The sequence below is a fragment of the Dromiciops gliroides genome, chromosome 6 (assembly GCF_019393635.1).
Source record: "Dromiciops gliroides isolate mDroGli1 chromosome 6, mDroGli1.pri, whole genome shotgun sequence".
In the NCBI taxonomy this organism is placed as follows: Eukaryota; Metazoa; Chordata; class Mammalia; order Microbiotheria; family Microbiotheriidae; genus Dromiciops; species Dromiciops gliroides.
Window position 1 is genome coordinate 258907801 of NC_057866.1, and position 144179 is coordinate 259051979.

Below are 144179 nucleotides of genomic sequence, written 5' to 3' on the forward strand. Positions count from 1 at the left end.
CTCAGTTTCTGCCTTCAGAGAGTTCTCAGTACAAACAAGCTATAGACAGGATGAATTAGTAATAATCATAGAGGGAAGGCACTAGAATTAAGAGGGATTATGAAAGACTTCTTGTGGAAAATGAGATTTTAAATTTTAAAATTGTTTTAGTATGTAATTGGGGAAAATAAAATATCATATTAAAAAAAAAGAAAACTTTAGCTGGGACTTGAAGGAAGCCTGAAAGTGGAGATGAGAAGGGAGAGTGTTCTAGAGACAGCAAAACTCTTTTTGAGAAAATGTTATTGAATGTACGTGTGTGTGCAGCTTTTCCCTCTCTGATGAGCTGTCGTTACTTTGACCATCTCTATCCATTAGATTCCCAGTGGCTATTTGAAAAGTGGTTTATGAGGGGCTAGTTTATGAAAATTAGAATCCCAGCCTTTCCTCAGCGGTAGTGTCTCACAGCTTTCAGGAAGTCATCTTCCAGACCCCACTGGCTATTTCCACCCACAGCAACACCAAGACAACAGAAGAAAGGCACATGTGGTTCTTGGCAGCTCTGAGAGAGTTTTGAGTGGGACCTCAAAGTCACTTCTTGGGAAGCATCCGTTGCCGGGATCACTGCCAACCACTCAGTGGGGGAAATGGGCCTCTGCTCCTCTTCCTTGGGTCATCCTTTTTTGCTGACACACACTGAGTGGGGGCAAATACCAGCATGCCAAGTGCAGCCAGCAAGGTTCCTAGGGAGCAAAAGTGGAACTGATTAGGACCAGAGCTGAGTACAGAGGCCTCTTGACCTTTCAAGTCGGCCATCTCACATTTGAATTCAGGAACTCTTGAGAACTTTTTCTTTGATCATCAAGGTTCATGATCTACTTCAAAATGCAAACTTTATAATAATAATAGCTAACATTTATACAAGATTTTAAAGTTTGCAAAGGGCTTTACAATTATTAGCTCATTTTATTCTCATAACAACCCTGGGAAGTAGATGCCATTATTTTCCCATTTTACAGATGAGGAAATTGAGGCAGGCAGAAGTTATGTGATTTTTCCAGGGTCACACAGCTAGTGAGTGTTCAAATCTAAAGTTCTGTCCACTATACCACCCACCTGCCTTATTTGTTCATACCATAAGAAGGTGATTTAACCTTTAGGTTTTCAAAAAACATTTGGTATATTTTTAGAAGAAACAATTTCTACAATGTGTTCAAACACCAATATAATCATTTGGTCTTTCCTTGTTACTGGCCTTAGCCTGTGGGTTGTTTTTTTTTTATTTAACTTTTTAAAAAAGTAATAAATAGTCTGGAATTTTAAAGGACTTCTAGATTATGTCTCCTCGGTGCTTTAGGACGATATTCAATTTGAAATCTCTAATTGATTTGTGCCAATTTTCTTTCTCTGAACTAAACACGTTTTAAAGACCTTTTCCACTCAGATCATATTCACATTAAGATGGCACCCACGGGGGCGTCTAGGTGGCGAAGTGGATAAAGCACCGGCCCTGGATTCAGGAGTACCTGAGTTCAAATCCGGCCTCAGACACTTGACACTTACTAGCTGTGTGACCCTGGGCAAGTCACTTAACCCCCATTGCCCCGCAAAAAAAAAAAAAAAAAAAAAACAAGAAGATGGCACCCACTGTACACCAAGAATCCATATATTTCATTACTTTGTTGGAGCTGTGATCTCACGGATGTGGGTGCTCCCCCTAGGGGTACAAGAGGGAAACCCATGCATGCCTCTTACCTTGTAGCATTCTCTATTTACTCTGCCACACTCCTTAACTGGAGTTTGCTCTAACGTTGGGGGTGGGAATGAGGAGGGGGAGAAGGGAGGGGCAGGGAGAAGCCTTCTCTATTTCCAGTGGATACCAACAAAGTCCTTGGACTATCAACTATCAACAAGACTTACCATCATCCAGACAATAGATGTTATTCAACCACTTGTTTTTTTCTCCTGGGCTTAGCGAAGTTGAACCATCTTAAAGTGATTCAGTAACTCCTTTGGAGGTTTGTAATCAGCACCACGTCAAGGGTATGAACCTCTACCTCTACAGGGAATCTCTCTTCCTTTAGACTCTTCCCTGCGTTCAGAGCTGACACATTTGGCAAGAGTCTATCTCCCTCTTTTATTCTTCTATTAATATTAACATTCAGAAAGCCAATCAAACAGCATCATCTCTCTTACAGCTTTCAAGGAATTTTTGGTATGGGCATGGGAGACAGCTTATTGGAGGAGAGCCCTTGAAAAGTGCCATTTTGTTCTGTCCAATGTGTCCTCTTAGGGCAGTGGATGCAGACCACTGTGGAAGGTGGTGAGTAGTATTACCTCTTAAAACAGTGAGAATCCATGCATAACCTATATCAGATTGCTTGCTGTCTTGGGGATGGGGAGTGCAGAGGAGGCAGGGAGGGTGAAAAATTTGGAACTAAAGATCTTGCAAAAAAAATGAATGTTGAAAACTATCTTCAATGTAATTGGAAAAAAATAAAATACTATTCCCCCCCCCCAAAAAAAAGCCCAAACCAGTGAGAATCCGTAGAGGAACAAAATACTTTCCTAAAACCTGAAAGATCTCTTAAGTTCAATTAGTTTCATTCTCAAATGCCTTCTGGATGACTCAGCTTAGATGGGTTTCTCATTAGGCTTTCTCACAGATGAGATTTTGTATTTACAAATGTAAAGAGCTCCCACTTTGTAAAGTACTCCTGCTAATTGGAGGTGAAAGAGAAGCTGTCTTCGGTTTATTTGCTCATTTATGAGACATCTCATACTTCCATTTTTTACAATGAAATGAAATTAAGCGGACACATCGAGAGCCACTTCCTTTTCAGAAGAATCTATGGTAGACCCATAAACAATTGCAGCCAGTTAAGAATACATGCCACTAATTGGTAACCATCATTCGAGAGGCAGAGTGGCCTGAAGCCTAAAGAATCTGCCTTGGAGTCACCAAAACCCTGGTATTCCCTCCTGCCTCTAACACACAATGACTGTGCCATCTTGGGAAGGTCCTTAACCACTTAGGGTCCTAAGTAAGTCTCTGAGACTCCAGATTAAAGAATAATTTGCATGGGTAGAGGGGATTACCTACATCAATGAAACAAATATAGGTCAAGGTCTTTACAACCTTAGACACATTAACATCACAGGGAAATAAGGTGACCAGTCTAATTCAACTCATTTTGTAGCTGGAGGACTTCAGTTATTAGAACTTACATCTCCTGACTTTGTATCTCTGCTACCTAGCACAGTGCTGGACATATAATAGGTGCTTAATAAATGTGTATTGAATGACTGATTGCTGTGGTCAGATTCCCCCGCATGACTTTCCCTCTTGTCCTTGAAAGGAAAAACTCATTTAAAAAAAGTCAAACAGATTAACTAGCCATTGCTTGCTGGGGCTTTTATTTGAAAGTATGGTTGATTTGAAAAATTAAGCCAGTTATTAAGATTTGATGTTTATCAAAAGTGACCTTCAGCTTTGGCCTGTCATATTCCTCCCCTCCCCCAACCCAGGTGTTTTTGGGTTTTTTTACTACTCTTCCTTTAAAGAAGACATTCAGAATAGTACACATTTAGTTTTTACAATTGACTCATTTAATGTGATTCTAAGAATGCTTGTTTCTACTGTTCTTTTTTTCTTTTTCCTTTTTTGGTGAGGCAATTGGGGTTAAGTGACTTGCCCAGGGATACACAGCTAGTAAGTGATAAATGTCTGAGGCCGGATTTGAACTCAGGTTCTCCTGAATCCAGGGCTGGGGCTCTATCCACTGCGCCACCTAACAGCCCCTTCTACTGTTAATAAAAACAAAATGTTTCACTAATAAAGTTATCATTTCTACAAAACTGAATCTAGAAATATTTCAGGCAACCATATGAGTGGGATTTTGGCTATTTGTCCCAATGGCAGCCTGGAATTAATTCCAGAACGCCCAGAAGAATCAGAGAAAAGTTGGAACGAAAGGGTGAGGAACATATTTGTTCTTCCTTGTGCTTCCCGGTGCCCAAGAGCTTGCGGGGGTTTTTCCGTCTGAAAACATTTGGGAAAAACCTATTCATGAGATCTGAAAACTGCAATCAGCTAGGTTGGGTTTTAAATCCTCCCAACTTCCTCATGTATCATCACTTTACGCATTCATTCAGAAAACAATTTAAAATTATCTCCTGTGTGCAGAGAACTCCCAGATGTACGAAGTTTAGACAAAAAACAATCCCTGTACTCTTAGAGCTTATAGACTAAATATCACAGGGGAGGGGAAGATAATAAGCATTTATAGCACCTGCTATGGGACAGGCATCATACTAAGTACTTTATGACTATTATCTCATTTGATCCTCAACCCTGTGAGGTATAGTCATTAATGTTATTTTCCCATTTTACAGTTGAGAAAATGGAGGCAAACCAAGATTAAATGACTAATCCCGGGTCACCCAGCTAGTAAGTTTCAGAGGCTAGATTTGATCTCATATCTTCCTGATTCCATGCCCAGTGTCCTATCCACTGTGCTATTTAGCTACCTCCCATAGTTTTGGGGAATGATATGGATGAAAAGCCAATAAAGAAAATTGAGGAGTAGTCAGAAAGGTAGAAAGAGAACCAGGAGAGAAAAGTCAGGAAAACCTAGAAAGGAAAGGGTACTGTCATGAGGTTTGGTTTGGGGGTCCTTGGGAATTCCTCTTTAAAGAATTACAACCTCTACGATGCAAATCCAATTAGAATAAAATAATATTTTATTTAGGCGCTAGAGAAAGGAAACCAAGAGAGGTCAAACTTCTCTAAAAGGGAGGTAGTTCCAGAGATGTGGTTCTCTGAGATACCTATGTTATGAGCTCAGAGCACCCCAGAAGTTCTCTGGGGTACATCAAGGAACCTTCTCCTTGAGAAGTTAAACCAAAGGACATAAGTGGAACAAGATCGGACTGAGCTAGCTCCAGGACCCCTACCCTTCATTCTAGTCTCCCTTACTGCTCCAGGAGATAAATTTGGGTGTGGCTGCTTCCTTTGTGTCCTGAGGAGAGAGATGGCTTGAGAGATCCATAGACACCCCTCACCCAACTCCTCCAGCCCCCCCCCCATGGTCCTCCCTCACTAAGGGAACTTTCCACAGTCAGATGATCACCCCCATCAGTCCTCTATAAAAGTATCTACCTGTCTCCTGCTTGAGGAGATTGGTATCTCAGAGCCACACTCTGTGCCCTGCCTTTATCCCCATGAGAAGTCCAAGGACTTCTTTCATGGTTTCCCTTCCCCTAAATAAATTACTATCTTATTCTAATTGCTTTTGTGTGCAAGAAGGTGTAATTCTTTAAAGAGGAATTCCTACGAGACCCCAAACCCATACCCCTACCCAAACCCCCTACCCTATTTTCCCCACATCACCTATCTCCCTGAAAGGGAGAAAGACCATAGCTTTTAAAGAGGATGGATGATGGAGGGACAGATGGGGTGATCATCTGACTGCGGAAAGCTCTATTACTGGGGGTGATCACCCAAGGGTGGAACGTCCTCCACTGGTGGTAGGCTAAGAAAAGTTGGGTGAGGCGGCTGCCATCTCTGTCACCCTGGTGCCACTCAGGCAGCAGCCTGCTTCAAGGTGTGTCTGTCTTCTCAAGGAGACCTGTGTCAGCTGGCCAGTTTAACCTTTAATAGTCCCAACCCCATAACACCATCAAATGGTGCTTTCCCCAAAAAACCCATCACAAATATCAGAATCTCAAATGAATTCATTCATTCAAGCAAAACCTGAAAGGGAAAGTGGATAATTGCAATAGCTGCTGGTGGTTCTGCCCGCCTCAAGTCTCCCCATTGCAACCCATCCTCCAGCCACTAAAGTGATTTTCCCAAAATTCGGGTTTGATTTCGTTACTCCCCTGCTCAGTAAACTCCAGTGGCTCCCTATTGCCTGGGGGGGGGGCCAAATACAAAATGCTCCGTTTGGCTTTCAAAGCCATTTAGAACCTAGCGCACTGCACTCCCACCTTTCCAATTCTCTCAAACCTTACTTCCTAACCGGTACTTTCCTATCCAGTGACACTGGGCTCCTGGCTATTCCATGAACAAGACGCTGCATTTCTGAGCTCTGGCCATTTTCTCTGACCTCCCCCAAGCCTGGAACGTTCTCCCTCCTCCATTCCCGCTACTGAATTCCCTAGCTTCCTTCAAAACCCAACTAAAACCTGATACAGGAAGCTTTCCCCGACTCCGCCCCCCCCCCACCCCCCTTCCCCTCATAATTATTTCCTTTTTATCCTGTCTATAGCTCGCTTTGTGTAGATTTGTTTGTATGTTGCCTCCCCACCCCCACTAGATAGTAGACTCCTTGAGTCAGTTACTGTCTTTTGCCGCTTCGCACAGTGCCTGGCACATAGTAGGCGCTTAATGTTGATTGATTGATTGATTGATTGATTGATTGATGGGAGGAGGTGTCCAAGCCCTTTTCCCCCCTCGTTCCGCAGGCGTGATTCAGTCTTCTCACTTAGTCTCGGAAACTAGAACACAGTTAGTTGGTCTCAACCCCACCCTAACTCGTGAAATGGGGGACCTCCTCGCTCCCTTCAGAGGTCGCCTGATGATCAGTTAATTGCCGGTTTACAGAAGGATGGAGAGACACTTTGCAGAAGTGGGGGGGAGGCGTGGTTGAGAGGCCCCGGGACCGCGCAGAGCAGCCGCAGTTCAGAGCAGCCGCAGTTCAGAGCAGCCGCAGTTCAGAGCAGCCGCAGTTCAGAGCAGCCGCAGTTCAGAGCAGCCGCAGTTCAGAGCAGCCGCAGTTCAGAGCAGCCGCAGTTCAGAGCAGCCGCAGTTCAGAGCAGCCGCAGTTCAGGGCTGCCGGCGCGGCCTGAAGCGTTCGCCGTATTCCCCTCTGAGCCCTGCGGCGGAGAGCCTGCGCACGCGCACTTCCTCCCTCCCGCCGCGCCTCACGTAACAATTCCCCAGTGACGCCACAGAAACGCGACGCGACGCGGGCTTCCTCCGAGGCCCCGCCCCCCCCCGCCGCCACCTGCCGCTCCCGGGAACCCTCGCCTCTCGGGTTCCCGTTGCCCGCCCGGACCCTTCCGCCGGTTGCACCGAGCGCCCCGTGGGAATTGCCGCGGTCCCGGGGGCGTCATGGCCTTCAATTTCGGGACTCCCGCGGGCGGCACGGCCACGGCAGCTACCCCCGCGGCCCCCACGGGTGAGTGTGGAGGGCGGGGGCGGGGCGGGCTGGGGAGATCCGAACGGGGACCCCTCCCTCCCGCCGCCCACGACCAGGCCCGGCCCCGCGTGGGTGTCCCCGAGCTGAGGAGGACCGGGAGGTGACCCCCGAGGGCCGGCGGGGCGGTGACGCGGCCGGGGACCCGGCGGGGCGATGAGCGAAGGATCCAGCGTCCCCCGGCCCCGACGTCCCGGGGGAGGGGGAGGGGGGACCCTCCCCCCGGGCCCGGGGCCCCCCGCGTCCTTGCCCCGAGCCCCGCCTTCCGCGCCCCGCTGGTCGGCGGCTGCGCGCCGGGCGAGCATTTCCGTAGCGCCGGCTGTGTGCGGGCCCGCCCCGCCGGGGCTCCCCCCGGGGCTCCCCCGATCTGAGCCTCGTAATTCTCACTGTGCTTTCTTTTCTCTCTCTCTCTCTCTCTCCCTCTTTCCCCCTCCCTCCCGCCCGTCAGGATTTGGTGGGCTGGAGGCCGCCACCTCCACCAACAGTGGGTTTAATTTTGGGGGTTTCGGATTAGCGGCTAATCCGGCAGTGAACTTTAATATTGGGAGTTTCGGGGTTACCACCACCGCCGCGGCCCCCTTCAGTTTTGGTAACCCTCTGGCCAGCGCAGGTAGAGAGACCCCCGTCACCTCGTGGATGTTCAAGCAGGACTCCAAAAATGGGCACCCCTCCCCCCTCTGCCCTGAGCCGTAGCCGCAGGAACCAGGGGGCGATTTTCAATCCAGACTCCCCAAATGGGGGTCCTCCTGGGGAGTGTGATCACCAATTCTCACCCGCTTTTGGAAAAGGGGGTTATCCTGGTGGCTCTTCCTGGAAAACAAAATCCAAATTATAGCCCTGGGTAGTTGGAGCAACATCCAATTTATGCAGACAGCCTATTTTTCCTTGGATTCTTGGACTCCTGCAGTCATCATTCATCATTCCTACATCTGTCCTTTGGAATTTCATCAGATTGTTGTCATCAGTGTGACAGTTATAGCTGTTTTCTCAGAAGAAACAAATCTTATACAAACAGCTTTAAATCTCTCGTTTGGCTTTTTCTAACTGTAAAGTAATAGTTTCTTCCCCCGAGCCAGCTACTATAGTGTCCTTTATTCTTTAAAGAGTTTTCTGCCCCTTGTCACTCATTGTTTGAGCTCAATAGTGAGGAATTTGGTTCAGTCACCCAAAACACCATGTTCTAAAATAGACTGGTGAGTTGGGTAAGCATTCTGTTTGTGTTCTGACAGGTGCTGATGCCGATTGTAATGTGAAATTGTGGTTTTAAGACTTTTTTTTAGATCGGCAAAAGGATATGCACAGGTATTTGTACTTTGTATACCTACTTTTATAGGTTTTTTCTTAGAAAACTTTTTGACTCAGTTGCTTGTATATGAATTTATTATTCCCTGCTTTTACATGACTTAATCGGTCACTTGATGCCCACTGCAAATTTTTTTCCTATTAAAAACTTACTTTCAGAAATTTTTTTTGCTGCTCAAAACTGATTTTTGGATAATTCTTTAAATTTTTTTGTGAATCCAGTGTCTAGAATCTACATGTTCAAGCTATTATATGCTTAACTTTGAACAAAAACTTTAATAAGTGAAAAAGTATATTGAGTTTTCCTAGAGTAGAATAATCATGCATTGTATTCTTCAGGTACTACTTTTTTTTTTTAATTACAGAGTACTTACATTCTTTTGAATTCAATTCGACAAATATTTATTAAGCATCTGCTATGTACAAGGCACTATGATAGGCACTAGGCATTCAAAGATGAAGAAAACAGTCTGCTCTCAGGGGGCTTACACTCTAATACTACTTTAATACTACTTTACATGTTATTAATTACTTTGCATAAAATTAACAGTGGAGAATTATGGAGTTTTGTGTTTGATTTGTGCTTCTGAATAGAGCTACAACTTAGCAAAAATAAATGACAGTGTTTATTATGGATCGTTTTACAAAAGAATTCAACATTCATTTTTTAAAAAACACTGGCATTTCCATTTTTATTGATTGTAATCCATGTATTAAATCACTTACATCAATGTCATATTTGTAGAATACTTCACTATTCTTTTTGACCATTGATAAGTTTCTATTGTGATTTTATAAACTGTAAATTAACTACTCAGCTTCTTTTATATTACGGTAAGTATGTGACATGCACCCTCAATTGATGATAAATTGTGCTCTATTGATCACTTTATTTGGTACCTTTGGAAGTATTATTTTACTCTGAACTTCAAAATATGTTCTTGAGTTTTGCATAGCAAGATAATATATTGACTGAAATGGAGGCCAAATCAGAGTGTATCTTAAAGTGTGGAACAAAAGCAAGTGAGGACTAGGTTACATCTATTAGTATTTTATAAGATGTATATTAAATTTTAAATATCTAAAATACTGGCAGGATTTTTTTAACCTTTTTGTTGTCTTGGACCTTACCTTGAAGTGAAGCCTATGACCTCTTCTCAGAATGTTTATATATGTGTGTATGTGAGTGTATATATACATCTATGTGTGTGTGTGTGTGTGTGTGTGTGATATACATGAGATTCTTTTTAAAAACATTACATTGAAATATAGTTAGAACATTTTTATAAAATAAGTTTATAAACCCCCAGGATAAGAGTAGAGCCACTATTGACCAGAAACAGTATACTAACAGTGATGTTTCCGTGTTCTCTATTGTTATTTGCTAGGTACGTTTGGAGGGTTTGGAACCACCACCACGACGGCAGGTTCTGCATTCAGCTTTTCTGCTCCCACTAACACAGGCACAAGTGGTAAGAGCCCAAACCAGATAGAGTCAAGTATAGAACTAAACAGCATTGGCACGGGCTAGTTGGACAGTTACATTTTCTGCTAATACTTTTGTAAACCCAATTTTTCCTTCCAAGGACTCTTTGGTGCTACTCAGAACAAAGGTTTTGGATTTGGTACCACTAGCTTTGGCTCAACTACAGGATCCAGTACTGGTTTGGGAACTGGGCTAGGATTTGGGACATTCAACACACAGCAGACTCAAAGTAGTGAGTATGAGAAGTTTGTTTCACTCCGCAAAAATGCATGTCTGTTACTGTGAACTGTTTGGTCATTTCACATTTTTCATCATTGTATGACCTTCTCTGTCATATGAACTTTGTATATTCATGTTATCCATCCTTAACTGGGCCTTCATTATAGTCATTTAATCCTTTTGTTTCTTCTTAATGGATTCCATATTTCAGAATCTTTCCTTACCCCACTCTCAGCTGAGGACCTTGCCTCCTGCTTTGCTGAGAATTAAGGCCATGTGCTAAAGGGTTTCTCTCTTTTCTTCTCTTCCCCTCAGAACCCCTCTATAGTATCTTCCACTCTCTGCTTTCCCCTGTTTTTTGTTTTGTGAGGCAGTTGGGGTTAAGTGACTTGCCCAGAGTCACACAGCTAGTGAGTGTCAAGTGTCTGAGGTCGGATTTGAATTCAGGTCCTCCTGACTCCAGGGCCGGTGCTCTATCCACAGCGCCACCTAGCTGCCCCTCCCCTGTTTTTTGACAAAGAAGTGGCCCTTCTCCCTGCCAAGACTTGATTCCTTGCTGCTCTGGCATCTCCTGCAGATTGCATCTTCATTCATCGCCTCATCTCTCACATCTTCACCCTCTTCTCACCTGGTTCCTAGACATGCCCAAGTCTCCTCTGTCCTTGATACTGTGCCTTGCCATCCCCTTCCACTGTGCTCCCTCGCTGTCTACACTTGCAGCTTCCTCGTCTCTCCTCAGCCCTCTGCTGTGGAGTTTCTAGCCTCATCTCCTCACGGTTACCAGTGACGTTCTGACCGTCTTTTTTCCATCCTAGTCCTGCTGCTTCTCGCAGCACTGGGTAGCGTTGACCGCACTCCTCCTAGGGTGCTGCTGCCTTTCCAGGTTTTGGTGATGTGACTCTCATTATTTTAAACACTGCCTGATCCATTTTGAGAGTCATGCCCCTGGCCCCCCACACTCCCCCAAACCCTCAAATTCGTCGCAGTTTTTCTTGTTTGCAGATCTGACCTCATGGCTCCCCGACTCAGCCAGCCCTGGTGGCCTCCTCCTGCCTCTAGGATAGACTAGAAACTCCTGTTTACTTTGAAAATCCTGCACAACCTGACCCACACCTGTCCTTCTGGCCTCTAGGTCACTCTCCTCCCACACTCTTCATCCAGCAAGCGGGCCTTCTCGCGGGCTCACACATGCCCTTTGCAGGGGCCGTCCCCTTTTCTTTTAATGTTTCATAGAAAGAATCCCCCCCCCCCCTTATGATGCGTTTCTCCAGGAAGCCTTTGCCGAGCCCCTCAACTTCTAGCGCCCTCCTGCCTTAACAATGTTGTATTTGTTTGTATTCTTCTTACATTTTTATTCCCTGTATATTTCTATGGGTACTTCTTTTCTCTCCCACTAAAATGTAAGCTTCTTGAGAATGAGGATGATTTCATTCTTTGTATTTGTACCCTCAGTGCTTAGCACAGCTCTTGGCATATGGGCAGGTACTGAATGTGCTTGTCAGTTGCTTGAAAAGTAATATTTTACTAGGGATAAAAGGCCTGTTACAGTTTCTGAATTTTCCCAGTCAGTAGCACTAGGGCCACAGCGAGGCAGTTTGAGAATGTTCATCCTGAGGACTCCTTTAGATATTTTGAGATTTCCTGCTGGTTTTTGCACCCCCCCCCCCCCCCCGCCCAATGAAACTGGATTTCCAGGCTGTAGAGAGGAAAGGAATAGCAGTGTATTTTATTTCTTGAAATGATTTCTTCTCAGTTATCATATATCATAATGTATAATTTGACCTGATATATTGGTCACTTGGAATTTTTTGTACTGAAATTCATTCAGGTTTTGGTCTATATTTATCACAAAGGTCTTCCTTTGTTCTGAAGACAGATAGTAGAAATTGAACCCCAAACACAAGTTAAATCTTAACTGTCTGTGTAGATGTGGAAAATACTGCCTTAAGATAGCACTCTGCTCCATTATAACGTGACTTTGTGTTAAACATTTTCATCCACTTTGCGTCAGATCATATCCCTTGAAATAGTGATAAAGCCTGATAGAACAAAGTCTGGTTGTCCTGTAAAGGCAGGATGGTTTTTACAGAAGTTTCAATTCATAACCAAAAGAGGTACTTGATTTTTTTTTTTTTGGTGAGGCAATTGTGGGGTTAAGTGACTTGTCCAGGGTCACACAGCTAGTAAGTGTTAAGTGTCTGAGGCCGGATTTGAACTCAGGTCCTCCTGACTCCAGGGCCGGTGCTCTATCCACTGCGCCACCTAGCTGCCCTAAGAGATGTATTGAAAAGGTACTTAACACAGCAAATCAAAAGGGTCTAAATATTATTGGGTGTGATCGTTAAAGGCCCCCTTCAAATTTAACATATATTTGACAAATCTTTCCAATTCTTATGGGAGAGTCAACTAAAAGAGATGGTAGTCTTTGTCTTGCTCTAGATATGCTAATAGCTACGACCTTTGTTAACTTCTGGCTCTATGAAGGCTTAAGTAAGAAAATATTATAGAATCTTACATATTGTAAGATGAATCTGAGGACAGCCAAACAGAATCCCCTACAGTATCAGAGTGGAACACTGCTGATTAGCAACAAAGCTTTCTGGACTGGGTTTAATCATCTGTTGTCTGAGAGTTCCAGGATCCATTTCCTAACTTCTCTGCATTGGAACCAAAGGGAAATAAGTCCCAGAGCCCTTTGATCCTCAGAACAAGAGCCATGGCAGGCATCTGTCCGGCTCCCTATAGGCTACAAAGTGCTTTACATACATGTTATGTCGGAGCCTGTTTTACAGGCCACAGAAGCGAGGCTTAGCAAAGTCAGGGCACGTGGTTATACAGCTAATGAGTACTGGAGGCAGGATGGGAATCCAGAGCCCCGCACTCTGTCCACTTGGAATGACTGAAAGTATTTCTTCTGCTGGACGTGTTAGTGGTGATAATGTGGTCATCGGAACCTTTTGCTCTCCGTCTCCCTTGATACAGGCTTGTTCTGATTTCTAAGAGCGACCTGTCCATCTCTCCCTCAGCTTTAGGCGGCCTCTTCAGCCAGCCCAGCCAGCCCACCCAGCCCCCCGTCCAGTCCAACCAACTGATCAATACAGCAAGTGCTCTTTCTGCCCCAACGCTACTGGGAGACGAGAGAGATGCTATTTTGGCAAAATGGAATCAGCTCCAGGCCTTCTGGGGAACAGGCAAAGGATACTTCAACAATAACATTCCACCTGTGGAGTTCACCCAGGAAAATCCCTTCTGCAGATTTAAGGTACAGGGTTGCTCTTTTTCAGTGTTAATGATGACATTGTGTAAATTACAACCGATGTTCCACATTAGTGGGTGAAACGGAAATCGAATGCCATTTGTTTGGGGATCTGCATGTTATATAATAGAAGTAGCAGGTGGAATGTTCTGATTTAGTTAGAACCTGGTGCTGAGAGAGATTTGTATTCAGAAATAATATTTTGTTAAAAATGCCTCGTTTGTATATATCTCCATTACCCTAAGAGAAGATTTACTGGTTTAAAGTAGACACTGTCATTATTCTAATGAATTGATTTTGCCAAACGTTTGAGATTTTGCTGTCATTTCATAGAACTCCATATCTGCTCGGTGCTCCAGACATGGGACTGTAACTGCCGAGAGTACCCGTCCATCCCTTCTTCAGACAGCCAGGGCTGTCTTGGCAAAGAGGGCAAAATGGCCTGTTAACCCTCGTGGCATCTGGCTTGTGAGCTTTGTAGGATGATGCTCTGCTGATAGGCCAGCAACAGGTGCCATACTCACACTTGGGGCTCCTGGTGACCATGGCCCAGGGAATTGCGTGGGCTTTCCCGTGCAGTTCAGCCAAGAATTAGGAAGCTCCTGTTGTTTGCAGGCACATAGGGTGATGTAGAACCACACAGACCTTAAAAAGCTTGTAGTCTGAAAGTATCTAGATGGTGCAATGGATTAGAGTGCTGGGCTTGGAGTCAGGAAGAGCTGAGTTCAAATCTGCCTTCAGACACTAATTAGCCGTGTGACCCAGGGCAAGTCCTTAACCTCTGCTCGTTTCCTCTGCTATAAAATGGGATTAATAACCGTATTCCATGGTGGCTGTGACATCTGAAGGCACTTAGTACAATTCCTGGAACATAGTAAGTGCTTAACAAATGCTGATCCTTCCTACCAAGGACAGGAGGGAATGCATATAGTTGAGCATAATATAAGGTAGCTTGTTGTGGAGACAAAGGAAAGATTGAGAAAAAGTGTTCTAGGAAAATTTGAGGCAGTTTTAAGGGAGAGAGAAGGGAATAAGCATTTATATTCAGTCCATAATTTGGAAAACTGAGCTAAAAGTCTATATTTTTACAACAAAATCAGTGACATGTTAATTGTTTGAAATTCTGTTATTCCCATTTTATATACAGAGAAATCAGAGTGCTGCGCTTGTGACTGGCTTGAGATCTGTGGCTTATCTTTGTATATCACAATCGTCTGTGTTCTTTTTCCACAGGCAGTGGGTTATAGCTGCATGCCCAATAATAAGGATGAAGATGGATTGGTGGTTTTAATTTTCAATAGGAAGGAAGCAGACATCCGAAGTCAGCAACAGCAGCTGATAGAATCATTCCATAAAATTCTGGGAGGAAACCAGACCCTTACTGTCAATGTAGAAGGTGTGAAAACGTTGCCAGATGACCAGTACGTACACGTTAAGGGTTTGTACGTGATGTCTTGTGGTGATAGCGTAGCATCCTTACTGTGTTTCATGTGTGTTATTGCCTTGCCTCACACACTGTGCCCCTCCTGAAACACTTGAAAATCACAGAATGTTTTGTCTTTGTTTCAATATTTATTCACTGTTTATGGAATGTTTACATTTATTGTTCTCTTGGATTTGAATTTTTTTGTATGCTTAATACTGATGATCTGTGTTGCAGTTAAGTTACCCACTTAGAGGAAAAAACATTTAGCGCGTCGTTGTGTAAATTAAGTGTTAAAAAGTTTCATAAAAGTTTTAGCTTCTGGAATTGTGAATTGCTTCTGTATGCAATCGTCATAATAAGTAATAGCTGATATTAATGCTTTAACATTTACTGAAGTCTCACTTGAGCCTCACCACCACTCTGTGAGGTAAGAACTAGAGTTATTATCATCTCCATTTTATAGATAAGGAAACTGCAGTGACTTATTCAGGGTCAGTCAGCTACTAAGTATTCCCAGGTCTGCCTGATCCTAATTATAGGCACTCCTGAAGTCTAGTTTCTTAATGGGAAATTAATTTTAAGATTTGTTTGTTTGTTTTTGGTGAGGCAATTGGGGTTAAGTGACTTGCCCAGGGTCACACAGCTAGTAAGTGTCAAGTGTGTGAGGCCAGATTTGAACTCAGGTACTCCTGACTCCAGGGCTGGTGCTCTATCCACTGTGCCACCTAGCTGCCCCAATTTTAAGATTTTTTAATGAAGAACTGTTCCCAAGAAGATAGCATAAGCTTAAATGGTCATGTAAAAATTTTATTAAATGACTTCATTTCCAATCAGCAAATAGATGTGGTGTGGCTACTGGTTGCCAAGAGCTGTCCTAGGTGCTAGGGGAGAAATGATGTTTAGACACAGCACACCTCAGTCTTCATGGATCTTGGAGGGACATGAGAGGTATACCCGGTTAACTTGACTGCTCAATAAGTCCATTAGAAAGTACCAGACCAGCTGCTCTGTGAGGTTGGCTATTTTTTTAATTTGTGGTCTGCCTTTAATATTTTTTTTAATAATAAACATTTTTATTTATAGTTTGGGGTTCTAATTGTTATCCCTCTTTCTCTTCCTTCCCTCCTCCCTCCCTGAGGTGGCAAACAATCAGATAAGGGTTATCCATGTATGGTTATGTAAAACATTACCATATTAGTCATTTTGTAAAAGAAAACTTGAGTAAATAAAAAAATGAAAGTAAAAGATAGCAGCATGCTATCCATCAATATCAGTTCTTTCTTTGGAAGTGGATAGTATGTTTCATCTAGTCCTTTGGGACTGTCTTATATCATTGTGTTGTTAAGAATAGTTAAATCCTTCACAGTTCTTCATCAAACAATACTGCTGTCACTGTACAATGTTCTCTTGGTTCTGCTCATTTCACTCTCCATCAGTTCATACATGTCTTTCCAGGCCTTTCTGAAACCATCCTGCTTGTCATTTCTTATGGCACAATAATATTCCATTACCATCATATACCACAGCTTGTTTAGCCATTCCCCAGTGGATGGGCATTCCCTTGATTTCCAATTCTTAGCCACCACAAAAAGAGCTGCTAGAAATATTTTTATACAAAATGGTATTTTTCTCTTTTGGGGGATGTTGAGAGCCATTTTTACTAGGGGTGAAAGGATAGGTAGGAAAACAGGGAGTAGAGAAAGCCTGTGTGCCTGGAGTGTGTCAGGAGTAAGATGAGATCATGCTGAGAGGCAGCAGGATGGCACTTTGTGGGGGGCTTCGGGTGCCAGGCAGAGAAGCTTAAATTGTATTTGATTGGCAGTAAGGAGCAAAATGTGACCAGGCCATCTCTGGCCATAAGGAAGATGAGTCTGGTGAGAGTTTGGAGAGGGGATGATGGAGTATTAGGGTTAACCCAAGCAGCTGAGAATGACCATTGGAGCTGGATTTTAGTGTGAGCTGTGCATTGATCCAGCATGGCCTTTCCTTTGTTCCTTCTCCCACCTCTGTGCTTTTGCATGGGATCCCCCATGCCTGGCACGTGCCCCCTCATCACCTCTGCCTTGTAGCTTTTCCTCTCATCTGACATTAAGCTTATTTATTGCCTTCCCTGATGCCTTTCTTGATTCTCTCTGGTTGCTTAGTGCCTTTCCACTAGTTAACTTTTATTTCTTTATATTTATTCTATACTTACATGTACTTGTCACCTCCATTAGACTATAATCTCCTTTAGTAGAAATTATTTCATTCTTTATATTTGTATCTCCCACTTCTGGGACATAGTAGGTGTTTCATTAATAATCTTTGATTGATTATGACACTGGTAAAAGCTGGAGGGTTTTAATAAAGGACTTTTCATCATAAAATTTCAAAAATAAATAATTTTGATAGCATGCTGAAAAGTTAAAGTTTTCTTATTTAAGGTTTAAAAAAAGCTTACTATTCAGTATCACAGTTGTTATTTCTGATACTAACTACATACATATCCGTTTCTAAAACATTTATATTTATTGCTAGAAGATACAAGCTTGATGTCTCCTTATCTGAAATTTTCTTTCAGGACAGAAGTTGTCATATATGTTGTTGAACGTTCTCCAAATGGCACGTCGAGGCGAGTTCCAGCCACAACACTTTATACCCATTTTGAACAAGCAAATATAAAAACCTCATTGCAACAACTTGGAGTGACCCTTTCTATGACTAGAACAGAGCTGTCTCCCACACAGATCAAGCAGCTTTTACAGAATCCTCCTGCTGGTACGTACTCAAATTACAGATTCAACAAGAATATCTACACACACATTTTCTTGCAGAAATGCTAAAGATCACCTGTGACATTTTTGCCTCAGCATGAGGTGTTTTGGAGAATGTTAAATAATTGAGACTATTTTGGCCAGCACAGTTTTTAATGTTTCTGAGTTTGATCCGGAAATTTAAGGAGTTAGTATTTATTTTGATGTCTCAACTACAGAAAATTGACATAATATTCGCTAGTTAATAACCATTAACTAAGTGGTTTGTATTGATTTATAATAAAGTTAAAAGCAATAGAAATGGACATTTTCTACCATATATATCCATTATAGCTAACTGAAACATTCTTTTAATCACAGAAGTAGAAGTAACTACTATGTATTAACAATCACTAAGTCTTCATGTGGCTACAAAGATAAATAAGACTACTTGACCGTAAGGGTTTTCGGGAAGCATGGGGGGGACAAGAGGTGGTCTGGAGGAAATAAGATACGTTAGGTAAAAGTATACAAGAAAGTGTTAAGAAAAGTTAAAAGAGTTAGAAGAGCTCTTGTTGGGAATATCATGGAATACTCTACAGAGGAGGTAGCTTTCCAGTTTCGCTGGAAGAGTTTGAGAAAGGGGTATGGCCCATTTGACAGGTGTGAAATATTGTGAGGCTGTCGTGGAGGTATATGACTAGTGCCATTTTGGCTCAGCCAATGGGAAGTCATGTGATAGAAGTCTAAAAAGGCAGGTTGGACCCAAGCAAAGAGTTGAATGTCATTCAGTAGGCACCTGGAAGCCACTGGAGTTCTTTTGAGCATTAAGATGCTATGTCCATAGCTGTGGGATAGAAAAATTAATGTGACCGTGGTGTGTGTATAAGGAAAGAGACTTGCAAAGCATTCAGACTGTGTGTAAGTAACAAGGATTGGTGGCTGTGGGGGATGGAAAGAAGGGGATAGATATAAAGGACAATAGAATTAATGTATAATTAATAAGTGATCATATAAATGATTCCAAGGTTTCAAGCCCAGATAATTGGGGAAATAAAGGTACCATTAGCAGAAATAGGGAATACACTTTGGGAAGGAGAGAAAAGATGATTAGTTTAGCTTTAGATATATGAACTTGAACGCATCATTGAAGTCAAAGGGAGTATTGATAATCAGTGATGTCAGATGTAGGAAAAGGGCTAAAGGGAATAAAAATAGAAAAAACATGGATGTGGTGATCATTAGTTACTTTTTGAAGTAACCACTTAATTAAAATGATGGGAATTACAAAGGGTTGAGGTGGTGAGAAAGTGAAGGAAGCTGTTGTAAACTGCGTTCCCTGGAGGAGCGCTGGGGTGATGACCAGAGCAGGTGACATGGCCAAGTGAAATTTATTTTAAAGCGGGGGATACAGAAACATCTCAGTAGGAAGGAGAGAGATTGATGAAATGAGGGGGGTGGGGATGGAGAACAGGAACGATGAAGAACTTGGCTTTGCCTTGACAAGGAGCCAGGATCCCTTTCCTCAGCCATCCTTTCCCTCTCGTGCCTAGGCTACACTACCATTCCCTTTCATTTTCTTTTTGTTGCCATCAGCCAACTGAAGCAAGTGTAGGGAGAGGCCGCCAGCCCAGAGGAGGACATTTACCCTGTCTGGTTGGGGGCACTTGGATGAGTGGAAGTAGGGCAGTGTGGGACTCTGGAGCATTCAGGAGATGTGTGACTGCCTCAGTCCAGCAGTTACCCTCCCAGGGCCGATCGCAGCCCATCTGCGCTGCTTCACCTTGTGTGAGTCTAGTCCCTGTCCGCCCACACCTCGGCCACAGGGAGATCTGCCTGATGTGCTGGAGGTGGCCTTGCTTCTCCTGGAGCACTTTGGATGGCACCTGTCACTCATCCCTCTGTCCCCATGACTAGTACATCTTCTCATTCTGTGACATGTTTGTGGCGACTCTTACTCCTGTCCTTTGGGGTTCTTTGGACGTGGGGTGCAGCTTGCTCATACCCACCACGCGCCTTTCTGTTGCCCTCTGGCCTGAGTCATTTTTAGTTCTGTGCAGGCACTCATACTGTGTGACTTCTTGTCACACAGCAATACCCGTCAGCTCTTCATACTAAAAAGAGAGGCTTGGGCTTTCCCAGGAAGCTCAAGGCCAAACGAAGGAGCTTTATTTAGTTTCCTGATGGCCGCCTGTCTTCCCTTCTTCCTCTCTAGGCACCATCATCCATACTCCTCATCCCAGAGACACATGATAATGGACACACTTTAGGTGCATGTTGAAACCAGGACGGTAGATGTTCTTCATCCGCTTGGTTTTTCCTGCGTGGGTGGTTAGGTCAGATTCCTTTGAGTGATTCAAGGTCATTCTGAGAGAGCTCTGCAGTGGTCCAGCGCTTGATGAGTCAGCACAATATCAGAAAAAAGGAGCATGTGGAGGGCCTTGGTGATCCACAGGGAATCCTTTTCAAAAAGCTTGACCTCTGGGCTAGTTCTCTTCCATCCCAGTGGGCAGAGAACTCTGGCAGGCATACATCTCCATGTTTTATCTGCTTGCTGTTGTTTGTGTCTGACTCCTTGTGACCTCAGTTGGTATTTTCTTGGCAGTTACTGGGGTGGTTTGCCATTTCCTTCTCCAGCTTATTTTACAGATAAGGAAACTGAGGCAAACAGGGTTAAGTGACTTGTCCAGAGCCACACAGCTAATAAGTGCCTGAGGCTAGATTCGAACTCGGGTCTTCCAGACTCCAGTCCCAGCTCTATCCACTGTACCACCTAGCCGCTTCCTAGTGTTTATCCCTTATCTGATGAACAGGAATTATTTCTCTCAATCTTGAGTTCTTTCTTCAAATATGTGGTTGCTGTCATGTAGGAGAAAGATTAGTTATTCTACTTAGCCCCAGAGGTTAGAAATGGAACCAATGTGTAGAAACTACAGATGATGAATTTCACTTAAAATAAGAGCTTAATTAGAGCTATCCACAAAAATGATTAGGCTTATTCCAGAGGAGTGACATTACCAGACTCTGATGGTATTTAATTTAGAGATGAAGGATTTACTTGGCAGGGATTCTGTGGACAGATTTTGTGTTTCAGGAAAAAGGCTGGACTAGAACAGGGCCTCTTAAACTTTTTCCACTCGTGACCCCTATTCTCCTGAGAAATTTGTGTGCAGCCCTGGGTATCTAAAACAGGTAGACGTAATTTTTAGTGTCGTCAACTTTGCTGAAACCCCGTATGGGGTTGGAACCCACAGTTTAAGAAGCTTTGGTCAAGAGGACCTCTAACATCCCTCTCAACCCCAGGGAAGCCGGTTCTATGGAGAATTCAACAGATAAAGTCGTCATCTAGGAGATGATATCCAGGTGTTCGCCAACCATTCTCAATTGTCCTTGGCTATCTGAGAGCCAATGGCCTTCTTTAGGGCAGACTTTGAAAATGTTTATTGAAAAAAAACAGGGAAAGAAAGGATTAGTAATGTCCTGAGTTTGTTAATAGGGTATGTGCCATTAGGATTTTCTGCACTAAAGGATAAACATGTTACTGGTTTATGTAAAATTGCCAATGTGCCAACAGACTGCAATGCCAGTTCCTCTACTGCAGTGTTCTGTGAAAAAACAAAAACAACAAAAAATAACAAAAAACAAGGCTCCCCCCCCCCAAAAAAAAAAAGAAATATATCTAGCTAGAGAGAATTCAACAAACGGAGCCATGCCAAGGCATGTGTGTGCCCGTGGCAAGGGTACACTCCATTAGCCACTCACTGCACTCTAAGGCCAGAATTAAAAGTGTGTGTTTTTTAAAAAAAGATAAATGCATCAAACCCTTTCTTGTGCTCCCTCAGATATCTCATGTGCCAGCACCTTCCTACCGAGCTAGTCTGTTCTTTGAACTAAACCCCCATGAGTGGGAAATGTTGTCTCTTAAGTAGTCATAGATTGTCTCATCATTTGCCTGCCTGCCTCTTGTGTCTTACCTAAGTTTATCGTATAAAACTGGTTTTTAATCTTACCCCCAACCTTCAAAATTCTGCCCCATAAGTAGTCAGACTCTTCTGCCATTTTTTGTTCTTTTTTTAATCATAAAAGTATTTTATTATTTTCCAGTTACATGTAAAGATAGTTTTCAACATTTGTTTTCATAGGATTTTTAGTTCCAAATTTTTCTCCCTCCCTCCCTTCCCTCCCTCTTCCCCAAGACAGAAAGCAGTCTGATATTGTTTACATATATACAATCACATTAAACATATTTCTGCATTAGTCATATTGTGAAAGAAGAATCAGAACACAAGAGAAAAACCTCAAAAAAGGGGAAAAAAAACAACCAAAAAGTAGAAACAGTCTGGTTCAATCTGCATTCAGAATTCACAGTTCTTTTTTCTGGATGTGGAAAACATCCATCATGATTTCTTTGGAATTGTCTTGGGCCATTGCACTGCTGAGAAGAGCCAAGTCTGTCACAGCTGATCATCACACAGTGTTGCTGTTACTGTGTACAGTGTCCTCCTGGTTCGCCTCACTTCGCTTGGCATCAGTGCACTTCAGTCTTTCCAGATTTTTCTGAAATCTGCTTGCTCATCACAACAGTGTTCCATTACGTTCATATATCACAGTTGTTCAGCCATTCCTCGATTGATGGGCATTCCCTTGATTTCCAATTCTTTGCCATCTTCTGCCATTTTGTATTGTGCTTCATGTTGTGAATTATGAATAGGACTTCATAATGATTCTTTATGACACAGAAAGATAAAAATACCCATTACATTTGATTTTTTTTTAATTTTCCCATTATGCTAAACTTTTTTTAAATGCATCACTGTATCCCTTGTATAATTATGACCCCTTAACAAGTATGAAGTTTATCTGTTTATATATTTGGACAATTTGGATGGGTTTAATCTTTAATATACTTGTCAGCAGTAATATATTCAGAAAGATTTATTTTAAAGACCTTTTTTTCTATGGTAGGTGTTGATCCAATTATTTGGGAACAGGCCAAAGTGGATAACCCTGACTCTGAAAAGTAAGTCCATCTTGATGTAGTAACAAGTATTTGACAGTATTAATAGAGCTTGCTACTATGAAGCAGGATAGAGTCCAAAATGCGTGTTTAATGCGTGGAATTTATTCTCAGCGGGATCGGTAAAATTTATTCTCATGAATGTTTGATTTTTGGAGCTCAGGAGGCAATCTGGTGTAGTGGGAAGAGTATCAGACTTGGAGTTAGCAAATCCAGGCTCTAGTCCCAGAGCTGCCACTGACTAATGGTGTGACCTTGGGTAAGTTACTTAATCTTTTGAGACATAGTTTAAAATGGAGTTTGGACCAAGGTCCGTGATCTCTCTTTTGTTCTAATAAAATCCGCATGGAGTAATGGTCGGAGTCAGCCTTGGAGTCTGGGAGGCCAGGGTTCCAGTCCCATCTCTGACACGTAACAGTGTGTGCCTACTCGGGCATGGCCTCTGGGGCCCCAGGGAACTTCGCTGAGGCCGAAAGTTGTCAATCTTGGTTGGTAAAGGGATTGTCTTTACCAGAGGTTCCCCATAACAGTGCCATCACAGCACCCTTCTCCCAAGTGAAACCAGCAAGCTTATTAGTCACTTAGATTCTGATGGTGAACATCATGTTATCTGGGAGAGGCTCTTACACTGTCAGTCATTTGTAAGTGTCTATGTGGACATTAAATACCTTGTTTCTATAGGCTGATTCCTGTGCCGATGGTGGGCTTCAAAGAACTTCTCCGAAGACTGAAGGTCCAAGATCAGATGACAAAGCAGCATCAGACCAGATTAGATGTAAGCATGTGGGTTTCCCCTGAGACAGGGGGTGGTACCATGAAGATAATACACTGTGTTGTCATTAGTAATTGTAGCTATTCACTCTTCTGTTGTTTCTTTTGTAGCACAGAGGCATTGTGAGAACACAAAACTATCAAGTTATTTTTTGAATTTAGGACTGAGATTTCTTTGACTAGTGTGGAAATGCTTTAAACTATGAAATAGCTGTATATGCCATCCTAGAAATGCCAGTTGTTGTAACAGTGGAAGCAGCAAGATAATGCATGCTTTTATAAGTACTTTTGTGAAACTTCAGCATATTACAGTTGTTACTTTGTACTTTCTGTAGTGTTGTAACGAGCGTTACTTAGGGTAGGACTGATGAAGAACATGGAAAATTTAAAGTAATTTTTAATGTTTAAATCTGCTGCAGAACATCTTAGTTACCTTATATGATAGAAGCACAGAGACCTGGAGATGAAACAGGCCATGGAGGCTCCCATCCAGCAAAGGAGTCTTCTCCCTAGAAACTGGCAGATGTCACCTAGTTTCTGCTCAGAATATAATGGGGAGGTCGTCTCTTTGCATTGTTGGACAGATGTGTACCTCTTGGTAGCGTCTATGCATTTTGGCCTTGTTCTGCTCATTGAAAAAATAAGAGAATTAGCCCTTCTCCTATTTGATTACAACTATGGCTTTTTTATTGATGTTTTATAAGTTCACATCACATTCCTTTCCAAATACAGGCCTTCTTCCTCCTTTGCCTTTTCTTGTAACAAGGACCAAAGAAGTACAAGCAGTGGATTACATCTGGAGAATTCCATCCAGAAGTCCCTGCTTTGTGATTGAGATGTCCATGGGCCACACTTGGCCCTCATAATGATGGAGTGTTGTCATCGTGTCTGTTGTTTTCTTGGTTTGGCTTACTCCAATTACAGAGGCTTAGGCACATCTTCCCAAGTTTCTCTGAAGTCTTCTCATAGTAACATACTACAATCTATTTAGTCCCAATCAATGGGCACCTACTTTGTTTCCAGTTTTTTGCTACCACAAAAAGGACTTGTATAAATGTTTTGATACATGTGGGACTTTTTTCACTCACTTTTTCCTCTTTTCTACCAACAGTGTATTAGTGTGCTTGTTGAAGACAGTTGTTCCTCTTTGTGGGGTAGGGGGGTGGGTGCCCTAGATCTGCATCTTTGCCCCTCTGGGAGGCCGCAAGGTCATCTTTCCCTCTCTGAACCTTTCAGGGTTGTTTGTTCGTTGTTAATGTGGAGTTCAGTGGACCTACCACAGGCCACTAATGGGGAGGGTGACTCTGCTTCTGGTCTTATCTATAGGATAACTTACATAGTCAGGTTCTGAGTTCCTGATTTGGTGTGATTCTGGGTTTCCTAATAAAGATTAAAAAAAGAGAAAGACTGAAAAAAAAATTCAGCAAAACCAACCAACAGATGCATCAATTCTGAGAGTACCTTCATGCAATATCCCAAACTCAATAATAGCCCCCAAGCAGCCACAATAAAGGGAGGGCAGTGCACACCCTCATTCTTGGTCATCGTAATGAGACAGTAGCTTGCTTCCTCCTAGTTGTCCGCTGGCTGGAAGGTGGGGTGCTTCTGTAAAAATGAACTGCAGCCTTCTTCCCTGGTTTAGGGCACCCCTGTCTCCCTAGAACCCCATCTTTCTGGGAGTGATCAGGGGCCAGGTGAACCTTAGCTGTCTCACTCGCTAGACTTGTTGCATGTTAGTATCTAACAGATTGTGGCGTCCGGCACTACTGTGTTTTGAGAATTTAAAAGTGCATCGAGGTACCATTGCAATAACTGTACTTCAATGTTTTTCCTTCATAGATTATATCTGAAGATATCAGTGAGTTACAGAAGAATCAGACAACCACTCTGGCCAAAATAGCACAATACAAGAGGAAACTCATGGAGCTTTCCCATAGGACCTTGCAGGTAGCGATAGGGAGCTGTTCTCAGGCTATTCTGGTATTCTTTTCCTGGAGGATCCACTTTTTTTTTAATGGAAAAGGCCTATTCCAGACAGACATATCTGAGAGCTCTGTCTGGTTTTTCCTCTTCCTCTTTTTTTTTTTCTCTTTTGTCTATGACAAAGGACATTCTTAGTCCTTCTGGTCACTTAGCCCAGTACCTGGCACTTAGTAATGTCAGCCGTCATCATTATTGTCACTGTTGTGGCTCATGAGATCACAGGAGTCAGAAGTATCAGAGACCTGAGAGGTCCTCTTATCTAACCCCTGCTGAAGGTCAGCCATCACTCAGGCAATTAGTAGGTCTGTGATCTGAATTCAGCTTTAAGTGTTAAATCATTTCTTATTCTTGGTGCTGTAAAGCAATAAAGAGTAACACGGACGTTTGGAAAAACTAAATTGAGATCGCCCCATAAAACTTGAAGGTAGTTTTAGGACAAATTAAAATTAGCTGTTTTAACTGAATGTTTGTAGACTCTTATCATATGGGATGTACGTATTTATCAGCCTAAGCGATAAGAGATAAAATGCATTCACATACACAGCCATGGTAGCAGTGGCTGAAGAAGGTGGTTAGGGTATTGGACTTGGAATCATGAAGAGCAGGGTTCAGATTCCGCCACTGGGCTGGTGAGTCACTTGAATGTCTCTTAGCCTCAGTTTCCTCACAGGATTGTGGGAAGATCAGAGAAGCTCATGGACTCTGCAGTGCTGTGGTTGATGAGCATGAGCCACTACTGCTGTTAATACAGTCAAAGGACACTGGCTTTGGAGTCACTGGGAGGGACTTTGGGGAAATCCCTTAATCTTTCTGGGCTTTGAGGTTCCTCATCAGCAGAGTGAGAAGGTTGATCGAGGCAGCCTCTTCAGACCCTTCTAGCTTCAAATCTAGGACTCCACGAATTAGGCCAAGTCACAGGTCACTCTCAGATGAGTTCTGAAGAAGTTGGGAACCTTTGAGCTTGATCTGGTGGGTCACTGCATCAAACATTCAGTGCCCCAGGCTAAGAATTCACACCAGGGGGGACAGCTGGGTGGCACAGTACATAAAGCCCTGGCCCTGGAGTCAGGAGGACCTGAGTTCAAGTCCAACCTCAGACACTTGACACATACTAGCTGTGTGACCCTGGGCAAGTCATGTAACCCCAACTGCCTCACCTAAAAAAAAAAAAAGTAAGTAGCTAAAGAATTAACACTAGGCTGGATAAACCATTGAACTAAACCAGACGGACATTTATGGACCTGAGTCGAATAAGATATTAAGTTACTCAAGTTCGACAACTTTTCCAAATAGCATTTATTGTTCAGGGTAATTCAAATTTTGATTAAGTGAAATTGGATTTGGCGCAGTCTAACAGTAAAGCTGCTTTTTCCATTAAAGCTTTATTTTCCAAGTTTTATTGATCCCTTTGATTTTTATGTCAGTTGTTTTGAAATATAGCCCCCCCCCCCCATCCCAGTAAATGGGAAAGAAAAGAACAAAGTGAAAGCTGCTTCAGTTTAGCACAGAAGTAAAATTCCCTGGGACACAACTGAAAAGGAAAAAGCTCTTGCTTTTGCAGGTCCTGATTAAGCAGGAGATTCAGAGGAAGAGCGGTTATGCCATCCAGGCTGATGAAGAGCAGCTCCGTGTACAGCTTGATACGATTCAGTGTGAACTAAACGCACCGACACAGTTCAAGGTGAGCGATAAACGGGCACAGGGCCAGGAGCCCAGCGAGTTGATCCTCTCGTCCTTGCCAAACACACAGGCTTTTTCTTGGGAACTTAAGTGATGGCAATAAATATTGGCCTGAGGAGAGACCTATTTCTCCCAGAGTTAGAATGTTTACACCTTCCAGCAGTGCTCTTTTTCAGGAGCTTTGCCAGACCAGCTATATCTTGCACCGTCCTGTCTTAGGGTCGCCTGAATGAGTTAATGTCCCAGATCAGGATGCAGAATCACTTTGGAGCTGTGAAATCGGAAGAGCGGTATTATGTGGATGCAGATCTTCTACGGGAAATCAAGCAGGTAAATGATGCACTTAATGTGGGTGAGAAAGGACTCAATTGCCGTGAAGGTTGTGGGCCTTTTAATGTGAATTCTGTAGCTATTCCCATGAGAGCAGTACCGATTGTCTCACTGAAAGCTTCCCTTTTTACTTCCACTATTGTTTCTAAAGTTTATTCTAAAAATCTTTAGGGAAAGGTAAAAAAAAAAAACTTACAGGGTGGCTAGGTGGTGCAATAGAAAGAGTGCCGGGCCTGGAATCAGGAAAATCTGAGTTCAGATCCCACCTCAGACAATCACTAGCTGTGTGACCCTGGGCAAGTCACTTAACTTTGCCTCGGTTTACTCATCTGTAAAATGAGCTGGAGAAGGAAATGGCAAAGCCCTCCAGTGTCTCTGCCAAGAACACCCCAAACTGGGTCACAAAGAGTTGGACACGACTGAAAAACGACTCAACAATAACGACCAAAAACCTTATCTAATAAATGTTCTTTGTGAGGAACTTGGATTTTAGGTCAGAGGTGTCCAGTTGGTGGGCCGTGGGCCTGAGCCAGATTAAATTATAATCGGGAGCTGTTTTAACAGAACATGCTCAGTGCAACATGGATGGTGTTAATTTGTGGTTTTCTAAGTCAGTATGCAGCCTGTGTGTCCATTTCTCTTTGAGTCTGACACTGATGTGGGTGTTTGAAGAGAGTTATAAAAGAGTCATCGGATATTTTGTTAGGTGACCAAGAAGCACTCGTTTTGCTTTGTGGCTCTCAAACCTAACACTCTGTTCTGTGGGAGCTGCCACACCACACAACTGTAGTAGAATACGGTGGAGCCAGAATTCTGTGAATAGCCACACCAGTCAGTTATGGACAGTGGGTCATGCTCTAACTTTCAGAGGCCACTGTCCTATGTCACTTTTTTGGATGCTTCATACCTGTAGTTACATTATGGCAGAACCTTGTGGAAAAACCCAGAAATGAGCCGTCTTTGATCAGTGAGTGTTTATTAATAGTTGGTGTCTCTGCCCCCGAAGCCTGTGAAGTGCTGCATGCAGAGGAAAGTGTTGTGGACAGGCTGTGTCTGTTTATCACTTAGTGGCATAGATGAGGTGCCAGAAGACCTGAGTTTGGGGCTGACCCCTGACACATGCTGCTGGCTGTGTAGCGCTGGGCTAGGCAGAGCCTCTCGGGGCCTCGAGTATAGACCAGCTGCCTGATCTGTGTTGGTATGGGAAGCTCACTGCACTGATGGAATCACATGTCTAGACACATTATCATCAGCATAAATAGAAGGACTGGTCCAGTGCCTTTTCTGACATTTTTTCTCTCTCTCTAACCATGCCAGCATTTGAAACAACAGCAAGAAGGCCTCAGCCACTTGATAAGCATCATAAAAGATGATCTGGAGGACATCAAATTGATAGAACATGGGTTGAATGAGAACGTCCACATCAGAGGAGGGGTCTTCAGTTGACAGTGCACAGCCCTCTGTCTGTCGGGTGTGGGAATGCTGCTGCTGGATCTGTCACTGTCTCAGATCTCCCCTAAGACTGAAACTGATTGTATTAAAAAAAAAGCCAAGCTTGGCTTCTGAGAAAGTTATTGAGAAATTATTGTTTTTAAATTTTGAAAAAGCATAGCTATCTCACAACTTTTCAAACTTGACCTTTGAAAGGTTTGTACCTAAAAGCTGTGTTTACTTTAAAATGAGGAAAGGTTCCTAATTAGCAATAGGATGTGTACTATTGTACATTTTTACAGCAGCATTGTTGAAAAATCAGTGTTTAAAGATTATTCTCCATTGAGCCTTTAACTATGCTTTTCCACAGCCAACAAAAATATGAAAACAGGTGAATTTTGCAATACAAAATAAATGAGTGAAAGATAACCAGGCTGTTGCAAATCTGTATGTTGTCAAGTAAATGTATGTCCGTTTTTCTATTTGTGTATGCCATCATCTTTGGGAAAAGTGAAGAAAAATTCTAGGAGTCCTTGGTGATCGATGTTTTGTTTTGGGGACTACAAGGGTTTGAAAGCTATTTTTATATGGTTTTACTTATTTGCAAAATGAGCCCAAGCCCTTAGGAAATAACAAGAAGTGCTTGTCTATTTTACAACATTGTCCTCTATTTTTTTTCCTTTTTATTTCTGTAAAAAAGATAGAAAACTTCTTATAAATAAATTCTTGCTTTGTGATAATTTTTATATAATACTGTCTGATATTTGTATATTTGGATACTAATATATGAGTGCATTCATATTCTACAAAAAACAATACAAGGTTGCTATTAACTGCACGTTTGATCTGGTATTATTTTTATTAGTGTACATAGCCCTAATATTTTTTAAAAGCCCAAGTTTTCTAAGATCATAAAAGGAAGCAGTATTTTACATGCTTTTTTCCCCTTAAATGTTGAAGCTGGCAATACCAAACCAAATGTGGAGGCTATCAAAATCTTATACCATAATAAATTCAAAATGGATACATGACCTGCACATTAGAAGTCAGACCATAAAAAAAAAAATTAGAAGCAGGTCACATGCCCTTCACAGGTCTAGGCAGGAGATGAGGATTCTTTACCAAGGGATAGAGGCAATTTCAAAAGATAAAATAACACTGATTACATGAAACCGAAGAGCTTTTGCACCAAATTAATGCATCTGGAATAAGAGGAGCAGTCCAGTGGGGGGAAAATTCTTCATATCAAATATCTCTGATAATGGGCCTATAAAAAAATAAGGCCATGGGGACCGGGGGAGTGAGCGAGCCTAATTCTCATCGGAATTGGCTCCAAGAAGGAATACCATACACACTCAATTGGGCAGAGTAATCTATCTAACCCTGCAGGGAAGTGTAGGAGGGAAAGGGGTTAAGGGGGGCTGGGGGAGGGGACAGTCAGGAGCAAAACACTGGAGGGACAGGGTGGAAGAATTTAGAAAAGAGTAAATACCACGGGGACGGAATAGGATGGAGGGAAGCAGCAATCGTAACTGAAAGAATTTTGAAACAGACGAGCAAGATGATGACATCTTTGAGCTGATTGCTGGATGGATGGGTTGCTGATGACTGGATGAAGGTGAGGATTGATTGAATGATACTTTGCCAGCTATTGTGAAGAAAATTCTTTTGTCAGGTATATGGCACTATATAAATGTTATCTGTTACTGTTGTCGCAGTAATCAACCTCATGGGTTTATTGTAAGAAAATCTCTCTTTAAAGTACTATGTAAATGTAGTTTACTATAAAAAAAAAAATCATGAGCAGGATGCTATCAGAAAAACCTGGAAAGACTTACATGACCTGATGCAAAGTGAAATGTACTGTATACAAAACAATAGCAACATTGTAAGATGATCTGCTGTGAAAGACTTAGTTACTTTCAGCAATATAACAATCCAAGACAACTCTGAAGGACTTAAGAAAAATTCAGTTCATCTACAGAGAAAGAAGTCATGGTATCTGAATACAGATTGAAGCATCATTTTTTCTGTTGGTTCCTTTATCTGAAGTTTTGTTTTTGTCTGTTTTCTTTCACAACCTAGCTAATGTGGAAATGTTTTGCATGACTGCTCATGTATAATTTATATTGAAGTGCTTGAGTTCTTAAGGAGGGGGTGGGGAGGGATGGAGGGAGAAAGAGAATTTGGAACACAGTTTTAAAAAAATTTTTTACATGTAATTTGGGAAAATAAAATCCTAAATAGATTATAAACAAAAAAGACCAGAAGCCATCTCTCACTAGATAAATGTTCAAAGGATATGAACAAATATTTCTCAGAAGAATTGCAAATTATTAACCATATGGAAGAATGCTACAATCATCATTAAGGGAAATGTAAATCAAATAACATGTTTGAGGTTTCCTCATGCCCAGCAAATTTTCAGAGATGACAAAGATGAAAACAGTGAATGTGGAAAAAGATGTCCTAATGCATTGTTGACTGGAGCCCACGATTCTGGGGAGCAGTCTGAAAGTGTGCAAGTAAAGTGGCTATAGAAGGCCAATCTCATCTGACCCAAGATTCCTCTTCAAGGTGACTATACCCAAAGGAGATTACAAACTTTTCTATGCAACAAAACATTTGCCCCAGCTTTACCATTACTGGGACTTTCTGTGGTAGTAAAGGAGTAGAAACAAAGAAGACAGCAGCTGACTGGGGAATGGTTCAACAATTCTACTCTGCAGCAGGCCTTCTTAAACTTTTTCCAATCGTGACCCCTTTTCGCCCAAGAAATTTTTACGTGACCTGGGTATACAGGTATATAAAATGGGTGTTTACTGTTGCCAAATTTTCCTCGACCCCCACATTCAGTTACACGACCCACCATCTAAGAAGCTAGGCTCTAAGAAACGTGACTACAGAGGAGTAGATGGATGAGTCAGCCAAGTGTTAAGTGCCTATGCGCTGTGGATACAAGTACAAATGTTCATTTAGTTCAAGGTAGACTGGGAGGGGCAGCCCTAGCAGCAGCACGGAGGAGTTGGGGCGGCCAGTGCCACAGCAAGGAGAGAGGTGGAGTGTTTTGTGGGAGGGACAGAGCCGGGCAGTTTGGCTGGATCTCACAGTACAGGCTGGGGAGTAACGTCCAGTGCGGCTGGAGAGTTTGGGGTCAGGCTGTGTAGTGCAGGGCTTTAAAAAACGACAGAGGAATTTATTTACGCATTATCCTGGCACACCAGGAAGCCAGTGGAGTCAGGACAGAGCCAGGTCAGAGCTATGCTGAAGGAAGAGTCCTTGGGCAGCGGGAGGTGGGCCGGCCTGGTGAGGGCTCCGAAGCAAGGCCAACAACATGCACAGTGACCACAATGAAAATGGAAGGATCGACCACCCAGCAGCCCAAAAGGGATCCGGCAGAAATGATGAAGGACAAGCCTGGTGAGAATGGACGCCACTGTCGCGCTCACGGCTGCCGCCGCCAGCACCGCCGCCAGCGCCGGCTCCGCAGCCACCCACCAGAGCGTCCAGCCCGTGGAACCATTGTCCGGTGCTCTCCCGGCCTTTGCCGTCTCGTTCCCACACACGTTCGGGCCCAGGACAGCTTCCAAGCTCGCCACCTTGGCCACTTCTCACTTGAACAGGAGTATTGAGCAGATGAACATGAACCTGCCTCAAGGTAACAAAGTCTGCCTGCGCAGACCTGGCTGGATGGCATGGGGAGGCCTGTGAGCCCCGAGCAGCCCCCTCAGTGGAATTCTGGCAGCCCCGGTGCTCTCCAGGCTGAAGTCTCCGCATGCTCTGTTTCACTTTTTTGTTTGTTTGTTTGTGAAGCAATTGGGGTTAAGTAACTTGCCCAGGGCCACACAGCTAGTAAGTGTTAAGTGTCTGAGGCCGGATTTGAACTCAGGTCCTCCTGAATCCAGGGCCAGTGCTTTATCCACTGTGCCACCTAGCTGCCCCCCCCCCTGCTGCTCTGTTCTGAGACCCCTCCCGAAAGGACCCCAGCAAATTGGCTTCCTGGGAGGTTTTCAAGTATGCGCACAAGCCTGCAGAGACCACTCTGAGGCACACCTATCAGTGCATAATGGCTCTCTATGGTCTCCTACCAGAAACCCTGGCTTGGCACAGAGCTAGCACATGCTCTCATGGCAGTAGATGGACATCCTCTTTGCTGACCTTCCAATGGCTTCCCTGGGCGCCCCAAGGTCCATGTTCCTGTGGGGTGGGAGTCATCAAAGCCTATGGAAGAGGGAGTGAAAGCAGACTGCTGTGTCTGCCTATATGCTGGGGTCAAGACTGGCAGGACAAATGCTGAAGGAAATTTTTGCCAGCTCACCCTGCGAAAGGACTGAAATGGGAGATCACTGGATTCCAAGCCGATCCCTGGGATGTGGAATGGAGCTGCCACGAGAGGAAAAAGGTCTCAAGTACACTGAAGAAGCCATCAAGAGACTAAGTGACACCAGTGTGGCATCCAAGCCAGTGACTCCACTTGGGTCTGGACAATGCCCGTCCCCCTCATCTCCATGAGACATCCACCATCAACAAGTTCTCTGCCGGCGTGACCAATCGCAGCGCTAGCATCTGCACTGTCAGGACGGTGGCCAGGAGCAGAGGGGCCGCTCCAAAAGTCGCTGCCACCCTGCTGCAGTGACAGGCACTCCTCTGTACCTGTCTGTCCCGTGAGAACAGAGGAACCCTTCCAGTATAAAAACTAGGTGGACTAGACCTGGAGATCCCTTCTGTGTCCCCCACCCCATAACCCTTTGCTCATGCTCTCATCCTCACCTCTCCCCTCTTCCAAGTTTCCTTACCAGATGTAATTCAGGGCACAAGATATCCTGGGGTTTTTGTGCCCACGGGAAAAAGAACATGCCTGGTCCCAAAGAAGAAATGAAAAGACATCTCCTGTGCCTTTGTAGAGGTGGGAGGGCAAGAGATGTGGAGCATTACATATGTAAGATTTTTTCCATCTATTGATTGGTTTTACAGATTTTTTTTCTTTCTCCTTTTTTCCCCCAACATCCTTTGTTATAAAGGTTGGCTCTTTGGAAGGGAGAGTGGGAGGCATACAGGGGGTAAATATAGGAGATGTAAGAAAAAAAAAGATAGCAGTGAAGTTTTTAAAAGTTACAAACACTTTTTAAAAATCCTGCATATTCAAAGATTAGGGATGATTAAAGGTAAGCAGCCCTTTAACACTGAAGTTTGTGATACCAAACCAGATGTGCTGGATGTTGCCCCCAGTTAGACATCGTTAACCTTGAAACTGCATCCTTTTTTTGTTTGTTTTTGGGTTTTTTGGGCAGACCAATGAGGGTTAAGTGACTTGCCCAGGATCACACAGCTAGTAAGTGTCAAGTGTCTGAGGTCACATTTGAACTCAGGTTCTCCTGAATCCAAGGCCGGTGCTTTATCCACTGCATCACCTAATGGCCCCCGAAACGGTATCCTTTTGACTAGAAGAATGTAAAGGTTTCTGTACTGGGTACCAATGCCACTCAGAACAGAGCAGTACTTGGTGGCACGCTGTAACTCACACTTAATGGTCCTTTGCGGTTTACGAAGCCCGTCCCTTACAACAACCCTGTGATGTCCCCTCATTAGGGCTCAGGCTGTGAGCCCTCAGCCAGCGCTTTCTTCCATTCCTTTTCCATTTCATCAGGTGCCTGCCCACAGGCTATTAAGGGAGTAAGTGGAGAAGTCCCCCTTCCCACCACTGCTTTGAACTCGAGTTTGCAGTAGGATTTCTCTGAAAATGGGAGTTTTTCCACCTTATAGATTTGGAGGCAAATGCCAAGGCAAAGGAGTGACTAGCAAGTCAGGGTCCTTGCCATCCCAATGAGATTGGCTGACTCAGGGCTGGCTATGGCGGATGCCGCAGCACAGTGTGGACGGAGAGTATTCCATTCGCCATCACGGCTTCCTCACTTTCCCCTTGTGTATGGTTAGTTTTCCTAGCTTGGGGCACCGGCGCAGTGATTTATGGGGGCGGGCCAGAAACACGGATCCAACTCCCCTACACAAATGGTCGTGGGGACATGGAAGGTGCCACCACCCCGGAGCTCAGCTCCGGACCGCAAAGCATACTCTAGGCGCAGTGAAGAGGCATTTTGTCCGGGGCCTGTCACTGAGGGATCCTGCTGCTCTGAGATGGATCAGCAGGCAATCGTTGGTGGGGTGGCGACAGCGTCTCGTTTCTGAACGGGCTTACAAAACCCTTTTAGAAGGGCTACAAACTTGAAACAAATTCCTGTAGAGTTCTCGAGGACAAAAGAAAGTGAGCCATAGTGTTCATTTTGCATTCCCTTTTGAAAAAATGAAATGCACAAGAGTTTCCAGAAGACCCAAGCACCAGTGTAGACCGAAAATGCTTACATTTCTTCCACTTTCTCAAGAACCAAACTAAAAGTCATTTGGCACAAAGCAGAAACTAGACTCAGGATCCTCCCCCTTTGCTTCCCAGGGCAGACCATTCAGAAGAACAATTTGGACAAAATGCTGTTCTTGCCTGTAGAGTATCAAACCAACCAAATGGTTCTGCGCACTTAAAAGGCAAATGTAGGGCAGCTAGGTGGCGCAGTGGATAGAGCACCAGCCCTGAAGTCAGGAGTACCTGGGTTCAAATCTGGCCTCAGACACTTAACACTTACTAGCTGTGTGACCCTGGGCAAGTCACTTAACCCCAATTGCCTCACTTAAAAAACAAACAAACAAACAAACAAACAAAAAAGGCAAATGTATAAAATGCATCCTGGGCTAAGGCTGCTAAACCCACCTCAGTGCTTTGAAGAGGGGCTTATGCCAGCAGGGGAGCAGTCCAAGTCTGAGCTTCACTAAGCTATCGATCTCATGCCTCCAAGCTGAAGTTGCTTAGGGCTACATGCCTTATCTTTCCTTCCCAACTGGAAAAAAAAACCCTGCGAAGGCAGGCACATTTTATTTATTTATTTATTTTTGTGTGTGAGGCAATTAGGGTTAAGTGACTTGCCCAGGGTCACACAGCTAGTGAGTGTCAAGTGCCTGAGGCTGGATTTGAACTCAAGTCCTCCTGACTCTAGGGGCAGTGCTCTATCCACTGCACCACCTAGCTGCCCCTGAGGGTAGGCACATTTAATGAAGATAGAGAAGCTGGCAATGAAGGGGTCTTAGAGAAAATACAGTCTAGTTCCTTTATTTTACAATGACAAGAAGTGAAGTTCACATACACAGTGCTCCCCCAAATACCCAGGACAGTATCTTGTACATAGTAATACTGAATAGTGAATATTGGTCAAAGGCAAGAGTGGATTATAAAAAAAAAATAAGTTATTAAACTGAAGCTAGCTATCATTATTAGAGCTATTCAGTAGTAACATTAAAGTTTAATTTCAGTTCTACTCTTTTTCTTAGTCTTTTATTGCATTCATACAGAAACACCAAATTTATACAACTATAAGATTAATACATAAATCCACAAGTGGAAGATTAACAAGTATTCTGAGATATCCTTACTACTAGCATACTGGGCTTCTGTTTACAAAGAGGATTACATCTAGTTTTATCAGTAGAAAATATGAGGAATTTCATAACCCTTTCCATTTCCTTAAATAGTCAATAATCAGGATCTAGTCGCCTGTGCTCACAATGAATACATTTACTTAAAGAGCCAGTACACATCACGGCTGAGCAAAGAGCTTGACCATAAAAGCGCCAATCAAAAGAAGAACCCTCCCAAACAGGGGAAGCGGCATCTCCCCAAAGGAGGTGGAAGCGGAGACCACAGTGGGGTGGTTGCTGGGAAATGGAATAACAGCTGGGGCTGTCGAGGAAAACACATATACATGTATTTTTTGTAAGATGCGTTGAAATAACTTCAGTTTTTCCCAAGTAGGATCCCTATCACTTCTTCTTCTTCTTTTTTTTTTTTTTGCGGGGCAATTGGGGTTAAGTGACTTGCCCAGGGTCACACAGCTAGTAAGTGTTAAGTGTCTGAGGCTGGATTTGAACTCAGGTCCTCCTGACTCCAGGGCCGGTGCTCTATCCACTGCGCCATCTAGCTGCCCCTATCCCTATCACTTCTATCAAGGGAAACACACATTTCATTTTTCTTAAAAAAGAATCTTGCCACTCAGAAAACCCCTCCAGTAGGATCATACTTTTCAGATAAACTCAGCGGACCCCTTCTTAGGTATGATTTGTGAGAAGGTACAATGCAGTTTTCAGTGAGGGCCACTAGAAACCTGCATGTGAACAATGAAACTACCTGGGCACACTTCTTTTTAAAGACATAAACTCTTGTCATCTGTGTGATTTCCACATAAACTGAGGCAAAATACTTTCCTTTCTCCAATCAACTAGTTAATTACAGAAATGTCTTCTAGGCATTGCTTGCATGAAGGCACAATTGTCAGTGGCCACGAACCACATTTTTCTTCTTATTTTTCAGAATTTCTTTGTGCCAAGCAGAACAAAATAACAGTGCTTTTCAAACTGAGTTCTTAAGCGACCCAATCATTTCTACTCTACACATCAATGCTCTGGGTACCACCCTCCTTGTCATTTGTCCTAAGGAAGGGGAGCATGTGCTTTTTAGTATCACAGACATCAGGGTCTCTCTTCATTCAGAAAATTGAGCTACTTAAATGTTTTACACTTAAACACAATGGACTGGGTAAGAGACAGGTGAGAGTTACAGAATGCAAAAGGCTCATCTTTCTAATGGCTGTCTGATTTTAAAATGTCTTGAGTTTTGTTACAAAGCTTCCAGTAAAAATAAGTTACTCCAGCACGACTTGGCTAGCTCCTGCTGTGCGCACACAAAAAAGCCTGGAGCAGCTGTGGCAGCCCTGCTGTGAAGGGCCTGACGAGGGGGTTCACAGGTGTCAGAAAAGCCACTGGGGGGCAGGGTTTCCACTTTAACTTGGTGCTCTTTAAGAATGCAGGAAACCTCTCTCATGACAGACATGGAGGGGATCGAGTGACTTGGCTTCCTGTGCCCAGCCAGGGAAGATGGAAGCCAGGGCTCATGCCCAGGTGTCCTTTCCACTGGGCCTGAGAGACTGTAAAAGCCAACATGTGGCAATACTTCAACTCCGACTCTTATTTCCCTATTCTTAGAGTGTTTTTAAGTCTTCCTTTTTAAAAAATTTCCCCTAACAGCAGAAATATAGGGATTTACTCATTGAAGAAGTGATATTTCTTACCATGATTGTCGAAATAGTCTAGACTTCTCTGACCTAAGGAATAAACATATTTCCAGTTAATTACACTGTACTTGGCTATATGTGTTAGCTTAGCAATGGAAAACTATTTTATAAAATCTAATGATTAAAATTTGAAATTGGAAATCTTATATAAACAAATGTTGAAAACTATCTCTAGGTATAACTGGAAAATAATAAAATACTTTTATTAAAAAAAATCTAATGATTGAAAATCCCTTTACAGAGGGGCAGCTAGGTGGCACAATGGATAAAGCACCGGCCCTGGATTCAGGAGGACCTGAGTTCAAATCCAGCCTCAGACACTTGACACATACTAGCTGTGTGACACCGGGCAAGTCACTTAACCCTCATTGCCTCCCCCCCCATCCCTTTATATAAAATCTACTTGTGGAGACCAAATAATGATAATTTTTATGTAGCTATAAGTTAGTTGTGCAATTTTATATGTAAATATTACAATTATGCCTTCATGCAAGTAATGCCTAGAAGACATTTCTATAATTAATTAGTTGATTGGAGAAAGGAAAATATTTTGTCTAATTTTATACATCATATTGCACATTATATATATATAAAAAACATATTGTGTATTATATATGTATGCATTGTGCATGTATGTAGATATGGATATGGATGGATGGATGGATGGATGGATAATCCTTCCCCTGAATTCCAGACCTTCCCTAAAAGGTTTATAGGCAAAGATAAGAGTTATATAGGTTGGGTGAGCATGGAGAGACCTGATTTGACATTATGGATCTTAAGACTAGACTCAAGCAAGCTCTCAAGTGGACTCATACGGAGATTCATTACTATATAGAAAGAAAAGACAGAGCGACGAGACAATCCAGCCTCTAGTTCCATCTTAGGTCAGATCCATTCTTCTCTATTGGCAGAGCTTCAAAGGCTGGCACATTCAATACATTTATTTTAATTAACATCTATTAAATGCCTACTATTTGTACACTGCCGCTGTTGGATGCTAGAGGAGATTAAAAGTCTCAAGGAGGGTTACTGTCTAGCAATGGGTCTGTATATATGCAGATCATTTAAATACAAAAATAATACATGACATGCACACATAAAGCACGCAGCCAGTTACTATATGAGGTCCAGAGGCTGCATTATCTGGCCAGACCCCTGATGTTTGACAGGTGAGAGTGGATATCCTAGTCCCATCAGGAAATGGGATTGAAAGTCCCTCCCTGCTCTGTAGTCCTTAGCCACCCTATCCTGAGTTGTTGTTGTTTGTCCTTCATTCTAGAAGAGGACCACGACACTGAGGTGATGTCATGACTTCCAGTGAATTGGATTTAAGTGAGGCAGGGCTGTGCAAGGTCACCAGCCTCACTTTCTCCTCCAGAGCCATCTGGGTCCAGTGGCAACATATATATAAATAACTAAATAAATATAAATATATATATATATAAATAAATATATATATACACATATACACACACATATATATATACATACATATATATACACATATACATCTATCTATATATATATATATATACACATATACATCTATATATATCAGGATGACAGGAGATGGCCCTGGATGTTTTAAGGCAATGGGGGTTAGGTGACTTGTCCAGGGTCACATGGCTAATAAGTGTCTGAGGTGAGATTTGAACCCAGGTTCTTCCCACTTCGAGGCCAGTGCTCTATCCACTGTGCCACCTCGCTGTGCCATCCTGGGTCAGTACCACAAGGATGAAGCTTTTCCCTAGTACCCAGTGCCCACTGCCTGATCTAGAAGCCTAGATATACTGTCACCCTTGGGGGTATTCCTCTTAGGCTTCACTACATGAAACAGCGCTTCAGTCTGCTATCGATGCCCTAGGCAGTGGGGGGATGGGAGAGGGGTGGGGGTGGGGTGCAAAGCCTCAGCCACAAGGACCCTGCCCAGGAGCGGAAGTAAGATCTCGGACTTCAGGCTCTACATCTGGGCTACCTTATTCTGCTGTCTTGGGATGGGGCTAAGGCCCTGATAATGAATGGGCGTCCAGTCAGACTGCCGGGGCAGTCGTTGGCTATCTGCTGACCTTACCTAATATTACTGACGCCACCCTCCATCACTATAAGAACTTTGAATAGGAGCCTCAGCTGACCTGCATGGTGGCCAGCAAATCCCTCACCAATCCTCTAGGCCCCATAATACAGGTGAAGGCTGCCTGCGCCCCCGGGGTTTCCCAAGGAGCCTGTGATACTCCAGATCCAGCCTGTGACCTTTACCTCAACCTGGGAGACTGCAGAGAGCCTGAGTCTGACTCCCTCTGCCTCTGCGGGGCATCCAGCCTGCCTGTCTGCGCCTTCCTGCTTCTCAGTTTTCCAAGGGAGTCCCGGTCCAGATCCAGGCCGAGGCTTCTGTTTCTTCAATACCCCAGAGGCCATTCCCAGATTCTGTCAACCTTGCATTGCCAGATCCTGCCTCTGGCTCAGACTCTCTCAAGCCGTCCTCTCCCTGGCTTCTGGGCCTCAGAGGACTCAGCTCTTCAGTGGCTAGTCATATTCTCTCCCGTCTTTGAACCCCTGCCGCCACTGGCTGAAGCCCCTTCCATCCCCTCCCTCTAGCCCTTCTCCTCCAGTGTCCCTCACCTCTACCCTCCCAGCGTCCCACTCTACATCTACCCACCCAATCCATGTGCTTTCTGGAAGGTCTGCTCCACAGCGAACACACTGGCTCTCCTCGACTTCTTTCCCATCCCCCCTCCTCTGAGCCACGGCTGCGTCCCTGGCTACACTCTCCAGGACAGGCTGCACTCTGAGCCACACCCCCAGGCCACTGGTCACAGCGGGAGGGTTAGAGCACTTCCAAGCTCTCCCTTTACTCCTATTGCTCAGTAACTTCTCTGCCTCTGAGGTTTATCCACTTCCTATTTGTCACTCAATCAGAATTCTAGCAGCTGTTATCTACTGAAGCCCAGGACATTCTCCTTCCTTCTTCAATGACCTCCGTGTTTGGCTCACAGTCTTTGCTATGATGGTGCCATGCCGTGTCTCAACCTTGGATTACTCCCATAATCCATTGCCTTCATTCTTATTATTCATGTGCCTCTGAACAGAGTTGGAGAAAAGTCACAAAATCATACTGACTAGATCCACGACAAATGCATGTTACATAATCTCGGCCAGGCCCCGTCTGCGGCAGGGCTGCCCTCCTAGACAGACCCTAACAGACTGACCTTCTCAAATCTCCCCTCACTTCCCCATGACCATCCTCTGGGCTGAGAACCTTGCCTCATACTTAAAAAAGACCGAGGCCATTTGAGTGAGATACCCTCTGTTCCCCTTCCCATCTCACACCACTCAGACATCTTCCCTTTCTCTCTATCATACCAACTCACTTATGAATAATATTCAACATCTTCCTGTCTACTGGCTACTTCTCTGCTGTCTATAAGCATGTCCTTATCTCCTCCATCCTTAAAAAATGCTGATTGTCTATCCCTGTGAGATGTTGTCCTATATCACTCCTCCCTTTCATGGCTAAACTCCTTGAGAGAGCCATCTACAATCAATCTCTCTACTTCCTCTCTTCTCCCTCTTAAACTCTCTGCAATGGGCTTCCAACCTCATCATTTAATTGAAACTGCTCCCTCCAAAGTTCCCAATGATCTCTTATGAAGAGCTGACTTACCGCAATGGTGAAATTTTGAAGCCCTTCCCTTAGGTAGGAGTACACTGATAATTACATCAGGAATGTCTGAATATATCAACATTTATTGTATATTTTGCTCAACACCTGTTGGCAAGCAGATATAGGGTCTAGTTTTTACAGATTATCTACTGTGCCATCTCAGGTAGAGGAGGGTGGGGAAGCTGGAAATCAGTTTTCAAGGCATTCCAGATGAGCCACTGCAGTGCTGTTGAGGCACCATGATCTGGAGGCCTCGGTGAAGCACAAACACCCTTTTTTCTTGTTTCACACACATCACAGGCTCAGCGGGGTGAGAGACCATGGCCCAGATGACACCGCCGAGGGAACTTGCCATGAATGTTAACAACCAGCTGTTCTCCCTTTGAATAGCCACTTCTGGGCGTTGAAACAATATCCTTGTACAGGCTCTCAACAGTCTACTCAAAGCAAGCAAACTTCATCATGGTGTATGGCATTCGTCTCACCCAAAAAGGGGCGACAACTTTGGGCAGGCAGTGAGGCCTTCTTTAAGCATTTCAGGAGCTGTTTCCCTCACAGGGCTCCCCAAGCTTGGCTGCGTGTGAATTCTAATGTTAGTATGTGGGAGACAGGGCAATAACAGCACTGAATCAGCATTAGCAAAAGCAGCTCAATGAAGTGATACAGTCAGAGACAACTCATCATCTCTGAGGACACGGCTACTCTTTCACACTTTGTGAAAATCAACTTAGAGGGCTCCTGCAGAAAATACCTCATGAAAGTTGGGGTCCATTCTTTAGCCAGACCATGACTACCATCTTCTTTAAGTGTGATGGAGAATCCACATGAGATGCTCTTCTATTTCTAGCCACCCCCCCCTGCACCTAGCCTCACATCCCTAGCATCTCTCTAGCCACACACCTGGCCTATGGTGCTTTTTTGAATGACTGAATAGCACTTTCCCCATCTGACTTTCACCCCAGGGTGTGGGCCAGCTATCGGTGAAGGGGGGCAACTAGGGACACCAAGTCCTCTCCTCTTTTCGCCACCACCCCTGCACCCAAAGTAGTCCTGTCTCACTTCTGTACCCCTACTGATATAAAGGATTTCTTACCAGAATCCTTAGCAGGCTCTTGTTCTTCATCTGTTTCTGAATAAGAAGGAAAGTTTCAGGAAGTTATCGCAATGCAATTTAAAAAGACAATTTCAAAATAAACTCAAGAAACACGAGCATGGGTGATGTCATGACTGTCAGGTTTTCCAGTTTTTAAAGGACCAAATCCGACTTAACTGGGCAATTTCCAATCAAATTCAGGAGACCTCTTCCAGGCACAAGCCACTGAAGACGCATGCTGGGTTAGTACCGCAGGGACACAGGTTTGGAGCTAATCTTTTAGACCTTCTGTCCAGATGATGGGACTGAGGCACAAAAAGTGATTTGTGGGGCAGCTAGGTGGTTCAGTGGATAGAGCACCGGGCCTGGAGTCAGGAGTACCTGAGTTCAAATCCGGCCTCAGACACTTAACACTTACTAGCTGTGTGACCCTGGGCAAGTCACTTAACCCCAATTGCCTCACTAAAAAAAATAAAATAAAATAAAATAAAATTTTTTAAAAAGTGATTTGCTCCAGGGCAATAAGTGGAAGAGGTGAGACTGGGTTTCAAACTAAGCATTCTTCTTGTCCCTTCCTAACAGGCTCCTCCTCTCTTTTACTGACAGTGGTTCAGATCATGTTGTTTTCCTCAAGCGTCCGTCCTGGCCAAAACTGAGACTGAGTGGGAGCATTCCGTACTCATTTGGAATTTCGACCTAGTTGCTATTCTGGTTAAGTAGCTGGGTGGCGTTGATTCAGGGCCCAGCAGGTGGAGGGCTGTGGCTCTGGCATGTGCCCTGGGATAAACACCCATTCCAAAGGAGATCCCAAAGAGAGCCATCAGAATGTGTATTATTTGATTTAAGAATGCCTAAGTGGTGCTAATATAGAAGGTGATTACTTAAAGAACTGAATCTTCTCTGATACACTGCTTAGTGCTGTTAATAATTTATACAATTGCTTTCAATGCCTGGCTCATTTTATTCTCACAACCCCCTCTGCGATAGGGTGGAAGGGGAAATATTATCAACCTTGGACAAAGGGAAAACAAGGCCATGAGAAGCTCTAAGCAGCAAGGCAGTGAAGAAAGCCTGGTGCAGGACACACGGCCTGGTTTAGCTCACAGAAATCTACATGAAGAGCTTCGTGTCCACGGGAGCCACAACCTATGTCGGCTGTCCCTATTGGCCACAGAAGCTGAGGGTCTGGAAGGGACCCCAGCAGCCACGTAGGTGTTGCTGTTCACAAAAGGGATCCCCGCCTTAATGGTTGTCCATTCTCCACTTGAAGACCTCCAGGGAAGACCGTACGTCCTCAGCAGGCCACTCCTGGCTCTAACTGTTGGGAAGCTGTTCCCCAGATGGGGCACAAACCAGGTTCTTTGCATCTTCCCACCACTGCTGCTGGCTCTGCCCTGCAGGCTCCTCTTCTCCCAGCCCGTGGGCTCCAGGTCTTTGCCGGCCTGCCTCCTATGCATCCTCCACAGGGTACCAATGTCCGTCTGGGCCCATGGTGCCCAGAAGTGCGTGCCACGTTCTGGAGGAGCTCTGATGACGGCCGAGGGCAGCGGCACCATCGCCTGCCGACTTCTGGAAGCCATGCCCACCCCTGCAGCCTGAAACTGCCCGGGCTTGTCCGGCTGCTGAGTCATGCCGCTAATTCAGATGAAACACAGCGGCCACCAACACTCCCAGGTCTTTTCTGGAACAATCCTACCTAACTGTACCTGCCCTATCTTATACTTCAAAGAATCTCAGATCGAGGGCTCCAAGGGCCATCTGAGCACATCTAGTCCAGTCTTCTCATGGGAGAGATCAGGAAACTCAGGCTCAGGAAAGTTAAAAGACTTGCACAAGGTCACTTGAGTAGTGAGAATGCGAAGCAGGATTTGAATCCAATGTTCTAGAGCCAGTATGTTCTTTCTACCGCACCACGATGTCTTCCTAGGAAATTGATTTTTTGCACTCAAGCACAAGACTTAACATTTATCTATATACTGAACTTACTAGATTCAGTCCAATACCCTTAGCTTATCAGGATTCTTTTGGATCCTGGAGCCATCCAGCTTTGTGTCACCTAAAAATATGATGAGCACACGATCTACATCTTTATCCAAGTAACTGATTACATTGTTCAATAGCAAATAAGTCCAAGCACTGATTCCTAGGACATTCCAGCCATGCTGCCATCGAGCCACCATCCAGCCAGTTCTGAATCCACTTGCTTCTATTACTGTCTAACAGAAAGCTCTAGTCTAGTCCATGTCTCCATTTTCTCCACGAGAAATATATGAGATATTTTATCAAAGGCTGTGCCAAACTCTAGATAGCTAAATCCCTTTATCAGCTAATTTAATAATCCTGACAAAAATGAAATGAGGCGAGTCTGTACATACCGTTCTTTAGGAATTGTGTTAGCTCTTTGGAACTCCTGCTTCCCCAATCGAGATGTTCCCAACTATCTCCTTAATGACTGGTTCTAGAATTTTACCATGATGTGAAGTCCAGCTCACTGGCCTATAACCTGCAGATTCTGTTCTCCTCATCCTCTTCTGAAAATCAGGATGACCTCTGCCCTCTTGACTGCTGGTATCTTTTCTGCTGCCCCTGCTCTTCCAGATACCACAGACCTGGCCAGCTCTTTCGAGCCCTGAGCATGGATTACCTGGCACAGGGGACATGAAGTCACTGGGGCTGGCGAGGTGCTCTTGTATCATTTCACTTATCTTGGGTTCCAACTCCCTGCCACTTATCTTTGTGCTGTGATTCCTAGGGCCACAGTTGATCTCTGCTGCAGAGAGCCACAAAACAAGTGCTGAGCAGCTCTGCACTCTCTGTTGTCAGTCCTCCTCGTCTCATCCAGCCCAGCCACAGGCCCGACACCTTCTCTGATCCTTTTTTACCTCCACCTCTGTTGTTCCTCTGAGATTCTATGGTCCCTGTGGGCTCATTCTATACTATTTCTATAAGACCATGCCATGTTCTTCTACTCTCTCTATTCTCTGCTGCTCCCTGGCCTCACTTACGTCTTCTGAACGTTGCTTTTTAGAATCTAAGTTGGGTGGTGTGGTCTCTGATACCACATTCATCTCTTCAAACAAATCCCATTTTCCATCCTCATAAAAAGCGTTTTCCTCTGAATCTTCAGAGTTGCATTTTTGAGCATCTTCCCCTCCTTCCTGGACTTTCTCTGCAGCATTTGATTCCACAGGATCCTGCTTCTGAGCAGAACCTAAGGTCCACATCAGAAGATTTGGGGGTTTTCTCTCCTCTTTCACAAACTCGAGGATGGAGTGGTCATTTCCTCCCAGGATTCCCATCATTTCCACCCCAGAAACTAGTTCTTCCCCATTTGTGAGAATCAGATCCAGAGAAGAGTTTGACTCTGCTAGTTCCTCAAGTGATTACTAACTGCTTTTTTTAAAATGGTCTTTTCTTTCTGGTCTTTTCATGTATTTGGATGGAAGATTCAATTGAATTCCCATCAAACAGCTCAAAAATGAAGCTAAAAATATTTGACATAGTTGCACCCTGAAGCTGCAATAGCTCCTGCTTATGAGGGCCAAAGAGAAAAGATATCTTCTCTCCTTTCTTCTCCTCCCACTCTAAGACACAGCTGCAAGCAAGCAGGAGAGTAATGGTTCATACCAGAGTCTGGAAGCTCTCAGCTCCCTTTGGAGGGCCTGGGAGAATCACAAGAGAGTGAACAGGAAGACCACTTACTTTCTGGAACATGAGGTTTATGGCTTTTCAGTTCTGTGAAATGAAGATTGTTGACTGTGAGCTGTTTGCCTTAAGTGACATCCCAACCCCAATCTAAACCCTTAATGGGCCCCTGCTTGCTCTTAGGATTCATTCTATGTAGTCAGCCTGGCATTCAAGGCCTTCAATGAGTTTCCAGTCTCATCTCTGATGTAAGCCCACTTGAAGCCAAACTGGTTTCTTCATTTTTCTCATAACATGCCCCGTGAGCTCTTTGCCTTTGTCATGCTATTTGAATTCCTTAGAATTCTATCTCCCCTTCTTAAACTTTTGAGGATCACTCTTCTTATAGCACTTACTGTCTGTAAAGGGCAGCTAGGTGGCACAATGAATAGAGCACTGGCCCTGGAGTCAAGAGGACCTGACTTCAAATCTCACCTCAGACACTTACTCGCTGTGTGACCCTGGGCAAGTCACTTAATCCTAATTGCCTTAAATATCCAGGGTCATCTCCTGTTGTCCTGATCTATATCTTTCCACTGGACCCAGATGGCTTTGGAGGAAAGAGAGAGGTTGGTTAACTTGCACAGTCCTGCCTCACTTAATTCCAATTCAGTGCAAGTCATGCCATCACCCCAATGTCACGGTTCTCTTTGAGAACAAAGGACCAGCAGCAGCAGCAACAACAACACTGTCTGTACCACGCCTTTGGCATACCCCATGCCACAGGAGCAGTAATCTGACTGGGTTTGATGGTCAGCCTTGACTCCCAGCAGCCAAACTGGAGAGACAAAGGAAGGAGACCCTACATGGGCACGTTAGGACTCCACAGACTCCCTCCAAGGCACGGGTAGATCTGGGTTTCACAATGGTCTGTGATCCATGTCAGTGGGAAGGCCTTGAAAAGCTCCTCAAACAGAGCCTGTACCCACAGGAAGTGCCGTCACAGCCCTGGCCGGGCTGGATGGCAGAACACCACCCGTAACACCCAAGCACGTCCCAGGGCAGAAGGGCATTGGTCATCATAACTAGGCACCACATACTTGTCAAAACTAGTATGATTACTGTAGTCGGGGAAGCAAGAGTCCCACTGCCTCTGTACCCTCTTTCCTCTGGATGATGGTACAGTTTTGCCCTCTGCCATTCAAGGCTAGCTCAACCTCTGGCAGAGGGGTTGTACCAAGAGCGGCCTCTGCAGTACCCATGACCACCCCTAGATGGCAGCCTTGTCAAACTGTTGAGGGGCTCCCCAGAGCCCTCGGCCACTTTCCTACTTTCTGCCTCATATCCACAGTCATTCACACCAAGCAATCTCCTCCCTGCCTCGAGCCTTTCCCACTCCAGTCCATAGTCCATTCAGATGTTAAACTGATCTTCCTAAAGTATGAGCCCGTCATGACGTCATCCCCCTACTCAATCTGCTCCAGGGGCCCCCCGCGGCCTTCTGGGGCCTCCCCCATCCCGGCCTCCCCCACGCTCTGTGACCCCGTGACACGGGCCTCCTCACCGCCCCTCACACACGACACCCCAAGCGTTTCACGGGCACTAGCTCTCTCCTCATGTCACCTTCTGGCTCCAAGCCTGAACACAGCCCCACCCCCTACGAGAAGCCTCTCCTGACCCCCCCAATGCGAGCGCTCCCCTCTGCTCGCTGAGCTCTCCTCTAGCCTGGATCTAGCTTCTTCTCACAGTCATCTTCAGGTCGTCTCTCTCGTCGGACCGAGAGCTCTGGGTGACCAGGGACTGTCTTGGGCCTTCCTTGGTCACCCCAGTCCTTAGCACAGGACCTGGAACATAACAGGCACCGAAAACATGCTAGCTGACTGAATGACTGACCCAAAGCATTTCTTACCAGTGATCTCATCTTCTTTTCCTTTGGGTTTCAATCCTAAATAGAGACATTGTCATTGAAATAGGTTATACAATAAACAGAAGAGAGTTATTCAACATGAGGGGAGAGAGACAGGGGGGGGGGGAGGGAAGAGAGAAGAAGAAGGAGAAGGAGGAGGAGGAGGAGGAGGAGGAGGAGGAGGAGGAGGAGGAGGAGGAGGAGAAGGAGAAGGAGAAGGAGAAGGAGAAGGAGAAGGAGAAGGAGAAGGAGAAGGAGAAGGAGAAGGAGAAGGAGAAGGAGAAGAAGAAGGGGAAGGGGAAGGGGAAGGAGGAGAACAGCGAGGATGATGAGGAAGACGAGGACGACGAGGACAAGGAGGAGGAGAAAGAGGAGGAGAAAGAGGAGGAGGAGGAGGAAGAGGAGGAGGAAGAGGAGGAGGAGAAGGAAAAGGAGGAAGAGGAGGAGAAGAAGAAGGAAAAGGAGGAGAAGAAGAAAAAGGAGGAAGAGGAGGAGGAGAAGGAAAAGGAGGAAGAGGAGAAGAAGGAAAAGGAGGAGGAGAAGAAGGAAAAGGAGAAGAAGAAGGGAAAGGAAGAGGAGGAGGAGAAATATAGAAAGAGGAATAAAGATTAAAAAAGAAAAGATTTCTCACCAGGGAAGTTGGTGAATCTGGACCTAAGCTGTCCTGCAACAACATAAAAAAAGCCAACAGATTTTCATTGCATTTCACCTGATCTAGGAGTCAATGTCAAACTCAGCCAAGAACTCTCCATGAGTCCAGGACTTTTACATAGTTCAAACGACCCAACAAAATGGTAAACAAGCTTAAATGAAGAGGTTATCCAGACACAAAGCAGAGAAACAAGCTGGGTTTCTGGTATTCAAAAGCATATCTAAGAGGATGATGCCAGCAAAGCACCTACTTATAAATGAAAACTGGCCTTCAGTTAAAGGAAACCCTTAAAGATTGAGGTCCAAGTGGCATCTTTAGTCTAGAAAAGGCTTTCGCACACCTGTCAGATCCTCTTGGACTCCCCTTAACCCTGTACTTCCCTAATACTCCTATCTCTCAGCATCAATTTCTTGAGGTTCCCTGAAGAAACCAATGCCTTTGCATTGTCCTGTTTTAGATAAAAGTAAGTCTGGTGCCTCACATTTCTTATCCTATTCTGAGTCTGCCATACTTCTTCACTCCTTTATTGCCCCCACCCCAATTTTCTTTCTTAAAACCCATCAAACATATTAGCCCGAATTCTCCCCCTGCCTCCTACTATTCTTGGAGAAGGATGATGACAGGGACACCTCTTGTTCCTATTATTGATCCTGGTGAAGGAGGGATGGGTTTAATCGATCAAACTGATGGTGAGGCGTCCCAAAAGAATTACAAGCCTCAGTGACTCAGTTTCCCAAGTTTTATTAAAATCCTGTGAGGCCACAGGGAGAAGCACCCAAAAGAGATCGGTGTCTGTTTGGGAGATGGAAATGGTTATATTCGTAGTGAGAAAAGTAGATTACCTCCTCATTATCTTAATCTCCTCCTTGTGGGATGTTCATGGGAGGTCTTGTCCTAATTTGGACTTCCTGGGGTCCTAAGACGTCCCCAAGACGGTTACCTTTTTCCTTGGAAGTGTTTTTGGGGTTTACACGTCATAAGGTGAACCTAAGGACACATCTTGTCCCTTCTGTGCATGCTCATAAAGATATGCTTAAACTTGTCAGACCCAGAGGGTCTCTATGTTTATAATATCTCTTTATTTAAGATCTGTTTCTAGGTGTCCTGTCATCTAGGAATATTAATGGCTATTCATGGTTAATGTTCCCTAGCTGGAGGGCAAGGGTTGTACAAAAGAGAACTGGCCACTAAAGTGGTCAAAACTTTCCACCCAATAGTCTAAGCTTCTGTTGTTCGTATTGGTTGTTAGGGACTCAAACCCTCTTGGTTACTGTAAGAACCCTCTTGGTTACTGTAAGAACACAAACCTTAGTTTCTCTGTTAAGCCTTTTACCCTCCTCCATCACTGGCAGGGGAATGGGATGGAAGTACTAGGCTGCCTATAGTATAGGCTCAGGTTTAAGCATCCCTTCTAGTGATGTGTAAAGCAGCCACCGGCTGGGCACAGGAAGAGGAAAGATGGTCTGTGGAAGCACCCGTGCTTTCCGTAAGTGCCCAGCAGCAGCAGACTTAAAGAGAACCCTAATCAGCCAGCTCTGAGAGGTGGTGACAGAAGATACTGAGGAGATCCCACCGGGAAAATGCTTTAAACTATAGCTTACCAGTGTTGTCAACACAGTTTTCTGTTTTCAAGGCTGAAACAAGAGAGAAACATTGTTTATTCTTATAGTATGAAGACTCTGCAGTAGGAGAAAGAGTACTGAATTTGGAGTCAAGAGAGAGCTAGGTTCAAATCCTTGTTCAGACACTTGCTAGCTCTGTAATAGTGGGCTAGTTATTTAATCTTCCTGAGACTCAGTTTCTTCAATTGTAAATGAGGATAATAAAACCAATAGTACCTACCTCAAAGGGTTGTTTTTTTGTTGTGTGGTTTTTTGAGGGTGGGTGGGGCAATGAGGATTAAGTGACTTGCCCAGGGTCACACAGCTAGTAAGTATCAAGTGTCTGAGGCCGGATTTGAACTCAGGTCCTCCTGAATCCAGGGCCAGTGTTCTATCCACTGCGCCACCTAGTTGCCCCCTCTCAAAGGGTTATTGTGATGCTTAAACACATCAAAGCACTATATAAATGTCTATATAAATGACTATGTGATCCACCATACGAAATAAATTTGTGAGCACCTAATGTTGGGGCACCTGCTTAGTTGAGCAATATCAAGGCAGAGACAATAAGGAAGGAGCACTTTTATTTTTCGCAGACGAAAATTTTCCTCTATTGTCTGAATGAATGACACGCACAAATAAAAGGATCCCAATCAAGTTTCCCCCCTTGCCAGCACAGCATACATGTGTTCATGTAATTCATTCAGTCACCGTTATTAAGTGCCTATTATGTAAAAAGCATTATTATTTGGTAGAGGAAGGAGGGATACAAAGATAATTAAGAGGAGCCCCTGCTCTCATGGAGTTTCCGAGCTTTGCAAAGCTTGAACTGATCAAGCCCTTCTTAGAAGACATTCAAGTCTTTCTATACTAGGCGCTCCATCCCTTTGGAGAATCGGGTACTTGACTCCAAGCCCTGTCTGCCTTATTACCCTCTGGACTGAATTACTGGAGAGTGAAGTTGCAAGAGCTACATCCTTCTTATTTTACGGATGAGGTAACTTGCCCAGAGAAACACAGATAGTCAGAGACAAAACCCAGGTCTTCTGAGCTCAGTGCCATGGCAGTGGAAGGCATTATTGCCTGCCCATTCTCCCCTTAGAGACACAGAAGACGGGCTGCTGAACTTGGAATTGATGAACTCCAATTAGTTTGTAGAGAAACCTAAGACACTACAAAACTTTTGATTCAATCCTCCTCCTGTTTGAGCCTGAGTCATTGGGATATCCTAGAATTTCGGACAGCACTTCGGAAAGCCCAGTGCTTGACACACAGTAAGTGCTTTAATGACTAACTACTTGGTACTTGAGTGAACATCCATTCTTGTGACTGGAGATTCATAAGTCTAGGAGGCCAAGGAAACATCTGCTTCCCAGCTCTGCTATAGGGGATTTGTTCTTTGACTCTAAAGGAAATGCTGAAGACCTTTAATAATCCAGGTGGCTCACTGACATTTTTTCTACTCATTTAAATGACAGAGATTATAACTGCATCAGCCATTAATATATAGGCGCTGACACCTGCAAATTGATGCTAGAATTCATGTGTTCCCCAGAGGATCATGATGGCTGGGCCAGAGACTGGAGAGATGACAGGACTTAGAACTGGAAGATGTTTTAGGGATCATTTTGCAATAGGGAAAGTTGAGTTCCAAGGAACTGAAGTATTTTCCCATGGTCATACAGGTGGTAGAGCTCAGATTTTGTGCCTAGTCCTGAGACCTCAAGCCATGTGTTTTTTAGGGTTAGATCCCTACACTCATAGAGGTCGCTGAAAAAATCTAAGCATGCATATTCCTATTCTTGGGCTTTTTCAAAGCAGTTACCATAGCCCTACAAGGAACCAAGGCACTGACAAAACCACTGACAGAGGAGAGTGGCCACAAACTTCTAGTACTTGAAAGATCTAGGCTCCCTGCGTTCAGCAGGTACTTTCAGTTGGGGCCTACTCTGAACTGGTCAGATGCGAATGATCAAATAAAAACATGTATCCAGTCAGTAGGAATTCTCCTTGTGAATTCCACCTTTCTTATATTCCCAAGTCTAAGAAACCCACTTTCATGCTCCTGATATCAGTAAAAAAGAGTAGACTCACTTACCTCCAAGGTATGCACAGTCAAAATGGCTGCAGGTCTTGTTCATGCTTCTAAGGACAAAGTTGCTTGGACTGCCTTCCTGGGTCAGTTTAAAAACCTCATTCAGAGGTATTAAGATGCTTCTGTTTATTGAATCAGAAACCATTTCTGTAGAAATGCCAAAACATGTGTAGACAGTGAACAATGTTTCTGAGCCAGATATGGGTTCAGGTTTGACACTGAAAGCGGTAAAATGAGCAAACCTGATCTCATCGTGTCCATGAGGCCCAGATGAAGTAAAAAGGCTTTTGGTGTATACGGGGTGTCTGTAACTCTCCGAACACCCTCTGTTCAGAAGCTGCAAGGCTCTCGTCAGATAAAAGTGTAAGGCTTTGAACTGAAAGCTGTAGATGTAATCATCTCGAGATTTGCCAGCTCTTTCTACAGCAGAGCTGAACTCCTGGTAAAAGGGAGTTTGCCCTTGAGCCTGTGATGTGAAGGCCACGAGTGCTATGCCGTGGTTATCCTGGAAGTCAGGAGGGAGCAACAACCGTGCCTTCTTTAAATCCCACTGGGATGCTGCTTCTGTCCACACAGAATGGAAAAGTTTATGGTTGTTTCTTTCCTCAATGAGCAATCTGGGAACAAATTTGGTCTCCATTCTTCCAGCACACTTCAGATATTGGTCATCAAAAGTATCAGAAGACATGCTTAACATTTGACCCCTGACCTAAAAGAAGAGAGAAAAGAGGCCTTGTGGAAATGAGGAGCATTCTGCCTATGGGTTACTTTTTGGTGTGCTCTCTCTCGAAAGAGGGCAGTAAGACTCGGCTGTCCATACATTCCCCTTCACAGATTGCCTTTGTACTGTAATAAATGTCTCATTTTTAGCCACGATTTTGCCAATCAATCCTTTATTAAGCACTTATCATGTGCCAGGCACCGTACTGAGGAATGGGTGCACACAGGAAGGAAAAACTCCTCCTTGCCCTCAGTGACTTTACACTCTAATAGATGAGACAACATATAATGACTAGGTGTGTGTAAGATTTATACAAAGCAGATGGAAGGCAAACTGAGAAGGGAATGCACTTGCAGCTGTGCGGACCGGGAAAGCCCTGAATGGGATGGCATGTGAGCTGAGGCCGGAAAGAAGCCAGGGACACTGACAGGTGGGGATGAGGGAAAGCCAATGCAGAGCAACAGAGATGGGTGACAGAGGGTCGGGAACCACATATAGGTCAGCACGGCTGGACCAGGAGTACAGCGTTAAAGGCTGCAAAGGTAGAAAGGGGCCAGGTCATGAGGACTTTAAATACCAAAGAGAGGGCTATATTTGATCCTGGAGGTAATGGGGAGCCACGAGAGCTCCCCGAGCAGGGGTGACATGGTGACACGCTTTAGAAAAATCACCTTGGCAGCTGGTAAAGGATAGAAACAGTGGGGAAAGACCTGAGACAGGAGACCGGTTGGAAGGCTAATGCAACACCCAAGGGAAATGTAATATGGAGATTAATAATATGAGAGACACCGTTTCTGGGTAATTTAGCCATTTTATTGATAAGACCAACAGATTATTCACAAAAGAACGGTCACTGGCCATCTCTCGCTAACCAAAGACCAAAAATGACACTGGACTCACAGTTTATATACCCTTCTGACTGTAGGTGTTACATTACATACATTCAATCTCCCTGGTTCACTGAATTTGGAGGTAGGCTATGTTAAAATGAGGGGCTACATCAGACTACCCCCAGCCTTGAGCTATCAAGTTAAAGTCTGCATACCTTTTTTCAGTGGGTGGGCTGGGTGACCCCTCCCTGGACAGAAAGGACTTTCTATCTAGATAAAAAGATCTGTCTCTAGCCAAGCTTGAGTAGAACACCATGAGCTTCTCCACCCTAGATTAAATTCTTTGCAAGGTTGGATGGGCTGGACCAACATCAAAAGATTCAGTGTAATCTTATTTTCAAGAAGAACTGGACCTGGGAGTGGGAGGGGGGTGGGGGTGGGGGTGAGAGTGGAGAAAGGACTTTGAAAGAAGGGGAAAACACTGAGTCCTCCCAAGATATCAAGATATCAGTTCTTAATAATTATTTCTCAGTAATGAGGGCCTAAACCAGGGTGGTGCCTTTTGGGAATGGAGAGAAGAGAAAACAGAGAACTGTGGTAAAGCAGAAAATTTGACAATAGGTTGGAAATGCAGAGTGAGCAAGAGTGAGGCACCAAGGATGGCACTGAGATTCTGAGCCTAGTTGCCCAAGAGGGTAGTGGGAGTCTTAAACAGTAATAGGGAATTTCAGGGGGCAGAGTTTTAGGGGAAAGGTGAGCTGTTTTGCACATGTTCAGTTTCAGATATCTAAAAGTAATTTGGAGATTTGAAACTGGAACTCAGGAGAGAAATGAAGGACTGGATAACTGGAGCTAAGAATCATCTGCACAGGGATGATACCTGCTAAAATCACCTGAGTGAAAAGAGAAGAAAGTCCACAGTTTAGTGGGCATGACACGGCTGAAGAATCAGCAAAGAAGACTGAGGAGGAATGGTCACTGAGGGGAAAGGAGCATCAGGAAAACCTAGAGAAGATAAGGTTTTCAGGAGAAGATGATTCACACTGTCAAAGGCTGCAGAGAGGTCGAGGGGGATAAGGATTCAGAAAAGAACACTGGATTTGGCAAGTAGGCGATCACTGGTTCCTTTGGAAGGGGTAGTTTCAGCTGAATGATGAGGTTAGAAATTAGATTGTAGAGTATTTAGAAGAGAGTGCTGAAAAAGAAAGTGGAGAGGCAGAGCCAAGATGGTGGAAGAAAGACATTAAACACACAGAGCTCCTGATACAATCACCCCAAAAATAGCAATAAAAGAACCCATGGAGCAGAAAAACACACAAAAATACAGGCTGAGAGTTTTCTCCAGCTATAGATAGATTTCAGGGAGCCGTGCTGGGCCATGAGTAAAGCCTAACCCCCATAATCAGGCCGACACACCAGACACCCACCCGAGGAAGTTGCCCCAGAGCCTCTGAATTGGCTGCAGCACTGGCATCTTCTGGAACTCAGCATGCGGTCGGGTTAAACTGCTGGCCGGGGGTGGGGGGGGAGGGAAGGGGGAGGGGTAAATGCAGGGGTACCAGTGAACTGGGAGGAAGAATTCTACTGTCCCACCCCAGCAGGCAACCAGGAAGAAATCTTGAGTGGCGGGAGGCCCAGGTGGGGGAGGGGAGCAGGGGAGCAGGCTCGTTGAAGCTAAGAACCACACCACAGAAAGCTTTGCTGGTTGGTTGTTTATTAAGTAGGCAAAAGCTTAGACACCATCCTCCAAGAGATTGTGAGGGAAAATTGCCCTGATATTCTAGAAGCAGAAGCTAAAATAGAAATTGAAAGAATCCACCGATCACCTCCTGAAAGAGATCCCAAAAGGAGAACCTCCAGGAATATTATAGCCAAATTCCAGAGCTCCCAGGTCAAAGAGAAAATGTTGCAAGCAGCTAGAAAAAAGGAATTCAAATACTGTGGAGCTCCACTAAGGATAAAGCAAGATCTAGCAGCTTCTACATTAAAGGACCGGAGGGCATGGAATATGATATTCCAGAGGGCAAAGGAACTGGGACTACAGCCAAAAATCATGTACCCAGCAAAACTCATCATAATCTTTCAGAGAAAAAACTGGGATTTCAATAAAAAAGAGGTCTTTCAGGTATCTGTGATGAAAAGACCTGAACTGAATAGAAAATTTGACTTTCAAATACAAGACCCTGGAGAAGCATAAAACAGTAAAAAGGAAAAAGACTTCATGAGGGATATTAAAAGATCAAACCGTTTACATTCCAACATGGGAAGATAATACTTCAAAGTCATAAGAACTATCTCAGTAAGGAATTCACAGAAGACACAGGTCTGAACTGAATATGAAGGGATGATAGCTGTAAAGCATTTATGTTTTGTTCTTTGTGGGGAAGACAGGGTGGGGTGTCTTATGTCTGGGGTTGGATTTGGGCTTGGGGCCTCCTGGTTCCCGGGCTGGTGCTTTGCCCACTGTACCACTTAACCAACCCATGATGACATCTTTAAAATAGCGTTGAGGTGTAGGAGGAATAGACTGGGGGAGGGAGAAGGGGAGAGATGGTCTGGGGAGAGGTAGTTCACATGAAGGAAACAAGAAAAAAGCTCATGAAGGAGAGTAGAAGAGGGAGAAGGAGTTGGGGAGTGAGTGAACCTTAATATCATCAGAATTGGCTCACAGGACTAACATACATACTCAAGTAGGTATAGTACTATATTTTTGCCCTGAGGGAGGGGAGGGAGATAAGGTGGGGGGAAGGGAAGGAGGGAAGGGCAGATTGGGGGAAAGAGCAGTAAAAAGCAAAACACTTTCAAAGAAGGTGAAGATGTTCTCCATTACTGCACCAGTATGACATACTGAATTGCTTGATCTCATAGGGAGGGTTGAGGAGGGAGGGAGGAAGAAAAATTTAGAACACAGAATTAGCTCAAAGACCTTAATCTCATCAGAGTGTGTTCATGGAGGGAATAACATTCATACCCAATTGGGAAGAGTAATCTATTTAACTCTACAGGAAAGTAGGAGGGGAAGAGGATAAGGAAGGAAGGATGAAAAAAGGGAGTACAGAGCTGGGGAGATGATAGTCAGAAGTAAAACACTTTTGAGGAGAAATAGGTAAAAAGAAGATAGAAAATAGAGTAAATATCATGAGAAGGGAATAGGATGGAGGGAAATAGTTATGATGCTTGATTACAATGGCAAAATGTATGGTACCTACTTTGCTGGGCTATTATGAAGAAAATTCATTGTCAAGTTTAAGATACTATATACAGGTTATGATGAACAGGATACTATCAGAAAAACTTGGAAAGACCTACATGAACTGAAGCAGAGTGAAATGTACTGTATACAAAATAACAGCAATAGTGTAAGAGGATCTGCTGGGAAGCACGTGGTTATTTTCAGCAAGGCAATGATCCAATATAACCCTGAAGGACTTATGAAAATTGCAACCCATCTACAGAGAAAGAACTGATAGTATCTGAAAACAGATGGAAACAAATATTTAAAAAAAATTTTTTTCCTCTTTGACAATTCTTTAATCTGAAGTTTTGTTGTTGTTGTTTTTTTACTGTTTTCTCTCACAACCTAGCTAATGTGGGAATGTTTTCCATGACTACTCATGTATAACTTATTTTGAATTGCTTGAGTTCTTGTGGGTGGGAGGTGGAAAGGGAGGGAGGAAGAGAAGTTGGAACACAAAGTTTTAAAAAATTGATGTTAAAATTTGTTTTTACATATATTTTGGAAAATAAAATTCTATTTAAAATTAAAAAAAAAAGAAAAAGAAAGTGGAGGTTCCTAGCATACCCAACTTTCTCAAGGAATTTAACTGAGAAGGGGAGGAAGATTTAGAATGATAGCTAACTGCAATGGTAGGATCAAGTAAGCGTTGAGTTACTTGGTTTTTTTAGACAAATGGGAAGACTTGGGCATAGTAGGGAAAATCTGCTGGAGAAGTCAGGAGATGGGATTGCCTGCAGAGGGACTGACTTTGTTAAAGAAAAGAGCCCTCTCCTTCCTCCAAAATCAAAATCGACGTCCCACAAATGATTGAATAGGAGAGTATATGCATGTCCAAATCACATTCAATCCAATTCAAAAAAGAGTTACAAAGTACTTACTACATGCAAGGTATTGAGCAAAATGCTAGGGATACTACAAAAACAAAGCGGTCCTTATGCTCAATGCATCTGACATTCTACTGGGGTGATACATCCTATGTACATTGAAAGGAAATCCAGGGCAGCTAGATGGTGGATAAAGCACGGGCCCTGGATTCAGGAGCACCTGAGTTCAAATCCCACCTCAGACACCTGATACTTACTAGCTGTGTGACCCTGGGCAAGTCACTTAATCCTCACCACCCCACAAAATAAATGAATGGATGGATGGATGGATGGATGGATAGTCAAATGAATGAATGAATAGATAAATGAATAAACAAACGAATGAATGAATAAATGAGTGAATAGATAAAGAAATAAATAAGTAAAATAAGTAGAAATAGAAGAAAGCAAAGGTAAGAAGTTAATGTGTGGCACAAAGGGATCCTTGTTTCTGTTTGTGTTTGATACTACTGGTCTGGATGATGACCTAACATCCGTTCTGATTCTAATATGCAGTGACTGTGAACTTAAGTAAGAGGGAGGTAAGTAAAACTGCAATACCCTGACTAGAGGTTGGAGAAAACAGTTGAACAAGCCTTTGTGTGGACACTGGTCATGTAGCTGTGTTTACAAAGGATGTTTGTTGGAGGCTCTGAAAGGACACTCAGGGACCAGGAGTCAGTAGATAAAAGAGATCCTGAATGTTGAAAGTGGACGTTCTTCCCTCTGTATTTCTGGAGAATAATAGCTTTTGCTTTGATAATAATACACAGATGCTGATTAATTTTAACATTCCAAGATCATTTGGATTAAAGTTTCCTAAAACTTTGATCTGAAACATTCCTAGGCACTGAAATATAGTGATTGCCTTAAAATTCATTTCAATGTTCATTTTCAAAACAGTCTCTTGCTTATAAGAGATGTTTCTGGCCCAGGGGCAGGGGCTTGCTGGTAAGAGAAGGGGGAGGAACTTCCATAGAACAGGATGTTTGTGGGGGAAGAATTTCAGTGATGCTGAAAATGATGGAAACTTACATTGTATATAGTTCTCATAAATGTATACATTCTTATAAGTTTTCAGCCAGATGTCACATCTATTATCTCATTTTGTACCCACAACAATACTTGTGACATAAGTAAGGTCAGTTTTTCCCATTTTACAGATTACTGAGGTTCAATGACCTTACTGAAATCATAAAGCTAATTAGTGCTAGATCTAGGATTAAGAAAGTCAGATGACCTAATTCTGAGCTACCTAGCCTGAGAAGTCACGTGGATATTGGTATCTCCTATGTCCTGCTCTCTCCTGTAAAGCAATAACTAGCAGAATAAGTAGGCTGCAGCACTGGGGGATGACCTTCTGGGTTCATATTAGACCCACACATGGGACTAAGCTCTAGCAAGGCCGAATGTCAGCCAGCTCTTACTCCACAAATGGTATTTTCCTGTGCCCAGATGAAAGTTACAAACAAGATATGGCATCAGTAGAACTTATGGACACTTTCCTGATTCAACCATTGAGCCCGAAGCATAATGTAAACCACACTCCCACTCTAAAAAAAAAAAAATCTATCACTGTGCTAAATTAAGAGCTCATTCACATTCTTTTGGCCTAACGCCACAGCTGACTGATGTTCAGAACAAAGAGTGCCTTGCATTGTGACTTCACTGATATTCAACAAGAACTAAAGGGCTCGATCAAGAGCTGAGGATCAGACAAAAAAGCTTGGGTGAATAGACCTGAGAGCGTATTTCCCCCTTTATCTGTTAAAAGAAACTGTCTGTTTCATAATTAGAGCTCACATGTATATAGCACTTTAAATAACTTGAGGAGATGGGTGAAAGCTGAAAAGTAAACTGCAGCTCAGAGAGGTGAGGTACCGTGAAATGACTGCTTCTAGGCAGTTTGTAAATGTCCGAATAAGGATTTGAGGCTAAATTCCCTGATTCAAAGTCCTGAACTTGCTTTTTTTTTTTTTTTTAATATTGTATCACACTGTTTCTCTACTTCAGCAAAATTCAATATCTCTTCTATTTATTCCTCTTCTCTTCTGCCTTAACATCCTGTTCTCCTCTCCATCCCATTCCTCTCCACCTCCCCTCATGTGGCTCAGGAGAGGTTATCTGGAAGCTTTCCATCCCAGTAATCAATCACCATATCCAAATCCCTCACCCCGGCAAGGTTCATTTTACCTGAAAAATTTCCACCAGGATCACAGCTGCCAACACTGGGACCATTTCAAGGTAGTTTGTCTTCATTTTTTACTTCTGAATAAAGAGAAAGAAATTTGATTTAGTAGTGCCTTTTTTAAAAAAGGAATATTACAAGGTAGGGGGGAGGAGATGGAACATTTTCATTTGTGATGGGAATAAAAATAGGAGCAATGGGCAAGTAAATCCATCTAGGAGATGGGAGAAAATTCATTTTGTGAGCTGTGGTAGCTCTATAATTATGACCTTTTAAAAATAAATAATGGGGCAGCTTGGTGGCACAGTGGATAATGCACCGGCCCTGGATTCAGGAGGACATGAATTAAAATACAACCTCAGACACTCGAAACTTACTAGCTGTGTGACCCTGGGCAAGTCACTTAACCCTCATTGCCCCACTTAAAAAAAAAATAAATAACTATTCTGAAAATTGTGCTTCCTTAGCTTCTTAGAAAAGGAGGGAGGGCTATGAGAGGGGCAGAAAAATGCCAGGTAAGGGACGGTGAACTTTGGATCAGTGTCCCTTAGACACCTGAAAGGTTTCTGTTTCATAGTTAGGTGGTAGTGAATAGTCAAACCATTAATGTGCTGTTTATTTGATTTTTTTTTTTTTTTGGTGAGGCAATTGGGGTTAAGTGACTTGCTCAGGGTCACACAGCTAGTAATTGTTAAGTGTCTGAGGCCGGATTTGAACTCAGGTCCTCCTGAATCCAGGGCCGGTGCTTTACCCACTGCTCCACCTAGCTGCCCCTAATGTGCTGTTTAAATGCTTATCTTTCCCCTTCAGACAAAATGATTAAAAAATACTTAAGAAGGATTTTATAAATTGGTTAATAGCTTTTGTGTTTAGGAATATGCCTACCAGACATTCCAAAACAGATGTTCCTATGCACCTCAAATTTACCCTTCACCACTCTTAACTTTCCTCTTTCTGTAGCCGACACCTCCATTCTTGCAGGGACACAAGTTCAGAACCTCAGAGCCATTCTTGGCTCCATACTCTCCTTCCTTGAGTAAGGAACTCATCAGTTACTAAATCTTGTCAACTCTGCTTCAATGAATCACTGAGTATTTTACCCCTCCAACAGACTAGGTCCTAAGCTGGGTGCTGGGCCACAAACCCAACGTATCAAACAGTGCCTACTTGTGAGGAACTTACATGCTAACTGCAGAGAAAGCATGTGTGTGTATATACATATGTACAGCATCCATATAAAGGGAAGTGCAAATGGGGACAAAGTCGTTAGCTGAGGTAACTTGGGAGGCATTAATAGTTGGGAGCATCAGGAAAGGCATGAAGTGAAAGGCAGTGCTTGGGCCCTATCTTGAAGGGAAAAATGGATTCCATTAGGCAGAGGCAATGAGGTAGTGAATTCTAAGCACAGGTAAGGAGAGGGAGATAAAGCAGCATTATGGGGAGTTTTAAAAAAAAAAAAAGCTTGTGAGATAAAGTAATGTACAATGAAGTTGGAAAGCTAGGTTGGGATCATGTTGTGAAGAGCTGTAAGAATTAAAGAGAATATATATATATATGCTATATCAGATTACCTGCTGTCTAGGGGAAGAGGGAGGGGGAGGAGAGGGAGGGAGAAAAATTTGAAATTGGAAATCTTATATAAACAAATGTTGAAAACTATCTCTACATGTAACTGGAAAATAATAAAATACTTTTATCAGAAAAAAAGAATTAAAGAGAGTAATTTATTCTTGGTCCTAGAGGCAATAAGGAGCCACTAGAGTTGATTGAGATGGGGAGTTAACACGGTCAGATCTGCACTTGGGAAAAATCACTTTGGTAGCTGTCTGTAGGACAGACGGGGAGTGGGAAGTCATTCATGGAGGCAAGGAGATCAATCATGAGACTGTAGCAATAATCCTGTGGAGAGGTGATGAGGGCCTACACTAAGATGACAGCTGTGCAAGCAGAAGGTGGAGCCAGATGCACCAGATCTTGTGAGGTTGAAACAAGTCCATCCAAAACCCGTCTTGCATCTGTGCTCTTCTTTTTATTTTCCTAGGCACCATCCACTTGAGGGTCTTATGACCTTCTGTCTTTCCATCAGTAGCCTCCTCAGTGGTCTCCTAACTTCAAGCCCACTTCCCACAGCCACCAAAATGATTTTCCTAAAGCTCTGGTCTGACCTCGTCACTCACCTGCTCAATAAACACCAGGGAATCCCTACTACCTCTAGGATCAAATGGCTTTATTTGGCATTTTAAAGCCCTTCACGGCCAGACTGGCTTTCTGGCTGTTCCTCAACATGACCTTCCATCTCCCAGCTCTTGGCTTTTGGAGGGGCTGTCTTCACTCCCTGCAAGATGCTCCCTCCTCATCTCTGCCTCTTAGAACCTCCAGTTCCCATCAGATCTTGACTGAAGCGTCACCTTCCACACGAGGCCTTTCCTGAGCCAATGGAAGCGAGTGGCTTCTTCCTAAATCGCCTTGTATTTGTTTTAGATACACTTCTATACCTACACGCACCTTTCTCCTTGAAGACACGGGATGTTCCATTTTTGTTCCCACCGCCTGGCACACTGCCCAACATAGAGGAGAGTGATGGGATTTCAGAGCCCTCTGTGCCAATCATCCCTTATCGAGAAGGAAACTGAACTGCTGTCATTTACCCAAGGCCACACCCACATCTAATAGTAGTCCCCGGGTTTCTTAACACTTGGTTCAGGTCTGTCATTAACCAATTAAAACACCAACAGGGGAACTGATGCACAAACTTTGACACCTTGTTTTCTTCCCTCACGGGGAAAGAAAGGATAAGGATGATCTAAGTGAACTAATAAATACTGTGGCCATATTCTCTTCCTTTCTCTCTTAGACAGAATCGAAGAATGATAATTGACCAATGAAAACATAATTTGCTGAGATTGGTCACCTAGGCCTCTACTGCATTTTGTAGTGGGGGGGTTAGCTGGAGGACCCCCTCCTGTGGACACTTCTGACAAGACCTCTTCTGCTTCTTCTGCCTGGTCGTTTCTCTGATGGAATCAAAGAAAACAGTAACAATTGGCCGTGTTCTCATGGGACCCTTAAAAGAAAGCCAAGTTCCAGTGAGTCAGGCCCAGAGCCCTATAAAATGGGACACCCGAATTCTCTCTCCTCTCCTATTATCAAGTCCTCACCCAGCAGGAGACAACCCACTTAGCAGTCACAGAGTTCCAGATGCAGTAAACAGTGGGAGACATCCACACAGAGAGGCATTCACTTGAGACAGGAAGCAACTGAGAGCAGCAGGGCTTTTGGCAGCAGAAAAGAGAGCAAATAGGGGCAGCTAGGGGGCGCAGTGGATAAAGCACCGGCCTTGGATTCAGGAGGACCTGAGTTCAAATCCAGCCTCAGACACTTGACATTAGCTGTGTGACCTTGGGCAAGTCACTTAACTCTCATTGCCCTAATTTTTAAAAAAAAGAAAGAAAGAAAGAAAAGAGAGCAAACTATGAACTCACAAAAGAGCTAACCCTGGCATTTGAGAATGAAACTGCAGAGAAGAGCACACCCAGGAGCCCAGCAGAGATGCCTCACTTAAGTGGAGGGGGGAACCTTATGAAGACTCACCAAAGAAAGAAAGGACACTAAGGCCCCGAAGAGCTGAAATTGTGAGTTGCCTTGGCCACATGTGTTCTTTACAGTCTGAGCCCCCCCTCCTCTCGTGAAGGCTGTAGGGAATTCTAGAACAAGCCCCAGGGTTGTGGAGAAAATGTCTTGTAGCTACCGCTCTTATAGTGCTATCTTAGTAAAAGCATTTGCTTTGAGCTAATCATGTTTACTGGCTTATTACTGAAAGTAAGAGGGGGCAGCTAGGTGGCACAGTAGATAAAGTACAGGCCCTGGATTCAGGAGGACCTGAGTTCAAATCCAGCCTCAGACATTTGACACTTACTAGCTGTGTGACCCTGGTCAAATCACTTAACCCTCATTGCCCCCCCCCCAAAAAAAGAAACCAAAAAGAAAGTAAGTATACCTGTAGCAGTGACCATCTGGGGACCTAACCCTGCAAGTAGGGAGTATCCCAGAGGCAGCATCACATGTACTTATGAGTCACTGCTGTCAAAAGAAATAAGAGCTGTCCTATACCTTATGTAGTTCTTATTTTAAGGGGCTCTAATATTTTTTGGTAAGGCCATAGATGAGTCAAATTTAAGTTTAGTTTAAGGGATTATCCCCAGAACTCTACTCTAAAGTGGGAATGTAACAAACGAAAGACATCAAATAAGAACGTGACGCTTTTCTTTCTGGGCTTGGCTCCTTCCCTCTCCTACCTCTTGGCTGAACCTGAACCTGCTCCACCTGAGCCTCAAAGCTGCGGCTTCTTAGAGGGAGAAGATGCCCGGTGCTCCCTGGGATACATACATTTGACAATATCCATTCAATCCAGCTTCTACTAAGCACCTCCTATATTTAGAACACTGGTAAGGGTGGAAAGTGCTAAGATTTATTACCTAACCTCGGGGAGCTTACAGAGTATTCTGTCTTAATGGAAGCTATGATGCAGTAGGATAACATTTAATGGATACAGAGACAAAAAAGAAACCATTCAAGCAGCTTACATTCCCCTTGCATTTTACCGACAAAGAACAGCAGGAAGAGACAGACGTTCCTCTCTCTATAATAACAGAACGTCTACAGCACTTAGGAAGCTGCCTACTCCCGTCCCCCATCCCCCCCTGTACTAAGGAAGGGGAAGGCACTTACAATTATAGTAAGTAATAAAGGCTGCGTGGAAGAGGTAGCCCCAGAGGTGAGCTAGCAAAGGAAGTTAGAGTTTCTACGAGGTGTCTTCCAGGCATGGCGGATCGCTTCAGCAAACATATGGAAACAGGAGGGGTACCTCAGTTCAGGTAATAACTAAGACTAGAACACAGACTTTTTGAAGGGGATGCAATGAGATAATATTTGTAAGGCACTTAGCCCAATGCTGGCACATTAGTGCTGTTGTTACTGTTCAACTGTTTCTCACTCTTGGTGACCTTATTTGGGGTTTACTTGGCAAAGATACTGGAGCGGTTTGCCATTTCTTTCTCCAGCTCATTTTACAGTTGAAGAACTGAGGCAAACACCAGGGTCACACAGTTAGTGTCTGAGCCCGGGCTCTATCCACTGCACCACCTAGCTGCCCTTTTGTAAAGTTACTTTTCTAATTGTTTTTGTTCATTTGTTTTACTTTTCATTTTTCTGAATGATTAACAATCACAAACACTTCCATACAAGAAGAAAAGAGGACTGTTTGTGAAATTGTGAATCTTTATCATGGTATAGCTTCTTTTTTAAAAAAAATACATAATTCAACACGTTAGTTTTCTTTTGTGCATTCTGTTTTAAGGACCTGGATTTAAGTCCTGATTCCAACACATCACTAACTGTATTATCCTGCATAACAACACACTTCACCATTCTCTGGGCCAACTCAGTACAAGTTGCAGAGAAGGTGTAGATGTATATTCGTAAAGTGTATCTGCATCCTGGAGTTCCTTATAGGAACAAAACCACAGATCCGTTCCCTATCTTATTCCACCTCAGAAACTTGCTGTGTGATCCTGGTCAAGTTTTTGCCTTTTTTCTTTTTTGTTTTTTGGTGGAGCAATGGTTAAGTGACTTGCCCAGGGTCACACAGCTAGTAAGTGTCAAGTGTCTGAGGCCAATTTTGAACTCAGGTCCTCCTAAATCTAGGGCCAGTGCTTTATACACTTTGCCACCTAGATACCTCCAATCTGGTATGGTTTTTTAAAAAATGTGTTGATATAGCCTATTTGGTAATATTTCATTCACTGTTTTTATGCTAATATTCAGTAGAGATTTCTTTTAACACTTTGTCTCCTCCTGGTTTTGGTACCAAGGCTCTATTTTTATCACCAAAGGAATTTGGTAGGTTCTGTTCTTTTTCTGTTTTTACAAACTGTTTATGTAATATTGCAACTAATTGTTTTGCATCATGGAGTCATTGATTTATTTGATCCATTTTGATTTTTGAGGGAGTCATTGCTCTACGCCATTGATTCTCCTTTCCATTCTTTCCTCATGAAAGATGGCAAATACCCTTGACATTCTGCCTCATCAGCATCCTGGTCCTTTTGATGTGGGGGCGGAGAAATGAAGTCCAAAAGCCCCCACTTAAGGAGGGAGCTCGGTTCAGAATATCTGCTGCGCACTCTGGTACTGTCTGACTTTTCCGCCATGCCTCACATCTGGACACTTTTCTTGCTTCCCTTCTGCCCCACCCCCACTCTCATCCTTCTTCCTACCCTGCTTTTTCATCTTGAGACTTGGGACTGCCTTCTTTGTGTTTGTGCTTCCAGTGCTAAGCACAGAGCCTTGCACATGGCAGATGCTTTATATATAATTTCATTTTTTACTCTCTGTTTCACTTCTTCTAGGTACTCCTGTAGTACTGAAGTTATAGTGCAGTTACTCTCTTTTTCTGGGTTCGTCTTGTAGGCATTTAAGAGACACACACTTCCCCATAGTGTTCAGTCTCCTCTTGACTCCTATCTCTAGCCTCAGGTCCTGATGCTGGACTTTGACCAAGGGTTGGACTCTATGCCCTCGGGCCTAGAGGGGGTGGTTGGGCCCTCTTTGGTCCTGACCTTTAACTTCTGGGTTTCTGTTGCTGGTTTCTTCTTCTCCTGGTATGTCTACACTCAGAGCACTAGCAAATTTCAGGAATCCAGCCCCATTCCCCAAGATCTTCTGAGTTCAAAGTGCTTTGGAATTCAGAGCCTTTGGGAGCATCACAGGTCAGAGCTGTGGGTTCCAGGTCAGAGAGCTAGGGATTTCCAATCTTCTTGGAGCTTCCTCATCCAAGCACCCCAGATTTCCTTCCTCTGGGTACAGAGTTCAGATGTCCCTGGAACATTTCTGGTCTGAGCGGTAGAAGGCTTCCAGTTTATTTTGAGCCAGCTCTTCCCATTACCTACAGGATTCTGGCTGGTCTTTGTGTAGTCTGAGCTAGATAATGGTATTTTGATCATTATTTAGCCTGGTTCTTCTCCCTAACCATTATTCTTACTTTTCTTATTTGTTATTAAGTGATTTGAATTATTTTTGCTGGCTAGAGAAATCTAGTTGATGCATCTGCTAATGATCAGTACAAGGGGCCATAGCAGAATGGACCAGTGTGAGTACTGGTACAGAGAAACAGGAAGGTCTAAGGTTCAAGGCCAGATTTTTCTCTTGGCTGTAGGGCTGAGCCAAATTGCGAAAGAAAATCTTATTATGATTTTATTAGTATTTTTTCTAAACATCCCTAAAGGCAGAACCAAACTGAATCCAAGGTTTTCCTTCTTTTGCCCTATGATACAATTGGGTAAGAGTCATTTTTACCATCTGGGACTAGTCTGGGCTAGTCAGCACATGTGGCCCCGGTTACTCCTCTCCCCCATCCTCCACATAAGTACAAAGAAAGCTATTGCAGGGGTGTGGTGGAGGGTGGGATTATAGAATGGGATCTGAATGGTGGGAGGAAGGAAAAGTGTGTCTAGATTTGACCCAAAATGCTCACAGTGGCCAGAGAAGAGAGTGAGTGCTTTTCCTTCTTCAGCACCAATACTATTGGTATTGTTAAAAAGGAAAATTCTACGACGGGCCTTTATCCTGATTAGAGAGGCAAAATTCAGGAAGAGGAGTTTAAAATAGAGTTTATAAACATACCAAGGCAGAGAAACGTTGATGGGTGGGCCACTGGGCTGATCTGGGATTCAAAGTGGGCACTGCTTTTATAGACAGGAGTCAGCATCTTCCACATAAGGGCAAGAGTATTTTGATTGCATAACCCCACAATCCCCTCTCAGCTACTCCTTAAGTATTTTGATTGGTCCACAATTCTAAAGAGGAGATGCGGTGAGCATGTGTGGCAGCTGCTCCCACTTTACTCATTAAGAGGAGATGGGATTAACAAAGGAGAGCCATGATTAACACATGTAGGACGCCTCCTCCTGCAGGACCACCCTCCCCAGGAAGCTGGCTGCAGGTAGTCAGAGTCCAGCAAGATTAAAACATGGGGTCACTTCAGAATGATTCTGCATTAGTGACTGGTTTTACACAATAACAAAATTATATACATTTCATTTGACCTCATAGCAACCCCCAAAGGTACTATGTGTCTTAGTCCCATTTTCACAACTGGAAATGAGGCTCAAAGACGTTGTATGATTTGCCCAGGGTCACACAGCTAAAAAGAGTAGAAGCAGAATTTGAACCCAGATCTTTCCTGACTCCAGATTCAGAGCTCTTTTCACTATACCATTCCTCCTTATCTATAATTACAGCAAAATGCAAAGATTAATCACAGTGGCTAGAGATAGGGATTAGACCTTTGATTTAACTGGTACGGGGAATTCCCAGGTAAGGAAACTTTCTACCAGTACAAGTCAGTGTCTTCTCGCCAACTTTTAATCTTAGAAAGATGCAGAAACCACTGCCCAGGCTCATGCAGCCAGTATGTGTCAGGGATCAAACCTGAACCCAGCTCTTGCCGGTTCTATCTACTACACCACACTTGCCTCTCGCTGGGTCATCATGAAAAGCCTCAATTAGATTCAGTACAGTCTGCTCCTTTGATTAAATCAATCCCTATTCTGATGACTAAAACAAAGGAGAAAGAATTGGGTGTTTGGAAGGAGCTAGAGGCGATCTAGTCCAGCCCCCTCATTTTACAGATGAGGAACAGATTCCCACCCTTTAAATGGTTGGAGATGGTCTAAATAGCTATCGTCTGAGACAGGATTTGAACCCAGCTTTCCCTCACACTGAGTACAGCACTTTATCCACTATGCCATATTATCTTGAGGCTGGAGCCAGATTGTAGACAGCTTGAGGTGCCCAGGTGAGGTGGTTCTCTTTGAACAGAGACACTGGAATTGCTTGAGCAGGGGAATGAGGAGTTCAGACTTTCACCTTGGCGGCTGCCAAAGAGGGGGCTCACCCGGAAGCAAGGGAACCACTGAGGTGGCCACTGTAGGCTAGGTGAGAGGTGATGTGGGTCTGGAGTAGAGTATTGGGGGAGACTGGGGTACTGCGGAGACAGAATTGGCAAGATTTGGTCAATAATTAGAACTGGGAGGAGAGGGAAGGTTGGTGAGAAAGAGAGGGAGGGAGGGAAGTGTTGAGGATGGCTCCTAGCTTATGAACTTGGGTGACTAGAAGAATCAACTAGAACAATTCTCCCCAGAAATAGATACCTTTGGAGAATGGATGGATTGTAGGGAAAATGTTTCAAACATTTTGAGCTTGAGCTATCCAGCAGGCATCAGGCAATGCTATCAATAAATAAATAGGGAGGCACTGGACTGAGAAAAGTCTTTAATGAAGAGAAAAGGCTTCCTATAAGAGGCAGTCTTTGAATTGGGTACTGATCGTCTTACTGCTAAGAGCTTTCTGTAACTGTTCTCTAGGTAAAACACTGTCCATACAGGGAGTAAAAAAATTCTTCTTTCAAATTCTCTGCACACTGGAGTCAGTCCCTTTGGGTGACAAAGACATGCTGGTAACTGCTTGTGGTAGGCGAGAGGTTATACCAGAAAAAAACTATCCAAATCGAAGGAAAGGCTCCAAAAAAATCCAAGCCTTCCCTTCTGTGCCTGTAGGTGGGGACATGCATCACATAAAAAACCTGTAAATAGGCCTACAGGGCTCTGCTTAATGCCTAATATTTAATCCTGTGTTTACAAGACTGAGAAAGGTACACTGGACACTTAAAAACCTTCTGTAGGCTGAGGACACCATGCTATTTACTATTTCCATGAAAGGCAGAGCTTGCTGAAGCTGAGACAGCGGCTCTGCCTTTCTCTTCCCTTTGCCCATTTCCTAAGGTTAACAACAGAGTAATTTAATCATACAGCCAGTGACAATAAGAAGGACCAGGGCAGTATCTTGTAAAGACTTCCAGATTTGGCATCAGAGAACCCATATGCAAAGCCTGACTCTGCCACTTATGACCAGATAACTTTGGGATAATCAATTTTTCTAAGCCCCCATTTCCCCATGATCATATTAATACTACCTGCCTAAAAGCAGTGTGAGAAACAGACAATAGAATATGCATAAAGTGCTCTCTTTACGAACCATGTCAGCTATATATGAATGGTAAATAACGGAGATCAAAAGTTACAGGGGACCAGCATTACCAGTTCCATGACAGGGTATCACAAATTTCCATCTCACGTTAGCCATTTCACCAAATATATAAAAATATACGTGAAAGCCTGACTTAACAGATCACTTTTTTTTCCAGTTCCTTTCACCCGGAATCAGTCCCAAGGTAATAATGTTAGCCAACAATGACAATACTTTCAGAGTTGCAGAGGATATTATTATATTGTATTACCTCAGTTGGTTCTGACAAAAATCTTAAAAGGGATGCCTTAAAGGCATTAACGTCTTCGTTTTACAGATGAGGAAGATGAGAAGTGGCTAGCCCCAGTCACAGAGAGAATGATTGTTCCAGCCAAATCTGAGGTGCAACATTCTTCCCACCAAGCCGAGCCCACCGCCTCTCAAGCAGGAGGAGCCTCTGACACAATGTAATGTAAGATCAGAGAATGAGAGCTCGAAGCAGCCCTAAAGATCATGCAGCGCAAACGCCTCTTTCATCTATGGGGAAACCAGGGGCCCAGCGGAGCTAAATGACATCCTGCTTCACTTGGTGAAGAAGGGGAAGAGCTAGAATCCACAGTCGGGTTCGGTGACTCCAAACGCAGCGTTCCTTCCTTCAAGCCATATTGCCTGGGTAGGTTTGGACTAAGATACTCCTAAAAATTCCCATTTCTTAAGCTTTAGTGTAAAGAATTTTAAAAGTTTACCTTGCTTTTTTGCCTTTCTGGGGAGGATGACTGGTTGATTCTAAGGCCCCAGTTGCTTCCCCAAATTCTCCCAGCTAGAGATTGGCCTTCCAAGGAGGGGTGAGACTTTGTTGACAGTGATAACCGAGACAGGCAGTACTTTTCTTTTTATAGATGACCCCCAAACAACTTGGCAGTGACAAGTGACCCTTGCTTGGCCACTGCTATTTATACTGGGGCTCCTCCCTGTGCCTTCAATCACCGTTATGGATGGGCTCATGATGTCTCTAAGCCACTCAGAATTCTCTGACCACATCTGCATACTCCCTGAATGGCCAGAAGCTGGGCGATAACTTCCTTTCCCGTCCCTTGGATTATGAAATGCCCTCCTAAAGAATGGAGCTAAATCTAACCAGCTGCTTGATGTAACCAAAAGGTCCTGTCCCCCTAAAAGTGACAAGCAGTTCACATCGCACTGGACATGAATATGTCCATCATTAGTCTCCTGCAGTGCCTGTTCATAGGCTGTCCCCCATGCTGAGAATGGGGCAGCTAGGTGGCACAGTGGATAGAGCACTGGACCTGGAGTCAGAAGTACCAGAGTTCAAATCTGGCCTCAGTCACTTACTAGCTGTGTGACCTTGGGCAAGTAACTTAACCTTGTTTGTCCCGGTTTCCTCATCTGTAAAATGAGCTGGAGAATTGCCAAGAAAACCCCAACTGCGGTCACAGAGTCAGATACAACTAAAAAATGACTAAACAATGCCTGGTGTGCACATTTTAAAACAAAAAAGAAATCCCCAAATGAAAACTCCTTGGTAAGTGAAAGGGAGAAGTGGAAAGAGAAAAAAAAGAAATGCCTGATAAATGAAAAAAAAGAATTTAAAGGTAAAATAAAATGGGAAAAGGGAGTATTATAATGTCTACATGTTTCAGGCACTGTGCTAAGCACTTTTTAAAAATAGTATTTTAGGGGGCAGCTAGGTGGCACAGTAGATAAAGCACCGGCCCTGGATCCAGGAGGACCTGAGTTCAAATCCTGCCTCAGACACTTAACACTTACTAGCTATGTGACCCTGAGCAAGTCACTTAACCCTCATTGCCCTGCCCCTCCCCCGCAAAATAAAATTAAGCTAGTATCTTATTTAATCTTCACAACAAGTCTGTGATGTAGGTGCTGTTATTAACCCCATTTTACAGGTGAGGAAAATGAGGCAAAGAGAGGTGAAGTGACTTGCCCAGGGATACACAGCTAGTAAGAATCTGAGGTCACATTTGAACTAAGGACTTTCTGACTCAGGCCCAGCGCTCCATCTACTGCCTCAGAGAAGGCACTGGATGTGTCCACTTTAATAAAGCAGCTCTACTCTATGTCAGGATTTCACTCTAGCAGTTGGCTCTGTGTGCTCTTCCCTTCCGTGTCTCCACTTTTTGTGAATCCATTCAGTTCTATCCTCCCTCTCTCTCCATCTCTTCCCCCCCCCCCCCAGCCTCTTGTCCTGTCACTGAACACACCTTGACAAGCTCCACTCTTGTATTCAGGATATGCGGGTTAGTATTTATGAAAGGAGGGTGAAAAATAATGCCCACAACACTCTGAAGATTAATCTACTTTATTACCATTTCCCCATCACTTTCTTAAGTCTAGACAATAAATCAAGCCCAGATTTGCAGCATTGACTGACTGCCAAAGCAGCTCCAGCATACCCCAGCCTGCATTCTGTCTGCTCTTTTGCTCCTATTTGAGAGCCGCTGAATGAACTTGAAGAGAATTGTGAAACTATGTTAATTGGCTCCACTATAAATGTATTTTATCTCATTTCAACTGGGCCTTTGCCCCCATCCTGCTCCTCTCTGATAGAGTCACTATCCCACTCTCCACAGAAGCTGTTTGAAACCTCCTCATCTCCCTCAAGCCTCTGAGAGCGCCCCTTCCCCAGCCCCCACCTCTGCTGAAAAGTTCTAAAAGTCTAGGCCAGAAATGAGAGCTCTGTCTCCTGCCTTCCACTGCATGCTCCTTCCTTCCGACATCTTTCCTAACTGTCTCCTTTGCTCCAGCAGCCTCACGTAAAAATGGCCTTTTCCCCTGCCTGGGTCAAATTCACCAGATAAAACCTTGATCCCGCCCATTCCCCTCTTTTCCAGCATTATCACCCCCACTCCCTTTCCCATCTTCCATTTCTCCCTATCTCCTGAATGCTTCTCCACTACAAGCAAGTCCATGTCTCTCTAATAGTTCAATTCTCTCTTGATCCTACTATTTCCAGCCAGCTATCATCCTGTATTTCCTTCCTTCTTGACTAAATTCCTTGAAAAAAAAAATCCACCTTCTTTGATGTCTTCGCTTCCTTTTCCTTTTACTCTTCTTCTTCTTCTTCTGGTGAGGCAATTGGGGTTAAGTGACTTGCCCAGGGTCACACAGCTAGTAAGTGTTAAGTGTCTGAAGCCGGATTTGAACTCAGGTCCTCCTGAATCCAGGGCCAGTGCTTTATCTACTGCGCCATCTAGCTGCCCCTTCCTTTCACTCTCAAGTCAAGACAACAAGCACTGATCAATCACAGAATGTGTCAGGCACTGGGGTGAGTGCCAGGAACAGAAGCAAAAAGATAGTCCTTGTTCTCAATGACCTTGCATTCTATTGGGGAAGACAACACATAAAAAGTAGCTGAAAAGTGGAGATGGGGGAAGGGAGGACATGGTAGAGAAAGTAATCTAGAGAAGCAGGAGCAGAACCCAGAGAGGAAAGGGGAGTGTACATGGCCGCCCTGGACTCTTCTTTAAAAGAGATTCTGGGAGGAACTGACACATAAGAGAAAGGAGATGAAAGAGCAAAGAGATCTTCCTGAATGAGAAGGCCCCAGAGTTGAGAGATCTAGGATGAGAAGACCGCTGTGGAGCCCTCTTCAAGACCCTCTGCAATCTGGCTTCCAACCTCATCAATCAACTGAAGTGGTTTCCTCCAAAGTTGCTATTAGTCTCTTAATTGCCAAACCTGTGAGCCTTCATCCTTACTGACCAGTGTAGCACCTGACACTGTTGACCAGCTAAGGATGGACATGCCCTCCTCTCTCCTGGCGCTTCTCCTACCTGTCTCACCCCTCCCTCTCATTCTCCTTTCGTGGTTCACACCCACTCACTGTGGGTATTCCCCCAAAGGTTTTACTGGGCTCTCTCCTCTTTTCACCTTATACCATCTTGCTTGGTGATCTCATCAGTTCCCATGTGTTCAATCATCATCTCTACACAGATGATCCCCAGATCTCTATATTCTGCCCCATTTGTCTCCTAAGCTCCAGTCCTACATCACCAGTTTTATTTGGGACATTACTAATTATATGTCCCATAGGCATCTCAAGCAGAACATGCCCAAAACAGAATTCATCATCTTTTCTCCAAATTCCTTCTCTCTTCCCCAATTCCCTTTGATCATCATGGGCACCAACATTTTTCTAGTCATCCATACCTGAAACTTTGGCATTATCCTCTAATTCTCACTCTTATCTCACATGTCTAATCTAGTACCAAATCTTTATCACTTTTATCTTCACAATCACTCTTTTCATATAGCTCCTCACTAGTTCAGGTTCCTCACTGAGTCATTCATATTTATATAGCACTTGCTAAGTGTGGAGGCAAGGTGGGAGACTTTTCTGACTCTAGCCTCCATTTCAGTGTAAAATGAGCTGTCACGTCCACCTCCCATTTTCAATTTTGTCCTCTTCCCAGGAGGTCTGCAAGGCTGGCTACAGATAAGAACAAAGTTGCCCTGCTCCGTTCCCCACGGCCAATGACCGATGGGCAAAATAGTCAATCTCTCTTCCATCGTAAGGAGCACAATAAACTGCCCTCCCTCATTTCCAAGGCCAGCTGTAAACAGCCTGCAATCCCGAATGACCACTCTGACTTTTGGATTCTATATATACTACCTGAGACCTATTTGTAATCAGAACTCACTTGTCTGATAGAAACTTCATGAGTCAACTGACCTCTCCTTGTCTTGGCAGGAAACGTACCAATAAAGCTTTTTATTGACTTCTGTCCTAAAATTGTGAATCTGAGGTTTCTCTGTGACCTAAAGTAAACAAAGTGTTTTACTCACAATAATTCTGCCAGTTAAGTAGTGTGTGATCATTCTGATTGTACAGTGAAAGAAACTGAGGCTGAGGGAAAAATGATTTATCCAAGGTCACACCTGAAGTCAGTGGCAGAGCTAGGACTCCAACTCAGAGGTTCTGAATCCACATCTGATATTCTTTTCATCACACCATGATGCAGCACCCCATAAGTTACTGCATTAGCACACAAGCAGGCAAGATAAAGACTTGTGGATTTTTGCATCTACTTCCTTGATCACTGAACATAGACTCAACTAGAATTGTATATGTTAGAGCCAGGAGAGACAGCAGAGGTGATGTGGATCATCTTTGTTATTATATGAATAAGCAAACTTAAGGTAGAAGAAAGACAAGTGACTTGCAAAGGCTCATACTGTTCAGCTATAGCAGAACCACATCTTTCTTTAATGTAATAAACATTTTTATTTACAGTTTTGAGTTCCATTTTTTATCCTTCCTTCCCTCCCTCCATCCCTTTCCCCTTCCCTGAGGCAGCAAGCAGTCACATATGGGTTATACACATATGATTATGTAAAACGTTACCATATTTGTCATTTTGTACAAGAAAACTTGATTAAAAGAAAAAAATGGGGGCAGCTAGGTGGTGTAGTGGATAGAGCACCGGCCCTGGAGTCAGGAGGACCTGAGTTCAAATCCAGCCTCAGAAATTTAACACTTAGCTGTGTGACCCTGGGCAAATCACTTAACCCCAACTGCCCCGCAAAAAGAAAAAAGGAAAAAGAAAAAAGAAAAAAAATGAAAGAAAGTGAAAAATAGCATGCTTCAGTGTGTTCCATCAATATGAGTTCTTTCTTTGGAGGTGGCTAATATGTTTCATCAACAGTCCTTTGGGATTGTCTCGGATCATTGTATTGTCGAGAATAGTCAAGTTATTCACAGTTCTTCATCAAACAATATTGCTGTCTCTGTGTACAGTGTTCTCTTGGTTCTGCTCACTTCCCAATACATCAGTTTGTACATGTCTTTCTAGGCCTTTCTGAAGTCATCCTCCTTGTTGTTTCTTATAGCACAATAATATTTCATCACCTTAGTATACCACAGTTTGTTTAGTCATTTCCCAACTGATGGACATTCCTTTGATTTCCAACTCTTAGCCACCACAAAAAGAGCTGCTATAAATATTTTTGTACAAATAGGTCTTTTTCTCTTTTGGAGGATGTGTTTGGGATATAAATCTTGCAGTGGTATTGCTGGATCAAAGGGTATGCCCAGTTCTATGGCTCTTTGGGCATAGTTCCAACCTGTTCTCTAGAATGGTTGGATCTTTTCGCTACTCCTCCAGCAGTGGATTAGCATCCCAGCTTTCCCACATCCCCTCCGAATACAATATTTTCCGTTTTTGTTATATTTGCCACTCTGATAGGTGTGAGGTGATACTTCAGAGTTGTTTTAATTTGCATTTCTCTGATCAATAGTGATCTAGAGCATTTTTTCATGATTATAGATAGCTTTGATTTCTTTGTCTGAAAACTGCCTGTTCTTATCCTTTGACCATTTATCAAGTGCGGAATGACTTGTATTTTTATAAATTTGACTCAGTTCTCTATATAAGTTGAGAAATGGGGCCTTTATCAGAGATATTTGTTTCAAAATTCTTTTCCAGTTTTCTGCCTCCCTTGTAATCTTGATTACATTAGTTTTGTTTATGCAAAAGCTTTTTTTTTTTTTTGCAGGCCAATGAGGGTTAAGTGACTTGCCCAGGGTCATACAGCTAGTAAGTGTCAAGTGTCTGAGGCCAGATTTGAACTCAAGTTCTCCTGAATCCAGGGCTGGTGCTTTATCCACTGCACCAGCTAGCTGTCCCCTATGCAAAAGCTTTTTAATTTTATATAATCAAAATGATCTATTTCATATTTTGTTTTATTCTCTAGATCTTATTTGGTCCTAAATTCTTCCCCTGCCCATAAATCTAACAGATAAACGATTCCATACTCTCTTAATTTGCTTATGGTATCATCCTTTATCCTTAAATCCTGTACCCATTTTGACCTTATTTTAGTATACAGTGGGAGATGTTAGTTTATTCATAGTTTCTGCCATACTATTTTCCAGTTTTCCCAACAGTTTTGTTTTTTGTTTGTTTTTGGTCGGGCAATGAGGGTTAAGTGACTTGCCCAGGGTCACAGAGCTACTAAGTGTCAAGGGTCTGAGGCTGGATTTGAACTCAGGTCCTCCTGAATCCAAGGCCGGTTCTCTATCCACTGTACCACCTAGCTACCCTTTCCCAGCAGTTTCTGTCAAATAATGAGTTTTTGTTCTAAAAGCTTGGATCTGGGGCAGCTAGGTGGCGCAGTGGATAGAGAACCGGCCCTGGATTCAGGAGGACCTGAGTTCAAATCCAGTCTCAGACCCTTGACACTTACTAGCTCTGTGACCCTGGGCAAGTCACTTAACCCTAATTGCCTCACTAAAAAACCAAAAAAAAAAAAATCCTATTTAAAAGCTTGGATCTCTGGGTTTATCATATACTAGATTACACTATAGTGTAATTTCTATCTATTCTATTCCACTATCTACCTTTCTACTTCTTAGCCAGTACCAGATTGTTTTGATAATTATTGCTTTATAATACAGTTTGAGATCAGGTAACTCCTCTCATCCTGGTAAGCACAGGCAGGTGGCTTTTGAGTGAGCCCCTGATTTGGTGTTCCTACTGACATGTAGGGAGATGACAGTCTACCTTTATCAGGTGCATCAGAAGAGAGACTTTGGCTAAAGTGTAGTGTGGAGGGACATGGGCTTAAGTGAGAAATGCATGAAAGGGAGACTATCAAAGATGAAGGAATAAAAAGGAGTGATAAAGCCCAACTCTCTCCGACAATCATGACACCAAAGACTAAGAGAGAGCACCGGCAGGAGAAGTGATTAGAAAATCTAGGGAGAAAGTACAGTTGGCCATTTTTCCAGCCCAGATCAGCACAGAGAGCCAGCAAAAGGCCTCCAAGGAGTTAGCAGTGATCCAGCTAGGAAGGCCCATCCTTCCAGCATGGGGACCGGCTGGGGCCTATGACTAAGTATAGAGCAAGGAATAGGAATGGGGTGAGCTGACATCTGTGCTGTTCTTATGCAAGAATGGAGTTACAGATCCAGTACAGACTAGGGTTGGGGCCTGCAGCTGAGTCACCAAAGCAGGAAGAGCGACCAGGTGCAGTCTGTGGTTTGTTACTCTAAAACGACAGAGCTTCCAAATAGCTGACACGCTTGGGGCCGACAGTTGTCTACTGGATCTCTAGTCCAGGGAAAGCCTGCAACCAGGGCCCAGACCCAAACCAGGACCTGGAGCCTACAAAGTCAGACTAGTAGAGCATTGATCATACCATGTAATAAATACGGTCTTAGGGTATTCTAAAAATTTATCTCTATGTGGTCTGAGCCAGCCCTGAGATCCTTGAACAGAGTATTCAACCTGGAGAAAGAAGTGTTGGCACCTCTTGTCACACACACACACACACACACACACACACACACACACACACACACACCCACACACACCAAAGACCATAGCCCTAACACAAAGTCCCATATCAGTAAGTATGATCAGAAGAATGAGTAAAGAAAAAAAGACAATCATGATGAATAACTATTGGGAATCCAAGGATGTCCAACACACAATGCCTGAAGAAGATAACTCCAGCAGTCCTCCAACTTGTTCTCAAACATTTTGGTCTTAGGAATGCTTTATACTCTAAAAAGTTATTGAAGACACCCCCAAGAGCTTTGCTGATGTAGTTAAGGGTAGTCTCAGGGAGCTCTGTGAGTTCCCAGACCGCATTTTGAGAACTGCTGCTCTACAACAGCAACAAGCAAAGCGTTAAGGAAAGACACAGCTTGGGTACAAGGCCAATTAGAATTCCTTGAAGAAATTTAGCAAAAGTTGAAAAAATGGTATTGTAATTGAAATTTAAAACTCTAGAGAAGAAGAATTAGAAAAGAAACATAAACTCTCTTGTAAAGACTTAAAATGAAAAGGAACAGATTAGAACAATAAGTATAAAACCTTACTCAAGGAATAGACTTATTGAAAATTACAATGTACCAAATAGAAGTTAATGATTCCATGAGACAAAAAGAAATATTAAAACAAAGTCAAGACTCAAAAAACAAATGACCTAGGAAAGATGTTGGAGAGAAAAAACAAAAAAAATTGGATTACCTGAAAGTCATGACCAAAAGAAGAACAAGATACCTTATTTCAAGAAATCATGAATTTAAATTGTAGACTTATTAGAATCAAAAGGCAGAATGAAAACAGAATCTGCCATTCTTCTCAAAATAACACCAAATGAAAAATTCTCAGGAATGTCGGCCAAAATCCAAAGAACCCATGTTATAAAAAGAAAATACTACAATCAGAAAGAAAGAGTTCAAGTACAGTGGAACCATTTAGAATCGCACATGATTTGGCATGTACCATAACAGAGGAGAGAAGAATTTGAAATAGGACATTCCAAAGGCAAAGAGACAGGCTTAGAAATAAGAATTGTTTACCAAGAAAAATTAAGATTCCTAGAGGGCACTTGATTCTTCCTGTATAAAGTCCAGAGCAATTTTTAAAAGGCTAACAAATTTGAGAATTTACAAAGGACTATACAAGAATAAAGTTCTTACATTCTAATACAAGAAGAAAAATCAAGTGTCCTCTAAGAATCCTAAAGTCATCAAGAGTCCCAGAGGGAGTTAACTAAGACAAAGGTACTGGAAGTGGTTTGGGAATGTTTGATGATCTTAAAAGAAAGGAAAGGAAGAAAAAAAGGAATATACTCAGAAAGAGGGAGAAAGTGGGAACTTTTTTGTACATGATCAATTTAGGGCTGAGACAACATTAGAGGGCTGGTAGCAGAGGCAGCAACAGTGGTGTAAACATACAGCTAATGGAATCTAAAAAGTAAAACACGTAATAACATGTATCAAGCACTATGTTTTTCCCTGAGGATAAAAAAAAACAAAACAAAACAATAGTAAAACATTCTCTGACTGTGTACTTATAATCTAGCCGCTGACCAAATAATCACTGGAGCCAAAATGTGAGCTCTCAGGATAAATTTTGCAAGCTCTACTTAGTTATGCGACATGCAAATGACAAATGTGCAAATGTGTCAAGCAAATGACAGCAACAGAGCCAAACCAGAAAAATTCTCCTAGAATAATATAGTAGATGATCCTGGAGTTGTCTTGAATGAAACTAGGCAGTGAAAAGTTTTTTACTTATAGAGATGTACTATCAAAAAGTTCAGAGTCCATTGCTCTAGATATATAATTTTAAATGTAGTTGACTTTGCTGAGATATACTTTTTTGTTAGTTTATTTATTCATTCATTTTTATAAACATTTATTATTTTTCTCTCCCACTTCTCCTATCCCCAACTGAATTTTTTAACCAAAAACCAAAACCAAACCAGAAAACCCCTATAACAAATATACACAGAACAATAAAACAAGTTCTTGCATCAGGCATTTCTAATAATTCTTGGTTCATTCTGCATTTTATGTCCTTCATCTTTCTGGCAAGAGGTGCATAAAATACTTGATCATCAATCATGGTTTATCATTGCACCAATCAGAGATTTAAAGTCTCATAAAGTTTTTTTCTTTATAATGCTGCTGTCGTTTTATATCTCTCTATACATCTATATACATGTACAAGTACATATATGTATATGAATGTGTGTGTATATATATATGGCAGCTAGGTGGCAGTATGTATATATATAAACATGTGTGTGTGTGTGTGGTGTGAGCGTGTGTGTGTGTGTGTGTGTGTGTGTGTGTGTGTGTGTGTGTGTGTGTGTGTGAGAGAGAGAGAGAGAGAAAGAGAGAGAGAGACAACTAGGTGGCACAGTGGATAGAGCATTGGCCTTGAAGTCAGAAGGACCTGAGTTCAAATTTCACCTCAGACACTTACTAGTTGTGTGACTCTGGGCAATTCACTTAACCCCAATTGCCTTAAACATCTGTGACCTTGCACAGCCCTCCCTCACTTAGATCCAATCCACTTCAAGTCATGATGATGTCATGGTCCTCTTGGAGAACGAAGGCCAAAACACTGCAACATATATGTCTGTGTGTATGTATATAGACATTTACATACATACATGTAGGCAGTAGGAAATAAGCCAGCAGACAAGAGAGATTAAAAATAAAAAGTGGAGATGACATAGGGGAATAATCTACTGGAGAAGACAGGGTGGATTTGGAATCACTTGGACAGAAGAGTTAACCTTGGCCATATATCATATATATCATATATATCATATCACATCTATTATCCTAGTTATACCTGCCTCACTCAGCATCAGTTCATAGTGGTTTTCCCAGGTATCTTTAAAAGAGTTCATTTTGTCATTTATTTTTTTTTAATTAATAAAGTATTTTATTTTTTCTGTTACATGTAAAGATAGTTCTCAACTTTTGTTTATACAAGCTTTATAATTTCAGATTTTTCTCCCTCCCCCCTCCCCTAGACAGCAGGTAATCTGATGTTATACACACACACACACACACACACACACATATACACACATAATAACATTAATCCTATTTCTGCATTAGTCATGTTATAAGAGAAAAAATCAGAGCAATGACGAAAAACCTCAAAATAGAAAAAAACAACAGCACCAAAAACAAAAGAAATAGTATGGTTCATTCTATATTCCGCAGTTCTTTTTTTTTTTTCTTGGATTTGGAGATCCTCTTCTATCATGAGTTCCCTGGAACTCTTCTGTACCATTGCATTGGTGAGAAGAATATAGTCCATCACAGTAGATCAACACTCAATGTTGATGTTACTGTGTACAATGTTCTTCTGGTTCTGCTCATCTCACTCATCATCAGCTCACGCAAGACCCTCCAGGTTTCTCTGAACTCCTGCTCATCGTTTCTTACAGCACAATAGTATTCCATTGTATTCATATACCACAACTTGTCCAGCCATTGCCCAATTGATGGGCGCCCCCTCAACTTCCAATTCCTTGCTATCACATAAAGAGCAGCTATAAATATTTTTGTACATGTGGGTCCCTTTCCCCTTTCCATGATTTCTTTGGGAAAAAGACCCAAAAGTGGTATTGCTGGGTCAAAGGGTATGCACAGCTTTATCGCTCTTTGGGCATAATTCCAAATTGCTCTCCAGAATGGTTGGATCAATTCACAGCTCCACCAACAATGAATTAGTGTTCCAATTTTCCCACAGCTTCTCCAACATTTATTATTTTCCTTTTTTGTCAATTTAGGCAATCTGATAGGTGTCAGGTGGTACCTCAGAGTTGTTTTAATTTGCATCTCTCTTATCATTAGAGATTTGTCATTTCTTTTGGCACAATTTTATCCCATTACATGAATATACCTTTTTTTCCTTTAGCTTTTCCCCAAGAGATGGGTATTTTCTGACTTTCCAGTTGCTGGCTAATATGAAAAGTGTGGCTGTAAACACTTTTTGTACATAGGGATCCTTTTCCCCTTTCTTAACATCTTTTGAGCATCAAAGGGGATGCACAGTTTAATGACTTTTTGACCACAGCTCCAATACACTTTCCAGAATGACTAGACCATTCTAAAGCTCCTCCAACAGTTCAATAATGTTCCTGTTTTCTTGCAGCCACTTCATCATTTCTCATTTTTCCTTTTTTGTCATCACTGCCAATTTAATAGGTGTGAAGGTTTCAAATTCTTTTCATTTTCTTTTCCTCCAGTTATTAGTGATATAGAGCAGTGGAGTCAAAAGGATTCCTGATGCCTGAGTTTTAAAATATGTTATCTGTGTTTTGTTGTATTTTTATTTATTTTGTTAAATATTCCCTAATCACACTTTCATTTGGTTTGGGCTCCACCCAGGAGTGTTGCAAGGCAGCATGGTCAACACCTCTCATTTAGAACATTTTTTCATGTGGCTAATGACAGCTTGGCTTTCTTGAAATTCTGTCTGTGCTTTTCAACATTCTTCTATTGTACACTTAGATTTTTTAAAATTTATTTTTAACGTTCATTTTTATTTATTTATTTTTAGTGAGGCAATTGGGGTTAAGTGACTTGCCCAAGGTCACACAGCTAGTAAGTGTTAAGTGTCTGAGGCCGGATTTGAACTCAGGTCCTCCTGACTCCAGGGCCGGTGCTCTACCCACTGCACCACCCAGCCGCCCCCTCTTTTGAGTATTTCTTAAAGTCATCTTTTTGAGGGCATCACTATTACTAACCTTTTCTTTCCCTTCTCCCTAATTAAATGAGAGAAAGAAAAGGGGAAAACTCCTTATAACAGCTAAGCATGGCTAAGCAAAATGAATCTACATAGTGGCTGTGTTTAATAATATATGTCTCTGCCCTTATGTCCACCACTTCTCCGTCAGGAGATGCCTATTTATATGTTGGAAATAACTTGAGTGGGGTGTGGTGCCGGGGGAGGGGGGGCAGGGAGGAATTTGCCTCTTCCTGGTCTTTGCCTGAGACTGTTCCTCTATTTGAGCACTGCTGGGGGTTCTAGTAGTTGCCATGCTTTCCACCTACACTTCCTTGCCTGTTTCAAGGCTTCCATAGAATTCACGCTATCTTGTACTGCCCTCAACTGCGGGGAGGAGTGTTCAGGTAATTCTCCTTATTCCTTTTTTGACGGGTGCATCTTTAAACTTTCCTGGGGATACAAAGACAGGCAAACATGGTCCCCACCTCAAGGAGCACATTCTAACAGGGGAGATAGCATGCAAAGATGCAGATCTAACTGACCACTCCTCAGCCTTCTTTGCTGCATCCCCACCCACATCATGCCTCTGACCACAGGCGTGCCCTCTTCTCTCCTCCCTCTATTATTTCATTTGGTGATCTCATCCGACAGAGGGTATGCCATGAGGCTTCTCTCTCCTGCGGGTGCAGTGTGTCCCCTGAGGAAAAGCTGGCAGGGGCCAGGCCAGGAATCTGCCATATGCCCAATGCAACCATTTCCATCTCTACAAGCACAAGATAACTTCCACCTCCTGTTGCCAGACCAACTTCCCAAATGGGATGTGGAGAGCCTCTAGCACAAAGAGCCAGCCTCCCTTCAAATTCAGGCCTCCCATCTCCTACTGAGCCTGTCCTCTGAGGGTATGGAAGTGGCACTCTGCACTCCACAATGAACATTTTCACACCTGATCATATCTGTCACATCCCAGTGACTCTGAAAAACTTAGTCTTGGATCCCTCCCATCATTTTCAACCTTTGTGCCTAAATACATCCTGCTGAACAAAAAGGTGGAAAAATGCATACAACCATTCTGACTGGATCCACTACAAATTTATATAACATAGCTTCAACTGGGCCCTCACTGCTGCTAGGCAATCTTACTATATCTCTCATCAATTTACGCTCCCGTTCTCCACAGTGCCTCTTCCAAATCTTTGCATCCTTTCCCAAACCTTCCACGGTTTCCTCTCCCCCACATGCTCTTAGCTGAGAACCCTGCCTCATCTCCTACCACTCAGCTGCCTTCTGCCACTCTCTCTTCCTTCACTCTTATCTCACATGATGAAGTGTCTTATTCTTTACCAAGGTTAACCCTTCTGCCTGCTCAAGCAATGCCAATCCATTCCTGTCTCCTCCAGTAGATTATTCTCCTCTGTCATCTCTACTCTCTCCTGTCTGCTGGCTTATTTCTTGGGGGGGGGGGCAGGGCAATGAGGGTTAAGTGACTTGCCCAAGGTCACAAAGCTAGTAAGTGTCAAGTGTCTGAGGCTGGATATGAACTCAGGTCGTCCTGAAACCAGGGCCAGTGCTCTATCCACTGCACTACCTAGCTGCCCCTGGCTTATTTCTTACTGCCTACAAACATGCTGATGTTTCTCCTATCCTGAAAAAACCCTCACTTGACCCTTCCGTGCCCACTAACTATTGTCCCATATCTCTTCTGTGTAGGGGATAGATTGGAATGAGTTAACAAAATATAGCATGATTACTGTACCTGAGCAACAACCTCAGGGACTCCAGCTAGAAGACCAGCCATTAGACTCCAAGGCTGTAGCCAGGATACTCAGTAACAAACATATTAATCAAACAGAATGCACTGAACCAATGGGTTTTGGTTGAAGTTGGGCATTCCCCACAAGGACTATTTTGTTCCTGTATTCATCACTGTTAAAGTTCTAATGTTATATTGTTTAAGTTGGGTCCACTGAATAGATACACTGACCATCTGGATGAATCTGAGAGTGTGTATCAATTCAGGATCCTGTGATTAAAGTTTGTCTCTGGTGCATGAATTGAGACCCCTGCTCTTCTCATTTCCAACTCCAGCACTTCTGTCTTTTGTAGCTAAACTCTTTGAAAAGGTCATCTACAATAGGTGCCTCACTTTCTCTCCTCTTTTTCTTCTTAGCCCCTTACAATCTGGCTCCCAACCTTATCATTCTACTGAAACTGCTCTCTCCAAAGTTACCAATGATCTTTTCTCAACTCTCATTTTCCTTGGCCTATCAGTAGCCTTTGTCACTGTTGATCATTCTCCCCTCCTTGACACTCTTTTCTCTCTAGGTTTTTGGGATACCATTCTCTCCTGGTTTTCCTCCTATCTATCTGACTGTTAGATTCTCCTCCAGATCATTCCCTCTAACCATAGGTGCCCCTCAGTGTTCTGTACTGTGCCCTCTTCCCTTCCCTGTCTGTACTACTTCACCTGGAGATTTCATCTGCTCCCATGATTTAATTATCATCTCTCTGTGGATTCACAAATCTACTTATCCTTCCCCAATCACTCTGTTGACCTCCAATGTCACACATCTCCAACTGCCTTTCAGACATCTTAAACTCAACATGACCAAAACTGAATTCATTATCTTTCCCTCTAAACTCCCTCCTCTTCCTAATGACATACGGCTAAAGTAGGATATTAGGATAAATTAGGACATTGGGATAACTCAGAAGTTTCTAATTTGAGAAGCAAAACCAAAGGTGACCAGATAACAGGACCGACATATGGAGGAATTAAGGAACTATTAAAGTATAGCTTGGCCAAGTAGATATCAGGATGGACACACCTAAGAAGTAAGGGGAGATAAAATTCTATAGCAACCAGGAGTTTCCCACCAGAAGATAACTCTAGAGATTAGGACCAACATTCCTTTTTTTTTTTGCTGGGCAATGAGGGTTGAGTGACTTGCCCAGGGTCACACGCGTAGTAAGTGTCAAGTGTCTGAGGCTGGATTTGAACTCAGGTCTTCCTGAATCCAGGGCTGGTGCTTTATCCACTGTGCCACTTAGCTGCCCTTGGACCAGCATTCCTAAAAAAATAATCTCTTTGACTCTGAGGAATCTTTCCCCACCCCACCCCCAAAAGGAACTTTCAATTTTCAAGTGGTCACCCCATCTATCCTCAATAAAAGCTTTGGCATTCCTTCTGTCCTGAGAGGAAAACGTTTCTAATCCATCTCTTCTCCTCGAGGCTAAATCTTTGACTTCCCTCTTGGTCACTCTCTCTAGCACCCAATAAAGGTCCATTTTAATTCTAATTGGACTGTGTGAAAGAGCATAGTTCTTTACTGAGGAACACCTAAGCACCTCCACCACGATTTTCCCCCTTGACACTAACTTCTTGATTACTGTACAGAGCAAAGCCATCCTCCCAGTGACTCAGGCTCAGAACCCAGGCTATCATTCTCAACTCCTCTTTATCTCTCACCTTACCATAGCCAATTTCACCTGTGCGATCTCTCTCTAATATACCCCTCTCTGACACTGCCACCACTCTGATCCAGGCCCTTAGTGCCTCATACCTGCATTATTAGTACTAGCCTACTAGTGGGTTTTCCTGCCTCAAATCTCTCCCCACTCCTCTTCATCTTCCATTCAGACACAAATGATTTTCCTAAAGTGCGGGCCTGACATGTCAACCCCTACTGGATAAATTGCAATGCTTCACCATGGCCTCTAGGATCAAATATTAAATCCTCCCTTCATAATGTGGCCCCTTACTCCCTGGCATCTAGTGACACTGGCCTCCTGACTGTTCCATGAACAAGACAAGCCATCTCTTAGTTCCCAGCATTTTCTCCAGTTGTCTCCCACACCTGAAATGCTCTCCTTCCAAGGCTTCAACTACTGGCCTCCTTGGTTGCCTTCCTGTAATTAAGAACCCCTACCCCTAACCAAACCCGTACCCCATTTTCCTCCATAACAATTGTTTATATGTATTTGTTTGCTTGTTGTCTTCCTCATTAGATGCCTAACAACTTGTGGGCAGGAACCTTCTTTTTGTATCCCCTAGAGCACAGTAAGCACTTAATAAATGTTTGATGACTGTCAATGGTGGGAATGGTGGTTGAAAAGGCAGGTTGTTTTTTTTTTTTTAAGTCACACTCCTTGAATATGAAGGGATGATATCTTAAAAAAAAAAGATTAAGGGGTGAAAACATATGCAATGGGGGAAAGGGAAAGGTGGAATGGGGTAAATTATCTCACATAAAAGAAGGAAGAAAAAGTTTATACAGCAAGGGGAAGATGGGGAAAATGGGGGAGGTGAGGGGGAGTGAGTGAACCTTACTTTCATCAGAATTGACTCAAAGAGGGAATAACATAAACACTCAATTGTGTATAGAAATCTATCTTAACCTGCAGGAAAACAGATGGGGAAGTGAATAAGAGGGGGTGGGATAGGTGATAGAAGGCAGGCCAGATTGGGGGAGGGGAGAGTCAGAAGCAAAACACTTTTTGAGGAGGGACAAGATGAAAAGAGAGAGAAAATAGAATAAGTGGGGGGAGGGGCAGGGAATAGGCTAGAGGGAAATACAGTTACTTATGAAAAACATTTTTGAAGCAAGTTTCTCTGATAAAGACCTCATTTCTCAAACATATAGAGAACTGAGTCAAATTTATAAAAATAAGAGCCATTACCAATTGACAAACAATCAAAAGATATGAACAGTTTTCAGATGAAATCATCAAAGCTACCTAGAGCCATATGGAAAAAAAAATGCTCTCATTATTAACTGAAGAGATGCAAATCAAAACAATTCTTGGGTACTACCTCATACCTATTAGATTGGCCCATATGCCAGAGGAGAAAAATGACAAATATTGTAGGGTATGTGGGAAAAATGAGATATTAATGCACTGGTAGAATTATGAACTGATTCAATCTTTCTACAGAGCAATTTGGAACTATGCTCAGAGGGCTATAAAATCATGCATACTCTTTGACCTAGCAATAACTCTACTAGATTGGTATCCCAAAAGAGAAAAAACAAAAAGGAAAAGGACCTACAGGTACAAAAATATTTATAGCAGCTCTTTTCTGTGGCAAAGATTGGAAATTGAGGGCATGCCCATTAATTGGGGAATGGCTAAACAAACTGTGGTATGCGATTATGATGTCTATTGTGCTGTAAGAAATGATGAGCAGGATGCCCTCAGAAAAACCTGGAAAGACTTACATGAGCAGATGCAAAGTGAAATGTACTGTGTACAATGTTACAGCAATATTTCAAGATGATCAATTGTGAATGACTTAGCTCTTCTCAGCAATACAATGATCCAAGACAACTCTGAATAACTTATAGTGAAAAATGCTCTCCATCCCCAGAGAAAGAACTAATGATGTCTGAATACAGATTGAAGAATAATTAAAAAAATTTTTTTTCAGGTTTTTGTCTTTGTTTCATGACTAATATGGAAATATTGTGCATGACTACACATGTATAACCTATATGGAATTGCTTGACTTTTCAAGGGGAGGGGGAGAAAGGGAGGGAATTTGGAATTCAGAGTCTTAAAATGGATGTTAAAAATTGTTTTTACAACATGTAATTGGGAGAAAATAAAAGACTAAATAAATAGAAATAAATTTTTAAATAAAAGAGGAACTCCCTTATCCAAAAATCTTCAAAGGCCCATCACCAGCTTCATAATAAAGTCCTTAGTTTTGCATTTAAAACTCACCACTGAAGAATCCAGCATAACCCTTACCAACCTCTCCAGACTTCTCACTACTTTTGCACATGAACCCCTCTGCTCATCAAATTAGCCCATTTATTACTCTTGTGTTTCCCTGCTACCATGCACTACCAAATCTCTACAGACTTCATAAAGCACTCTATACCTCTCTTACGCACTTGTCCCATATTGTAGCTACATATGCCACATCCTTCTTACACAATGAACTCCATGAGGACAGGGACCATGATACGGTATAAAGAACCCTGGGTTTGGTATTTAGGCAGAAGTAGACGGAATTACCCCCTCCCCCCCAGGGCTCCCAGAGATTGGCTTTTGCAAGTGTCCTGAGGCTTCCAGGACAGCTTCCAGGGAACCTCCACATTGTCCTTGTCTTAAGAGCCCTTACTGAGCCCCCGTTATAGCACCATGAACTTCCCTGACATGTTTGTAACACATCAACACTCATCTCCTTAGAAAGAGCCCTGCTTCAAGGCATGCTGACTCCATCTTGTTTTGATCAGTCATTTTGTTGTAAATGACTCCTAGTGAACTGGAAGACCAGCTGCAGTAGCTCTTGTCTTTCAGTGTCCCCTTTTCTCCTTTTATCGGTACAAAAAGACTTAGCTGCTGAAGGTGGAGAATTCTAGAGTTCTGAGAAAGGTCTCTTCCTTATCTGGCCTGATGGTCCTCACTTGATTTAACCAAACAAATTATACTAAGATAACTCTCTTATCCATCTTCTATAATAATATACATTTTTTCAACAAGTATACTCTTCTTTTTTCATATAACCTTACCTGTATTTTCTGAATACCCATCTTTCTTTTTAGTTTTTCACATAATGATCCATAAATAACATTTAGCTTATAAACACTGCCCTAAAATGTGTATGAAAGGAACTTCGTAGTTGGAAATTCTCTCTCCTCTCCTTTCCTCTTCTCTTCTCTTTGTCTGTCTCTGTCTCTTTTTCTCTCCCCCCCCCCCTCCCTTCAGGATAAAAAATTAAATTTTAAACCAAAGGAATGAAAAAACCTAAAACCAGCCCAGGACCAAATAATAACCAACAAATTTAATGAGAAACAGCAATGACTTTCTTCCATCCCAGAACTGTATAAAAAGTAAACCAGAGGGCAGCTAGGTGGTGCAGTGGATAAAGCACCGGCCCTGGATTCAGGAGGACCTGAGTTCAAATCTGACCTCAGACACTTGACATTTACTAGCTGTGTGACCCTGGGCAAGTCGCTTAACCCCCATAGCCCAGCAAAAAAAAAAAAAAAAAAAGTAAACCAGAAGTCAGGGGCAAGGGAGGGCCACAGAAAAGTTGGGCTAGCACAGGCAAACAAACTGGTAATCTCCAAGCAAGATGAGAAACTGGACAGAGACACATGTATCCTGCCAGGCTCTGTATCCTTTGGCTGCAAAAGCCATCTAGTGGTTAAAATTACCTTGCAGGCTCACTTCATATGGTGATCTCTCCAACAGGGTGTGAGGGCCAGGGGAGCAGGTATGGTCTTGTTTTTCCTTTTTGTATCCTCCAAATACTATGGGCTTAATAAATGCTTTTTCCTTCATTCAGTCAATCAAGTTGTTGTTCCCTCAAGTACCCTGACTTCCCTTGTTCCTGAACCTACTTTCCCTCCCTGATCTCTGCTACATACAGGGACAGTTACACCTTTGATCTTGCCATCACTCCAAATGTTTCCCTTCCATGTTAAACAACTCTGAAATTCCTTTATCCAATTGTAGTCTTCTATCACTCCATCTGTCTCTATCCCTTACCTCTCCTGAATCTCCTTTGTCCTCACTGTGACCTCCAATCCCTCCACCCTTAGCACCTTCCCAGGCCATTGACCTTATACTCTCTACTCTTTCCATTCCTGACTCCTTTAGTGAACCAGTTTAACTAGCTAGCTACACTAGCAGAGCTCTCTTCTACAATCTCATTTGCTTGTCCTATCAGGACTATTCATGCCTTGTTAAACTCCAGTCCTGGATTAGTCTCACCATCCTATTCCTTTGCTCCTACTCATATGCTGCTGACTGGAGCCAGAAGAAGTCATGCAACTGTGTTGAGCAGGTACACTACAAATTCATGTTACCTAATTTCAAATGAATTTTCAGTGCACCAAGGCAGTCTTTCTACTCAGCCCTAATTAATTTTCTATTCCACTCAATACATCAGGTATTCTAAACCCGGGCTTCTTAGGTTTTTTCTACTAATGACCCCTTTTTGCCCAAAAAATTTTTATGTGTCCCCCAGTGGTATATAGGTATATAAAATATACAAATCTAACATTTACTGCCAAATTTTTCATGACCCTCACATTCAGTTATGCAACCCCATATGGGGTCTCAACCCAAAGTTTAAGAAGCTTTGTTCTAAACCATTTCTTTCCTTAAGCCTCCATAGCATTCCCTTCCTCAGTCTTCTCTGTTTGGAATCTCTCATGATGAGGGGAGGGGCTCTCTCCCCCTCCCCCCCATCTCCAGTATTTATTGTAAATTCTGTGATGAAGTAATGGGATTTCACAGATACTCAAAGACCCACCTGGAGATTAATGTAGAATGATTGAATCAAGTGAGAGTGATTGGCTGCTAATTAGCCTACTTAATTGGATTAATTAATTGTTAATTAGTTAATTGGATTGTAATCACCCTGGCTATCCCTTAAGAAGATATTGTTCTCAGAAGCTAGACTGTGAACTCAACTTGACAACACCTTCAAAACCAATGGATTTGGATGAAGCCAACCAATCAGCTTGAAGCAATGTGTATATGTGTCTGCTCCAGACCTATAAAATGCTTCCACAATCAGCTTGCTGGAGAGTTCCTGATTAAAGCAGGCTCGTGGAGGAGGACATCAGGAAGAACCCAACCAGGCTGGAACTCTATTCAAGATAGGACTTTTCTTAACTTTCTGAACTCCATGTTAATACCTGTATGCTTTAATAAATGTTTAATGCCCAAAGACTGGTGCTAAAGCTTCTAATTTAAAGTGACCACACAATAAAGAATTTGAATATCACAATTCTTACATGTCACCTACACTCATGTCCCTGTCTGACTGCCTTTTCTACCTTATGTTTCTTTCTCTGAGCATAAGTAAGTTATTGAATAGTGATCCTTCAATAGATATTTCTGGCCTTGGAGGTAACTTCATGAATCTGAAAGTTTGGGAGTTTCTGGATCCCTAAAATAGAACTATCAGTAGGAGTAGTTTTCCGCAATGACGCCCTTCACAAAGAATATGACCACTGAGAGGCTGAGCCCAGGTCCTGGTCTAACTTTCCAAAAGATATGGACCTTGAAAGAGTTTTTCAGGAAGTGCAGAGCTGAGATGAAGGAATGCCTATTTAACAGATCCACTAAGTGATCCATCTTTTAATATTTCAAGGATCAACATCCCAGGAGAATGAAAATGGAGTTACAGGTTAGGGTATCATGTGTGCTTTTGTTTGGGGGTTTCTTGGGTTTTGTTTTGTTTTGTGGGGCAATGAGGGTTATGTGACTTGTCAAGGGTCACACAGCTAGTAAGTGTCAAGTGGACACATACATTATCTTGCTGACCTCCTGTTTTTAAGTTCCCCTTTGGCTCTAAATCCTGTATCATCCCATATAACACCAAGAATGGGAAAATTGATTCCCTGGTCAGGACCAGTGCTGCTAGCTTGTGTTTCATTCCTAACTGTTTTCTTATTGCTGGAAATTTACCTAAGATAAGCATACTTCCACAACTAGCATTTTGGGACAAACAGGGGTTCATTCTGACTTGGAGAAAAAGTACTGGCAAGCTGTTTCAAAATTTTTTATTTTAAACTTTTCTTGTTCTCATCTGCAAAAGGAAAATGTTAGTTCACTTACAAAGAGGAACTAATAAGCTAAGGGGGGAAATCCTTTTCACAAATGAGGAAGGTTCTTAATGACCTGTCTAGTAGCTATATTACTTATGGTTATTGTCAATAGCTTTTCGTTAAGAATTTTATCACAGGACTGTTCTTCAGTGTTCTGCTGTTAATTCTTTTTTTTCGGGGAAATTGGGGTTAAGTGATTTGCCCAGGGTCACACAGCTAGTAAGTATCATGGGTCTGAGGCCAGATTTGAACTGAGGTCCTCCTGAATCCAGGGCCGGTGCTCTATCCACTGTGCCACCTAACTAACTGCCCCTCTGCTGTTAATTCTTACTCCGATTTCCATTTCTAAATTTTTCATGTTAGTTTTTACACAATGCTGAAAAAGTGAGGGTGAAATCTCTTAAGGACATAAAGAGAACTTTTAAAATCCATTCTTCCTAAGAAAAACAGTATATTAATAAAAATAGAAAAAAATTCTAGAACATAGATGGTATCAGTTGTTTGCTAAGTAGGCTAGTCATTTTGCACAGTAAAATGTATTCTACAGAGAACTATGGTGATAAAATAGACCTCAAAGTTGTGAAGTGATTAAACCCTTCTGTAAAGCAATTTGGAATTATGCTCAAAGACTTATAAATTCCATGCATACTCTTTGACCTAGCAATGCCACTACTAGGTCTGTATCCCAAAAGAGATAAAAAACACAAGGGAAAAGGACCTACAGGTACAAAAATATTTATAGCAGCTCTTTTCTGGTGGCAAAGAATTGGAAATTGAGGGGATTGCCCATCATTGGGGAATGGCTGAACAAGTTGTGGTATATGATTGTGATGAAATACTACTGTGCTATAAGAAATGATGAGCAAGATGCTCTTAGAAAAACCTGAGAAGATTTATATGATGTGAGAATTGGAATGACACCCCCTGCTGGGAGAGATATTTCAGGGAAGCTCCGCCATGAGGAGAAAGCATGTGACTTGGAAACCATGTGACTATAACATCCAGAAGTTACCCAGCATCTGGAAGTTGCCCAGCGTCCAGAAGTTACATTTATAGAACCACCCAATCAGAGCAATTAGCTTGGAGGGGTGTGTGTGTGTGTGTGTGTGTGTGTGTGTGTGTGTGTGTGTGTACGGCTCTGCTTCTGTTTTCACAAGGGGGATTCTGGGAGAAGCTCCTGAGGAGTGGTCTTTTTGGGGTTCCTGACCTCGGCTTGGCGGGTTGGATGCTGGGGTCTATTAGATAGTTAGAGGAAGTTTGCCTTTTACCTCTTTCTCTCTCCTCATCAACTTCTGATGCACTTTAATAAATACTTTAAAGTCTAAATTTTTGCTAAAGCTTCTAATTTAAGGCATCACAGCTAGAATTTTAGGCCCTTACAATGAGCAGATGCAAAGTGAAGTGAATAGAACCAGGAGATTGTTGAACACATTAACAGCAATATTTTAAGATGGTCGATTGTGAATGACTTAGCTATTCTAAGCAATACAATGATCCAAGACAACTCTGAAGAATTTATAATGAAAAATGCTATCCATCCCCAGAGAAAGAATTGATGCAGTCTGAATACAGATTGAAGCCTATGTCTTAAAACTTTTTTTATTTGGGGAACGGGAGGGTTGGCCTATGCCTTCTTTTGTGACATGACTAATGTGGAAATATGTTTTGCATGACTACACATGTATAACCTACATCAAACTACTTGCCTTCTCAGTGAGGGGTAGTGGGGAGGAAGGGAAAGAATTTGTAATTCAAAATTTCAAGAACTAATGTTGGAAATTGTTTTTATATGCAATTGGGAAAAATAAAATACTAAATAAATAATTTTTTTAAATAGACCTCAAAAAGTCATTGGTACAGTGGTCCCAAAAGCAAATCACATGTTTGAGTCTATGTGATTTGAAAGAAAATATCCCTTTCATTGTTTTGGTTTTTTTTCTCTTCTTTTTTTCTTGTTTTTTGGTCAGCTATTTTTCCAAGGAGATATATCATATTGTCCTCATTTTTTCATTCATTTGGATTTGCTTTATTGTGTCTTTATTTCTCATAAAGTCATTAGCTTCCATTTGCTTAATCCGAATTCTTAAGCAATTATTTTCTTCAGAGAGCTTTTGTATCTCCTTTTCCACTTGGCTTTTCAAGCTGTTGACTTTTTTCCCATGACTTTCCTGCATCACCCTCATTTCTCGTTCCATTTTTAACTCTACTTCTCTTTATCTTCAAAGTCCTTTTTGAGCACTTCTGTGGCCTGAGACCACATTCATATTTTTCTTGGAAGCTTTGGATGTAGGAACTTTGACTTTGTTATCTTATTCTCAAAATGTATTTTGATCTTCCTTGTCACCAAAGAAACTTTTTATGGTCCACATTTTTTTTTTTTCTGTTTGTCCATTTTCCTAGCCTATTGCTTGACTTTTATGTCCTTCTTAAAGTGGGGCACTGCTTCCAGGATGCACTGTCCCAAGCTTCAGGAGGTCCAAGTGTGGTATGATTTGAGGAGAGGCATGTTCTGCACTTCCCTGGCCTATACTCTGGCCTATAAGTTTCCTCAGGCCTGCTTGCTCTTCAACCCAGGAACAGAAATCTGGTTCACTGGGGTTACAAGCTCAGGCATGCCTGCACCCCTCCCCTACCTGGGTCGCCACCACTCAAAACTGTGACCTGGATCCTAGCTTGGGCAAAGCAACAGAGTCCGGCCTCAGTGCCAGCAGAGACCTCTGCTATCTCCCCCTGGCCAACCACTCGATCCCTCAACAGTCCGTGAGCCGAGTTCCTGAAGTAGTCACCACTGCCTCTAGCGTGGCCTACCTGGGGCTGGATCTGTGTGGTGCAGCCTGTTTTTTTTTTGTTTTTGTTTTTTATTTTTTAACAGCACCCTAATATTACATCAGGCAGCCAGGTAGCTCAGGGGACAGAGCACTGAGACTGGAGGCAGGAAGACCTGAGTTCAAATCCACCCTCAGATATTTACTAGCTGAGTGATCCTGGGCAAGTCATTTAACACTGTTTACCTTAATCCACTAGAGAAGTAAATAGCAAATCACTCTAATATCTGTCAAGGAAACCCCATAGTCAGACGTGACTGAACAGCAGCAAATGTCCCATAACATGTATATACTATAACTTGCTCAGCCATTACCCAATGGAAGTATTCTCCCTCAGTTTCCAATTCTTTGCCACCTCAGAAAGAGCTGCTATAAATGTTTCTGTACATCCTTAGTGAAGAGTTTCTTTTGTTTAGGACTAATCCCTCCCTCTAGTTTTGTCTTCGTTTCTTCCCCTCCTATTTCCCTATTAAGTGCATAGGATTTCAGTACTGAACTGTGTATCCTTCCCTCCTTTAACCAGTTCAAATGAGAGTGAATTTATTGGGAGTCTCTTTCAGAAACCTGTAGCTATTTCCTGTTTCCATTTTTTTCTTCTAACATTTCTTAAGGTATTATGCATAAACTCCTGCTCCCCCACCCTCACCCCCACCCCCACAGAGGATGGGGGTCGGGGAAGGATATTGGTTTTCAAGTAATCCAATGATTGTTAATTTATTTTCCAGGTTAGTTGTGTTTGTTATAAAGTACCTTCCAGTTTCTCCTCCTCCTCCTCCTCCTCCCTCCCCCGCCCCCAGCCTAGTCTAGACTCACCAAAATTTCTCTTAAACTATGCCCTGCCCCCAGTCATTTAATCCACTCAGTTTGGGGACTCCACATTGGCACGGGGCTCTCTTGACTGATTATCCAGTGAAAACTCAAATCACTCTCCCTACCTTATCAATAGAAGTCACTGACTTCTATTTAAGTCTATTCTAGTTTTCTGGGAGTTTGCTGCTTAAACTAAATTTCCGTACCTCTTCTGCCAACCTGTCACTTCCCTTTCCAATTCCTTCTTCCATAGCTCTTCTTTTCCATGTTTTCCCTCTAGTTCTTTCATTTCATTTGTAAAAATATTTTTGAATCTTTTTTTTTAACCCTTGTTCCATCTCTAAGAATTCCAGCTGATTTTGTGTCCAAGTTGTATTTTGACTTGAGGCTATATTTGTAGATGTTTTGGAGTCATTCTCTTCTTCTGGACTTGTACTTTAAGCATCCCTGTTACTAGAACTGCCTTTCATGATAGGATTCTTTATTTTTTGGGTGGGCCAATGAGGGTTAAGTGATTTGCCCAGAGTCACACAGCTAGTAAGTATCAAGTATCTGAGGCCGGATTTGAACTCAGGTCCTCCTGAATCCAGGGCCGGTGCTTTATACACTGTGCCACTTAGCTGCCCCCATGATAGGCTTCTTGTTTGTTTTTGTTTAAGCATTCTTCTAGCCTACTTCCTGACTTCGGACCTTATGTTAGGGTCAGGCTCTATGCACTTCTTCAGGGAATATCTGATTTGGTCTTATTGATTTCCAAGATTTCAAGGACAGCTCAAGATAGTGATTTGCAAACTTTTCATGTGCTCCCAATGTGGCCTGATCCAGACAAAGTCTCATCACCACCCCTTCTCCCCTTGTCTGAGATCTGCAAGTTCGTGATCTAGATTTGGAAAAAAGAAATTGGAAAAAAAGTGTCATGAAGGACACCATTATAGAGATATATGACTAGAAAAAAGTGAACTAGTCAAGCAAGAGGCATGTGGAATTTATCTAAATTTCATTTATTTATATAATTTTGTGTATTTTAAATAACCATTTAAAAATTTTTAATAATATGGGGCTTCCTATAATGATGCACTTTTACAGTTTCTGGATCAACAGAGGAAGTCCTTTTGCTTGGCTACCTCAGTCAGTAGATCCGTCTCCATTAGACTTTTTCTTGTGATATCACATCACTTCCTGTGTGACCTTGGGCAAGTCATGTATGCTCCACAGGACTCAATTTCCTCATCTGTAAAATGAAGGAGTTGGAATAGATGGCATCTGAGCGACCTTCTGGATCTAATCTGTGACCTTGTGATAATGCAAAGATTGAATAATCCAAAACTTGTTTATATTTGCCTTGGCACTAACTAACCTTTGAGTTTGTTTTTGAATTGTATATCTGAATCTAGATATGACTGACATCCAGTAAATGCAAATCATTTAAAACACAACAAAATTCTACCCTAAAGATCTATCTCAAGAAAAATTCCACAGTTGCTCATCTTTTCCATTCTGCTCCCACTGAGAATATACAGCATTATTTCTCAGATTAATACCACAAGCAGAGCTGCTTTATTTACCTTTAAGCTTAGTATGTTTTCAGTTCACTCCTGTACAGCAAGGAGATGATTGTTTTAATTTTCAATATTTTTTAAAGCTCTAGTATGGTTAAAATTCCAAACAGTAGATTCCATGCAACTCATCATATAAGGTCAATGACTGACAACGTCAACAAGCACTTGGAAAAGAAAAGAGAAAGGTACACAGAGGAGAGACAGGAGGAAAGGCAGAGAGAAAATTGAATTTTTTCTACTTAATCAAAAGGTGAACACCTCTACTGAAACACTTTCCAAACTATGACATAACAATAGGAAACTTCTGCTATTTCAAATTTTTATCAAAATTCATGAAGAAAAGTGCTCCAGACTCATGGTGGGAAAAGCAGAAGTCAAATGCCTTTTTTTTAGTTATGACTAATGTATTCGTTATGTGTACTAGACTTCTCTATGTATATATATTGGGAAATTCCCATTTTCTTTTTATTTCTTACAACCAGGAATGTGCTAACCACATAGGAGGAAAGGAAAGGCAGAAATTACTTTCACTGAAGAGATGTAGCTGTAGTGATTAATTTCTTGAATTATGAAACTTAACGAGTTGACAGCTCTTAATACATGCTTTCACTTCTATATGGCGTCAAAAACAAACAAAAAAACTTTCCTGATCACTACTACGTACGAACCTGAAATTCAGTCTCCATCACATATGCGATGCAGCCAAAGTCTCAACTGGACAGGTAATCCAAACATTAACAATTTCTCTTAAATCACAAAAACACCTACATCTCCCCTTCAGATTGTCTACTTTTTATAATCACTGCTTTTCCACTTGCTTCAGGAAGACATTAGAGACCACTGTCCAAGGTCTATCTACTCAACCCAAGAGCACTTAGCCATTCTCCATTCTGAAGGAAGGGAAACAAGGAGAGACTGACTAAAAGGGAGACATGATGATATCAGAGAGACTTCAAGCAAAAAAACAGAGAAAGAAGAGCCATTTCCCATCCCCACACACACTCCAAACTGGCAGGAGAGAGAAAGGTGAGATGAAAGGAAAAGGCTTAACTATGGAACAGGTGTCAAGTGGTTGTGGCCATCCCTATTGCCAAGAATAAAACTGGTGATGTCTATTCACTCACACAATCCCAAGTGTCTGTCTCTGTCTCTGTCTCTGTCTCTGTCTCTGTCTCTGTCTCTGTCTGTCTCTCTCTCTTTGCAGGGCAATGAGGGTGAAGTGATTTGCCCAGGGTCACACAGCTAGTAAGTGTCAAGTGTCTGAGGCTGGATTTGAACTCTGGTCCTCCTGAATCCAGGGCCTGTGCTTTATCCACGCTAACATGTATTCTCAATACTTGAGCTTCATGAGTCTCTTTCCTTTTTTCTTTTTCTTTTGTTTGGTTACCATTTGCTTTTAAAGAAATTGGTTTCTCCCAACTTATGTGTTTGTTGAGTGTAAAGCTGATATGGTATGTTTCCTATGAGGCTGAACAACTGAAAGAGGAAACAGTAGTGTGATGAGGTCCCAAGAGAGACAGATTAGATGAAATGAAGGTTGATGAACATTCCCTGGCAAAAATAAAGAGACTTGCAACTAGACAGAAAAATGTTACTGATCTAGATTTTAAAACTTGCCCAAAGTAGAGTGAACCAGGCCTGAAGGAATCTAGGCACAGCCTAAGCCTAAAGCTGCCCCTGTGGAGAATGGAGAGAGCTAAGAGCTCCAGCTTCTGAGGTCAGTGCCCTCAGACAGCTTCAGACCTTTTAATTCAGCCAAAAGGGAAGGGAAAGATAAGGAAAAGAAGGAACAAGAACAAGCATTTATGTAGCATCTACCATGTGCTAAACACTTTTACGAATATCATCTCACTTGATCTTTAAAACAATCCTAAAAAATAAGTGCTATGATTATCCCCATTTTACAGTTCAAGAAACTGAAGCAAATAGAGGCTAAGTAACTTGCCCAGGGTCATGTAGCTAGAAAATGTCTAAGGATCTGAATTCAGGTCTTGCTGACTCCAGGTATGGTGCTCTGTCCACTAGCTGAAAGGTAGGTATACTGGTTCTTCTAATCGACACAAATACCAACTAGCCAGCAGTAGCTGGTCATGATGTATTCTTTGCCCATGGAAACCCATGACACAAATAAAAAAATTTAAATGGCTCTAAGTCCTAAAAGGATACCTTCCAACCATATTCCCTCCTATGAAACACAATTAACTGTCCCCAAGGCCAGTGGCTATTTGTGAAACCAGCAATATACTATATATTTTCTGTACCACTGGAAAATGGCTCCTATTTTGAAACCCACCTTCCCCTAAGAAACACTTCTCTGTATCACAATTGTCTTTTCTGTACCTAGGCTTGTAAATATGGAATAACTTCTTACTCATGGTGAAGGTATCGCAATACTACATACACAGATAAACAATACATAAATAAATATTAGACCATCTAAAACATTAACTTAAATTCCTAAATGTGAGTCCTTATCTAATGATCAACATATTGAAATGATCCCAAGAACTAAACTACTATATGTGTGTGCGTGTGTGTATGTGTGTATATGTATATGTGTATATATATATATATATATTTAATATGAATATATGGATAACCTGGATTTGATGGAGGTACCTTATTATCCAAACGGATTTTATGAGACCCTGGAAAATGTCCTTTGGCTAAAACTTCAGGCTGAACCCAGATAGCTAGCGGATAAGTCCCTATTTACTAATTTCTCTCCCCAAGAGAGTAAACAAATCAGAATGCCCCTTAACTTCAACTAATTAGTCCCCATTCACTATCTTCTTTTCCCCAAAGAGTAAATAGAGCAAATATCTAGACATCCTTGTCCTTGGTAAACTCTGTGTCTTTAAGCTGCCTGTTATAGCATTTGCTTTAGGTTAATTTGTATCGTGCTAATAAAACTGACATCACCCTGTAACCAGTAAACTTTAAAAACCCTTAGAAAGAAGGGAGCTTTGAGCTTTGCTCTTAGGAGGGAGGACTCCACACATGATCATGTGTTATGTCTTTCTTCTTGGGACAAAATATTAAATTGATATTATGGTTTTTTCTGTCTGTCTCTGATCTGGTTTTGTCTCGTAGGAGATATTAAATTCTATGATCTGGTTCTTAACCATGTTCTCTGATCTGTTATTATATTTTGTAAGAAGGAGAGGTATGGGAAAAATTGTAGGAGATATTATAATTTCTCTGATCTGTTTATTGAATTCTGTTTGTGGGAGACAAGTAGATACAAAAGCTATATTTTAATATTCAACTATATACAAACATACATATATACCCCCTCCTAGTCATCTTGCCCTTCCCAGTTTTTGCATTTCCTCTTTCTTTGTTTCCTCTCCCTTTGTTTTCTAAACATACAAAAGACCAGGTGTTCTCTTACATCTTTCAGTAGTAATCTGTCCCCTGGCCATATATTCTTCTCTCCTAATAAATCTCTTTTTATTAAATAAAGTTTATACACACACACACACACACACACACTGTGGGGACCAATTTTTAATTGGGGAGTGTTAGCTAAGCGGCTCACCACAATATTGGGGCAAGGAAGGAAACCGGCAGCCTCCCTCAAAACAGAGAAGGATTTATTTTAACAAGAACAAACTTAAAAAAACCCAACACAAACAGGATCAGTAGGCTCAAGGGAAAGGAAATAAAATGGGGAAAGAGAAATTATACAACCTGAGAAAATACCACCTCCCAGGAATCAGCTGAGAATACACTGAAGACCTCCTGTCGCTTTCCAGCATCCCGCTAGAATGCCCACTTCTCCTCCCCCAATCCCAGAAAAACCCCACACAGCCCCAGCCAATGGGATGGCCACTCTGACAGTCACATGACTGCCCCCACTAGGCTTCCAATCATTATAATTTTGCAAGGCCCATTAACAATTAATTCTTTACATTTTATATATATATAACAAGAATATATATGTATATACATATATATTACAAGAATATATATATACATATATATATTCTTGTAATAATTAAACCAGAAGACAAAAGTTAAATAGCAGCTAATTGGCTCTCAAGTTCTCTTTGTAAAGGCAAATAAAAGAGTTCTATCTCATACTCATCAAGTCCAAAAGAGAAATCATTATTCCCTCCCCTAAACCTTTCAAACTTTCCTGTTTCTGTAAAGGGCACCACCATTCTTTCAGTCACTTTGGTTTTTAACTACCTAGATCTTCTCACTCTTTTTTGGGAAATAAAAAGCATTTATGATACACAGGCTTCTTCCCAAGTGATCCACAAGCCTTTGGTCTCTTTCATTTCCTAAACATGAACTGTATTTCCCAACACACTTTTTTGACTTTAGTCCCTAAGTGTCAATGTATCTTATAGCTTGAAGTGAACTGTGAATGAAACAAGGGATTATAAGAAGTGGAGGGGAGGAGGGTGTATATTCAAAGGCATAGAGGACAACCAGTACAAAAGCCTGAAGAGAGGAAACGGAGTGTCATGTATGAGGAAAAGCATAAAGGCCAGTTTAGCTGGATCAGAGTGTTTGCAGAGAGTGATGTGTAACAAAGCTAGAATTGCTGATCCAGGTTGTGAAGGGCTGAAAATGCCATACAGAGGAACTTGTATTTGATCCTGCAGGTAACAGGAAGCCCCTATAGTTCGTGGGGTGAAGGAATGATATTGGTTAGGTCTCTGCTTTAGGCAACTGTGTGGAATGACAGATTGGAGAAGGGAGAGCCTTTACATAGGGAAATCAATTTGGAGACTATGGTATAATAGTTCAGGTGAGAAGTGAATTAGGATGATGGCTGTGTGAATATAGAGGAGGAAAATGGATGTGAGAGATGCTAAAATCAAAAAGACTTGGACTACTTGGATATGTACCATAAGATAATTAATTATTTAGAGAAAAGCTTAAAATGAATGTTGAATTAGAAGTATAAACATTATAAAATTGTACTGTGTATAATAACTACAAAGGTTTCAAGATGACTTTTAAATAAATCCTCAATGTTGAAAAAATGGAAAGTGGAAAACAGAGAAAAATACTGACGTTGAATGTTAATATTTCCTACAAAAGCTTAATTGATGCACTGCTGTCACCACAATGAGGAGACTAAAACAGTTTGTTTGTTTGTTTGTTTTTGTTTTGTTTTTTGGTGAGGCAATTGGGGTTAAGTGACTTGCCCAGGGTCACACAGCCAGTAAGTGTTAAGTGTCTGAGGCCGGATCCGAACTCAGGTCCTCCTGACTCCAGGGCCGGTGCTCTATCCACTGCGCCATCTAGCTGCCCCGAGACTAAAATAGTTTAGAAACCATCTTATTCCTATCACCTCATAAAACAGTGAAAAGCAATGGAGGAAAAAAACAGAAGCCTTGACAAAAGACCTAACTCAACCATGTCATTCCAATAATATTCACAGGTGAATTTACAGGTGGGAAAAATAGATGGAATATGAAAGCATTCTGTCAGCATTTCTATTGATCTATTTTCATTATGAATGGTAGCATAACCACCACATATGATCTTCTCAGTGGTGGATTGATGTGGATCAGGATGTGAACATTTTATTTAAGAGATATACAATTACTCAGAAGAGATCAGCCTAATAGTCCATGCAGGAAAAGCCAAAAATCATTTTTCATCCATTTGGGTTTTCCTGTATGGATTTCCCTCATTTGACAGCAAACACCTGTGTAACTATATTTTTATTTATACTTTGTTGTCTTTCTATTAGTATTTCAAGTGCCTATCATAGTGTCTTTTCGTTTTTACTTCCTCATAGACTATATCAGGGACTGAAGTATATAAATGTGATGGACCTAAAATTGAGTAAGAGGAAGACGGAAGACTGAGTTGCATTTAGAAAACTGCTCAGTATTTTTAATTTTCTCAAACTGCTCCCAAAGTGAAAACTTATCTTTTTAACACTAGTATCCTTCTAGTGATGCTGTATGTTTGTTAGTCTTAGAAGAAAGTCTCCAAAGAATCAAAGTTGTGGGTGACCCAAAAGGGCATAAAAAGAGATGCATAGTATGCCTAAAAAGACTGTACCATATTTCCAACAGTGACCAATGTGCAAAAATACTGGAAAAGACATTATTCAGGAAATGTATGACTGGAAAAGGAGACAATAAGTCCTGTAGTAGGAGTAAATAATAAGTTGGGCAGTACTCGTGTGCTACACTGGTACCTATGGAATGTAAAAAGACCTGAGGGGGGCAGCTAGATGGCGCAGTGGTTAAACCATTGGCCCTGGATTCAGGAGTACCTGAGTTCAAATCCGACCTCAGACACTTAACACTAACTAGCTGTGTGACCCTGGGCAAGTCGCTTAACCCCCATTGCCTCACTAAAAAAAAAAAAAAAAAAAAAAGACCTGAGGAAACCCTAGATGAGAGCTCAAATTGCCCTGGAGCCACTCAGGGAGAGTTTATTAGTGAACCAAGTGTTATGGGTCCAGAGTACCCCAGAAGTTCTCTGGGGCACATCAAAGAATTTTCTCCTTGAGAAACTAAACCAGAGGAGAGATAAGCAGAACCAGTTCCGACTGAGCTAGTTTAGGGACCATCCTTCATTCTAGTCTCCCTCAACCCTGGGGCAATAAGATTAGGTGTGGCTGCTTCCTTTGTGTCCTTAAGAGATGGTTTGGGAGATCTACAGCCACCCCTCACTCAACTCCTCCAGCCACCACCAGTGGGGGATGGTCCTCCCTCACTAAAGGAATTTTCCACAGTCAGATGGTCACCCCCATCAGTCCTCTATAAAAGTACCTGCCAGTCTCCTGATCGAGGAGATAGGTATCTCAGAGCCACATGCTTTGTGCCATGCCTCTCTCCCCATGAGAAGACCAAGGATTTCTTTTGGTTTCCTTTCCCTTCTCTTCCCTTCTTCAGCCCCAAAATAAACTACTATCTTATTCTAACTGCTTTTGTGTGCAAGAGGGTATAATTCTTTAAAGAGGAATTCCTAAGGACCCCAACCCCAAACCCCCTACCCCATTCTCCCCATGACACAAGGAATGTGAGAATGGGGAATCTTCACCCAATATGAGGTTTAGCTTCCCCATGAATGAACTTGGGGCAAATGTCAAGAGGTGAGTACAGAATAGTTAATGGTACAAGTCTCCAGCCCCTGTGAGTCCCGGATAAAAAGAACAGCATTCTATAACCCCAAACCCCAACCTTTACATTATACAAATCTCTAAAAATGTGTCATATAGTTACAAATCCAAAGGAGAGTAATTGTATGGTTTCTCAATATTTAAATATATCAGCCTCTCCCTTGGAGACTTATAGATACCAGCACTGAATCTTCAAGAGGCAATAGAATCTTGAAAAGCATTTTAAATTAAAAAATTATGAAAACATTCCCATAATTACTATTAATAGTAAATTAAAATATTTATGGACTTTAAAACACTGGGGAAAATGGTTCTGGAATAATTCTTAAATTCCATATTTCTAACATCCTATCTAAACCAACCATTTTACTTGACCCTAGTTCAAGTAATAAAATGTTAAAATATTTTCTTAGACAAGTTCATTTCACTAACATTCACAAAAACCACATCAATCGCATCAATACAATTTCATATTAAAAAGTTAAAATTTAGAAGGTGTACCTCAGCTTTCCCCTTGCAGACATTGCTCCTCCACCACATACTGTACTTTCCGATACTTTCTTTCCCACTTGCCCTGAAATAAAAGTCTCACCTATGCTCACATCCCTCCAGCCCTTCTTCCCTCTCTGGGTAACAGAGTCGGACTTAAGTGCTACTCTAATGTTTTCACTTTTCTGGGTGAATCAAGCTTCTTTGAGGGGTTGTTTCCCAACTAGCTTGTAACAGGCTCCCCTAGGTTTTTGTCCCTTAACAATACACACTATTATTCAAAACCGAGAATATTAACATGAGCATCCAGATTGACCTGGCAGTTTTCCATTGCAGTCAATTTCTAAGCAGTCAACTGAGGGCCACATACAAAGTTGCTTTTGTTATGAGAAAAATGATGTGACATTCATCGTGTTGTTGAAGATGTTTTTTTACAACCCACTCCTACAGAAATCAAGAAGAGAGTCGATTCAATTAAGATATAGAACTTGGTTGTTTTTCACATCTCTGGTTCTATCTTAAACATGTGCATTGTATTCCAACAAATTCCTCAAAAAAAAAAATCAAATCCATCTTAAAATGTTTTCTTCTTCATCATCATGTGAACAAGCTTAACTGCTTTTGCTGATATTTATTACCATTGTATTTGCATACACATTTATACATATACACATATCAGTTGGGAAAGGTGAATACAGCAACATTCCCAGGCGAAATTTATATGTATAAGGTATGAAAATATGGACTGTATATCTATACAATCTATACAGGATAAATTAAATCACCATGACAGTTTACTAGGAAACCTTCTTCCTCAAAGAATACGTTGGCACAAATTAGCGTTCCAAATCAATTTCTTTTTGAAAAGGAGAGCAGTAACATTTATTTACTGTGCTATCTAAAGACATATCATTGCCATGTGATGTTTCTCCTTCCCAAAAAACACAGTAAAGAAGTTGTTTTTGTTTCAGAAGTTTAGAAACTGCAGGCCAAACTTTCATGTAGCTAATTACAAGGAAACCTAAAGCATTTCAGTTCAACATTCAATATTTTAGCAAGGCCAGGCACCCTTTTACAGCATAATATAATTTGCTAACTTGGTAGTAAGACCTTAAATAGCAGGGGCAGGGTATATATGGTTTGTATGAAAAAAAACGTCTGAGGAATTATGGGACAACTTCTACAGTTAAACCCCTAGACCAAGAAGTCAATGGTTTTCCTCCCACATCCATACTCTTAGTAGCAGTGGAAGGCAATCTTTTGGGAAAGAGTTTTAGGGGCATACTCAAAGCTTTTCCCCATCTAGAAGGGGTATTTATTTTTTTTAATCATAAAAGTATTTTATTATTTTCTATTTTCATGTAGAGATAGTTTTAAAAATTTGTTTTTATAAGATTTCTAGTTCCAAATTTTTCTCCCTCCCTCCCTTCCTTCCCCCTTCCCAAGACAGAAAGCAATCTGATATAGGTTATATATGTACAATCACATTTAACATATTTCTGCATTAGTCATGTTGTGAAAGAAGAATCAGAGCACAAGGGAATAACCTCAAAAAAGGAAAATAAAAAAAGTAGAAACAGTATGGTTCAATCTGCATCCAGATTCCACAGTCCTTTTTTCTGGATGTGGAGAGCATTTTCCATCATGAGTCCTTTCGAATTATCTTGGATCGCTGTACTGCTGACAAGAATTAAGACTATCACAGTTGGGACTTCTGGGGCGGAGCCAAGATGGCGGAGGAAAGGCAGTGAGCTCCTGAACTCATGACAGGATCACTCCAAAAAAACATCCAAATAAGGTAATAGGAAAATGCCTGGAGCAGCAAAACTCACAGAAGAATGTGCTGAAATCATCTTCTAACCAAGAACAGCTTGGAAGGTCAGAAGGAGGGAGCTGCTGTGCTGATACAGGAGTCGGGCCCAACCCCACAGTCACCCTGACACAGATCCAGTCCCAAGGAGGCCTCACCAGAGAAGGAGACCCCCAGAGCCTCTGAATCAGCTGAAGCACCAGCGTCCTCTGGAACTAAGCTCACAGTCTAGTGAGTGGGCTGAGCCCTGGGCAGGGGAGAGACTACTGGGGTCTATGCTGGGGCTAAGGCAGAACTTGGATTCTACACCCCTAATGAGAACCAGGTGGTAGGCTCAAGTAGAAGTGGCCCAGGTGGGGGAGGGGCACAGGCTCATCAGAGCTAACAACCACAACACACAAAGCTGGTTGATTGGCAAGTTGGTCTGGGGTCATCTAGGACCAGGAAATAGGCCAGGCCAGGGAAGAATCTGATTCTCCTTAAATCATACCACCTGAGACTTCTTAAGCTTGGGATACTGCAGCCTGGAAACAGTGCCCCACTTTAAGGAGCTAAAAGTCTAGTAAAAGAAAGGCAAGATGAGCAGACAGAGAAAGGTGAGGACCATAGAAAGTGTCTTCAGTAACAAGGAAGACCAAGGGGCACCCTCAGAGGAAGATGTCAACATCAGGGCCCCTATATCTAAAGCTTCCAAGAAAAATACAAATTGGTCTCAGGCCATAGAGATGCTCAAAAAGGACTTTGAAGATAAAGTTAGAGAGGTAGAGGAAAAAATGGAGAGAGAAATGAGAGTGATGCAGGAAAGACATGAGAAAAAAAGTCAACAGCTTGAAAAGTCAAATGGAAAAGAAGGTACAAAAGCTCTCTGATGAAAATAATTGCCTAAGAATTAGGATTGAACAAATGGAAGCCAGTGACTTTATGAGAAACCAAGACACAATAAAGAAAATCCAAATGAATAAAAAAATAGAGGGCAATGTGAAATATCTTCCAGGAAAAACTGCTGACCTGGAAAATAGGTCCAGGAGAAATTATTTGAAAATTATTGGTCTATCTGAAAACCATGATCAAGGAAAGATCTTAGACACCATCTTCCAAGATATTTTCAGGGAAAATTGCCCTGAAATTCTAGAAGAAGAAGCTAAAATAGAAATTGAAAGAATCCACCAATCACCTCCAGAAAGAGATCCCAAAAAGAAAACTCCTAGGAATATTATAGCCAAATTCCAGAACTCCCAGGTCAAGGAGAAAATGTTGCAAGCTGCCCAAAAGAAAGAATTCAAGTACTTTGGAGCCCCAGTCAGGATAGCACAAGATCTAGCAGCTTCTACATTAAAGGACTGGAGGGCATGGAATATGATATTCCAAAGGGCAAAGGAAATGGGATTACAACCAAGAATCACCTACCCAGCAAAACTCAGCATTATCTTTCAGCGGAAAAAACGGGACTTTAATGAAAAAGAAGACTTTCAGATATTTGTGATGAAAAGACCTGAACTGAATGGCAAATTTGACTTTCAAATACAAGACCCTAGAGAACCATAAAAAAAAAAAATTGGAGCTGGGGGACATACCTGGGGTCATACAATGGGCAACTGTCTTGTGTCTGAGACCAGGTTTTGTCTGGGATCCCCCTGGGTCCAGAGGTGATGATTTGTCCACTGTGTCACTTAGCTAGATGATAACATCTTTAGGGTTAAATTGAGGGGTGAAGGGAATTCATTGGGGGATGGGGAAGGGCAGAAGCAAAATCCTACATGAAAGTAACAGGAAAAGGCTTATGGAGTGGAGAAAGAGATGGGAGAGGAGAAGGGCAGTAAATGAATTTTACGCTTATCAGAAAAGGCTTAAAGACCTTAAACTCGTCAGAGCTGCCTCAAGGAGGGACTAATAGACACACCCAACTGGGTGGAGTAATCTATTTAATCTGGGCAGTAAATGACCCTAACACTCATTAGAATTGGTTCAAGGAGGGACTAATGTACACACTCAATTGGGTAGAGTAATCTCTATAACCCTGCAAGAAAATAGGAGGGGAAGGGGATAAAAGGAGAGAGGCAAAAGAAAGAAGGGCAGAGTGGGGGAGGGGACAGACAGAAGCAAATCCCTTTTGAAGAGTGATAGGATGAAAGAAGATGGATAATAGAATAAATATCATGGGGAAAGGAATAGGATGGAAGGGAAACAGTTAACAATAGTAATCATGAAAAAGAGAAAAGGGGGAAAATTGTACAAAAAATATTTATAGCAACTCTTGGTGGAAGCTAAGAATTGAGAATCAAGGGGATGTCCATCAATTGAGGAATGATGGAAAAAGCTGTGTTATATGATTGTGGTGGAGTGGTCTTGTGCTACAGGAAATGGCAAATAGGATGTTCCCAGAAAAACCTTGAAAGACTAATGAACATGGATGTATGGTGAAGTGAGCAGAGCTGAGAGGATATTGTGCATAGTGACAGCAGTATTGTTCAATTGAGTAATTGTGAATGACTTAATTACTCTCAGCAGTACAATGATCCAGGACAATCCCAAGGAACTAATGAGGAAGCATACTGTGCACTGCTATAGAAAGAACTGATAAAAAGAACACTTGTGGATTGTACATATATAACCTGATTGCGATCTTGTGGAGGGGGGAGGAAAGGGAGGGAGGCAGGGAGAAAAATTTGGAACTCTAAATCTTATGAAAATGAATGTTGAAAACTACCCAATAAAAGAAAAAAGAAAAAAAAGACTATCACAGTTGATTTTCACACAATGTTATTAATACTATGTACAATGTTCTCCTGGTTCTGCTCATCTCACTCAGCATAAGTTCATGCAAGTCCTTCCAGGTTTCTCTGAAATCTGCCTGCACATCATTTCTTACAGCACAACAGTATTCCATTACATTCATATAATAACTACCAACTTGTTTGGCTATTCTGCAATTGATGGGCATCCCCTAAGTTTCCAATTCTTTGTTACCACAAAAAGATCAGCTATGAATATTTTTGTATATATGGGTCTTTTTCCCTTTTTATGATTTCTTTGAGATATAGACCTAGTCTAGGGTCAAAGGGTATGCACAGTTTTTTATCATTTTGGGCATGGTTCCAGAATTGTTGGATCAGTTCAAGCTCCACCAACAGTGCATTAGTTTTCAAAATTTCCCATATCTACTTCAACATTTTTCCTCTCATGTCCTATAAGACAGAAAGATAGGAGTTAAGAATGATACAAGGTCTGCCCTGCTTATACCATTCTCTGATGTCATTGTGGGGAAAGACAATGGTTTATTGTGCTCTAAAGAGGAGAACAAGAGAAGAAATGAGCTGTGCCTTCTAGCGATGGGAGATCCAAAAAAAATAGGCAGTAACATTTTCATATTTATTTAGATTTAACATCTTTTGACATCTACCAGTGATTTAACATATATTTTCTCATTTGAGCCTCACAACAACCTGTGAGGCAGATGTTAGTCTCGTCTTTATATTACAAACAAGAAAACAGACCCAGAAAGTTTTGATGACTTGCCCTGGGTCTTACAGCTATTAAATGTCTGAGTTGGGGTTTAAGCCTGACTCCATATGGCCAGATGGCCATTTCCAATTGTCCTGATGTATGTTTGTATACACTGAAAAGTAGCCCATATGTGAATTTTGGTATATTTGCTGTTGGGTGCTCATCTCTAGGTAAAGAAAACAAAGAATAGGACCTCATTTAAAAAGGTGAACCATCATCAATATTCTTCAGATTTCAGGCTGTGTACATATGTGCTTCTGAAACCAACAACTGGACTAGTTAGAAAAAACTAATTAAATATTGTCTATATTTCATTTGGGAAATAATTTCTTGTATAAGAGTGCCAAAAGGTTTTCAGATCCCCTAAACTCTTCCAAATAAAAATTAACATTAAGCATCTTTTCCTTAATGCTTCAGATTAGTATTTCAAATATTTATGCCATTTTTCAAGCCCTTTGAAAAACAACCCTGGCTCTGGATTGTAGCAATAATGCCTAACATCTAGGTAAACAATGGGATTTCTTTTTACTGGTTCTAGCAAAGATTAATTTCATCAAAAGGAAACTTCAAAGGAGTATTCAATCAATTTGTTTCCAAAACCCTACTGCTAGCTTGTCAAATATTTTGACATTTTCACTGCCAAAGAACATCAGGACTCAAGATCTAAAAGTTTTCCATCTGCTTTTGTTCAAACCTTGTAGTCTCCAAATGACAGTTACTTAGAAACCAATGAGTTTAAAGAAATAGGGGAATGTTGTTGGTTTTAGAAACAGCATATATCATATGTTAACTTCTCCTTACATTTAAAACATTTATTTTATTGAACTAAACTAATTCGATTTTTAGCTTACAGCTAATATAGGTCAAAATTAGGCTTTAGAGGGATGCAAATCATAGATGAGTTCATAGCATCTTAGAACTGAGATGGCCCACAGAGACAACTTAATCCAATCACCTCATTTCATTGCTAAATAAACTGAAGGTCAATGAGTTTAACTGACTTGCCTGATAGCACAGCTATGCTATGGCAAAGAGGGGAAAATAATCCAGGTTTTCTAGCTTCCTACGAACTCTCTTCACTACACTGTTCTGGGTTTCTCACCACCGTGGTGCCATTTTTCAATGTCCAACTCCAACTGTGGAGCAACATCCTGTGCTGTCCCCTTCCCTTCGACCCCCACATAACCTGCTACTTAATGGTCCATTATGAAAGGAACTATCCCCACCCCATCCCCTTTTGGGATATGTCTTTTTTTTTTTTAAGTAATTCCAGCATTTCCTGACTATAGGTTACAATTTGAACCACAACAGTTTGCAGTTGGTGTCTGAAATTGTCACTTGTGGTAAATCTCATGAGGATGGTGTCAGCCTCCTCCAGTCCAAGGGAGGGAGTAATGTTTTTCCTTCTTTTGGTACTTTTAAACCAAGTGTATTGATCACTATTCCTATTCAGAATCCTATGGATTTCAACTTCTCCTTTGCCCCAACTCCTTATTCTCCAAGATGAAAATCAAAAAGTAATTAGGAAGTATCTTAATGAACCTCTCCCAGTGAGTTCTGAGGGTCTGTCTGCTTCTATTATAGAGGAAGCCACTGAATTTATTTATTTATTTGCTGGGCAATGAGAGTTAAGTGACTTGCCCAGGGTCACACAGCCAGTAAGTGTCAAGTGTCTGAGGATGGATTTGAACTCAGTTCCTCCTGAATCCAGGGCTGGTGCTTTATCCACTGCGCCACCTAGCTGCCTCCTTCTTCAGTGTTTAAAGCTGCTTATTTAATGCTTCTGAAGCTACATTGGCTAGGCAAGTAATTAATGAATCCTGTAAAAATTTTCCTCTTCTGCAATTTGGAACTATGCCCAAAGGGCAATCAAAATGTGCATACCCTTTGACTCAGCAATACCACTACTAGGTCTGTATCCCAAAGAAATTTTTTTTAAAGGGGGAAAGAACCTATTTGTACAAAAATATTGGGGAATGGCAGAACAAGTTGTCATAAATGATTGTAATGGAATATTATCGTATTAAAATGACAAGCAGACTGACTTCAGAAAAACCTGGACTTACATCAACTGATGTTGAGTGAAGTGAGCAGAACCAGGCAAACATTGTACACAGTACTATACGATGAACAATTGTGAATGACTTAACTGTTCTCAGCAATACAATGATCCAAGAGAATTCCAAAGAACTCATGATGAAAAATGCTATTCACTTCCAGATAAAGAACTGATGGCATCTGAATACAGACCAGAGCATACTATCTTTCTTTCTTTTTAAGTTTTCTTCCACAAAATGATTAATATGAAAATGTTTTAGATAATTGCACATGTATAACCTATATCAAATTGCTTACTGTTTCAGGAAGGGGGAAGGTTAGGGAAGGAAGGATAGAATTTGGGACTCAAAAATTTTGGGGGGGGTACTCAAAAATTTTAAAAACTGTTTAAATTTGTTTTTATATATAATTAGGTGAAAAATAAAATACTATTTATTTATTATTATTTCTTTTTTTTTAGTGAGGCAATTGGGGTTCAGTGACTTGCCCAGGGTCACACAGCTAGTAAGTGTGTGTTAAGTGTCTGAAGCCGGATTTGAACTCAGGTACTCCTGACTCCAGGGCCGGTGCTCTATCCACTGCGTAACCTAGCTACCCCAATAAAATACTATTTAAAAGATTTTCCTCTCATGAAACTACAAAGTAGAAGCAAAATAGGATGATCTGTGTTTTACATCTTTTCCTTTCATCTGTATATAGGCATACCTTGTTTTATTGAGCTTCAAAGATACTGTACTTTTATTTTTGTTTTTTACAAATTGGAGGGTTGTGGCAAATCTATCAGCAGCATTCTTCCAACAGCATATGTCTCTGTGTCACATTTTGGTAATTCTCGCAATATGTCAAACTTTTTCATTATGATATTTATTATGATCATGATCTGTGATCAGTGCTCTTTGATATTGGGAAGGGAAGGGAAGGGAAGGGGAGAAGGGGAGAAGGGGAGAAGGGGAGAAGGAGAGGAGAGAAGGAGAGAAGGAAAGAAGGAAAGAAAGAAGGAAAGAAGGAAAGAAAGAAGGAAGGAAAGAAAGAAGGAAAGAAAGAAGGAAAGAAAGAAAAGAGAAAAAAAATGCATGTTTTTACATGATTTTGGTTAAGGGCTGATGAGATTGTAAAATAAGATTGCTTTAGATGATATTCTCTGTAAGGTCTCTCCAGTATTAATATGGTATGATTTTAACTTGGAAATCCCAGAAGCCACCGAAAAACAGGATCACAGGCTTGGAACTAAAAGGGCATTTAAGAGACCACCTAATCCAGCAGAGGAGAATATGGCAACTTGCAGGAGAAGCAAGTGCTTGCCGAGGTGAGAGTTCCTGCACAAGCAGTTGCTGGTCCCCTTCTTTTGCCTGACACCTTTTTAGAAGATAGGTCAGAGGTCAGAATTTTAAAGAATGATCTTGCCATAAAAGTTCAAAAGTTCTCAAGCGTTCCTGAATTCAGTCATTCAGACATCAAGCAGACAGATTTCCCTAACACCACATTCCTCAAAGAAGAGGACTTCGAACAGAGGGTCGCCATGCAGCTTGGTGCTTGGAGGAAGAGATTCTTTCGGGAAATTCAGGTACTGCAATCTGTTTACCATTTCTCAATGTTCTGTTTCCAGTTCTTTGCTACTGAAAAAGTGATGCTATGAATATCTTGACATATATGGAACTTTCCATCCTCGACCTCCTTGGGGTGAAATATCTGAATAAAAGGGTATGAATGTTTTAGTCCCTTTTTAAAAGCATAATTCTCAACTGCTTTTCAGAAGGTCTGGAATAATCCATAGCCGCACCAACAGGGCCTTAGCAGGCCCGGCTTTTCACAGTCCCTCCAACATTGTTTCTGACTGGAATTCTGGATGGGAGTGAAATTCAGTCTCTGCCTTGTTTCAATCCGCGTTTCTTTTCTATTAGTGCTTTGGAGCTTTCATATGGTTATTAATAACATGCGATTCTCCTCTTGAGAACGTCTGAGAGGATGGCCTCTGAGGTCCCTTCCAGCTCCGGTTCTACAATCCTATGAACTGTGTGTTCAAATGCTACTCCTATTCTGCTACTCCAGAGACTTCAGGGAGCATCTCTTTAGGAGAGATCCGGGGCTCTCTCTCAGTTTGAGCTGAGTAACCTTCCTCCCACAGGGAGAGCTCCTTCACTCTGTATTGTCGGATACAAACTCCCCTATGTATACCATTTCTGATTTCTGTTTTGCCATGGACATGGACAAATGGGTTTCTTTGCTACTTACTATGTGAGTTCATTGTAGAACTACTTTTGGATAGGAAGGGAGTCAAGCCTTGGATATAAATTTTGGGATCCTGCTCTTCCCAATTAATGAAACAGTGATCAGAAATTAAATTGAAAAAAAAATTAAATTGGACCTGAAAACCATATCCCCCAGACGAATAATATTTAAGGGGAAGGTAGATATAATTCTATTCTTGTTTCCTTTTCTCTAAGGAGAGCAGAGTGGCCAATCTTCTAGCCTCAACCTTCTGCCCCTCTTCCTGAGAATTATATTCTCTGAGAATATAATTGATCTGCTAACTTGTTTGTCCTGTGAACAGAAAAATTTCTTAGCAAAACTTTATCTCCTTCTTGAAGATTTTGACAATAAACTCAGGTATTATACTGTGATTTGTTCCTCTCAGAGCACTTCTGTGTCCCTCATGAGGGTAATTTTTCTTCCCAGGTTTCTCTGAAACCATCTCTTCCATCATTTCTTTCTTTTTTTTTTTTTGGTTTGTTTTTTTTTTTTTTTAGTGAGGCAATTGGGGTTAAGTGACTTGCCCAGGGTCACACAGCTAGTATTAAGTGTCTGAGGCCGGATTTGTCCATCATTTCTTACAGCACAGCAGTATTCTATGACAAGCTAGGCGGCACAATGGATAAAGCTCTGGGCCTAGAGTTAGGAAAACCTGTCTGTCTTAGGCATGTGACCCTGGGCAATCACCTAACTTCTGTGGCAGTTTTGTCATCTGAAAAAATTGAGATAATAATAGTTCCTACCTACTAATAACTAATATTACTATTGCATACCATAACTTGTTCAGCCATTCCCTAACTGATAAGCATGCCCACCTACCAATTCTTTGATGTCATAAAAAAAAGAGCTGACACAATTATTTTTATACATATAGGTCTTTTTCCTTTTTCTTGATGTCTTTGGCTAGTCATGGCATTACCACTACTAAAAGGTATACACAGTTTTATAGCCCTTTAGGCATAATTGCAAATTATTCTCCAGAATGGTTGGATCAGTTCACAACTCTACCAATAGTACATTAATCAGTGTCCCTATTTTCCCACATTTCCTCCAACATTTGTCATTTTCTTTTTCTCTCATCTTAGCTAATGTGATAGGTGTGAGGTGGTGTCTCAGAGTTGTTTTAATTTGCATTTCTCTAATTATTAGTGATTTAGAGCATTTTTTCATATGACTCAATACTTTAGATTTCTTCCTATGAAAACTGCCTGTGACCATATCCTTTGACCATTTATTAATTGGGGAAAGGCAATTATTTTTATAAATTTAGCTGGGTTTCCTATGTCTTTTGGAATTGAGAACTTTATCAGAGAAACTTGCTGTTAATATTTCCCCCCATTTCCTGTTTTTCTTCTAATTCTGGCTACAATGGTTTGTTCAAAAATTTTTTAAAAATTTTATGTAATCAAGATTATTCATTTTACCTCCCATGAACTTATCTCTTCTTTGGTCAGGAACTCTTCTTCTTTTCATAGATATGACAAGAAACATTTTCCACGTTCCCCTAATTTGCTTACGTTATCACCTTTTATGTTTTAATCATATACCTATTTTGAGTTTATCTTTGTATACAGTGTGGGATGTTGGCCAAGGTCTTCATTTTTCTTCTCTTTGTGTGATAGCATGATTGTAATTCCTGCTTTGTTGTTTGTTTGTTTGGGGGCTTTTTTGGTTTTGTTTTGGAATATCATGATGCAGCGTGAATTTTTTTCTAGTTTCTCATTTTTCATGTGTAACCTCTGTCCCAAATCCATTGCTATAAGACACTCTCCTCATTGAAGATGAATGCCCTACCCTGCATAAGGGTTGGGGTGGGATTGGCAAGAGGCAAAAGATCTTAAGTTCTCAACAGTCCCACTTTGGGACTCTTCAAGTTGCTTCTGGCACTTCTGGCGTCCAGCTTCAAGAGAGAACATTTAAGAGGCCAACCCCACTTTGGGTTGCTGAAGGAAAAGACTCTGGGAAGACATGAGAGAAGCTAGCATTCTCATGTCCCTCTTCTCAGTTTTCTAATCTAGAAATTTCAGGGTCCTCCCCCCTCTCCCCCCCTCCCCCTCCCCCTCCTCCTCCTAGCAAATTGTTGAGTTTTGCTGTCTTGCCCATTCTGACTCTCTTTCATTTAAATGTATTTTTCAATCAATTCACACTCAAGATTAAGATTATTAAGGTTCACTCGCCTTAATTTATTCCCTTTGTATTGATTTTTCCCCTTTAAAATTAGCACTGTCCCTTTGACTAGTTTTGCTTATGCTACTTTGATAGTAGTTTATTCCCACAACTTCTCCACCCATCATAGCTCCCGTTTGCCTGCTTTATCTTAATATTTTTGATTGTAAAGTGTTAATTTTTAAAAATCCAACAAACATTTATCAAGGTACAGGGTGGGGGAAGGGGGGTGCCCTCATGTCCTGTGGAGTTTGTGATGTTTAAAATCTAAATTGTGGTCGCCTTAAATTAGAAGCTTCAGCACCAGACTTTGGGCATTAAACATGTATTAAAGCATACAGGTATTCACAAGAAGTTCAGAAGAAAAAAAAAAATCCTACCTAGCCTAGAGTTCCAGCCTGGTTGGGTTCTTCCTGATGTCCTCCTCCACGAGCCTGCTTTAATCAGGAACTCTCTCCAGCAATCTGGTTGTGGAAGCTTTTGATAGGTCTGGAACAGAGGCGGGGCTTACACACTGCTTCAAGCTGATTGGTTGGCATCATCCAAATCCATTGGTTCTGAAGGTGTTCTCAAGGTGTGATTACAATCCAGTTAACTTGAAGTAGGCTAATCAGCAGTTAATCACTCTCACTTGATTCAATCAGTCTAGATTAATCTCCAGGTGGGTCTTTGAGTATCTGCTAAATCTCATTATTTCATCACAAGTTAAAACCAAGAAGAACCCCAGATAAAAAGTGGTGTTAGCTGGAAAGTCCCTGCCCTCTATGAAGGGAATCTTTGGAAAGAGATTTGAACTCGGCCCTCCAGTCCTTCAGAGAGGAGAAGAAGCTGAAGGAGCTGGGAAGGTGTTAAGCATCCAAAATTCAATTAAGAGAATGGGGGGGCAGGGCAGCTAGGTGGCTCAGTGGTAAAGCACTGGCCCTAGATGAAGGAGGAACAAGAGTTCAAATCTGCCTCAGACACTTGACACTTACTAGCTGTGTGACCCTGGGCAAGTCACTTAACCCTCATTGTCCTGAAAAAAAAAAACACAAGAGAATGGGGATGCAATTTCAGGTGATGGGCATAGCCTGGGAGATGCATCATATTCTGTGGAGTTCAAATCAAGCAGAGCTTCTCCTTTTAAAGTATATTTTTATTCTCCCTCTTGATCTTTCTCATTCTGTGACAAGCTATGTTCATCATTTGTTATATTCTCTTTCCTAATCTCCAATTTCTTAATTTAAGTATCCTACTTTCATAGCATCCTTTCCCAGTAAGTTTTCCTTCACAATTGTCAATGTGCAGTGTTAAAGGGCACTGTGGCTCTAGAACCTAGGAGTTGGAGTCTCTCCTCTGATGCATACTATTTATGTAACCTTGGGCCACCTCCCTATACCTAAGTTACCTCATCTGTAGAATGAGGGAGATAGGCTTCATGGACTCTATGATCACCCTTGCACAGATCTAGATCTATGATCCTGTATCTCTTCCCTTCTGGTTGATTCTAAATTCCATTCTCCAATTCAGGGACCAATGCCCTTACTTATTTCTTTTAATTCTGTGTCCCTCATGAGGCTTCTTTGTCTTTAAGCACAATGAATCTGAACTATCTCTTCTGTTCTACTTTTATGTCACTGCATTTGTAGATCTCCCAGTACCCTTCCTTCTTTCTGCTGTACCTTACTCTTGGAAATAACCATGAAGACAGCAGTACTGAAAGTTAAGCTGACATCTAAATCAACAGGACCAGTCCTAGACTCTACCCTCACTGAGATCTTTACCAATTCTAAAGCCTATCTAGGGTTCTAATAACTATCTCTTTATGTCTCCCATTCTATCATGGGCATAGGTTATCCTTCAAGATTTATACATCCCCTGTCTTCAGATGGGATTAAGTCCCTGGCAGCACAACTCTTTCTCAGAGAAGAAATTACACATAATGTATAATTTATTAGCCTTTTGGAACTTGTTTGCATTGACTTTCTATCTCTGGAAGGAGATAAATAAATCATCTTTTGGTGGTTAACTGACCATTTCACAAGGCATGCACCCAGCATATCCAATCAAAAAACAGAAAGTTTCCGTGTTTTGGAAGAAATATTTCTCAGTATATGAACTTCCTTCCAGGATCCATTTGGATCAAAGCAGATAGTCCGCAAGCACAGTCCTCAAGATGTCAGCTTTAGCTGTCACTAAGAAGTCCAGAACGACACCTCACCACATTGGACAACACAGCCTGAGCACTTCAACCACACCGTGCTGAAGATGTTAAGGACACTGAGGTGGGGATAAAAAGCAACAAAAAGTCAACCTATTGATGAGATGAAAACTCACCTGGCATGATGCCACAGCTTTTACACCATGCTTATTGATATTTGACTGAGAAACACACCTGCCTATTAACTTGTGCTTTAAATCTCTAAGGATTCAGACTCACAACCTGTACAGCCCTTGGCTCTGAGAGAAGACGAAAGATGCTCTCCACTTAGCTACAACAGAGAGAACAGTTTTGTCTTATTTAGATGCCTGCCTTCCCCATTCTCTGAAGTGACACTGGCCTAGAAGGGAAGTGTCCTCTTTTCTTATTCACAAAGGACTGCAATGGCTTTACTTTGCATCTCCAGTACTTAGCAACATGCCTAGCACATAATAATCCCTTGGCAAACTTTTATTGACTGGGAGAAAGCCCTCAGCCTTTGAGGAAAGTGGTCTGGGAAGAAATTGAATAGCAACTGTTGCTCTGGATCATTAACCCCCAAACTATGCTTTAACATACTATAATCTTTTTTAACATGCTACAATCTTTCCCTTGTACAAGATTTCTATAAACGTTAACTCAAATTGACTTGAGTGGAGATGTCTGAGGGCATGGGGGGCTATGCTATTTTAAACTGCAGGCCCAAATTTAATATATGGAGCATTAATTGGATGACTCACTGAAATATTGGGGTCCCAGAAATAATGAGGGACCTCTAGGTTCAAAGTTCCCTCCCCTCCGAACTGCCCTTTTAGATATTTCTCCCAGGCCAATAAGAAAGGAGCCTTACAGCTTCTTTTCCACAAAAGGATCAGATTTTATTACTTGGGAATTAATTAAACCACCAAGGTAAAATTAATAAAATACCAAAGATAGGGAAATAAGGAAAATGAAACACAGATAAATTCTCCTAACTCTAATCTAAGTCTATACAATCCCCAGATCGTTTCCAATTAAGCTAATTCAAAGGAATGCAGGGTTTTTGTGTTCACTCACCACACCTGGGACATCTGCTAGTTTCTCACATCACAGGGAAAAGCCGAGAGAGAGTGAGAGCGAGAGCGAGAGCGAGAGAGCGAGAGCGAGAGCGAGAGAGAGAGAGAGAGAGAGAGAGAGAGAGAGAGCGAGAGCGAGCGAGCGCGGGTGAGCAGGTGAGCAGGTGAGCAGGTGAGCAGGTGAGCGTGAGCAACTTCTGGAAGTGACTCTAGCTTCCCCTCAATGAGTGTTCAATCTCCCTCCCCCAAAAGGGGAGGTCCTTCAAAAACTGCCTATGCTAAAATTCTAGCTATACTATCTAAAATCTAATGAGTAGTCACCAATAAATCATAAGCTTTAGCAAGAGTAAGTGTTTAAGTATTTATTAAAGAGCAGTAGGATCAGAGAAAGGTAAAAATCTAACTATTTCTAAGAGACCCTATCATCTGACCCGCCATGGCGAGGTCAGGAACCAAAAGAGGAAAAAGTCCTCTGCCAGCGTCCACTTCCTACTTCGTGTCTTCCTCCCAGAAATGGGAGGCTCCTCAAGTTGATTGGCTGGTAGCCTTGATAGACAGTACCCACGAGCAAACGACACTTCCTGATGCCACATGGCTTGCCCAGAGGCCTTCTCCTCATGGCGGAGCTTTCCTACAGTAGCTCTCCAGCAGGTGGCATCATTCCAATCATTACAAGACATTTTTTCTAAGCTGGAAATGCTTGATTATAGAATAATCTTAAAATAATAAAAAACTGTTTCTGGAAAGTTTATGCCTAAAATGCATGGTATTCGGGGCAGCTAGATGGCGCAGTGGATAAAGCATTGGCCCTGGATTCAGGAGGACCTGAGTTAAAATCCAGCCTCAGACACTTAACACTTACTAGCTGTGTGACCCTAGGCAAGTCACTTAACCCCAATTGCCTCACCAAAAAACAAAAACAAAACAAATAAAATGCATGGTATTCTTTTTTTTTTTCCCATACCACTGTATGTAGTAACAGTTCTAGCCTTTTTTGGCCTTCCACCTGTTCAATTTTAGGAATAGAGGGCTATGTTTCTGATGAGGACTATGATCATTGAAACTATCATGCAGCTCAAATACCAGGGCAGGGAGATCCAACTGGTCATGGGAGAGCTGGGTCTATTTGATCAGCGACTAGTTTAACTTTGGGTAGTACAGGAGAAACTGAAGGAATAGTTAAACACAGTGTTTGGCACACAGTAGGTGCTTAATAAATGTTTATTGATTTTTCCATTGATTAAGAGATATATAGGATAAATTTGAAATAATCAACAGAGTAAAGACACTAGAATTAAGGGGGGTTGGGAAAGGTTTCCTAAAGGTAAAACTTTTAGCTGGGACTTGAAGGAAACTGGGATGTGGAGAAGGGGAAGGAGAACACTCCAGGCATGGAGGACCATCAGTGAAAATGCTGAAAGTTGGGAGATGGAGTGTCTTGCTCAAGAAACAGCAGTGAGGTCAGTACATTTGATGGAGTAGTATGTTGGTAGGGAGGTGAGACTGAAAAGGTAGACTGAGGGGGCCAAGTTATGAAGGGCTTTTGAACACCAAAGGATTTTATGTTTGATCCTGGAAGTGATAGAGTCACTAGAGTTTACTTAGGACAAGGAGAGGTGATGTAGTCAGACCTGTGCATTAGGAAAATCCCTTTGGAGGCTGAGTGAAGGATGGACTGAGAGGAGGAAGGACCCCCAAGTAAGAGCCACCAAAAATCTATTGTCACAGTTCATGTATGAAGTGATGAGTGAGGGCTTGCACCAGGATGGTGGCTGGCTCAGAAGAGAGACAGGGGCCTATACAACAAAATCCACAGGCACTGCTGACAGACTGGGGGGTGACAGAATGTGGAGGGGAAGATGACATCTAGACTGAGCCTGGGTAACTGGGAGGATGGTTCTCAACACTAATAGAGAAGTTAGGGTGGGGGGTGGATTGGGGAGGAAAGAGAATTAATTCAGTTTTGGATATGTTGAGTTTAAGACATCTATAAGAAATTAAATTCAAGATGTTCAGGATGTCCAATAAGTAATTGGAGGTGAGAGAGAAGGTCGTCAGAGAGGTTAAGCCTGGATAGTCAGATCTGAGAATCATCAGCATAGTGATCACCTTTGAATCCATGGGAGCTAATGTAACCATGAAGGGAAATAGCAAAGAGAGAGAAGGGAGCCCAGGACAGAGTCCTGGAGAGTCCCCCTAGTTAGTGGATGTGACCTGAATAAAGAATCAGCAAAGGAGATGAGGGAAGGTCAGATAGGTAGGAGGGCCAGAAGAGTAGTGTCAGAAGAACAGCATGTTGATTGACACATGCTAAGTCCGTGTGAATTTTCAATATGTTTGACCATTTTTTCATGATTTCTGTGCTTAGAGCAATGTATGTAACATTGCAACACTTGTTAGTTATGCATAGTTTTGGTGATTTGCATATATAATACTTATGTGTTTGTTGTTTTGTAGGCTAAATGATGTAATTGCCTTGTTCTTTTGTTATAATATAAAGTTTGGGGTTTTAAATTCTATCCCTCCTTCCTTCCCCCCCCTCCCCGAGGCAGTAAGCAATCAGATACAGGTTATACATGTACAATTATGTAAAACACTGCCATCTTAGTCATTTTGTATAAAAACTCAAACAAAAGAAAAAAAATGAAAGAATAAAGTGACAAATAGCCTGTTTCGGTCTGTGTTCCATCAATATCAGTTCTTTCTTTGGAGGTGGATAGTCTGCTTCATCATTAGTCCTTTGGGATTGTCTTGGGTCATTGCATTGCTGAGAATGGTTAAGTCATTCGCAGTTCTTCATCCAACAATATTGCTGTCACTATGCACAATGTTCTCCTGGTTCTGCTTACTTCACTATACTTCAGTTCATATATGTCTCCCCCAGCCTTTCTGAAAACATCCTGCTTGTCATTTCTTATAGCACAATCATATACCACAGCTTGTTCAGTCATTCTCCAATTGATGGACATTCCTTTTATTTCCAGTAGTTAGCCACCACAAAAAGAGTTGCTATAAATATTTTTTTTACAAATAGGTCTTTTTCTGGTGCAGCTTAGGTGGTGCAGTGGATAAAGCACCAGCCCTGGATTCAGGAGGACCTGAGTTCAAATCCAGACTCAGACACTTGACACTTACTAGCTGTGTGACCTTGGGCAAGTCACTTAACCCTCACTGCCCTGCAAAAAACCAAAACTAAACTAAAAAACCAAAAACAAATAGGTCTTTTTTCTCTTTTGGGGGATGTCTTTGGGATATAAACCTGGCAGTGGTATTGCTGGATCAAAGGGTATGTAAAATTCTATAGCCCTTTGAGCATAGTTCAAAATTGCTCTCTAGAATGGTTGGATCAGTTGACAACTTCACCAAAAATGGACTAGCATCCCAGTTTTCCCAAATCTCTCCAACATCCAACATTTTCCTCTTTTGTTGTATTTGCCACTCTGATAGGAGTGAGGAGATACCTCAGAGCTGCTCCAATTTGCATTTCTCTGATCTAGAGCATTTTTTCATGACTATAGATAGCTTTGATTTCTTTGTCTGAAAACTGCCTGTTCATTTTCATAGACCATTTATCAAGTGGTGAATGACTTGTATTTTTATAAATATGACTCAGTTCTCTATATATTTGAGAAATGAGGCCTTTATTAGTGATACTTGTTGTAAAAATTATTGCCTAGTTTTCATCTTTCTTTATGTTTTTGGTTACATTAGTTTTCTTTGTGCAAAAGCTTTTGAATTTATATAAATTAAAATTATCTGTTTTACATTTTGTAAAGCTCTATCCTCATTCCTAAATTTTCTCCCCTATCCATAAATCTGACAGATAAACAATTCCATGCTCTCTTAATTTGCTTATGGTATCACCCTTTATGTGTAAATCATGTACCCATTTTTACCTTATTTTAGTATACAGTGTGAAATGTTAGTCTATCCCTAGTTTCTGCCATACTGTTTTCCAGTTTTCCCAGCAGTTTTTGTCAAATAATGAATTTTTGTTCCAAAACCTCGGCTCTTTGGGTTTATCATATACTAGATTAATATAGCCATTTACTAGAGTATAATTCATACCTATTCTATACCACTGATCCATCACTATTTCTCAGCCACTATCAGATTGTTTTGATAATTACCACTTTGCAATACAGTTTGAGATCTCATACTGCTAGACCACCTTCTTTCACATTTATTTTCATTGATTTCCTTGATATGCTTGACTTTTTGTTCTTCCAGATGAATTGTTATTTTTTCTAGCTCTATAAAATATTTTTTGATAGTCTGATTGGTATGGCACTAAATAAATAGATTAATTGAGGTAAGATTATCATTTTTATTATATTGGATCAGCCTGCCCATGAGCAATTAATATTTTTCCAATTGTTTAGATCTGACTTTATTTGTGTGAAAAGTGTTTTGTAGTTGTTTTCATATAGCCTGGGTTTGTCTTCGCAGGTAGATTCCCAAGTATTTTATATTGTCTACAATTATTTTAAATGGAATTTCTCTTTCTATCCATTGCTACTGGACTTTGTTGGTAATAGATAGAAATGCTAATGATTTATGTGAGTTTACTTTGTATCCTGCAACTTTGCCAAAGTTACTATTTTCAAGCAGTTTTTTAGTTGATTCTATAGAATTTTCTAAGTACAACATCATATCATCTGCAAAGAGTGATAGTTTTGCTTCCTCATTACCTATTTTAATTCCCTTAATTTCTTTTTCTTCTCTTATTGCTGTAGCTAACATTCTGCTATAATACTAAATAACAGAGGTGATAATAGGCATCCTCACTTCACCCCTGATTGTATTGGGAAGGTTTCTAGCTTATCTGTATTATAGATAATGCTCGGTGATGGTTTTAGATACATATTTACTTGTCATTTTAAGGTAAGCCCCATTTATTCCTATGCTCTCTAGTGTTTTTAATATGAACGGGTGCTGTATTTTGTCAAAGGCTTTTTCTGCATCTATTGAGATAATCATGATTTCCATTGGTTTTGTTATTGATATGGTTAATCATGCTGATAGTTTTCCTAATACTGAACCAGCCCTGCATTCCTGGTATAAATCCTACATGGTCATAGTATATGCTCCTTGTAATATATTGCTGTAATCTCTTTGCTAGTATTTTATTTAAATTTTTTGCATCAATACTCATTATGGAAATTAACCTATAATATTCTTTCTCTGTTTTGGTTCTTCCTGGTTTGGATATCAGCACCATATTTATCTCTTAAAAGGAATTTGGTAGAACTCCTTCTCTCCCTATTTCCCCAAATAGTTTATACAGTATTGGGATTAATCGTTCTTTAAATGTTTGGTAGAATTCACTTGTGAATCCATCAGGTCCTAGGGATTTTATCTTAGGAAGTTCACTGATGGCTTGTTTAATTTCCTTTTCTAAAATTGAGTTAAATATTTTATTTCTTTTTATGTTAATCTGGGTAATTTATGTTTTTGTAGATATTCATCCATTTAATTTAGATTATCAAATTTACTGGCATATTACTGGGCAAATTAGTTCCTAACATTTGTCTTATTCCTCTTCATTGGTGGTGAGCTCATCCCTTTCATTTTTGATATTAGTAATTTGATTTTCTTCTTTCCTTTTTTTTTGATCAAATTAACTAATGTTTTATCTGTTTTATTGTTTTTCCCATAAAACTAGCTTCTAATTTTATTTATTAGGTCAATGGTTTTCTTACTTTCAATTTTATTAATCTCTCAATTTTCAGGATTTCCAGTTTGGTATTTAATTTGGGATTTTTAATTTGTTCATTTTATAGGGATTTTTTTACTTGCATTCATTGATCTGTTTTTTCTCCATTTTATTCATGTAAGCAGTTAGGGATATAAATTTTCCCCTAAGGACCCCTTTGCCTACATTGCATAAATTTTGATATGTTGTCTCACTGTTGTAATTTTCCTTAATGAAATCATCAATTATTTCTATGATTTGTTCTTTAACCCACTTGTTTTTTAGGATCGGATTATTTAATTTCTCATTAATTTTTTAATCTCTTTCAATTGTCCATGATTAAATGTAATTTTTACTGCATTATGCTCTGAACAGGATGTGTTTATCATTTCTGCTTTCCTGCATTTGGTTGTGAGGTTTTTATGTCCTAATACATGGTCAATTTTGTGTTGGTCTCATGTACTGCTGAGAAGAAGGTATATTCCTTTCTATTCCCATTTAATTTTCTCCAGAGATCTGTTAATATCTAACTTTTCCAGAATTTTATTCGCTTCCTTAACTTCTTATTTTTTGTTAGATTTATCCAGTTCTGAGAGGGGAAGGTTAAGGTCCCCTACTAATATAGTTTTATTATCTATTTCTTCCTGTAACTTATTCAACTTCTTCAAAAATTTAGCTGCTATATACCATTTGGTGCATATATGTTAAGTATTGATATGACTTCATTATCTACGGTACCTTTCAGCAAGATATGGTTTCCTTCTTTATTTCTTTTAATTAGATCTATTTTTGCTCTTGCTTTGTCTGAAATCATGATTCCTACCCCTGCTTTCTTTGCTTCAGCTGAAGCATAATAGATTCTGTTCCAATTGCTTTGTTCTTATGTATATTTACTTGGGTTCTATGGATATTCATGTCCTGCTGTGACATGTGCATGTAATGGCTTACATGTAGATTAGACTTGTAGTCACTGAAGTAGTCTATTGAGGGATGCTCTTGAAAACTGCCCTGTCTATTGTTTAAATTACTGATGTAAATCTCCTGTTCAGGGTATCCTAAGATGACCACTTTGTTCTGTTACATTCTGGTACTTACTTTGATACTATGATGTGTAAATGGAAATGTCAAATGAAATGTGGCCGATTTTGCAAAAGGCTGCAAAGTTTCTGAATGTAGTGCTGCCTTGTTATTTGCAAAGGAGATTATGGTGATGGAAAAGAACCCCAGATGATGGTTCTAGCAGAAATCCTGAACCATTCTTCCATTCTCAATCCCCTGAAGAACTGACCTGAGCTGGAACTGACACAACCAGACTCCTGCTAAGCCAGCCAGTCCCATCCTAAGGAAGAAGGAGAAGGCCAGGAGCCCATAGAGTGGGAAGAACAAGAAAGTATGAGAGAAGTGGAGACGGGTGTGCTCCAGGAAGCAGACCCCACAAAGGGAATGGCAGAAACTTAACAAAGAAACCATGGAGAGCAACCCCTACACAAAAAAAACAGCTGAGCTGGGGCAATAAATAAGATTCACAGACTCCAGGGCCAGGAGGCATGCCTGCAATCTCATTCTCTTCTTTTCTTCATGGTCTCTCTACTCCGAAAACTGTGGCTTCCCAGAATCTCCATTTCTAAATGGTTTGTTTGCTTTCAGTTTCATCTTGTTAGTATAATAAATGTGATTAAGTTAGTCATCACCTTTGCTGCGGCTTTATCGTTGGGTAAATGCATCCAAGAGAAACGATGGGGTGAGGGTGAGGGTTGTGCAAAGGAGATTGGTCAGAAGGGAAAAATCCATTTTACAACTGGCATATAGTTCACCAGATAAATTCTCTAGCTAAAAAAGGCTTGAGCTGTAGGAACAAGATGACTGATTCATATCGTTCCCAGAACAGGGGAAGAAACTTAAAAATCAGGCACTTCAACATCCATTTTTAGCTGAGGGGCAGTAATGTAATGTGCTGTGCTGCCAGGAGAGGTAGTCCCTCGAAGTTCCCCTTCCCAATGTCTTCCTATGCTAGGTTTAAAAGGAAAACCACTTTTCTGGACCCAAAGAATTGGCTAGAGAAAAGTCATGCCTGACAGGACTCCAAAGTCATGGACAGACCTACAGGGGAGGTGGGGTGAGGGGCAAGGGGAAGTGAGCAGGCACAACCAACTCCCTGTTGGAACAACAGAGCCCACTGTCAATACTGCAGGCTACATAGTGTATTTTATACCCACTTCTCTGTGTTCTCTCCAACAGACTGTAAGCCTCTTAAGGACCAGGGCTTATGGTACTTTGCAGGGCTCCTAGCATATAGTATGTGCTTAATAAGCACTTCTTGAATTGGATTTAATTTGTACATGGAGAAAGCAGTTTAAAGAACTGGCTCAAATAGGAAGGAACAATGCTTTTTAAATTTTTAAATAATTAACGATAACCCAAACAAAAATAAAACATTCAAATCAACAAAAATACAAAGGTGAAATTTTGATGAAATAAAAATGGTGAAATAAACTTGAAGCCATTCCCAATTTCTCAAAATAAAAAAAGAAACCATTTATATTAACTTTATCAAAACAATAACAAAAGCACATCCTGTAAAAGAAATAATTTACAAGAATAAAAAAAATGGAAGCTAAAACTTTATGGGGAATGACTCAAGGGAAATTCCCATTGTCACATGCTACAACATAGGTAGAACTTAAATATGCCAGCTCAAAACTTTCTTCCCTGTTCACCATTCCTAGGATTCAGCAGCAACAACCAACATGAGTCTGAAGTTTCTGGTTATACTTTTTGCAGCACTCCTCTATTCTACTGCTGTTCACGGTATAGTAGCACTTTTTTTTTTTTACTTGTTAGGCCCAAGAATATTCCTTCTCTGACTTTTCAATTCTCCTCATTGTCTTACCAGTTGATTCAAATATTAACCTTTTTTTCTTTCATTCTAAAGTACCTGTTCAAAATCTAGGACCTTATTTTTTGTAAAAAGAAGTACTAGGGGCAGCTAGGTGGCGTAGTGGATAGAGCACGGGTCCTGGATTCAGGAGGACCTGAGTTCAAATCCAGCTTCAGACACTTGACACTTACTAGTTGTGTGACCCTGGGCAAGTCACTTAACCCCAATTGCCTCACCCAAAAAAAAAATTGTTTTAATTCATGTAATAAGAAGTACTAGAAAGTACTATACCTTTGGCACAAAACACTAGAAGTAGATATGGCTTTAGAAAGCAGTTGTCCCTGACAAAACCTTTTTTCCTCGTTACAGAATCAGGCAAGTGCCAGCAGCAGCTGTTTTAATTTAGCAAGTTATCATTTGGGAGCAATGCGATTACCTGGTAGGAAACATTTCTGATCACAAAAGGTTATAGCTCAGGACATAGGTAGCAGGTGGCAGAACTGAGATGTGAACCCGGGACGCTGAGGATGCTTTTCAATATCAAGCAGTAATTACAGAGCCAAAATCTGAACTAAGTTTGGGTTTTAAAATTCTTTGCTTTTGTATTTTCACGATATTCATTTTCAGTTGTTCTTTCCATTGATATTGACATAGTTATTGTGGATCTATACTGTTTTACTTGTTCTACTTACTTCATATTACAGGCTTCTCAGAATTCATCATTTTATTTCTTACAGCACAATCACATTCCCTTACATTTATTTATCACACTTTGTTTTGCCATTCCTCAATCTATGGGCTCTACCTTGTCAGTTCTTTGCTATCATAAAAAGTACATTTCATCTATATGGAGTCTTTCTTTTTATTAGTAATCTCCCTTTGGGTAAATGTCAACCAGTGTAACCTCTGCCTTAGGGTAAACATCTAATAGGTGTATAATCCCAAAGAGCTTTCCAGAATGGTTGTACTAATTCATAGATGCACCAATAATGCATTAGTCTTTCCACATTCCCTCCAACACAGATTATTCCCACCTTTTATCATCTTTGCTAATTTGTTAAGGAAGCATGTTAATTTTTAAAAGGGAAATAATTAGATGTATCCTACCATAATATTGGGCACCACATGAGTTTCCTCTATACCACTCTGCCAAATCTTTTCCCTTAATGCTTTGCTTAAGTTTAAAATTAAAAATTGTATTTATCTGATATGTCCCTCTTTCAAAATATACACTATTACTCTGTTTTCTTTTCACCAATGAAAGCAGTCTACATATAAACAAAATTAACAAAATAGATACATATAGATACAGTATTATAACTGGTCATATCACTAATCAATACCTTGCATCTCTTCCAGGTTTCCTAACATTCCGGGGGCCACGGTGCTTTTGTAGAGGCTCTACAGTGGACTCGGTGAATCCAGCATACATTAAAAAGGTCTCAGTATTTTTTCCAAGTGGCAGTTGTGACAAAAAAGAAATGATGTAAGTAATTGACCTGATGATGATGAAGACAAGGGTATTTATTCGCTTTTATTTAGGAAATCTGATGAGGCTCTTTTTGATTCTCTGTTAATAGTATCACCCTGAAAAGAGGTAAGGGCCAAACATGCTTGAATCCAGAATCCAGGCAAGCAAGGCTGATCCTAAAGGTAGGCCACAAGGACACTGTTGCTGGTTTTCTTTTTCTCCTTTTTTGTCAAATATTTAAAGTCACATCAATACTTTGGAAAGAAGGATAACATTAATATGCAACTATTTTTGCTTGTTTTTACAGAGAGTTCTAAAAAAGAATTCTTAAAAAGGAAGATCATAACGCAACAGAAAGGACTTCCAGACTTGGATCAAGTCCTTTCATGATTACTAAACCACTCATTCCCCACTCTAAAAATGATGGGGCACTGGAGGAAATGGCCTTTCAGGTCCTTTCCAGGTCTAGATCTATGATCCTACAATCTGCACTCTAGACTATCTCTTTCCTTGTTTCAGCCTACATCCACAGGTGAACCAGCACGCTCTAGCCCAAGAACCACCAAGGAGGTCGGCTGTCTACAGCTGGGGGGGCTGTGTTTGGGAAAAGCTACTTTCCTTTCTCAACTATCAGACTGCTCTTGTATTGGTTACAGTGTCTCATGTTGCCATCAGGAGTTGTAGCAGAGGTATCAACATATTACTCATCACATTTATTATTAGTCAAATATGATAGATCCAAATTCATAAATGTTATAGGAAATTATCTGAGTAATGAATGTTTTTACACACAAAACATGATTATCTTTTGAATAAAAAATACTTTCTAGTTAGTGAGGGAAGAATTTTTATTCCTCCATAATACTGTTATAATAAAGAATTAGCTTAAGTGCCATTGTAAAAGCAAATTAAGAACTGGGGAAAAGGAGAAGAGCCAAGATATTCCAACTTAATGTGGCAGCTCTAGTATTGGCTCAATGGAACATGTTCACTGAAATGTACACTTTCAGAAACCATACTCATTATGTATTTTAAGTTTTTTTCTACTTTCATACATGCTTAAAATAAGAAATTATTCTGTGTGCTAAATAAATGTGTTGAAAAATAAATCAGCTTTGAGCAATCATCTTTGCATTTTTGTTGTTTTTTACCTGAGAAAAATATTTAAGCCTCTTAGGGCTATCTTAAGCTAAAAACTGGAGATGCCTAAACCTAATTCATTTTGAAATGGATCAAAATAATTTCCTATTATAGAAAGCTAAAAATGGAAATAACTGGACTCATTCCCAAACACTTAGGGTTACTGAAACAATTTCACCTAGGAGTGTATGGCACATGCACTGACTGATAACAAAGATATAGAGTGGGTATGAGTGAATGGAACATACTGCCAATAATGACTTATACACAAAGACTCGTGCACGAGGCATTATTCATGACATGTATGACTAGGAAAGGAGGTGGGCTAGTTATATAGTGGGAATGACAGATAACAAACAGATAAACTGGGCGTTGCATTGGTACCTTTTGTTCATCCATTCTCATCAGTGTTTCCCTCTAAAGTTAACCTCTTTCAGTAGGCCCTCTGGAAAGCCTGCTCCATAGGTAACAAACTTACTTTCATCTCCAACATTTTCCTTTCTCACTCCTTCCATCTTCTCGTACTCTCTGACACCTGGCTCCCTCCTCCATCACCCCAACAGTCATTGGACAGGTTGGGAAGTGATTTCCAATATACCACTTGCTTTCATATTCTCTACCAGCATCATTTAAAAGCCTCTCTTCATTTGGACTTCATGTAATCAGTATTTATCACCAATCACAGTTCTGGTAGCTATTGTCTACAGACTTCCAGACATTCCTTCTTTTCTCAATGCGTTCACTCCTTGGCTCACAGTCTTAACTCTCTTCCCTAACTCCTTCCTTATTCTATGGAATTTCAACATTTATACTGATATTTTCTCAAACACATTAACCCCCCCCCATTTCTCAACTTACTCATTTCCAATGACCTATTCCTGCACACCACCTCAGCTACACAGAGATGGTCATGTCCCTGATCTTGCCATGACTCACAAAGGTGGGGCAGCTAGGTGGCGAAGTAGATAGAGCTCCGGCCCTGGATTCAGGGGGACCTGAGTTCAAATCTGACCTCAGACACTTGACACTCACTAGCTTTGTGACCCTGGGCAAGTCACTTAACCCTGACTGCCTTGTAAAAAAAAAAAAAAAGAGGAAAAAAAAGAACATGACTCACAAAGGCTCTGAAATTCCTCTGATCACAATCTGTTATAATTCTACTTCTCCCTCTGCCTTGCAACCCCAAACCTTGCTCTTTACCCTCACCATCATGGTCTCCAGTCGCTCCATCTCCCATTCTTTCCCAGGCCATCATCTTGAACTGGCTACATGCTCTTCCCTTCCTCATCTGGATCCCTTGATGAACCATTCAACTCTACACTGTCTTCTCTTGAGTCTCTTGCTCAATTATCCTACCTAAGATCTGGCCTTGCCAAGTCTCCCCACTGAACTGTTTCCACCATCTGATGCCTTTGCTCTTACTTATGCACTGCTGAATGAAGGAGAAAATCACAAAACTGTGCTATCTGGGTCCACTACAAATTTATGTTACATAATGTCTGTGGGAGCCTTGCTATGGTGAGGAAACCCCTTTACCCTTCCCTGACTCATGTCCCCCATTCACCACAATGGCTCTTCCAAACTTTTCCATCCCACTTCAATCTTCCCGTGGCTCTCCTGCCCCCAACCCTTTTCAGCTGAGAATTCTTCATATTTCCCTGATATACTAGAAGCTGTTCTCTGAGAGCTCCCTCTTCTCCCCTGCTCTTCATCTCATTTCAGTAAGATGCCTTCTGCCCCTCTCTCCTCCTTTGGCCCTTTTTCTCTCTTGTCTCCTCTGGAAGACTGCTCCCTCCTCTCACTTAAACTTTTTCCCTGTCTTCTCACTGCTTTCCTACGGCCTACAAATGGACCCACATCTCCACCACATGCTCAGACCCCTCACTGAATCCATCCATCCCGGCGAGTTATCATCTGATATCTCCTTGCCTTTTCTGACTAAATCTGCTGCGAAGACCATCATGCCTCCACTTCCTCCTCCTCCTCCTCCTCCTCATTCCTTAACTTTCAGCAGTTTGGCTTCTGATCTCATCAATCAAATGAAGGGGCTCTCTCCCAAGCTCAGAAGGATCTCTTCATGGCCAAGTCTAGTGGGCTGTTCTCAGACTTCCTGACCCCTCTGCAGTCTTTGACACTGTCGATCACCCTCTTCTCGATTCTCTTGTCTAGGTTTTCATGATACTCTTCTCTTCTGGTTCTTCTCCTCCCGGTCTGACTGCTTCTTCTCAGTCTCCTTTGATCTTTATCAGCTGGGTGGTACGATGACTAAATTGTTGAGCTTGGAGCCAAGCAGATAAAGAGTTCAAATGCCACTTCAGACACTTACTGGCTATAGAACAGTGAGCAAGTCAATTATCCTCTGCCTCAGTTTCCTCAAATGTAAAAGGAGAATAATAACAGTACCTACTTCCCAGGTCTACTGAGCATTAAATGAGAGCATATGTGTAAAACAGCACAGCGTCTGACATATGGTAGGCATTTAATACCTGTTTCTTCCCTTTCTTCCCCTCTTCATCCAGGTCACCCCTGCTACTCTAGGTGCGCTCCAAGGCTCTGTCCTGAGACCTCTTCTTCCCTGTATTATTTCACTACGTGATCTCATCAGTCTCCATGCATTCAATAATACCTCTATGCAAATTACTCTCAGGTTTGTCTGGCCCTGATCCTTCTACTAACCCCCAGCTTCACATCTCTTACTGCCTACTTGACACCCTAAACTCAACATGTCCAAAACTGAACTTATCTCTTCCTAACTTCCCTATTATCGTGGAAGGTACCGCCCTTCTCCTCCCCATCACCAGGGCTCAAAACCGGGTGTCATTGTCAATTCTTCACTCTTACTCCCCTTATCCAATCTGTTGTCCCATCTTGTTGCTCCTACCTTTTTAACAGGTCTTGTCTATGCTCTCCTCTGACAATGCTACAACCATAACGAGGACCCTTATCCCTTCATGCCTGGAATATTGCAGTAGCCTGCTGCTTGGTTCCCCTTTCTCAGGTCCAGTCCCACTAGTCTATCCTCCACTCAACTGCCAAACGGATCTTCCGAAAATTTAAGTCTGACCATGTGACCTCCCTATTCAATCAACTCCAGAGGCTTCCTCTTGCTTCAGGATCAAACAGGACGCCCTATTTGGCTTTCCTACCTTCCCAGTCTTCTTACACCATCCTCATCCTCCCAACCCCAGCCACTCTGCCACGCCCTGACCCTGGTCTCCTCGCTGCTCCTCACACTGGACAACCAACCTCCCTAAGACGGTCACTTCCCCTCACTGTCCCCCAGGGTCAGGCCTCTCTCCCTCCTCATCTCTGCAAGCCATGGCTCAGCTCAGGCTCCACCTTCTGCAAAAAGCCTTTGTTCATCCCCCGCAGTGCTAGTTCCTTCCCTCCGTTGATTACCTCCAATTTATCCTGTCTCTTGTTATTTTACACAGTTGTTTGCTTGTTATTTCTTCTATTGGGCAGGATACTCCTTGAAAGCAGGAACCATCAGTGAGTCAAGTCAATAAACATTTATTCAGCGCTTACTATGTACCAGGCACTCTGATAAATGCCAGAAATACAAGTAAAAAGAAAGTCTGTTCTTTCACGGAGATTATATTCTAATGTGGGTAAGTAGGGAGGAGGAAGCTACCCGCTGAGGGGGATGTTGGAACAGTCCAGATTGCAGCCTGCTAAGAAATGAAGAGATGGCTGGCCTGGGCAGTCTCCTTGAAGAAGGTTATTGGAGGAGACATCCAGAGGGAGGGATTACAGGGGGACTGAGGTAACTTTGGAAGTATGAATTGCAGAGCTGAAGCAATCTTACAGTATCAAGTTTCTGGAGGCAGGATGAAGAGTTTTCTGTCTTTTGCCTTTCTTTCTATCTCTAGCACTTAGAACAGTACCTGGAAAAAAGTAGGCACTTAATAAATGCTAGCTGACTGACTGGCTTACCAGAATACCAGGCAGATTCTCTAAGGAAGATGTATAGGAAGAAAGGCACAAAAATTTCACAGGATAAGAGTGAACAGGTTGCAATCAGAAACTTTCAAAGGAATACTGACTTCGATAAGAGATTATGGATTCTCTTAAGTATTTTAAACAAATATGTGAACTTTAAAAAGTTAAGATATTGACCTTAGTATTAATAGAATTACACCAAACAATTCGAATCAAGACATTATGTTTGTTGCTGGGTACAGAAGCAAATGCAGGCAACAAGCCTGGAGTCAGGAAGACCTGAGTTCAACAGCACCCTCAAACACTTATTAGCTGTGTGACCCTGGGCAAATCACTTAACCCTATTTGCCTCCATTTCCTCATTTGTAAAATGAGCAGGAAAAGGAAGTGGCAAACCACTCTGGTATCTTTGCCAAGAAGACCCCAAAGGGGGTCACAAAAAGTCAGACATGACTGAACAACAACAATAATGGAGATAGAACACAGACCATGCTCTCAAGGAATTTCCATTCTAATGAGAGGAAAGACAAGTGCACTAAAAAGAAATTTTTAACTGAAAGGAGGATATTGCAAATACAAAATAGGCCCAAGAAAAGTGCTACGAAAGACAAGCAAAGTCTCTACTTAAGGAAAAAAGAGGTAAGAGATCAGTTTGTCCATGAGAGATTAAGAAAGGCTTTGTAGAGGTGCTAGCACCTGCATTAGGCTTTCAAAGTACCTCCTGTTTCAACTTCAGAACCCAAATGCCCTATTTTGCGCAACTCTCCCCTGTGACTAATTATAGCCCTAAAATTCTGTGATGCTTGAGGCAAAAAGGCCTTTTTAGAAGATGATTACAAAATAATATAGGTGACAAGAGATGAGGACTGAAAGGAGGTGGTAGCCATGAAAATGAAAAGGACGAACAGGAGACATAGGGACAATCAATTGCACTGGTAAAATGTGGTCAAAAGATGACCACATTTTAGCTGACTGAGAGTGACAGTATCAACAAGATGGAGAAGTGAAATTACCCAGGAAAGGCCATGCAGACATGGGAAGGGCAAGTTCTAAAGATAGAGATATAAAACAGCTAAGTGGAAATAAAGGAGTGGAACTCTGAGGAACAGTCGGAAGTAGAGCTCTAAATCTGGCAGTTAGATCTACAGAGATAACAAGCGAAGCCACGTGGGAGCGAATAACAGAATACAGAAAGAAGAGACAATGACTAAGGACAAACCGCAGGAGATGCCTATGTTGAAGGGACAGGAGAAGGACGACAAGATAAGGATAGAGAATTCAGGTACTGGAAAGGGACAAGGCCATCTGCATGGTCTTTCCTAGATAATTACTTGATCTTTTTGAACAGTTATTAATAGCTTTGGAATATGAGAATTGAAGCAAATAGGAGAAAGAAGAGGATCAGTGCGACACAGTACAAAGAGTGCTGGCTCTGGAGAGAGAAGACCCGAGTTCAAATCCTGCCTGACACTTATCTGCCTGTGTGGCCTTGGGCAAGTTACTTAAATTCCCAGTCACTCAGTTTCTTCATTTGCAAAGTGAATGAGTTGGATTAGATAAACTCTGAGGTCCCTTCTAATTGTAGACCCATGACCCTATAACTGGTTGTGGACCTAGTCAAAAGAATGCTGAACTTGGAATCAGAAGCGATGTACATTCAAATGCACACACCTGGGACAGCTAGAAAGACACCAACTTCCAATGAAAAGAAGACTGGATTCTTACATGGCTTCTGTTTTGAGATGCCGAATAAGCAATTAGATAAGCGAGACTCCCCTCTTTTCTTTACTGTTGAGGGCACATCACCCTTGTAGTCACCGAGGTTCACAACCCCAACGTCCTCCTTCACTCCTTAGTCTCCTCACCCCACACAGCCAACCCACATATCTCACATCTGTCCCCTTCTCTCCACCCACACAGCTACATTCTACTTCGGGCCCTCTTACCTGAACTTCCACAACAGCCTCCTATTTGTTTGCCTTGCCTTCCAAAAAGGGAGAGTGGAGCTTTCCTTTCCAATATGCCCTCTATACACCTTCCAAAGTGAAGGTCTGACCACGTCACTGACTCAAAGATCAAATATTATTTCATGTTTAATCTCATTCTTGTATTTATTCTCATTCTTTTAAAATGGTATCTTTGTATGTTTATGACATAATTATTCAGGCAGTAGTGTATGCATAGAATTTATAAATATAACTAGAAATATAGATGAGTAAATATGTATACATACTGGAGAAATGCTTAAAAACTTTTTTACTGATACAGATGCCTAATCAAAAACAGAAAAGTCTGGAGACCACTGCTCTATAGGGTAGAGAGAGCCGGCAAGGTACAGAATAATCATAAGGAAATTGCTTAGCGAACAAGTCCGCTCTGGTAATTTAAAGGTAAGGAAACTAAAAATTTATGTGAAATGACTTGCCCAAGGTCACACAAATAGAGGCAAAATTTGAAAGTGAGACATAAAATTCCAAATCCCACGCTCTTATAACAACACAACAACAGCTGTTTGTCTCCCTTGGTCATCTCATTTGTTTTCACAGTTTCAACCATCAACTCTATGGTGATGAGTAGAAATTCTCTTTTGCTCTCTCCTTAACCTCTCCTCAAAGATGCATTCTTAACAGTACGCTTAACATCCTTAACCCAATGTTCTGCCAACCTCAAATAAGTATCCAGGTTCTTTTCCCCTACCTTGGAGATAATGAATTCACACTTTTGGACCCAAATAATCAAGTGAATATGTATAACAGGCAGCTGGAAATGCCAGATGAGGCCTTAACAAAGCATGAAAGAATGATCAGAAGTAAGATAACAGATTTGCAAGTAAAAGGAATAAAAGTGCTCATTAATATTTTATTTTTGAAGGAAGACCAAGCTGAAACTTTCTTTTTTCTTCAAAACTATGGAGTGTGGACTTTATAGATATGGATGCTCTTTCAGGTTCTGAAAATCCTTATATCATTCCAGTGCATATTATTATTGTTATTGTTGTTATTTTAATCTCTTATGTTCTATATTATTACTATTATTATTTTAAGTTCACGTTCTATGGAGCATTCATGACAATAAAGCACTTGCTTTCCTTTTCTTGTTTTCTAACCAAAAAAAAGAGAGAATTAAGTACACAAGTCTAGAAATTTAGGTCTTAAGAGCATCACTAGGAAAATAAAAATTGTATTTTGCATATCTGCTCTTGGCTATTAAAGGTAACACACTTGTGTAGCGGGAATGAGTTAATACAACAATTTAGAATATTACAATTGATTTCTTACAGGTTTTGGCAGCACACTAATATAAACTATTATGTTAGGATTAATTTTTTCTTTAGAATATAAACTGTCCACTCACGTAATTTCATCTTTGAAATAGTAATGTTAACTAACCTGCTTTTCTAACCTAGTCTGACACAAAATTGAAACCCTGATTTATTGTAAAGAAATGGAACTTGAGGAATCAGGCAAGATCAACCTTATATAGTTTCACTTTCATATGAAATACAAAGCAGAATAATTACTTCCTAGAAATCTTGAAGCTGCAAAGTACAGATAAGATTATGTAACTTCACTTATAAACTGCCACAATATTTGGAAACTCCCTGAGGTGGAAAGGATACTTTGATTTCTAATAAATCATGCCTGTTTCTCTAGTACCCTTTGACATTTTCATAAATTTTATATCTGTAACCAAACAAATTTTTAATTCAAAACTGGACACCCAGTTCATATCCCAATAGGTGTCTATTACACTAAGTCAAACAGAAACATTGTCCCCATAAAAGACAATGACAAATCAGTCTAAAACAAAACCAAACCTCCCTGCCCCAAAGGTTCCTGGAAAATGATCAATCAGCTTCTGCTTGATCACTTTCTTTTTTTTTTGTTTTGTTGTTTTGTTTTGTTTTGTGGGGCAATGAGGGTTAAGTGACTTGCCCAGAGCCACACAGCTAGTACCTGTCAAGTGTCTGAGGTCGGATTTGAACTCAGGTCGTCCTGAATCCAGGGCCGGTGCTCTATCCACTGCGCTACCTAGCTGCCCTGCTTGATCACTTTCAACAAGAAACAGTTGTCTGGGCCACAAAACCCCTGTCCCATTTTTGAACACCTCTAATTGTTACAGTTTGTAACGACTGGAATGACACCACCTGCTGGAGAGCTACTGTGGGAAAGCTCTGCCAGGAGGAGAAGGCCTCTGAGGGCAAGCCATGTGGTCAAGGTCCTTGGCGTCAGGAAGTGTCGTTTGCTCGTGGGTACTGTCTATCAAGGCTACCAGCCAATCAACTTGAGGAGCCTCCCATTTCTGGGAGGACACGAAGTAGGAAGCAGAAGCTGGCGGAGGGCTTCTTCCTCTTTAGGTTCCTGACCTCGCCATGGCGGGTCAGATGATGGGGTCTCTTAGAAATAGTTAGATTTTTACCTTTCTCTCTGATCCTAATGCTCTTTAATAAATACTTAAACACTTAAATGCTAAAGCTTATAATTTATTGGTGACTACTCATTAGATTTTAGATAGTATAGCTAGAATTTTAGCCCTTACAAATTGTTCCTCCTTATAACAATAAAACTTTGCCTCCCTTTAATTTTTCACTTACTGGTGAAAACAACTTCAGTCCCACAACTTCAATTCAATTCTGCAATCGTGTATTAAGTACTTGACATGAGGCACTGTGTCAGGTGGGCATCAGTGATATGAGAAGAAAAATGGCTTGGTCTGGGCCCTCAAGTGGTTTTCTATCTAGTATGGGGGAATGTATAACACATTAAAAATAGTATCATATAAAGTAACCTAATCCAGGCAAAGGAAAGATCAAAACAAAATATTCCAGGAAAATCTGAGGCATGTAGTGCTCCTCCCAGAGACCAATGAGGATCCAAAGTCTAAAGCATCCTGGTGCTTTTCATCTAAGGAGCATGATAAAATTTCCTCTTGCCAAGAAAGGGAGATGGAAAAATGGCTTTGATGTGAACTACCTAGAGGACTGGAGGGACCCTACCTGTTATCATTGCGGGGGGAGGGGGGGGGGATGAGGGTTAAGTGACTTGCCCAGGGTCATACAACTAGTAAGTGTCAAGTATCTAAGGCCAGATTTGAACTCAGGTCCTCCTGAATCCAGGGCTGGTGCTTTATCCACTGCGCCCCCTAGCTGCCCCTGACTGTGTTCATTCTACTGATCTTTTCCAGCTCTAGGTTGAGCTCCCTCCTTAGGGAGCAAAGCAACCGACTGGCTATAGCAAGGAGGAGCCCAGAGCACTGAGACCCTGTGACACAGGAAAGGACGGTCCAGAGCCATTTCTTGAAGGACTTCTCGGCTGTATAACAGGAAAATTTATCTGAGCCTCAATGAGATGCTTTTCCACTCTATTCTCCTACTGGCTCCACCAACTGACATAGTCTAGGGTGACCTTCTGTTGCCATGTCTAGAAGGCCCCTCTCCCTTCCTGTCTAAATCTTACCCATCCTTACAAGTCCAGTTCTAGTCACACCTGCTCCATGCCTACCAGAAGCCAACTCAGGATCAAGGAGTTCCAGGGTTTTCCCCCAAACAAACAACCAAACAAATAATCCGAGGTCTAGTCCAACCCATCCCTAAGTAGGATTCTTCTCTTCAATATTCCCAACAAGTAGTTACTAAGTCTTTCATCTCAAGATATTCAGCAAGAGTGACAGACCACCTGCTGAGGGATACCCTTCTACTTTGGACAATTTCCCTTCACTTGCCCTTTCCCAGGTACTAACCATACTCATCAATTTCTGTGATCAGGTGACCAGGGCCACTTACAAAGTGATGACGTCTCTCTCATTCTTTGATTCCATCTCAATAATTGTCATACAGGGAGGGCCAAAAGTCATGATGTTTTAATAACTTTTCGAAAATTATTTTTTCTCTGTTTCTCACCATTTATAAGATTTGATTTTCACACATAATACAAATTCATTTCTTATACATACTGTATATGATGCTATGGTATAAATTAAAAACAAAAAAAGGAATTATTAAATATTGAAACCTCTTCATGACTTTTGGCCCTCCGTATATACATATTAGTGCCTCTAAAATTACGACTGCCAAAATGTATTCCATAATTTTTGATTCATAAGCATATGTTTGCTATTTTGGATTTATGTAACTGCAATTGCCATGCCTTCCATAAACAGCCAAAACTTTTGACTTTATGACTTACTTGAGCCAAGTTTCTGATCCAGTTATTGAAATAAGCTGATCTGTTACAGCTAGTGAAAAGAAAGAGAAACCTAACATTCTTTTAGTTGACAAAAAACTAGGGAATTCCTTGAAAAGGAAGCAGTACTAGATAAAAATACTTTCAGCTCTGTAATCTGGGACTTCCCCAGGAGCAAATCAGTGTGCTGTTTGTTAACCATTAGCCAAATCAAATAGAGTCAAGGCGGGGAAAAGCCTATAAATACTGATTCCCCTGCACATGGCCTCTCAGAAATTCTTCAGCTCTCAGAGCACACTGCGATTAAAGAAGAGCATCCACTCTCATCACCATGAACCAAAGTGCTGTCCTTCGCACAATTTTACTCCTTTGCTGGCTCCTAATTCTTCTGCCCAGGATTCAAGGTAAGAAGGCACAGTAATATATTATTTTATTTTGAAGACTATGATAGAATTGCATACATAGCAACACAGGATTGAAATGCATTAAAGTTTCACTGACAGCCTATGAGTGAAAAGGCACCCAGAATAATGTATAAAGCCTCTAGCTATATGATTTAAATCAATTTGTCAAAATCCATGAGAAAAATCTCCCAAAGCAAACTTAATACTTGGTATTGGTCTAATTAACTAAGTGCTACTTTGTTATTAATGTTTTTTCTAATCAAACCATCCCCAAATTAATTCATTATGAGAACTTGTGATATTTAAAAGACACTCAAAATTTAGCTTCCATGTATGTGACCTGAAGCTTCTGCATATTACAAACTCATTGTGCTTTGGTCTCTTCAAAGTACGTTCGTTCTATTACTTGTGTCTAGTGTCCTGTGAAAACCTCCTAGGAATGTTCACTGCACTACTGAGACGTTATACTAACTTGTTCTATTCTCTCACTTTCTTTCCCCAAGGAACCCCACTCTCAAGAAATATACGTTGTCGATGCATCAAGTTTCATGATGGTGCCTTCCATGTAAAATCCTTACAAAAACTTGAAGTAATTCCTCAAAGTTCTTCATGTCCACATACTGAGATCATGTGAGTAAAAACCCACCTATTGGCAATGTCTGCAGGGAAAGCCTTTTACCAGGGCCATCACAGTTTGAATCAAACATCACAAATTTGAAGGAAATATGGAACAAGGGGAAGAACACAGGTCTTATATTCAGAAAACTTGGTTTCAAATCCTAGCACTACCTGTGGGATAACAGGCATGTCACTCAGATTTTTTGGCCCTTAAGATAATTGTACCTGTCACTGATCTCACAGGGTTGTTGTATAGAAAGCGCTTTGTAAATCTAAAAGTTCTATAAAAATGTGAGTTCTTATTACTGAATCATCATGGAAAAGATCAATAATAGCCTAGTTTTGACAATTTTGAGCCTTTTTTTAAAAAATGGACCCAAACTTTTAACTTAATGTTTACAAAGTAAGACTGCCCTGGGATAGCACAAGGAAATTAACAATTACTTTAAAATGTTCATATTTGAAATCTTCTCCTAATGTTTATATCACAAATTATTTTTTAAATCACAAATTCTTTCCTATCTGAAATATATTCACCATTTTTCCACAGGAAAACAAAACTTGGAAAATAATAAGTGTGATCTAGTCAAACAGAGCTCAGTAATCTGCTATAAAAGCTAATGAATTTAAAGTATAATAGCTCTTAGCAATTATTTATCTCTTTCCTTAAAATGATCATGAGAAAAATTAATCAACATGCATTTATTAAGTACTTACTATGTGCCATGACCTCTGCTAAGCACTGGGGTAACAGATATAATAGATAAAACAATCCCTAGTCATAAGGGATAATATTTTATCAGGGAAGACCACATATATACACATAAGTATATACAGAATAAATACTTTAAAATTTAACGGTTCTGTAAGAAAACTATAAGCAACGAGTCAGAAAAGAGC

The 144179-nt window shown here is 41.7% G+C and overlaps 4 protein-coding genes and 1 pseudogene across 8 annotated transcripts in view; 4 read left to right on the forward strand and 1 right to left on the reverse strand.

Annotated features, from left to right (window-relative positions):
• The first annotated feature begins 6967 nt into the window (after nucleotides 1-6967).
• On the forward strand, nucleotides 6968-29243 carry NUP54 (nucleoporin 54). 2 transcript variants are annotated; one of them, XM_043971307.1, is made up of 13 exons: nucleotides 6968-7163; nucleotides 7630-7791; nucleotides 9872-9955; nucleotides 10070-10201; nucleotides 13215-13450; nucleotides 14678-14865; nucleotides 17431-17627; nucleotides 22568-22622; nucleotides 23301-23394; nucleotides 25230-25337; nucleotides 26935-27054; nucleotides 27273-27383; nucleotides 28701-29243. In XM_043971307.1, the coding sequence occupies exons 1-13, from the start codon at nucleotides 7097-7099 to the stop codon at nucleotides 28827-28829; spliced, it is 1683 nt and encodes a 560-aa protein (XP_043827242.1). In that variant the 5' UTR covers nucleotides 6968-7096; the 3' UTR covers nucleotides 28830-29243. The 2 variants fall into 2 exon arrangements, with proteins under 2 accessions (XP_043827242.1, XP_043827243.1); XM_043971308.1 differs by lacking the exon at nucleotides 7630-7791.
• Nucleotides 29244-31820: 2577 nt separating this feature from the next.
• Nucleotides 31821-35421, forward strand: LOC122730611 (annotated as a pseudogene).
• A 533-nt stretch (nucleotides 35422-35954) lies between these two features.
• On the reverse strand, nucleotides 35955-106086 carry ART3 (ADP-ribosyltransferase 3 (inactive)). 4 transcript variants are annotated; one of them, XM_043973532.1, is made up of 10 exons: nucleotides 105940-106086; nucleotides 60465-60539; nucleotides 52623-53328; nucleotides 50525-50557; nucleotides 48903-48935; nucleotides 48275-48310; nucleotides 46444-46476; nucleotides 42742-42777; nucleotides 37982-38014; nucleotides 35955-36597 (listed from the first exon to the last, which is right to left on the reverse strand). In XM_043973532.1, the coding sequence occupies exons 2-10, from the start codon at nucleotides 60528-60530 to the stop codon at nucleotides 36455-36457; spliced, it is 1119 nt and encodes a 372-aa protein (XP_043829467.1). In that variant the 5' UTR covers nucleotides 60531-60539; nucleotides 105940-106086; the 3' UTR covers nucleotides 35955-36454. The 4 variants fall into 4 exon arrangements, 3 of the variants coding, with proteins under 3 accessions (XP_043829467.1, XP_043829466.1, XP_043829468.1); XM_043973531.1 differs by lacking the exon at nucleotides 105940-106086 and adding an exon at nucleotides 71289-71457; XR_006353666.1 differs by lacking the exon at nucleotides 105940-106086 and adding an exon at nucleotides 71289-71461 and having other exon boundaries at nucleotides 36532-36597; nucleotides 46369-46476.
• Nucleotides 106087-129375: 23289 nt separating this feature from the next.
• CXCL11 (C-X-C motif chemokine ligand 11) lies at nucleotides 129376-132066 on the forward strand. The gene is made up of 4 exons (XM_043973133.1): nucleotides 129376-129452; nucleotides 130882-131008; nucleotides 131103-131175; nucleotides 131301-132066. Exons 1-4 carry the CDS (start codon nucleotides 129392-129394, stop codon nucleotides 131322-131324), a joined length of 285 nt encoding a protein of 94 aa, XP_043829068.1. The 5' UTR covers nucleotides 129376-129391; the 3' UTR covers nucleotides 131325-132066.
• A 10476-nt stretch (nucleotides 132067-142542) lies between these two features.
• CXCL10 (C-X-C motif chemokine ligand 10) overlaps nucleotides 142543-144179 on the forward strand; it is a 3453-nt gene continuing 1816 nt past the window's right edge. Inside the window, exons 1-2 of the mRNA XM_043972568.1 lie at nucleotides 142543-142661; nucleotides 143165-143291. Of these exons, the coding sequence (XP_043828503.1) occupies nucleotides 142589-142661; nucleotides 143165-143291 (200 nt within the window). The 5' untranslated portion in view covers nucleotides 142543-142588. The remainder of the gene's footprint in view (nucleotides 142662-143164; nucleotides 143292-144179) is intronic.

Excerpts from the sequence above, each read along its gene's own strand:
- CXCL11 (XM_043973133.1), top strand. The coding sequence starts at position 129,392 with ATGAGTCTGAAGTTTCTGGTTATACTTTTTGCAGCACTCCTCTATTCT. Across the intron at positions 129,453-130,881 it reads CTATTCTACTGCTGTTCACG|GTTTCCTAACATTCCGGGGG; the intron begins GTATAGTAGCAC and ends CATCTCTTCCAG. Across the intron at positions 131,176-131,300 it reads AAGCAAGGCTGATCCTAAAG|AGAGTTCTAAAAAAGAATTC; the intron begins GTAGGCCACAAG and ends TTGTTTTTACAG.
- NUP54 (XM_043971307.1), top strand. The coding sequence starts at position 7,097 with ATGGCCTTCAATTTCGGGACTCCCGCGGGCGGCACGGCCACGGCAGCT. Across the intron at positions 7,792-9,871 it reads TAACCCTCTGGCCAGCGCAG|GTACGTTTGGAGGGTTTGGA; the intron begins GTAGAGAGACCC and ends GTTATTTGCTAG. Across the intron at positions 25,338-26,934 it reads TTTCCCATAGGACCTTGCAG|GTCCTGATTAAGCAGGAGAT; the intron begins GTAGCGATAGGG and ends TTGCTTTTGCAG.
- ART3 (XM_043973532.1), bottom strand. The coding sequence starts at position 60,530 with ATGAAGACAAACTACCTTGAAATGGTCCCAGTGTTGGCAGCTGTGATC. Across the intron at positions 53,329-60,464 it reads TCCTGGTGGAAATTTTTCAG|GTCAGGGGTCAAATGTTAAG; the intron begins GTAAAATGAACC and ends CTCTTCTTTTAG. Across the intron at positions 38,015-42,741 it reads AGAGCCTGCTAAGGATTCTG|GTCAGAGAAGTCTAGACTAT; the intron begins GTAAGAAATCCT and ends TTTATTCCTTAG.